Consider the following 138,735-nt stretch of genomic DNA (forward strand, 5'->3'; position numbering starts at 1 on the left):
TGGAATATAACATTTAGGCTTTATACAGTCTACTTAAAAAACATTTTAAGTGTGTAGAGGTTTTGTCCACGTATATTATCAGCGCACTACTTGGCAAGACTGGTACCTACTGTGGATAGACATGCCCTGGAAACAGAGTTACAGACGGTTGTGAGCTGCCATGCGGGTGGTGGGACTTGAACCCGGGTGCTCTCTGGAAGAGCAGCCAGGGCTCTTAACAGCTGAGCCATCTCTCCAGCCCTACATTATCTTCCTCAGGTTGTTCTATGTAGGGCTATTTAGACGGAGACTGCCTGACCTCCTGGGCCATGTTCAAGGTCTGGGATGTATATTTTGAGTATTTTACCAAGTGTTTCGGCCTCCCTCCGGCCTATGCAGAAGATAAGCTGTTCTAAATATGAGCCCATCCCCAGGCTCACGACTTTAGAAACGGCATATCACGGCCACTTACTTTTTCCAGACATAAAATAACCAACAGCTGTGATCCACTCTGTGCCTGTGCGGCGTCACCTGGGTGGAGGTCACAGGACAACACACAGGAGTCAGTTCCCACCTTCCACCACGTGGCTTCCAGGATCCACTCCGGTTCTGGCTGTCAGACTCAGCGGCAACTGCCTCAACCCTCCCCGATTAACCCTCCCCGAGCTGGGTCACCCCGGCACCACTAATGAGACAGTTGGCAGTGCAGTTTCACCGGAGCCAAAACTTCTCAGAAAAGAACACTTGTTTCAGCAGGGCGTTTATTCCCAGCACTCGGGAGGCAGAGGCAGGTGGATCTCTCTGAGTTCGAGGCCAGCCTGGTCTATAGAGGGAGTTTCAGGACAGCCTGGGCTGTTACACAGAGAAACTCTATCTCGAAAATCAAAAACAAAACAGAACAAAACAAAACAAAAAACCAAAAAAACCCTAGTCGGGCCAGGTTGGGGGCTCCTGCCTGTAATCCATCCTAGCACTCTGCAGGCTGAGGTAGAATGATCAAGTCCAGTCTTTGCTACAGAGTGAATCCCAGCCTCAGGAAAAGAAAAGAAAAGACAGCGAGACACACGTCGATGCAGAAAGGAAGGAGATGCCACAAGCGCCAGACTGAGGCTTTTCCTACAAAGACTCCTAAACCGTGTGCACTCTTTCCACACCCAGGGACTGTAAGAGTGCAAGCTTTAGAAAGAACCGGACAAAACCACTTTTCCTGACATCAGACCTTCTTAGCTTAGCGCTGATTTCTTAAAGAGTTTCCACTGACCTTAAAACACGGAGATCTAAGAAACTGATGTTTGCAGTTAGAGGGAAGAGAATCCCAGGGCTGCGCTCACGCGGCCACATCAGTAACCAAAACAAAGGGGAAATCCTGGTCCCCAACGCGGAGCCCAGGGACCGCCGCACCCCCACTCCCGCGCGTCACGTGATCGCCCTCCAGCCTCCCTCCGAGACAAAGCAGAGGGAGGAGACTCGGGAACAAAGAGCAAGGGCTGTCGAAACCAGACCTGGCCAGGAAGTTCCCCCCGACTGGGTTTCTGTCTCCGTGCTTTACCTTACCCGAAGGATATTAAAAATTAACCCGAGCTGTAAAAGGGTTGATGGGCCGATGCACCTGCCCATCGCAGCCTAACCTGGGCCCGCAGCAAGAGCCGCCTTTTGGGTGTCCGTCAATCCTTCGGGCTGTCGCCTCCCACCCCTGGAGAGATCTGGGCTAACTTCCTCTCTCTATTCAACCTTCGTCTCTTTGGAGAAAACTGTCCTCTGACAAATGGACGTCACCCGCGGAAACCTTGGAAAAGAGATTTGATGTTGTTTAGGAATAATGAGACCACTCTGGAAGACAGTTGAAAACTGGATAGAGAACCAGGGACCCCCCCCCCCCCAACAAACACACAAGAGAGACAGACAGTGAATGAATATTAATGAGCCAGGACCTGCGTTCATGCTGAGACCGGGTCCTCTAACTATTGCCTCTGACTTCACATCTGCAGACGATTTCCATTATCTAGAATATTTGTGACTGTCATGCCGCAGTCCCATACTTAGAAATAGATGCAGTTTATAAATGAAATCTGTTGAGCAGACTGTGAATTTAAATTTTTCACAAGAGGAATAAAAGCTCCTTTCTACGATTCAGTGTCGTGTTTAATCTGCCTCGTCGTTTTCTTTTTAGATTGATTATTGTTTATTTATGGGTATGGGTGTTTTGCTTCATGTGTGTATGTGAGCCACTTGCCTACCTGGTGCTGGTGGAAGTCAGGGGGGATGGGAGCCCCGGAACTGGAGTCAAGGATGGTTGGGAGTTACCACGGAGGTGCTGGGATCTGAACCGGGGTCCTCCACGAAAAAGTAGCTGCTGTTTTTAAAAATATTAGTGGCAGGGAGAGACAGAAGAGAGTAACCAGGCCTGGGGAAGCTGGGAGTGGGGGGCGGGGACAGAGACAGAGAGGGGGGGAGGGAAGGAGAGAGAGGAGTCTGTGTCCGGCTTTTTGTTTTTGTTTTTGTTGTTTTGTTTTGTTTTGGTTTTTTTTTTTTTGGTTTTTTTTTTTTTTTTTTTTTTTTTTGGTTTTTCGAGACAGGGTTTCTCTGTGTAGCTTTGTGCCTTCCCTGGATCCGGCTCTGTAGCCAAGGTTGACCTCGAACTCACAGAGATCCGCCTGCCTCTGCCGCCCGAGTGCTGGGATTAAAGGCATGCGCCACCAATGCCCTGCTGTGTGTGTCCGGCTTTTTAAAGATTCCTGTGCACATGCGCAAGTGGGCTTAGGGAGCCACGCTGCGCATGAGCTGATTGCGTGACCATAATGTGCCCGTTACATAATCACACAGCGCATAGATGACCTAAGACCCCTTGCTCAGCTACTGAACTGCGCATGTGCGGTCCTATGGCTGCCGTGGCAGAATCCTAACAGTAGCGAATGCTTTTGACAGCTGAGCCATCTCTGCAGAAGCTTTGTCTTCTGGTTTGCCGCTTTGCCTTCGGCTTGGCCTGCTTCAGCCGCTGTCCTCCGGATGCCAGAGACCCGGCTGGAAGTAGTGAAGCTCTTTCCCAACTCCCAGCGCCTCTAACACCCTCTCAACATAACACACACAAAGTGAGTGTTAAAAATGACCCACTAGAGGGGCTGCAGAGATAGCTCAGAGGTTAAGAGCACTGGCTACTCTTCTAGAGACCTGAGTTCCAATCCCAGCACCCACCGCCATCTATACATAGCTCCAGTTCCCAGGGATCCGAAGACTCCTGGCCTCTAGACACTGTGTGCAGGTGGTGCAGAGCTATATATGTAGACTCGAGCCAGGTGTGGTTGCTCAAGCATTTAGTCCCAGCACTTGGGAGGCAAAGGCAGGCGATCTCTGTGAGTTCGAGTCCAGCCTTGTCTAAAAATGAGTTCTAGGACAGTTTAGGACCACACAGTGAGACCTTGTCTCAAAAGAAAAAAAAAAAAAGACTCATTAGAGCTGGATGTGGTACATGCCTATAATCCCAGCACTTGGGATACTGAGGCAGAAAGATCACTTCAAGCTCAAGGCCATCTTGGGTTATAAAGTGAGTTCCAGGCCAGCCAGGACTATACAGAGACCCCCTGTCTTGCAAAAATAAACTAATAAACAAACAAAAATGGATTTATTTTATTAAGTGTGTGTGTGTGTGTGTGTGTGTGTGTGTGTGTGTGTGTGTGTGTGTTCCATGTTAGTTAAAGTCACCACATGGTGTTCGGAAGACACAAAGGAGGCAACAACCAGACTTTTGAATGCTCTGAAGGTAAGCTGTAGGCCCAAGGCCATGGCTACCCACGAGCATTCTTAGTGGGATGCTAGCCCACAGGCATGAGGCAACAGCAGGCCCCAGCTCATCTACCTCCTGATAGAATTCCTTAAGTTTCCAAGTCTGGGCCACTCACACGCTAACTGAAGGAGGTCAGCACCTTCTGCAAGGCATCCGTCGCATCAGGTTCCCAGGGAACCAGAGTCAGGCCCAGCCTTGAATCAGTCCTCATGACTTCCGGTATGTCCTCCCTTCCATCCAAGTCCGGCTGCCTTTCCTGGCTGCCAGCGTGATGACCTACAGTGACCAGGCTAAACAAAAGCAACACCTGTTGCTTTCCACGAGTTCCCCCAGTGTCGTGATTCTGCATAATCCCGACCACTAGTCGATCTCTGCTCACCATGGCCCCGCCTCTCCCATCCTGTCGCAATGTTTCGAGAGGCAGAAGCCAACAGCCGTGCGGACAGTGCATAGCTCCTCCCGTGGAAACCACAGCCATCTTCAGCTTAGCCACACCCCACCTGCTGGGACACGGGCCCTGCAACACCTCAGCTTCTCCCACCCAGAATCCTGTTCCTCATCTTTCCTTCCTCCCTAGACCACATCTGCCCTAGCCGCCTTCCATTTCTCCTTTCTACCTCATTTCACGAACTTCCTCAGGCTTCCTCTCTGGCTTACACCTGTGGAACGTTACCTTGCCCATTGGCTTCCCTGCAGGCGATCTCAGTACTGCAAAGAAAACTCACCCCAAACCCGAAAACAAAGCAAACTGACTGCAGGCCTCCTTGGTGTTGGTTAGCCTGGTTGAACAGGCTCACCGAAGGTCATTTAGTATCTAGAACAAAGGATCCACTGTGCCTTTGCTGTTTCCTGTGATTACAGCCCAGATACCAGGAGTTACATGTTAATTTGCAGGTTGTGATCCAATAGAAAAACCTTTTTTTTTTTTTAAGACAGCCTTCCTCTGTAGCTGAGCCTGGTCTAGAACTTACTAGATTGACCTAGGTAGCTTCCAACTCCCAATTCTACTTCAGCCCTCCTGAGGGACTGGCATGTGTGAGCCACTGTGCTCAGCAAGATACAAATAATTTCTATCTGGTGGAAATACAAGCTGTGTTTCTACGGTTCTATAAGACACTGGCCATTTGGGGATCCATTTATTTTTATTTTTTGGTTTTTCGAGACAAGGTTTCTCTGTGTAACAGCCTTGGCTATCCTAGAACTTGCTCTGTAGACCAGGTTGGCCTCGAACTCACAGAGATCAGCCTGCCTCTGCCTCCTGAGTGCTGGGATCAAAGGCGTGCGCTGCCACATCCAGCCAGTTTTGTATCTAACTTAAATTCATTCTGCCGTTCTAAATACCCAGTTTCCCAGTGTCTTAGAAGTAATTTTACCATCTACTGGTTCACTTGTTAATTGGAAAATTGGATAAAAAATGGGTTCTCAGCTACACAGAGAAACCAAAAAAAAAAAAAAAAAAAAAAAAGAGTTCTCAGCCTTTTGGCTAAGATCATGTGGACATACGCTCATTTCAAATTTGCATCGGAATTGCATTGAAGATTTCCTGAGAATTTGACTTTGACAGTATTTTCCCTCCATAGCCGTTTGGAATGTGAGCTCTGCCAACCACCCGCCCTGTTCGCTTCTAGTCACTTTGCCCAACCCCTGTGCCGTGGTTTTTCTGCATCATACCTAGCTAGGCCAAGTGTGGATGCGGTTTCTCTGCAGACTTCCTCTTCCTCCACCTTTACCTTCTCTTCCCAGACTCTTCCCTTCAGTCCACACCTCTGCTAAGATGTGGCCATCTGTTTGGGTGGGAGCTCCACCTCAGCCCCTGGCACCCTGGCATCCCTATACCCAAAAGGTCTGGAATGCTCTTGTGGAAGAGCCACCTCAACTCCCTTTCCCCATATCTTTGCCCAAACCGCGCCCACCCACTTCAAAGCCTGCTAAACATGGCTCCTCCCCCATAGCTGTATCCCAGAAAACAGACACGTGGTTTTCCAGTCTCTTGTCCTGTTTCCTCCCTCTCTGGGGGGCTGGAAAATCACCCAGGAACGCTTTACCCATTAAACCGGGGCTTTTTCTAATTCTGTCTGATTTGGTCTGATTTGGATTGCTGTGTTGGCAGAGAGGCTTTCAGAGTGAAAAAAAAAAAATATCACCATCCTTGAAGAAAAATCATACACCTGACCTGAGAACATCCATGTCCAGGGTCAGGTCCTGGGTTCCCACAGTCTTGAGCGCCAGCCTTTCTCCTCAATGAGGATGGGAAGAAGTACGACTTAGGTGAGAAATTAGGGAGACTGAGGAAAGGCGTCTGTTCTGCTTCTTGGTCACCTCTTCAGGCTAAGGTCATCTCACATTCTCTGTCATTGCTCACCAGATCTTCCTAGAACCCTGGAGTTCGGAACCAAAGTTTCTACCATGACATTATACTCGCCATCAGGGGAGGATCTCTGTGTGTGTGTTTCCTTGGAGGATTCCCTTTCATCCTGTGGTTCACTCATAGATCACACGTTTTCACTCATAGATCACACGTTTTCACTCATAGATCACACGTTTACGTGAACAGTTGGTCACTTCCCCTTTAAAAAAGGCTTCTGCTTGTTTAGTAAAACTGGCCTCGAACTCACAGACATCTGCTTCCCTCTGCCTCCCGAGTGCTGGGCTTAAAGGTGTGTGCCATATTTAACATTTTTTAATGTGTTAAATCACTCGTTTGAATGAATTAAACATGAGTCTTCCAGGTGACAAGCATTTTATCAATAAAGTGTTTCAAACATGACAGTGTCCCAAATGAAACTGAAATTATGACAAGCTTAAATAAATCAAGGCAAACGTTTTTTAAATGTTTTTGAAAATTATTTATTTTTATTTCATGTGCATTGGTGTTTTGCCTGCATGTATGTCTGTGAGAGGGTGTCTGATCTTGGAGTCACAGACAGTTGTGAGCTGTCATGTGGGTGCTGGAAATTGAACCCGGGTCCTCTGGGAGAGCAGACAAGTGCTCTTAACCACTGAGCCATCTCTCCAGCCTCCCTCCTTTTTTAAATTTTTAAAATTGCATTTATTTATTTATCTTGTGTGTGTGTGTGCACACCCATGTCACGGTGTGCAAGTGGAGGGTAGAGGACAACTGCTGAGAGTTGGATCTCTCCTCCTACCAAACAGGTTCTGGGTCTCTAGACTTGGCGGCCCATGCTTTTCCTGCTGAGCATCTCACTGGCCCGAGGCAAACAGTTCTGTGCCTTTCCGTACACTGGCTAGACACAGCAGGAAACAGGTAGTCTGGCCTTTTGATGTATACGATAGTTTGAGAACAGATTTCAAGATTTCTAGGAGAATACCAGACGGCGGTGGTGTACGCCTTTAATCCCAGCACTCGGGAGGCCGAGGCTGGCAGATCTCTGTGAGTTCGGGGCCAGCCTGGTCCACAAGCGAGTTCCAGGACAGCCAGAGCTATACAGAGAAACCTTGTCTTGAAAAACAAACAAACAAAGAGTTCTAGGAAAAAATGTTTTTTACATTTATGACTTTCGTTTTTTTTAAAGAAAAGAAATGGTTTCAGCTTTATTTGCTTTATTCTATATGTACGAGTGTTTTGTCTGTATGCATGTTTGTGCACCATGGGTATAACTGGTGCCTGAGGGGGTCCAAAGAGGGCGTCAGATGCCCTGGAAATGGAGTTAAGGCTGTCTGTGGGCCACCGTGTAGGTGCTGAGAATGGGACCGGGATCCTTGGTAAGAGCAGTCAGTACTCAAACGTGCTCAGCCACCTCCCCAGCCCCTAGGATCCATTTTCAGTGGACATAGATATATCACTTGCCAATTTTCTTTTTCTTTTCTTTTCTTTTTTTTTTCCCTTTTGGTTTTTCGAGACAGGGTTTCTCTGTGTAGTTTCGGTGCCTGCCCTGGAACTCAGTCTGTAGACCAGGCTGGCCTCGAACTCACAGAGATCCACCTGCCTCTGCCTCCCGAGTGCTGGGATTAAAGGAGTGTGCCACCACCGCCCGGCTCTCACTTGCCAATTTTCAATGCAGAGACTGAATGTTGGAAAGTCGGATCACTTTCATAGTTCCCGTCCTCCAGGGAAAGTCACCCTCACCTCACAGTCACACCTGCATCATTACCAGAGTGCCATGCATGAGCTGTGCATGTAGAACAGCCTCAGAGTGGCCTGCAGGTGAGTCTGGGGAGTGCTCTCTTGATCATGATTGACGCGAGAGGGTCCAGCACACTGTGGGTGGTACCACGCCTGGGCAGGTGGTCCTAAGAGGTATAAGAGAGGTAGCTGCCCACGAGCCTGAGGAGCAATCCTGTAAGCAGAGTTCCTCCATGGCTCCTGTCCCCAAGTCCCTGCCTTGGCTTCCCTGGGTGATGGACTCCCCAAGTTGCTTTTAGTAGTGGTGTTTATCACAGCAATAGAAAGCAACTAACATGGTGGTTAAAGGCCAAGCCTTACAGCCCGAGTGCCATCCCCAGAGCTCACATAGTAGAAGGTGAGAACCAACAACTTCAAGTTGTCCTCTGACCTCCGCACCGGAACCATGGCGCCCGGGCAAACACCAAATAAATAAATGTCTATTTTTTTTTTAAAGCAATGAACTTTTATTACTGAGGTATATTCATTCTCTTTGTTAGTGATTACAAGCTTGGGAATCCGCTCAAAAAAAATTTAAAAGACTATTATTAAATAGAGGACTGCATAATTAGAATTTTTTTGGAGTGTGTGTGTGTGTGTGTGTGTGTGTGTGTGTGTGTGTGTGGTCGGAGGACATCCGGTGGGAGCCGGTTCTGTCATTTCACCGTGTGGGTCCCAGGAGTCTAACTCAGGGTGACAGCCCTAACAATAAGCACCTTTGCCCTCTGAACCATCTCACCAGCCCCATAATTACGATTACTAGGCGAGGATATTTTGCTCACTTGTAGTAGCAGATACCATACAAATTATACACCGACACCGGCACCACCCCAATCGGCTTTCCTTAGTGTTGTGTATGTGATGTGGTCCGAGATAATTCCGCTTTGGCCAGTGTGGCCAGAGCGGCTGAAACCCTGGGTGTTGAGGATTAGGGTTTTCCTCCCAAGAGCGCTGGGAAGCCTCTGCTGTGGGAATGAGTCGTCACATGTCCCTCTGGTCACTGTGCCAAGAATGAGGTGGTAGGCGCATGGGCCGAGAGGAAGAGGCAGGTAGGACAGACCAGTGAGGTGCCCCAGATACCTGACCAAGTATGACTTCACCTCACACAGTTCCCTCCCCTTCCCTTGTGGTCACTCTCCACCTTCATGGTCTCGAGTCCCTGTTTCTGTCTCTACCTCAGCACTCCCATTTTAGTGTGTCATTATTCACCTTATTCATTGAACTGAACTAGCGAGAGCAGAGTGTGTGTGTAGGTTGTTTCGATTTTTTTTTGTTTGTTTGTTTCACTCTATTTGTGGAGTTTTTTTTTGAGGGGGGGCGCAGGATGCTCCTTTTAGATTTACTGATTTTTAAATTTTGTGTGCATGAGTGTTCTGCCTGTGTGTGTGTGTGTGTGTGTGTGTGTGTGTGCTAGTGTGCACTGCACACATGGCTGGTGCCTGCGGAGGCCAGCACAGGGCGTCAGAGCCTCTGAAACTGGAGTCACAGATGCTTGTCAGCCTCCGTGTGGTACCGGGAACCGAATCCAGGCCCCTTGCAGGAATAACGGAGAGCTCTTAATGGACAGGCCGTCTCTCCAGCTCCTGGTTTGGTGGTTGTTGTTGTTGTTGTTGTTGATACAAGGTCTCAAATGTTCATCCTACCCTCTAACTCACTATGTAAGTCATTGTCTTCTTGCCTCAGCCTCCTAAGAATTGGGATTTATTGGCATGTGCCACACCCCGGTAAAAAGTACTTCTCCCTCCTCCTCCTCTTCCCCTCCTCTCCCTCCTCCTCCCTCTCTTGCTCTTCTCCTTCTTTTTATTAACATTTCATTGTTTTTATTTATTTTATGGTGTGGGTATGTGTGTGTACATGTGGGTGTGTGTTTCTGTGTGTGTACACGCATGTGCCAAGGTGTGTGTCTGGAGCTGAGAGGACTGACTTTCGGAAGTCAAGTCTCTCCTCTCACCACGTTGGCTCTGGGTCATCAGGTCATCAGGCTTGGTGACGGGCGCCCATCTTTACCTGCTGACCTGTCCTCACAGCCCACTCATCAGTGTTCCTAAAATCCTTCTGTTTGGAAACTTCTCCTGAATTTTTCTTCTCCTGTTTCTTCACCCGACTCTCTTCAGATATTTTAGTTTTCTGTTTTGTTTTTGTTTTTTCTAGATGCTTTTATTTTTGTTGTTGTTTGTTTGTAGACAGGGTCTCATGTAGTCCAGGTTGGCTCTGAATTCACTACGTAGCAGGGATGGCCTGGAACTCCTGATCTTCTTGATTCCACCTCCTGAATGCTGAGGTTACAGGCTTGTGTCGCCATACCTCGGCTGCTTATTTGGGGGAGGGCTTTTCCCCCTACATTTATTTTGATTTCTGTGTATGAGTGTTTGTGTGAATGGATACCACCTGTGTGGGGGTACTCATGGGTCCCAGAAGAGGGGATCAAATCCCCTAGAGCTAGAGTTACAAGTGGTTGTAAACCACTCAAGTTGGGTCCTGGGAACTGAACCCGGCTCCTCCAGAAGAGCAGTGTGCACTCTTAACCTCCGGGCCATCTCTCCAGTCCCCTTTATTTGTGTTTTTATAAAGTGAGACCTCAACTTACATCCCGACTGGCCTGGAACTCACTCTATAGTCCAGGCTGACCTTGAACCTGTAATGATCCTCCTGACCCATCCTCCCCAGTGCTGAGAATAGAGGCACGAGCCACCTCACCTGGCTTTCTTTCTCAAAGGTCTTCAAGGCCTCAAGAACGATCTTCTGCCTTTCCTTCAAATTTGGGGGTTCCCAATAATTCTGTCTCAATTTTCTTTTCTTCTCTTTTTAGGTAATTAATTCACACACACTTGAAATGTCAGCCACAATCTTAATACTAATGACTGCCCTTCTGCTCTATCTAGCTATCTAGTTATATTTAAGTGTCTTCTTAAACTTCCTCCTTAGCTCCAGATGAAATTTCGTTAGTTGCTTTGTTTTTTTTTTTGTTGTTGTTTTGTTTCTTTGTTGTTTTTCCTAGTCAAGGTTTCTCTGTGTAGCCCAGGCTGTCCTGAAACTCACTTTGTAGACCAGGCTAGCCTCAAACTCACAGAGATCCTCCTGCTTCTGCTTCCCAAGTGCTGGGATTAAAGATGTGTGCCACCATGCCCGGCTCAGATGAAATGTCTTTAATTATGCTAGTGTCTGTACCTCTGTGTAGCTCAGGTGCCTCGGGCTCAGCTATGAATTCACCCTTCTCTCCAAATCTGCTGCCAGGCTCCTCCTCAGTCCTCATTCCCTGTCTCGGTGAATGAGACAATTTACGGTGTCACCAGATCTGGAAAGTGGGAGTCAGCCCAAATCTTTCTCCTCTAAGCTCCTACACTACGCCAGCCATATTCCCAAACACCTCTAGGGCCTGTTCTCTGTCTCCATGACCATCCCCTCACCATGTTTAGCTCAGGTCCAATGCTCTTTCTCCTTTCACATGGTTTCTGGGCCTCATCCTCTGCCCCTAAATCAGCCTTCCATACTAATGCCAAAGGAATTCCTCCACGCATCTGACCAACCACTCATCACTCCCCAGGTTAGTCACCAGTGAGATAACATCCAAACTCCTTATCATTTGCCCTTCACCACCAGCCATATCTCCCATCGGCCACACACTGTAATAATCCAGCCACATCCAACGGCGGCTGGCCTCCCAAACTTGTCATAGAGTTTTCCTACTGTTTGTTTTTGTTTTTGCTTTTTGGAGACAGAATATTGCTGTGTCGTAGAGAGTCTGCTTCCTAACTTGTGACCAGCACTGTGGCTGATCCTGTGAGTGATTGGGCCAAGCCTGCTGGTTCACACCCGTAATTAGCAGCGTGGAGGTGGAGGAAGGAGGCCAACCCGGGTTACCTAGCAAGACCTCGCTTAAAAAGCAAACAAACAGTAAACATAGAGGACTTGGTTAAGTGAAGAAGCTTAATCAAGGGGAGCACCTTTTGTGCCCGGCACAGTGGCACATTCCTTTAACCTCAGCACTTCCGAGACAGAGGCAGGAGGGTCTTCGTGAGTTCGAGGCCAGTCTCGTCTACATCGTGAGTTCCAGAACAGCCAGAGTTGTGTAGAGAGATCCTGTCTCAACATCCCTACATGGACCCACCCCCCAAAATGTGTTTTGTTTGTTTGAGACGGGGTCTTATTCTGGAACCCTCTATGTAACCGAAGTTGGCCTCAAATTTGAGACCATCCTCCTGCCTCAGCTTCCGGAGTTTTAGAAACTTACTACAAAGCAAAATTAACCTGTAAATAAAAAAGAAATGTAGAGCTGAAGTCTCAACTGACGCAAATTAATAAAATGTCACTAAGCAAAGACCAGAGCTTATCAACTAGATAAACTTTCCGATGGAAATTATGTTTATTTAATTGGCACACATAAAGAGTATACACACACATATCATATATGTTGTCTAACACTTTATTATATTTTATTTACTCAGTGTGTGTGTGAGTGAGCAAGTGACAGAGTGAGTCTGTGGTGGTCAGGGACAATTTGTAGGAATAGGTTCTTTCCTTGCACCACGAGGGCTAGGGATTTAACTCTGGTACCTCTGGTGTGGTGGCAGACGACTTTGCCAGCTGGGATACCTCACTGGCCCTCATGGGATATTTTGATACAGGTAAACACTGTATGATGTTTAAATCAGGGTAAACATATTCATCTCCTCAAATATTTTCATTTCTGTGTGGCAAAAAACAAACAACAACCACCACAAAAAACATTTAAAACCTTTTCTTCTAGGGGATGGAGAGATGGCTCAGTGGTTAAGAGCATCAGCTGCTCTTCCAGAGGACCCTGGTTTATTTCCCAACACGTACATGGCAGCTTATAACCTTCTGTAACTCCAGTTCCTAGGATCTGACACACTCACTCACCTGGCCTCTGTCAGCAGGCACACAAGAAGTGCACAGACAAAACACTACACCCATATGCATAAAAAAATAAAAGAAAATGAATCTTTTGTATCGCTTTTAAAATATATAGACTAAATCTACAAACCCAGCACTCCAGCGTTTAGGAAGGAAGTGGAAGCAGAAGGATCAGAAATTCAAGGTCAGCCCCAACTGCCTAGGAATTGTTCTTATTGAATATAGTTTTGCATTGTTAAAGTTAAAACTTTATTCTTATTTAGACAAAAAGGGGGAAATGTTGTGGCATATTTCTTTACACTGTGTGAAGATATGTCACTGTCGTTGGTTTGATTTAAAAAAAAAAAAAAGCTGAATGGTCAATAGCTAGGCAGGATTTCTGGGGCAGAGGGAACACTGGGAAGAAGAAGGCAGAGATGCTGGAAGACGCAGAGCAATCCGGATGGGCACTACAGAGATGAGGTAATAAAGCCACGAGGCAGAAAGAAAATTAAAAGAAATGGGTTACTTTAAATTGGTTAGAAACAATCCTAAGCTATCAGCTGAGCTTTCATGATTAACAATAAGTCTTTGTGTCTTTTTTTTTTTTTTTTTTTGTGAGCTGGTGATACAACGAAAAATCTGTCTACACTCCAGAGTTTCAGAGCTGGAGGTAGGAGGATCCAAAATTCAAGGTCAGCCCCAACTGCCTAGTAAGTTTAGGGCTAGCTTGAATAAAATAAGACCTTATCTTTAAAAGAAAAAAGGTGGGGTGGGGTTCTTGAGGGATGACTCGGTGGTTAAAAGACTTGTTCCTCTTGCAGAGGACATGGCAGCTTATAACCTTCTGGGCTCAGTTCCCAGCACCTGAATGGTGGATTACAACCATCTGTAACTCCAATCAGAGGGGATCCAACCTGCTTTGTGAAGTACAGACATTGCATGCCAGCAAAACACTTATGCACATAAAACAAAATAAATAAATGTAAAAATAGCACATAATCATTATTCATAATCAATCTATTATATAATAAAATACCACAACTTATTGTATAATAAAACACAACTTGGGTCATTTTATTTTAGCATTATTTTTTCGGCATGTAGGAATGAATCCTAAGGCCTTTTGCACACTAAGTAGGCACTCTACCACTGAACACTTTCCTCAATCCATTACATATTTATTTTACATTTATTTATTTGTGTGTGTGTGTGTGAGAGAGAGAGAGTTGTGTGTGAGTCATGAGCACACACATTCATATGTGAATACCCTCAGAAGCCAGAAAGGCTCTGGAGTTACAGGTGGTTGTGAGCCACCCAATTTGAGTGCTGGGGAACCAACTCTGTTCCTCTGTAAGAGCAATAAGCCCTCTTAACCTCTGAGTCACTTTTCCAGTCCTATTTTATATTATATTTGATTTACAGGCATCTCTTTTTTCTACCCAGTTAGTTACATCTGTATTACTTTTACATATAGAAAGCAGTCCACCACTCCTTTCCAGGATTGGAGAGCGACGGTCAGGTTTGGCAGGAGCTGGGCAGGTGCTCTACCACTGAACTACGTCCCGCCCTTGTCTAGTGTTTTTAAAGATGATTTTGTCATTTGAGGTGGAGTTAGTGATATCAGGACTTTAATGAGTTTTTCGAGTAACCCTGCTGTGTGTGGTGGTACATGCCTGTAATTCCAACATTTGGGAGGCTGAGGCGGGGATTGACAGTTTGAGACTCACCCAGACTACATAGTGAGACCATAGCGAAGCCAAAATCAGTAAAATAAAAATAACCCACTGGGGATGTATGTGGAGCTCAATGACAATGCTCACTTTAACATGTGTGAGGCCTGGGTTCCATCCCAGGCACCACAAAAAGAAAAAGAAATCAGTAAATATGTAGCCCATGTTTTCTAATATAATTGCATGAATTATCCATCTCTTTTCAGCAGTGTGAAGGTCCCTTATAAAGACAAACACCCAGGAACAAAGTCCCATTGGAATCAATCAGAAGTACCTAAGCTTATTTAATATAGAAACATTTTCAAAGTCTTGAGACATCCACATAGGGTGGACAAGAGTATTAACTTGGTCAATACACACACACACACACACACACACACACACACACACACACACACACACACACACCAGCTATGATTCCACAAATCACTGAAATGCTGCAGTCTTAGGCACAAATTACTACAAGTCGCTAAATAGATTTGAATAGAAAATTAGAACAGTACCAGTGGTGCTTAATTATTAGCCAAAGTGCTTTTCCAGCTGAAACATTTGCACATTGGCCCGTTGTGGACACTTTCGAATAATAATTATTCTCTTTGGTGCGCAGATGTGATCTGTAGCCAGCCTGAACTTTGGAGCTCTGAAGGAATTGTTATTAACTCTCTCTGAAAGCTGCCTCTGGGAATAAGTTTGTGGACGACACCAGCCCCAGACTCATGACGGGCTTGGTTACCATGGTGTCTTCTTTTTCTAAAAGAACTCCGAGTTGTGCCCTAGTATGATTGCCCATAATAAATAGCTCTTTCTGTTCTTTTTGACACAGTCTCATGGATCCCAGGCCGGCCGTCACCTCTTGCGTGCTGGGATTACAGGCAAGCACCACTGTGCACAGTTGGTAGACATTTTTGTTGTTGGTGTTAAAGCCCTGGTGAGGGAAGGAGGGAAGAGGGCTGCCTCGGTGGCTAAGGTACTTCCTGCCGTGTGTGTCTGATGGCCCCAGTTTGATCCTGGAACTCATGAGTAGAGGGACAGAACTGACTCCCACACGTTGTCCTCTGATGGTGCTGTGGCATGTGTGCATATGCGTGAGCTCACGCTCACATACACACAATAAAACGTGTGAACATTCGTAAATAATTAGAAAATCACAGGAAAAAAAAAAAGATAGAAAGATTGAGCTGAAGGAGGGATGTGGACCAGTGAAAGAGTGCCTGCCTAAAGCCCTGGGTTCAATACCCGGAACTTAGAAAAATAAAAACTAAGCAGAGAGGTACAACTCATTAGCATGCTTGTTGGGTCTTTGTTGCTGCAGGTTTGGTTTTGAGAGGGGATCTCACTATTTAGCCCTGACTGGCCTGGAAGTCACTATGCCCTAGACTTGGTTTTTAGTTTTCTGTTTGTTTTCATTTTAATTTTTTTTTTAACAATTTTCTATCAGTGAGTTTAGGTCAAGGATTGTGTCCAGGGAAAGAACTAGAGAGAGTTGAGCCCAACTTCGGGGATAATGATCCTAAAGGCTCTGAGTTCACATCCAGGATCTGTATCAGGTGACTCACGAGCACCTATAACCATCCAGCACTCTCCTCTGGTCTCCATGGGCACCGGTCCCTGCATGTACTCACCTGTCCTCACCTGTGAACACATACACATTAAAAACATTTTTTAATCTTAAAAAAAAAAAATCATGTGGGAATGGAGGCTGGGTGCAGGGGTGCTCACCTGTCGATCTTGCTACTTGGGAGCCTGAGGCAGGAGGATTGCTTGAGTCCAGGAGTTTGAAAGAAAGAAACTCAAGAAAGATAAATAAATAAATAAATAAATAAATAAATAAATAAATAAATAAATAAATAAATAAATAAATAAATAAATAAATACATAAATACATAAATACATAAATACATAAATACATAAATACATAAATACATAAATACATAAATAAATAAATAAATAAATAAAAGAATCATGTAGGGCCGGGCGGTGGTGGTGCACTCCTTTAATCCCAGCACTTGGGAGGCAGAGCCAGGCGGATCTCTGTGAGTTCGAGGCCAGCCTGGTCTCCAAAGCGAGTTCCAGGAAAGGCGCAAAGCTACGCAGAGAAACCCTGTCTCGAAAAACCAAAAAAAAAATCATGTAGGAACTGGTTGAAAAAGCATGTCCTTTGACACATGTAATGCCTCTGTCTGAATCCCGGGATCTACACATGAACACACCCATGCCTGTCTGTCACACGGTAAGGGCCTGGTGTTAACAATCCCAGAGTGTTTTTCTAAGAATTGCCTTCTGGGGTGATGAGAAGGCGGAAGTTAGCAGCCAACCAAAGGGAGTGGGTGGGTGACAGCCACCAGGCAGGATCCTCTGTCCTCCCACAACCCTGAGCAGGAAGCAGACAGGGAAGGTTCCTATGGTTACAAGGGCTATTCTGCTTTATGGCTTTCGTTCTGATGAGTGATTGTTTTTATAAGGTGTAGGCAAAGTACAGCTGTTTTATAGCCAGGCGGATAGAAAGACTGATACCAGTGGGGGGAAATAAAGGCTCTGGGTAAAGCTGAGCTGTGATCCCCACGCTCCTGTGGGGTTCAGCTGCAGAGTATGCGCTGAGGTGTATCAGACATACAGAAGTCTTTCCAACATTTGCCTGCTGAGACACAGGCTTCCAGGTTGGCAGCAGCGAGGCCACACGGACGGCTGCCTATAGGCATTGTAGTCCACAGACCTAGGACCAGGTCTTGTAGGCTCCGCGCACCAAATGAGACAGCTTTGTAACCAGTTTTCCCATGTCACTGGGGATGAATGATAAGTGCTCACAGTTGGAAGACTAAGTGAAATAGAGAAGGAGGTATGCTGTGAGAACACACCTAACATTCCTTCTCCCGATTGATAAATGCTCCTAACATTCCCTTCTCCCGATTGATAAATGCTCGGCTAAGGAAGATTTCTGACCATAAGGCCCTGAAAAATCCAGGAATTTTTGTTTTTCAAGACAGGGTTTCTCTGTGTAGCTTTGTGCCTTTCCTGGAACTCACTTTGGAGACCAGGCTGGCCTCGAACTCACAAGAGATCCTCCTGGCTCTGCCTCCCGAGTACTGGGATTAAAAGCGTGCGCCGCCGACTGACCGGAATTTTTTTTTTATCTTATTTATTTTTTATCTTATTTATTTAATTTTATCTTTAAGGTTTAGTGTGTGTGTGTGTGTGTGTGTGTGTGTGTGTGTGTGTGTGTACTCGAATGCAGGTGTCCATGGAAGCCAGAGGTATCAGATCTCCCTGGGACTGGGGTTACAGGCCATTGTGGGGTGCTTGACATGAGTGATGATCAGCATGGATGGTCAGCATGGTTAATAGGCCCTCAGCAAGAACAGTGCATGCTCTTAACTACTGAACCATCTCTCCAGCTCTGAGAGTCTTTTTTTCTTTTAATTAATTTTTAAGCATATCTATTTTACTTATTGGTGTGTGTGTGTTGCTGTACACTACTGTGTGTGTATATGGAGGTCAGAGGACAACCTGTGGGATTCAGTTCTCTCTTTCTACCAGGAGGGCCCCAGAAATTGACCTCATATCTCAAGCTTGGTGGCCGTTGCCTTTGCCTGCCGAGGCATGTCACTGCTCCCAAGGACACAAGAATCTGAGTAAATCTGTAATAAAGGCAAGGAGTATATCTCATTAAGAGTTATAATTATCTCGGGGCTGGAGAGATGGCTCAGCAGTGAAGAGCACTGGATTCCTTTCCAAAGAACCCAGGTTCAATTCCCAGTACTCATGTGATACCTACCCACCATCTGTAAGTCTAGTTCCAGGGGATCCAGTGTCCTCTTCTGTATGCACATGGTACACAAACTTACATATCCATAAAACACCCATGCCCGTACAATAAAAATAAATACATCTTAATAAAAGAAAAATGACAATGATCTAGAACTGGGTAGCAACCTGACTGATACCAATTCTGTTTTATACACTGAAGTTGCCAGTCTGGCCATTGAAGCAACAAATTCCTTGAGAAAATGTATGAAGACAAGAACACCATCTTGTTGAACCCCACAGAACTGTTTAATTGCTCATTAAAATGGAAGCATTTCAAATAGAGGTATAGACCTACAATCCCAGAACTCGGACAGCAAAGGTAGGAGGTATGAGATGGAGAGGCCAGTACTGCCAAGAAAAAAAACGGGAGGGTCAGAATATGGAGGTACATGCTTGTAATGCCAGAACCTGGGAGGGTCACTTCAAGGTTGAGGCCAGCCTGGCCTCTACAGCTGGTTCCTGGCCAGCCTGAACTACAGAGTGAGTCCCTCTCTGAAACCAACAAAGCAAAACAAGCCACCTCTTGAGATTCCCAGAAGTCCCTTCTTCTCACAAACACACCCCCACTCTTGATTTTCTTCTCCCTCCTCTGTCTCTAATTCCCTCTCTTCTCCCTTAGTCCTAAGGACTGCCCATCAGTGGTCCAGGATGGTATAGGCACACTCCCAGGAACATTGTCAAGCTACGCACGTTCTGAATCACTGATGTAGTGTTTTGTGTGTGATTCATCTGGACTATGACATATAACTCGGGCCTCCTGAGGAGCGCTGCAAACTCAGATTGTGATGTTTATTATTTTTTTTTAATTTATTTACTTTTATTTTATGTGCATGGGTATTTTGCCTGCATATATGTCTGTGCGAGGGTGTCAGATCTTGGAGTTACAGACAGTTGTGAGCTACCACATGGGTCTGGGAATTGAACCTGGGTCCTTAACTGTTAAGCCATCTCTCCAGCCCTGTGACGTTTAATCTTAACACACATCTTGATTTATAGGGACAGCTCAAGAGTTGGGGCATTTTATTCCAGAAAGGACAGTCATCTAGGCATGTGTTTTATTTTTCTTGTCTCTGTAACATGGCTTGCACACAGCCGATGCCTTAACTCCCGACCAGCTTTGTGAGAAACTGTAGAGTTGAAACTGTTTGCTGCTACCCGGCTACCAGGAGGGGCAACTTCCTTGTAGTGTCCTATAAACACACGGCAGCGATGTCCTGTCTGAAGAGTTCACGTTTCTTCAGGGTACACACTGTAAATGATCCTTCATAAAGACCCACCCTCTCGGATCCTGATAAGACAGAGGTGAAGGTCCAATTCTGTTTGCCACACTCTTATTTCCTTCTGTCTAAGTCAGAGCGGTCTCTGGAACCAACTGTGTATGCTTGGTGCCCGTGGAGGTCAGCGAAGGTGGTCAGATCTCCTAGAACCAGAATTATGCACGGTTGTGAACTACCGTGTGGGCCTAAGGAACTTGGGTCCTCTGGAAGAGAAAGTGCTCTTAACCATTTATCCAGCCTCGCCTCTCCCTGTTCTCCCCATTCTTTTTTTTTTTTTTTTTTTTTTTTTTTTAAAAACAGTCTCTTACTACGTAGCTCAGAGAGGCCTCAAACTCATAAACCTCCTGACTCAGCCTCATGCCAGGCTGACAGTGAATCCCTTTTTACAGTGTAGAAGAGTTAAATTATACACCAAGTGAATAATTCTTTGTTTTGTCATTTTGAAACAGGATCTTACCATGTAGCCCTGGCTGGCCCGACACTCACAGAGATCCACCTGCCTCTGCCTCCTAAAGTTCAGGGAGCCTTAAAGGCTTGCTTTGCCACATCCCGTTTGAATAAATCATTCCCTGTGCTTGTTTGTTTGAGACCGGCTGCCCTGGAACTCTGTGTAGACCAGGCTGACGTTGAGCTCACAGAGATCCTCTTGCCTCTGCCTTCCGAGGGCCGGGGTTAAAGGTGTGTGCCACTACGCCCAGCTCTAATAAACCATTCTTGATGATGGTGACATGACTCAATCATTCTAGTCCTCACTGAGCTGGGGCCGTCACCAGCTGCCTCCACAGTGCCATCTGCTCCCAGCTAGCACTTCCGCCTCTCCGTATATAGAAGTCACCACCCTGTACTCTGCAGCAGAGCACAGATTCCTGACCTTAGACCAACCCTTTAACATCCTCCCCCCACCCCCGTTCAAGCAGATTTCTCATCGCCCCTCACGCTAATCCCATGGTGCCATAGTCCCTCTTGCCCTAGCCACTCCCAGAAGGGTCTTCAGGTTATCCAGTACCAGCACTGCGTATTTAGTCTGGTTCTTCCTCTAAACCCATAGAAGTCCTTTCTGATCCCCTCCCAGACTCGCTCTGAGCCCTTGGCAACCCCAGACCTGTCACCGCCATACTAGCCTAACCCACTGAATGTCGCTTTCCTCTTCCTCCTCCTCTGTCTCCTCTTCCTTCTTTTTGAGATATGCTCTAGCCCACATAGCCCAAGCTGGCCTTGAACTCACAGTCCTCCAGCCTCAGCCTCCTAAATGTTGGGTTTATAGTTGTGTTACCACTCCCAGCTTCAGAAAAATGTCTGCTTGCTGGTCTCCAAATATGTCTTTACTTTTCCCATCAATTACCTGATTCCTCTGCAGCCCCCAGCCCCTGAGATCACTTTTCTTTCCTTCTGCTTCTCTTCTCAAAAGGACTCTCTGAGTAGGGCATGGGGAGGGGTGGTGGGAGGGGCGAGTAATGCCTGTGATCCTGCACTAGGAGGCAGAGACTGGAGGATGGCTTCAGACTCTATCTGGGGCCATAGTGAGTTCCGGGCCAGCCCAGGCTACAGAGTGAGACCTTGATTTAGTGAAACAAAAGAAATCAAAAAGTTCTGTTCCCATCTTTTAACCTCTTCTCAGAACTGTTCTTGACTCTCTTATCCTCACTTACAAACCCTGCCTACGCTCTAAAGCCCAACATTCCACCCCGATTTTTTAAAACCCTCCCTCGACCACCTTTTCCTATCTCTTCTGTCAGATTGATCCACTGACCTGGGTGATACCCCATTCAACTTGGACCCAAGGACAGGCCCCGTCACAGGCTGCACACAAGCATCTGTTGGAGTCACCCACACAAGGTAGGTGACAGATTTTCCTTGGAAGTAGGAACCCTGTACCTCAAGTGAACACTGACGCTGCCTGAACTGCTTACCTTCCCACTCTAAAATGAATACTGCAACACACACACACACACACACACAGTGCCTCCTACACTACAAATCATGGTGATAGTTTGTGTTTTAACAAGTAAAGCTCGCCTGGAGATCAGAGTGCAGAGCTAGCCAGTAGAGGCTGGCAGTGGTGGCACATGCCTTTAATTCCAGCACTTGGGAGGAGGAAACAGGAAGTGATATGGCTGGGCAGAGAGAGGAAGTGATAAGGTGGGGGTGGAGAAAGGAACTTCGCCCTTTCAGGCTGAGGATTTGGTAGAGGTAAGAAGTCTCTCTAGCGGCTGGCTCCTTTACTGATCTTCCAGCATTTACCCCGATATCTGGCTCTGGATTTTTATTGTTAAGACCAATTAGAATTCGTGCTCCAACAAAATCTTTTATTTATTTATTTATTTGGTTTTATTTATTTATTATTTATTTTGTTTTTTTGAGTCCAACAAAATCTTTAAGAAACAACAGCATATTATTTACTAGCCTAAAAAAAAAAATCTCTATCTGTGGGGACTGGTGAGATGGCTCAGTGATTAAGAGCACAGGCTGTTCTTGCAGAGAACTTAGGTTCGATTCCCACCAACTACATAATAGCTAATAACAATCAGGAACCCTAGCCCAGGGGAATCCAGTGCCTCTTCTGGCCTCCATGGGTCCTACACTCACACGGTACATTTACACACAGGCAGGCCAAACACTCATACACATAGAATAAAAATAAATATTAGAAAGAAAGATCTGCAGGGTATTTATAACACTGACGGTTTTAACATGCAATTCTTTGTGTGTGGCAGGGGTACATGTGTGTGGAGGTCGGAGAACAACCTTGGGTATCGTTTCTCTTCAGGCACTTAAGATTTTTGTCATTTTAATACCCTTAATTCCCTGGCTCATCCATTTATTTATTTATTTATTTATTTATTTATTTATTTATTTATTATGTTTGTTTCTTTGTTGTGAGACAGGGTGTCACTGGGTAGCCTAGGCTGGCCTCAAATTCACAGATTCTCCTGCCTCTACCTCACAAGTGTTGGAATTAAAGGAATGTGCCACCACATCAACTCACTTTTGTTTGGGTTTTTTTGGTTTTTCAAGACAGGGCTTCTTTGTGTAACAGTCCTGGCTGTCCTGGATCTCATTCTGTAGACCAGGCTGGCCTCGAATTCACAGAGATCCGCCTGCCTCTGCCTCCCGTGTACTGGGATTAAAGGCGTGTGCCACCACCGCCTTGCTTTTTTTTTTTTTTTTTTTTTTTAGTGAAAAAAAAAAACCCACAACCTGGGAGTCCCCACTTTATCCACGTGATCAAGGTTGTGTAATAATATCATACACCTGCTACAACCTGCTTATGTGGGCATTACACCTTTGTGGCACCCCCCACATACACACATACACACAACTCATTACATCAGTCCACTTGTGAGAAAACGTGAGACAGACCCCAGTCAAGGAATAGTGTGTCCAACACCTGACCAGCACTGTTCAAAAACATCAAGCTCAGGAAAGGACAGAAAAAAAGACTAAGAGTTGGACCCCCATGGGTTGGAGGAGACGGCAGTGATATAGTACCTAATAATATGGAGAGAGCTTGCCTACCATGTGCAAAGCTGTGGGTTCCCTCTCCAGCCACCGTGGACCATGATTCTAGTGCCAATGAGGAGGCTGAGGTAGGAAGACTGCCACGAGTTGACTCCCACTTGGTATACTGAGACCCCTCCTCAAAACAAACAGCTGGGCGGTGGTGGTGCACGCCTTTAATCCCGGCACTCGGGAGGCAGAGGCAGGCGGATCTCTGTGAGTTCGAGGTGAGCCTGGTCCACAAAGCGAGTTCCAGGACAGTCAGAGTTGTTACACAGAGAAACCTTGTCTTGAAAACCCAAACCAAGCAAACAAACACCCCTTGCCCCCAAAATTACCTACCGGTATGTTATGCCTGTGTCTCAACACTTGCCAGCCAGAGGCAAGAGATTCAAGAGTTCAAGGTTATCCTTGGCGACATGGTGAGTTTATGGCCAGTGTGTGCTACTTGAGACCTGTCTCAAAACACAAGCAACAACAGACAGTGCAATATGGGATTCTGGGATGGGGGAGATTGGGATCCGCTCCAAGTTCTTAGTCTCATTAGTCAAAGAATTTCAGAATGAATTCAATTAGAAGCTCAAGGACACCTTTATTAGAGTTTAAAAGAAAAACATGCCAGGGCAGGCAAGCTGTAAATCTCGGCAGCTTTCCCGAGGAGGAGGATGGAGGGGAGAAGTGGAAACCGCCATGGCCCCTTGAGAGTCAGGCCAGCAGAGGAGGCAGCTACCTGGCAGCAGACAGCCACAAGGTGGGGAGGGGGACTCCAGAGGAAAGACTAAGGAAACTCCACGTCTCACTAAAAAGCATACTCATGCTCTGGCCAGCCACAGAAAGAAAAGACAGGAGAAAAAGGAAAAAGTGCACCTTTATTCCCCCGGCAGAACCTCAGGACTGCTCAGCTAGGAAGGCCTGGACCAGAGAGGGAATTCTGGGAAGAAAGTGTCTCTCATTAAGGGGCTAATTTTCCCACCTCTCTGTCTAGCAATGCTCAAGGTGAACCCACCTTCCTAAAGGTGACCCCTTGGCCAGGTGATTGACCCAGCACAGCTGGAATGGGACGTCTCTACCCAGGCCACTGATTCTCTTGACTGGAAATTTTCCCTAAAAAGGCCTTTTTGCTACTTTAACATGGGAATAGGGGGAAAAATAGTTAAAAAAAAAAAAAAAAAAAAAAAAGGTTGGGGAATTCTAAATAAAATCTGTAATAATAATAAGTAATACTGCACCACTACTGACGTCTTAGTTTTGATAAAGCTCCATGGTTTTGTAAGATGTCAAAGACAGGGAAAACTCCGTGAACACAAAAGGAAACTTTCCAGTGTGTATCTGTATCGCTTCTGGTTACAGAAACAACTTCCCCTCCTCCTCATGCCCACACTATTTTCTCAGCTGTAAAATTCTGTAATATGAACGGAATCATGCAATGCCTTGTGGCACATGCCTGTGCCCAGTACCTGGGAGGAAGGAGGGGAGGGATACACAGTGAGTTTGAGTGTAGTCCCCGCTGCATAAGACACTTCCTTGGGGCTGGGGAGATGGCTCAGTGGTTAGGAGACCGGAAGACCCAGGTTCGGTTCCTGGCGCCTACATGGCAGTTTTCAACTGTCTGTAACACCAGTTCCAGAGGACCTGATGCTTTCTTTTGGCCTTTGTGGGAACTGCATACATGTGGTATACAGATATACATGCAGGCAAAACACCCATACAAATAAAATAAAAATAAATAAAATACTAAAAAAAAAAAATAGGGCACTGTCTCAACAAACAAATAAAACAACAATAAAAAAAACAAATAATTGTCCATTTAGTCCTTTCTCATTTGTCAGTGATAAAATGGAGGAATCAGCACATAACCCCTCAAGGGAGGTAGATGCCTCTGCTGCCATTTGCTTTTCATGACAGACTCCTCCTCTATGGTCTTTTTTTGAGACAGGGTCTCTCTATGTGGTCCAGGCTGTCCTGAAGCATATTAATATGTAGACCAGGCTAGCCTCAAGTTCAGAGACTCACCTGCCCCTGCCTCCTGGTTGCTGGGATTAAAAGCCTGTGCCGTCATGCCCAATTTTGTGTGTGTGTGTGTGTGTGTGTGTGTGTTTCCCCCTGAGCTGAGGACTGAACCCAGGGCCTTGTGCTTGCTAGGCAAGCGCTCTACCACTGAACTAAATCCCCAGCCCCTGTTTCGTGTTTTAGAGACAGGATCTCAGATAGCCCAGGCTGGACTCCAACAGCATAACTAGCTGAGGGTGACCTTGAACTTCTGATCCTTCCCCAATGCAGGGATTGTGGGCCTGTGCCACCGATGAAATGCTGGAGGCCAAACCCAGGGTTTCAAGCATGCTAGACAAACACATTTTTTTTTTTTTTTTTTGGTTTTTCGAGACAGGGTTTCTCTTGTGTAGCTTTGCGCCTTTCCTGGATCTCACTTGGTAGCCCAGGCTGGCCTCGAACTCACAGAGATCCGCCTGCCTCTGCCTCCCGAGTGCTGGGATTAAAGGCGTGCGCCACCACCGACCGGCTAGACAAACACATTTTTAAAGCCATCTACAACCCCAGAGAGCTGGAAGTGTGTGCAGTTTCTGAGCTGTGAGCTGACTGAGAGATTGAAGCAGGCAGGGAGTTAGAGGCTATTCTTGAAATGCTAGAAAGAATATTGCATCCAAAGTTCTATCCGTGCTCTCTGTAGAGATACCTAGTCTAACACTTTCTGTAAAAACTTCACCCTCCTCATTTTAGTGAGGAGTGCCCTGCCTGCCAAAGGGTTAACTAGTGGGGGTTGGCTCTCTCCTTCCACCCCGTGGGTCCCAGGGACTGAATTTAGGTCACCAGGTTCTCAGTGAGGATCTCTGACCGGCAGACATTTAGGGAAGGGGCCCACAAAAAGCGGATGAAGAGGGCAAACTTCCGGCTTCTTCCTCGCCTTCCCGACCTGAGACAAAAGCCTGGCAGCTAAAGGAGCCCGGGCCAGCTTTTCCTCCAGCCCGTAGGCCCCCCTGCGGGCGGACCGGTTTGACGAGTTCAAGACTGGATCTGAACAGTTTGCCACAAAGTTCTGAGCCTATCAGCCTCGCCGTCTTTGTTCAAACTGACCAACCCCAAATTAGGGCATGAGGACCTCCCCCAAAGACCCATAAAACCCAGCCCTGGAGGAGACCCAGGACTTTGGGCTCCTGATGTTTCCTCTCCCCTAAGAAAAGCCTTTTCCCACTCCTGGCTGATTCTGTCTGTTGTGTCTGAGATCTTCCCCTGCTGCTTCTGGTTTCACTTGAGATTTTTTTTTTTTCCCTGCCTTTTAAACCCTTGATTGGCAGAGAAAAATGAAGCCGATCAGACCCCAGGATGATAATAGCAGCAGGAGCCTTTATCCTCTGAGCATACTGCCAGCCCCTAAGGCATTCTCATACTGGAAGAGTTAGGTAAGAGTGCTCACAGGAGGCTAAGCGTGGTGTACACCTGTACTCCAGCACTTGGGAAGTAGATACAGGGAAAGCTGAAGGTTATCCTTGGCCACGTAGTAAGCTGCCGCGGGACTACATAAAAACCTGTCTCGAAAACAGCAGCCCTTACTCCTGGCAGAGGCCGGTGGATAGCTGGGAGTTTCAGGCCAGGCTAGCCTGATCTACACAGTGAGATAAAAGGCAGCCAGGGCCGGCTTCATAGAGACCCTATCTCAAAAAAGGAGGTGGGCGGGCCAAGATGACTCTATGGTTGAGAGAACTTGCAGCTCTTGCAGGGGACCTGGTTTGGTTCCCAGTACCCATATGGTGGTTCACAGCCATCTGTAACTCCGGTTCCAGAGGATCGCTAACACTTCCTTCTGACCTCCGTGGGCACCAGGCACACAGGTGATACACATACACGTCTACAGGAAAAACCCTCATACACACAAAATCAATAAATCTAAAAAACCACTCCCCCCCCCCACAAAACCACCCCCCCCCACACACAAATTTAGAAATGAAATTAGTATTTTGAGAGTAATTTTAGGACCACATTTGGGTATAGAACCTCACAAATATATTGGTGTTTTAAAACTATGTGTATGTTGGTATGTGTATTGGTTTGCCTGAATGTAACTGTCAGCACACAGTGCTAGCAGAGTTCAGAAAGGCAGCCGATACCCTGGAAAACGACACCCTGGAAATAGAGGTACAGGTGTTTGTGAACCATCATATAGACGCTGAGTAGCAAACTCAGGTCTTGTGCAAGATTCTAGGCATTCACTCTCCCAACTACATTTTAATAGTTAATAAAAACCACCAGGTCATTACAGTTATTTTAAGATGGTAGAAAGAGCATGCCTTGAATTCATTTCCAGCGAAATAAACTGTCCTTTGTTTCTAAGACGTTCCCTAAATTTTCGAAGAAATTGGATTTATCACTACTGTTCTTTAATGTACGACGAGGAGGCCATGACTCGGAAAGGCAAGGAGGGGGTATATGGCAGGGATTGAGGGAGGGGCGGGAAGGGGGAAATGACGTAATTCCTTAATAATCTCATGCCATAAAAAGTACTTAAAAATATATAATAATCAAAACTGAAGCACTTTAGTTTAAAAAACGTGTCGGGCTGGAGAGATGGCTCAGCGGTTAAGAGCACCTGTTGCTCTAACACTCACAGCCCTCCATAACTCCAGTTCCTGGGGATCCGAAGCCCTCTTCGGACTTCCGTGGGCACCAGGCACGCACATGGTGCACACACCAGCAAGCAAAACACTGAACATAGACCTTCAAAGAGCTTGAAAAAGTCCTGGAAAAGTCAAGTGGCAGGCGTAGCGCCAAGACAGTGTTTGTTATTAACTGTCTTTGTTTCGGGGGAGGCTCTGGGTTTGACTTGGTATCCCTCTCGGCGTTCACGTCCAGTCTCGTCATCCCGTCGGCAACATCCGGTCCTCCCTGGGTACCCCGCCTGACTCCAGTCCCCGCCTCGCGTCCCCCGCTGGAGCACCGGGGCGGCTCTCACCTGGAGAGGGAGGCGGGGAAGCGGGGCGGGCGCGTGGGGCGGGTGACTCACCGCGGGGCGGGGCCCCGGGGCTGCAAGTCCGCAGGTGGGTCCCCGCCTCGCCGCGCGCCCAGAGCGCTCCGTCCCTCGGCCGCTGCGCAGCACGTCTGTCCCCCGGAGCCGTCCCGCGCCGCAGCCCCGCGAGTCCCCGCCGCTCTGCGCGCAGCATGGCGCTCCCCCGGGCCCTCGCCTTCGGGCTCCTGCTCGCGGTGGTCGCGGCGACGCTGGCCGCGGCTCAGCAAGGTGAGGCGTGGACCTGGAGCGGAGGTGTGGGGTCGGGTCGGGTTGGTCCGGTGGTGGGACCCCGGGACCCGACGGCTCGGGTCGGACGTGCGCTCCGATCGGGCGGCGGTGGGGTGTACCTGGCCGTGTGTGTGTGGCCAGGGTGACGGAGCGGCCACCGCCCGGGGTCTAGAGGCTCCAACTTGGGGCTCCAGGTCCCAAAGCGCGGGCCTTTGTCGCTGCGACCCGCCAGTCCTCCCCCCGCCCCGTACCTGCCACGGTCCCCGGATGTGGGCCCCGGGAGGGGACGGGTAGCTCCCCAGAGGCCGCTATGCACCTGCGCGTCGGAGGCGGGCCTGCTGGGACTTACCTGCCGGCGGTGTTTTGCCTTTTCTAAGAATCGTGACTAATGCCATATTATTGTGGGGAGGACAGATACAAGGATAAACTGTCAGGACCTTTTAAAAACACAATCCCGTAATCTTTCCATTCTTAAGACTTCCCTAGTTAAAAATTGTGGTTTCGTAAAACAAGTAGATTTATATCGTGATCCAACATTCATAAAGGAAGTTTTCCACTTCCTTTTAGGCTTGTGGGCGTGTGTGTGTGTGTGCGTGTGTGTGTGTGTGTGTGTGTGTGTGTGTGTGTGTGTGTGTGTGTGTGTGTGGTGTGCGTTTGCATTAAGTCAACTTGTGGGAGTCAGTTTTTCCACCACGTCGGTCCGGGGGCTCGAACTCAGGTGGTCAGGGACCCTTATCTCCTGAGTCACGGCGCTGCTCTCCTTTTCTCTCGTTAGACTTTGGGAACTGTACTTAGCCGGTGACGGAACCGTCTGTAGAGAGCAGGACATGGAGTTTGACCCTAGGTGTTCTTACTGGAGAGTTTGCTGTGACTTTTGATTTATTTCTAGAATCGTGTCTGGAGGTGGAGACAACTGAACAAAGCCCTCTGGAAGGAATTTGTTTCTCCCTCACTTTTTAAGTTAAACATAGCTTAGTTTTTGTTTTCTGGGAAGGATTTCATTCTCTACTGGCAGAGGTTGGCCAATATTCACTGGTGACGCTTTAAGTAATGCAGTTTAATCAATTTGTACTTTTCTAACTTCAACCTGGGGCTAAATTGTAGATTGAGGGCTGGGATGTAGCGTGCCTGGCAAACCCTGGGCTTTGATTCCCTAACACCCCATAAGCCAGGTGTGTACCCGGAACCCCCAGCGCTGGGGAAGGAGAAGCTTGGCAGTTCAAGGTCATCTTCAGCCTGGTGTGTCGCTGGGGTCCAGCCTGGGCTACCAGACCCCGTTTAATGAAGAAAAGATTGAACAGATACCTCTGGGGCCCCCAAGGCAGGCATTCCTTAAGAAAACTGGGTGCGGGAGGGATAAGGCGGGAGGGACCGTAGATCTCAGAATTGGAATTGTTGACCTGTTGGGGAAAGATAAAGGAACTAGCAGACCAGGGTGTGGGAGGAGGAAAGGAGGAAGACACTGGAGAGTGAGCCTCAGTCGGAAGCAAGCCCAGCACTTGGCAAGCTGAGGCTGGAGGGCGGTGGTGAGCCAGGGCTGTAGAACTAGGCTCTTCCAGAAAGGGGCGGGGGCGGGGTGCCGAGAAGGAAGGGAAAAGATTTATTTTAAATGACAGGGACATTAAAATGTCTCAGTGTGTCACGTTACTCCTGAATTAAATTCCCAGACCCCACAGGTAGAAAGGGAGATTCCCCAAGTCTAATGATCCGCATTTGATCCCCGGGACTCATGTAATGGAAAGGGAGAAAGAACTCTAAGTTTATCTTCTGACCTCTGTGCACATACCACAGGGATCCCCTGCGCCCAGGAAGTTGATAAATATAATACATTTAAAAAGAAAGAGAACCTCAGGTTTGACACCAACTCGGGCTATCTCAACACCAATGAAATACAGGCCCAGGGTGTAGCTCACTGGGAGGGGCCCAGGCAGCTAGAGTGGGGCCCCAGGCTGTATCCTCAGCACCGCCCTAAGTATCCTTCCCTTAGGGCCCCTCCCAGTCTGGGGAGTTCTTAGTCACATTTCCTTAATAAATCTTTTTGGTTTTTCGAGACAGGGTTACTCTGTGTAACAGGCCGGGCTATCCTGGATCTCGCTCTGTAGACCAGGCTGGCCTCGAACTCATAGAGATTCACCTGCCCCTGCCTCTTGAGTGCTGGGATTAAAGGCGTGCGCCACCATCGCCGCCGCCACCACCACCACCACCACCGGCTCCTTAATAAATCTTAATTCACGGCCGGGCGGTGGTGGCGCACGCCTTTAATTCCAGCACTCGGGAGGCAGAGCCAGGCGGATCTCTGTGAGTTCGAGGCCAGCCTGGTCTACAGAGTAAGTTCCAGGAAAGGCGCAAAGCTACACAGAGAAACCCTGTCTCGAAAAACCAAAAAAAAAAAAAAAAGCTGAAAAATCTTAATTCACTCTGCTCTCCCCAAAATAAGCAATACAGAAAAGTGGAGGTGGGAACAAGCAGGTTAGACACTCTAATGGCACAAACTGATGAATGAGACACTCAAGCACTTATATTACAGCTGAAAAGAATTTGGGGCTACATGTTTCTTCTTTTTTTTTAAAGTTTATCTTTTCCATTTATTTATTTATTTTGGATTTTTATTTTATTTTATTTTTGAGGCAGGGCCTCCCTACACAGTCCTGGCTGTCCTGAAACTCACTGTGTTGACAGGTCTGGCTTTGAACTCACAGAGATCCACCTGCCTCTGCCTCCAGAGTGCTGGGATTAAAAGAACGAACCACCATCAAAATTATTAATTTGGGTGTGTGTGTGTGTCACATTTGTGTGACAAGGCACATGTGTGGAGGTCAGAGGACAGTTTGACAGTTCTCTTGGCCATGTGGGTCTAGAGGTGTGATTTTGGTCATCAGGCCTGGTGGCAGGCCCCTTTAACAGCTGAACCATCTCATCTCACCAGTCCCAGGTCCACCTCTTCCTCTTCCTCCCCTTGTTCTTTTGTTTGTTTTGAGACAGGGTCTCTGTGTAGCTCTGGCCATCCTGCAACTCACTCTGTAGACCAGGTTGGCTTCGAACTCAGAAACCAACCTGTCTCTGCCTCCTGAGTGCTGGGACTAACAGTGTGTGCCGCCACCACCTGGCCCAGGACCGTTTCCTAAAGGCATGATTGACTGAAGGAGTTGACAGTTGTAGCTACGTTTTAAACTGAATTTTTACAATTTTCTAGGCTGTGTCTGTGAAAGCTACAAGCTGGCAACGAGCTGTTTTTTGAATGAAAAAGGTGAATGCCAGTGTACGTCCTATGGTTCACCGAATACTGTCGTGTGCTCCAAACGTGAGTAAAAGATCCTAATTGCCTGGACGTTTGATCTTGATAATACTTTTTAAATGAAGCACCTTGAGTTGAAATTTATTGGCTCTAGTCCCACTGTGTTATTTTGTGGAAATTACCTGACTCGAGGTTCTTATCTCCAGCAAGTAATTTGAGTGTGGGAAAAGTGGAAGGGAGCGTGAAATAATCTTTGGCCTGGGACTCTGACGTTAAATTAAAAAATTTTTCCGCGGTGCACGTGAAAACGGTAGTTATTTTTTTCAGTTTGATGTCACATTTTCTTTTCAGTGGCATCCAAATGTCTGGTGATGAAGGCGGAGATGTCTCACAGTAAGTCTGGGAGGAGGCAGAAACCTGATGGCGCCATCCAGGACAATGATGGGCTATACGATCCTGAGTGCGACGAGCAAGGGCTCTTTAAAGCCAAGCAGTGCAACGGAACCGCCACGTGCTGGTGCGTGAACAGCGCGGGCGTGCGAAGAACCGACAAGGATACAGAAATAACCTGCTCCGAGCGAGTGAGGACCTAGTGAGTGTTTTTTCTCGTCACCATTTTCCCGCCCTTCACATTTGTTTAGTTAAATGTAGCTTTGGCTATGGACTAAGACTTCGTGGTTTGGAATTCAAAAGCTAGGAAGAGCTGGGCACGGTAATGCACACCCTGGAGCCCCGCGCTCTGGAGGATGAGGAGTTCAGGGCTAGCCTTGTCTCCATGGTGAGTTTGAGGCTATTCTGGGCTGCTTGAGAAACCCCTCTCAAAACAAAGCCGGAGAGAGGGAAAGGGAACGGAGTGATAAGTAATCCTGTCCCATCCCTCAAAACTGGTGGCACCAGTTTTTTGAGTTGAGTTTTATGGGCCCTAATCCAATTGTGTCAGTTTTATTGGCTCTAGTCCAACTGTGTTATTTTTTGTGGAAATTATCTGACTCCTGAAGCTTATCTGTGGCAAATAATTAAGTGTGAGAAAATGGAAGGAAGCATGAAATAATCTTTGGCCTGACTGTGACTTTAGTTTTCCCTTATGCACGTGGAACGGTAGTTGTTTCTCGGCTTGACGTTACGTTTCCGGAACTGGCTTGTGAAGTCCCGGTGTAGACAGACAGGTGGCTCTTGGGTTTTACAGGAACATGGTATACCGCCACCATTTCCCTTAACCTCTGGCCTGCAGTTTGAAGTTGGATTCATGTTAAGTGACTATGAATGACTTAAAATGTATTTGCTCATTTAGTGCGTCTTAAAAATGAGCTATTTCGGCTGGAGACTTAAGGGGTAGAAAAGCTGGGGGTCCACCCTAGCATGGTGGAGGGGTTAGGAGACAGGTTCCTGAAAACAAACAGACGCACTCAAGCTTTGCTTCAGCAGAGAAGACTAGCGGAAGGCACAAGAAACTGGAAAGGAGTCAGCCCAAGGCCTGTGCTTCGTTTCCTCCGGCTTCCGGAGCCGCCTTGTGGACAATTGTTTCTCTTTGTCTGTCTGTCTCTCTGTCTGTCTCTCTCTCCCTCCTTCTCTCTCTCTCCCTCAAACTCTCTCGCCCTCCCTCTCTCTGCCACACCCCTCCCCTTCTCTTTCTGACATGGTTTCATGTTGGAATCTTGCCTTGTCTCAAATCTGGGTCATCTCCTGCCTCTGCCTCCACAGTTTGACAGTGCAGATCTGCACCCCGGGCCCGACCTCCACAGTTCACAGTCTGCACCCCGGGCCCGACCTCCACAGTTCACAGTCTGCACCCCGGGCCCGACCTCCACAGTTCACAGTCTGCACCCCCGGGCCCGTCCATTTTGTCTTTTCTCTAGAACAGGGCTCAGCATGGCCGATCAGCCTTGACTTGAACGGCCTAGTGTGTTGTAATGGTCAGCAGCAGGCTAATGTTAGAAAGGGTGGTGCCTTCTCTGTAAAGGATATGTGAAGCCTGTTTACCACAACACTTTACCTATTCTGTTAGCTCTAGTTCTGTTTCGGAATTTTGAATACTTGCCTCTTTGGAAAACAGCATAAAAGACTGAGTTATACACGGTACCATCTTGTCTTACAGCTGGATCGCCATCCAACTGAAACACAAAGAAAGAGAAAGCCCCTACAACCTTCAGAGTTTGAGGACGTAAGTAATTACATACATACTCGTGTACTTACGCACCTTGATGTGCACAATCACATACTATTGTGTTTATGCACCTTGATGGTAATTACATCTATACTGGTGTTATTATGTACCTTGACAGGAAAACTACAGAAGTTATCTTGTGTCCTTTCTCAGTACTCATAGCGGGAAATCATGATGTCCTTTGTCCCTTTACAAGCCAGGTCTGCCAGGTTTCTCCATTGTCAAGTTGCCATTTTCCCCTTTGGAATTTGTGAATGATCTGTTGGCAGATTCGTGGGTACTGTGTACACTTGTTCAGCTTCTCATCAAACTGACACTGGACAGCTCTAGGATCAAATGACTGACCCTGGCTTAAACCACTTACTGCTATGATAGTTACAAAATAACATTCAAATTATACAGCCTAGCCGCTGATGCATACCTTTAACCCCAGAGGCAGAGACAATCAGGTCTTTGAGTTTGAAGCCAGCCTGGCATATATAGCAAGTTCCAGGCCAGCCAGAGATACATAGTGAGACCCTCTCTTAAAAAAATAAATAATAGCTGGGCGGCAGTGGCTCACGCCTTTAATCCCAGCATTCGGGAGCCAGAGCCAGGTGGTTCTCTGTGAGTTCGAGGCCAGCCTGATCTACAGAGCAAGATCCAGGACAGGCACCAAAAACTACATGGAGAAACCCTGTTTCAAAAGAAAAAAAAATTAATAGTAATAATAATAACAGTCCTTGAGCTATCTGCCTAAAAAGTAGAGATTCTATTATTGTGTGTTACAATTTTTTTTTCTAAACAATACTTTTAAATTATTTGCAGTGCACTTCAGGACACATTCACATCTCGATACAAACTGAATCCAGCATTTATCAAAAATGTTCTGGTAAGTTGTTTGTTTGGGTTTGTTTTTTGGTAAATGAGCTAGCCTTAGCAGCAAGTTGATAGGGTAGTATGGTTCATAAATGACAGCCAGTGACTCCCCTGTCCCTCACACAGGGTTTCTCTGTGTATCCCTGGCTGTCCTGGAACTCACTCTGTAGACGAGGCTGGCCTTGAACTCCGAGATCTGCCTGCCTCTTCTGGGATCAAAGGTGTGAGCCACCACTGCCTGAAACAGCCAGTGCTTTTTAATGGTAGCCAAATGAATTTTAGTAACAGTTTAAATCCTGGGCACCTAATATGGAATCCAAGTTGTTTTCTTCCATAGACTTTGAAAGCCTCAATTGCCCTTGAGGACCTGTACTATCTCTGAAGAGGCCTGAATCGTGCTGCCCGCCCTTCTTACCCTAGAGGGCCTGGCCTCTCTGTGATCATCTTCAGCACATACTGCCCTAGGCTATCTTTACTCAGTGTCTTCCTTTCCTTTCCTGTTACTGTGACACATTGCCCTGAGGAGAGCGAGTTAGGGGAGAAAGGGCTTATTTATTTCACTTTTAGGTCTATTTTGTGTGTATGAATGAATGTTTTGCCTGCACGTGTGTACGTGTACCATGTGCGCCATGGGTTTGCCTGGTCCCCAGGAGTTTAAAAAAGGGCATTGGAACCCCCGGAGGTGGTTTTACGGATGGTTAGTAGCTAGGAATTGAACCGCTGTCCTCTGCAAGGGCAACACGTGCTATTAACTGCTGGGCCGTGTCTTCAGTCCCCAGAGGGTTGGTTTTAGCTCACAGATTAGAGTCTGTCACTGTGGGGAAGTCACAGTGGCAGGAACTTACGCAGCTAGCCCCATCCTCATCAAGAGCAGAGAGAATGAATGCATGCACGCCGTGGCCAGCTCTCTCTCTCTCTCTCTCTTTTCGTTCAGTCCAGGTGCCAGCCTGTGACATGGTGCAGCCCACAATCTGTGGGTCTTACCACCTCAGTTAACATAAGAAAGATAATAAAGACCAGCCTGTAGATCAACCCAATCTAGACTGTCCCTCATTAAGACTCTTTTCTCTGGGGGCTGGAGAGATGGCTCAGAGGTTAAGCGCACTGACTGCTCTTCCAGAGGTCCTGAGTTCAATTCCCAGCAACCACATGGTGGCTCACAACCATCTGTAATGAGATCTGGTGCCCTCTTCTGGTGTGCAGGGACACATGCAGACAGAACACTATACATAATAAATAAATAAATCTTTAAAAAAAAAAAAAAGACTCTCTTCTCAGGTGACTAGATGGTTTGTTTTGGTTGACACCGACAGCTAACCACCTTACCCAGCTAACCATCCTACCCAGGTAGCCCTTGCTCTTTAAAAAAAATTGTTTGTATTGCTATTTTATTCTCTTAGATAGATTGGAAGACCTCTTAAAGATTTTTTTCCAATTGCTAGTGGTAAATTTAATTATTCATTAATGGAAAGAGCTCCTGGTGGATGTAGATTATGGAAGATCAAATTCTAAACATTCTGACGACTGTTGAACAAAGTTTGCATATATTTTAATTATATTAATTTGTATTTTTCACCCCCCACCCAGTATGAACACAATATTATCACTATTGATCTGATGCAAAACTCTTCTCAAAAAACTCAAGATGATGTGGACATAGCTGATGTGGCTTACTATTTTGAAAAAGATGTAAGTATAAACCATAAGTTTTTTTAAAGCTTACTATTTTGTTGTTTGTTTGCTTGTTCGTTTTGAGATAGGATCTCTATATAGCCCTGGCTGTCCTGGAACTCAAGATATGTGTAGACTAGGCTCTCCTTGTAGTCACAGAGATCTGCTGGCCTCTGCCTTCCAGAGCTGGGGTTAAAGACATATGCCACCATGTTCTTTTTGAGACAGGCTCTCACACAGTCGAGGCCTCAAGCTCTCTGTGTAGCAGACCTTGGACTCCTGATCCTTCTGCTTCCGTCTCCCAAGTACTGAGCTCTAGTAAGAAAAACAGAGAAGTAGCCTTTCAGGAAAGGAGGTGATGTGAAATTACCCTTCCGCAGATGGGCTTTACAAGGAGAGGGGGCCATGCAAGCATGGGGCTGTGGTTGGACTGTGAGGTAGGAGAGCATTATGAGGGATGGTGCATCATTCTGGAAGCCATGGGGTGGGAGAACATTATATATAGACTTTGTAAAACATTAGGTGTCAAGTAGGGCTGGAGAGACAGCTTAGCAGTTAAGAGCATGCACTGTTCTTCCAAAGGACCTGCATTTGATCCCCAGGGAGCACATCAGGCAGCTCTCAACTGAAAGGAAGTGAAGAATAATAAAAAAATAAATCCAAAGCAAAGAAAACGTAAAATAAAAGAATAGAGATATCTACCCTGGCTGGCATGGCATGAGCAGACCAACTCAAGAGCCAGAGAGCCAGAAAGAACCCTTAGATAACTTTCCTGGGGACTGGGGAGCCTGACCAGAGCTCCAAGCCAGTTTGGGAGTGTGTCCAGACATCAGAGTTGTTTTATTAGGAGCAGCAGATCTGAGCAGAGAAGCACAGTTTCTGTTGGCAGGGGATACAGGTGGCCGAAAATCCATGCCTGGTATCTTAGGGGGAGGAGGGGCAGCTAGGGGTCTGTGATGTAATAGTCCCAAGTGCTGCATTACAAGTGTGTGACACTGACTAGTCTCCGTCATGCTGGGGACTGAACCCTGGACCTACACATGCTAGGTAAGCATTCTGCCAACCTCTCGCCCCTCTGACTCTTCTGTTTTAATCTTTGCTGTGTTAGGGACTGAACCCAGTATGTACCCAGGTAGGCTGGGAAAACTGCCTATACTAAGCTATGTCCACCTAGCTTTCTCTTAGAATTCTTATTTTCTCTTTGGTTAGTTACTACATTGGTGTATATATAGTCTCCACCTATTATTCCAATAATTTCTATGACGAGGAGTCAGTCTCCATGTGACTAATTTTTCAAATTCTGTGTCTGTGTGTATCTACGTACACATTGTACACACTGGTGCAAGGGCCTTTGGAGACCGGAGGCCAGTTGGACCCCAGAGACCTGGATTACAGTTGCTTGTGAGCCGCCTGCTGTGGGCGCTGGAGCTGAACTCAGGTCCTCTTAAATGCTCTTCATCGCTGAGATGTCAAGTCCGTCTCCATTTTTAAAACGTTTAGGTAAAGGCCAGAGGTAATAGTGCATGCTATATCCTGGTACCTGTCGTCCTAGCTCTCTGGAGACTGAGGCAGGAGGACTGAGTTCAAGGCCAATTTTTTAATAAGCATATGGTTTTGTTTTTGTTTTTGTTTTTTTGGTGTTTCGAGACAGGGTTTCTCTGTGTAGTTTTGGTGCCTGTCCTGGATCTCGCTTTGGAGACCAGGCTGGCCTCGAACTCACAGAGATCCTCCTGGCTCTGCCTCCCAGGTGCTGGGGTCAAAGGCGTGCGCCACCGCCGCCCTGCTGTTTTTTCTCATTCTTTCTTTTTTTGACAGAATTGTACAGTAGCCCAGGTTGACCTAGAAGTCATGGTAGAGGGTAGGCCTCCTGCTTCAGCCTAGGCCCTAGGGTTACAGATGGAAGATGCAGTACCTGGCTAAACTTGTGTTTCTTACAGCGAGACATTTTCCTCTGAGATTTACTTTAGAATACTCTGGGTGTGGGAGACGAAGGGATAGAAGAAAGAGCGATGAGACTAAACTGTCCGTGTGTTGATTGATATTTGCTAATCTGGAGGGGAGGAACATGGCTTCCTTACTGCTCCTGTGTATGGCATTTTCCTGTAATAAATAGTGTTGTAACGTTTCACTGGATCAGATTGTTAACTGTAAGGACTCTTGGCAGGTTTTCCCTCTGGCATGTAATTGCTATGTAATTATTGGTGCCCATGGCTGATTCGTTGTTTCTCTCCATCGCAGGTGAAAGGGGAATCCTTGTTCCATTCTTCGAAAATGGACCTGATGGTAAATGGAGAACAGCTGGAGCTGGAGCCTGGGCAGACCATCGTTTACTATGTTGATGAAAAACCACCTGAGTTCTCCATGCAGGGTCTCACGGCCGGCATCATTGCCGTCATTGTGGTGGTGGCACTGGCAATCATCGCAGGGGTAGTGGTGCTGGTGAGTACAGAGTGAGCTGGGGCTCACGGGAGGAAGTCTTCTTAAAGGGGATTGCTGAGGATCATAGCCATGGTGGAGGTGTGGAGGGGTGGGGGTCGGGGGAGAGGCGCACATCTTCAATCCCGGCACTCAGGAGGCAGAGGCAGGTGGATCTCTGCATTTGAGCCAACCTGGTCTACAGAGGGAGTTCCAGGGCTACACAGAGAAACGTTTGTTTCAAAAAAAGTCACAAGAGGGCTGGAGAGATGGCTCAGAGGTTAAGAGCACTGACTGCTCTTCCAGAGGTCCTGAGTTCAATTCCCAGCAACCACATGGTGGCTCACAACCATCTGTAATGAAATCTGGCGCCCTCTTCTGTATACATAATAAATAAATCAATCTTAAAAAAAAAAAAAAAAAAAAGAAAAAAAAAAAAAAAAAAAAGTCACAAGAAACAAACACAAGAACTATCTATGTTTAAAAATGTTAGTGAAGGTTCCTTTTTACAAAATAGTCACTTTCTAAAGTCAGAAAGGATTACTCACAAGAAAGACGCTTGCAGCGAACACCTCTCCGCCTGGCCCCACAGCCTTCCAGCAGCAGCTGGCCTAGAGCTCTCTGTAAGGAACTCAGTGCTCCTGCCGGAACACAGTAGAATAGAGAACTCCCAAAACGTTTCCTGAGCTGGGCAACACAGCCCTTGTATTTGTCTGTGGTGGCGCTGGAGGGCTGAGCTCGGGCTGCAGCCTTCCAGGTTATCACTACACCACGGAGCTACGCCTGCCTGGCCCCAAACAACACAAAGCTAAGTGAGCAAGAAAAGAATCAAAAGCAGTACACGTAGCAGAGATTCTAAATAAATAGCAACTTTGCACTGGGTACGAAGGCACATACCCATGATCCCAGCATTGGGAGGCGAAGGCTGGGGTACTAGGGATCTAAAGAAGTGAGCTTTTTCCCAGGGCCTTAAGTAAGGGTGCTTGGCTTCAGGTGGTCTCATCAGTGTATCAGAATTCATAAATCGATTACAGTGGGGTGTGATGACATAGTTGTGTATTCCAAGCCCTTGAGAAGCTGAGGCAGGAGGATCAAGACTTTAAGGCTAGGGCCTGGAAAGATGGTTCAGTCGTTAAGAGCACTTGTTGCTCTTGGAGACGACCTGGATTTGGTTCCCAGAACCCACATGAGAGTTCGCAACCATCTGTAATTCAATTCCAATTGTCTGATCTACAATCACAAGGCAGAGAGAGAGAAAGAGAGAGAGATATGACATGGGCTTCTGAACTGTCAAAGCCCAGCGACACACCTCCTTCAAGTCCACACTCCTAATCCTTCCTAACCAGACAGTTCCACCAACTTTGAACTAAGCATTATTTTCTTATATGTATGTGTGTGTGGTATGCCTGAGTTATGTGTTCACATGTGGGGATACATGTGTGTACAAGTGCTCGTATGCGGAGCATATGGAGGCCCAAGGTCAATGCTGCGGCTTTCTACTTTACTCCTTAAGGCATGCTCTGTCAATCAAACCCAGAGTAGGCTGATATGGCGAGGCCGGCCAGCCAGCTTGTGCTCAGCCTGGGGATCTCATCTCTGCCTTCGAAGGCCAGAACTTCAGGGCTCTTTCCACCCCCACCCAGGATTTTTGGGGGGTCTGGGGATCCGAACTCCAGGCCTGTGGCCTGTGCTGGGATTACTGTAGCTGCTGAGCCGTCTCTGCAGCACCAGTTTTTACTGTGTGTGTGTGTGTGTGTGTGTGTGTGTGTGTGTGTGTGTGTGTGTTTGTGTGGGGGCGGGGTGGGATGGGGTGTTTGTGGTGTGTGCCTGTGTGTGAAAGGGTTTGTGGGTACACTGCCCCTCAGTATCCTCATGCATGGAGGTCAGGGGTCAACACTGGGAGTCTTCCTCCATATTTTCCCAATTTTTTATTTTATTATTTTTATTTATTTATTTAGGTTTGTTGAGACAGGTCTCACTACACAGCCTTGGCTATCCTGGGACTCACTATGTAGACCAGGCTGGCCTTGAACCATCTTTTAATTTTTGAGATAAGGTTTCTCTCTGAACTTGGAGCTCAGCGTTTCAGTCCCTATTTCCCAGCACTAGGCTTTGCAGGCACACGCAGCCACACCTGGCTTCTTTACAGAGGTCCTGGGGACAGAACTCAGGTCCTCCTGCTCGCTTAAGAAGTACATCACTCACTGAGCCGTCTCCAGCCCCTTGTGTTGGTTGCTTTGTTTGTTTGTTTGTTTGTTTCTCCAGACAGGAGTCTACCCAGGCTGGGATAGAATTCCGGGGTTCCACTGATCATCCCATTCCGCTGGGACTCTAAGAGTGTGCCTCTATGTCCAACTAACATTAAACGTTTTAACATTTTGGGTTGGGCTTAGTGGCTCCCACCTGTAGTTCTCATTCTCAAGGGGCTGAGGCAGGGGGATTGAGAGTGAGGTTGGCTTAGGTATTTACCAAAAAAAAAAAAAAAAAATCACATTTTCATGGCAAAGATATTGCAAAGAATAGAAATGGCCGGGTGTGATGGCGCACACCTTTGAACCCAGCACTCTGGAGGCAGAGGCAGGTGGATCTCTGAGTTCCAGGACATCCTGGTCTACAGAGTGAGATCCAGGACAGCTGGGACTACACAAGAAACCCTGTCTGGGGAAAAAACAAAAAACAACAACAACAAAAACAGAAATAAGTTGGGGAAATGTATATGATGCATAAAATAAAATGGATATTATGCATGACATGTAAAGAATTCTTACAAGTTGATGAGGGATCCTACAAAAAGGATCGGCAGCAGAGGATGCCGTGGGCAGAGCACTGTGCTCAGGCCTGGGCACAGTTTAATCCTGATCTCACGAGGTGGCAAATGAGAACTGATACCCGAGAGTTGTTCGCCCGCCTCTCTCACACACAAAATAGAAATGAATGCCACAGAGCTAGACAGGGTGGCATGTACCCGTAATTCCAGCAAGGTGGCTGAGGCAGGAGGATTGTGAGGTCAAGGTTCAAGGCTAGCCTAAGCTACATAGCAGGGCCTTGTCTCCCTTTAATTAAAGATTAGTGGGGTTGGGGATTTAGCTCAGTGGTAGAGCACTTGCCTAGCAAGCACAAGGCCCTGGGTTCGATCCTCAGCTCCAAAAAAAAGACTAGTAATAAGTAGGGATCGGTGGTTTATAGAGGAGGAACTTCATTTGGCAAGTAAACACCCAGAACAGACAGAAATCTAATTGTCACAGAAACCAAAGTAGAAAAAATTTTTTAAATTTATTTATTTTTTATTTTATGTGTACTGGTATTTTGTCTGTGTGTATGTCTGTGTGAGGGTCCCCTGGAACTGGAGTTACAGTTGTGAGCTGCCATATGGTTGCTGGAATTGAACCTGGGTCCTTTGGAAGAGCAGTCAGTGCTCTTAATCGCTAAGCCATGTCTCGCTAAGCCCCGAGATATTTTTAGTAAAGAAGCTTCACTGACGGTGGTAGCACACGCTTTCAATCCCAGCGCTCCAGGAGACAGATCAGAGTTCAAGGCCAGCCTGCTGGTCTCCATAGTGAATTCCAGGCCAGCCAGGAGAGATCCTGTTTCAGGAGAACCAACCAACCAATCAAAGACCAAGAAACACATTAAGGGTTATGTATTGATGTTATCTGAATAATCTAGGAGGCCACCTCAGCGTTCATTATCTGGATGGAGAATGGATGGGTAAACGCATATATGGGGTGGGGCATTTTATCTGCTTTCAGTTAGAAGCCTTTGCTCCAGAAGGGTACTTACGGTATTGATATAGTTGTTCAAAGAATTGGTACTGTATGACCAGTTTTTAGGACCCCCAAATTTGTATACGCATGCTTACATACGTTTAAAGCACATATGTTCATTTTGTTTGAGTAGTATTTTCTAAAACAGTGACCATTTTTCTTCCAGGTTATTTCTACAAGGAAGAAATCAACAAAATATGAGAAGGCAGAGGTAAGTGGATAATGGGCTATGCTGATGTCTTACTCCCAGTAATCACTGCCCTTTCCTAGATACTGACAAGAAGACATTTTCACTGACATCCTTCATGCTGTCTTAGGGACAGTCTTGGGATGAGAACTTACCTAATTTTGAGTTCCATGACAGGCCACTTCATACTGCTTTCTGCTTCCTAGACGAGTGCTATACAAACCTGTTGCTTTAGTTTCAGCGCATTTGGAGTCTTGTGGAGGCACATTCCAGTGGAGCAGTGTTGGAGAAACTCAGTATGACTGCTGTTTTCCTATGTCTCTACCAGTTTATAAGAATCACAGAGGCACTGGGCAGTGGTGGCACACGCCTTTAATCCCAGCACTTGGGAGGCAGAGGCAGGCAGATCTCTTGTGAGTTCGAGGCCAGCCTGGTCTACAGAGTGAGTTCCAGGACAACTACACACACAGAAATGAGAATCTCTGTCTCAAAAAACCTAAAAAAGAAGAAAAATCAGTTAAGATGAACTTAAGTTGACCTGGTAAATCTATTAGATGCTAACTAGTCACAGACGATGGTGTGGAAATGGGTAATTTTGAATTTGTCCTTGAACTCCGAGGATAATGTGTGTGTGTGCATGCACACACCAATTCTGGTACGTCTCTTGATTTGTAGTCATGTATGTATCACTTCCTAAGAAAACAACAAAGAAAAGAGAGAGGTGGGTGGGCCATGCTGTTTCATACTTGTAATCTCAGTACTTGAGCTAGGAGTGTTCCCTGTGAGTTCAAGCCCAGCAGGAGTATCCTTGTGAGTTTGGGTCAGGCAGGACTAGAGGGAGACCCTGCCTCCAAACAACAGCAGCAAAGAGTGTTGGTGCCCCGCTCTTGTATTTCCAGCACCTGGTAGATAGTGGTAGGAGGTCAAAACCATGGGGGGAGAACCAGGCCAGGCTGCATGAGACTCTGTCTCAAAATAACAAATAAAAGACAGAATTAATAATCTGACAGAACCAGAAAGTTCTGAAGTGTCTCCAAGTGCCATAGCTTGATCTCGTTCATCTGGCTCAGTCAGCACAGGACTGACCCTGAATTGAAATGTAATACTCGGGCAGAACAGCAGTGTGTTAGAAGAACTGTAAGATTTGAGTTTGACCACTTAATCAGCTAGTCAAGTGCCAGGACTTCTGTACATCTCCATGCTTCTTTATCTGCAAAATGGAAAGTGCAAACCTGTCCCTAAGGATTTGACCGAGCACTCTGTCACGTGCTGGCCCTGTGCTTATCTCTTGTGAGATGTTTACCAATGGTGGTGGTCTACTTCATTGTCTCGGTCAGCCTGGAACTAAGGCTTTTCGTCTGGGAGGCCACTTAATTCTGTACTTCAGTTTCTTTGCTTGTAAAATAAAAGACTGCGTCAGGTGTGGTGGCTAACACTTGAAATCCCAGCATTCAGGAGGCTGAGGCAGGTGGATCACCTTGAGTTGAAGGCCAGTCTGATCTATATATATTGAGTTCCAGGTCAGCCAGGGCTACCTAGTGAGTCCTTGTCTTAAAACTTAAAGATATGTGGTAGTGTCCCACCCCTTTAATCCCAGCACTGGGAAGGCAGAGGCAGGCGGATCTCTGTGAGTTCAAGGGCAGCCTGGTCAACAGAGCAAATTCCAGGACGGCCAGGTATAGGTCTATGCAGGGAAACTCTGTTTGGGGGGGGGGGACAACAAACAAACAAAAAAACCTTTACTGGGGCTGGGGAGATAGCTCAGAGGTCAAGAGCACTGACTGATCTTCCAGAGGTCCTGAGTTCAATCCCCAGCAACCACATGGTGGCTCACAACCATCTGTAATGAGATCTGGTGCCCTCTTCTGGCCTGCAGTCATACATGCTGTATACATAATAAATAAATAAATCTTTAAAAAAAAAAAAAAAAAAAAAAAGCCGGGCGGTGGTGGCGCACACCTTTAATTCCAGCACTCGGGAGGCAGAGCCAGGCAGATCTCTGTAAGTTCGTTCGAGGCCAGCCTGGTCTACAAAGTGAGTTCCAGGAAAGGCGCAAAGCTACACAGAGAAACCCTGTCTCGGGGAAAAAAAAAACAAAAAAACAAAAACAAAACAAAAAACCCTTTTCTGAATGAACAAAGAATTGAAAGTTACTTACATTTTCTTGCATGCTCCTTTTCATTGCAGATAAAGGAGATGGGTGAGATACATAGAGAACTCAATGCCTAACTGCTCTGCTTTGAGAATGGAACCACCAAAGGGGAATTGGCGAAAGACCTCAGATGGCAAAAGTATAAACATGGGACAAGACCTCTAAAGGATTTCTGTTTTGTTAGTTATCATCACATATTTGTAATAATGAAATTTGTACTTATAAATACAAGCAGCTTGTCATTGGCATTACCAATCTTAAAATTAGACAAATGTCTTATGTGCAGGTGTGGTGTGGAACTCAGAACTTAGCCTGCATAGTTAAAATAATTTATGCTTAGTATTGAAGAGTGTGCGTCACAAACATTCCTCAGTAGAATGCGATGACTAGTCTCATTTTCTGATTAAAGCTGAGTTTCTATGTGCCTGAGTCTTGTACATAATAAACTTTTTTTAATGAAATAAAACATTTTTTAAACCGAGTTTTCCAAGTTTGTTTGAATCAAATTTCCTAGCATATGCATATGTGAGATAATAAATTTTTAAATGATCGGGTACTGCAAAGTGGCACAAACCTGTAATTCTTGCTCTTGGGGGGTAGGTGCTGTGGGGTCCGAGGACACACTGAAGGAAGACCCCGGACTCAAATAGTATGCAGGAGCAAAGAGCGTTTATCAGACGACCTTGAGATGAGCGTGCAGGCTCTTTTTAAGCACAGCTAAGGTGAGTTTCCGGGTCATACATAACTGGTTAAGCAGGCAGCAGTTACACTAGTCTACTGTTAACTGGCCGAGGTTTAGTCCTATCATTTCTGGACACATCTGCACAAGCTTGGCCGTGACTCGGAAGGGACTGCTGGGTTTGTCCTTGAGATGCCGTGACGCTGACTTAGACCCTCTCTGTTTGTTCTCCCTCGACCCTGAATGTGAGGGACTTGGAGATAAATGGCCCTTTGTTGGGAGAGACACCTGTTTGTCCTTCTCAGAGAGCTGGAACCTAAATTCAGTTGTCAAAGTGGAGAGTTTAACCCCTTCAATTCCAGAGGATTAGGGTTTGATGGGTATCCTCTGCTACATATCCACTTAAGGACTTACTGCCCTTGGCTATCTGAGACCCTATCTGAACGAAATAAAAATCAAAACATAAAAAACTCTGTTGTGGCTCATGCCTATAATCTCAACACTTAGGAGACTATAAGGCATGATTGTTGTTTTGAGGCCAGCCCAGGCTATGTAGACAGAGTTTGCAGCTACACGGTGAGACCCTGACCATCAATAACATTCTGAGAGCTGAGGGGGGGTTGGTAGGGGGAGGGTTCAGTGGTGGTACATGCATGTGAGAGGCCCTGGGTTCAATTTGCACTACTAGGAAGCATGCTACAGTTTTATCACAAGCTAGGGCTTTTCCTGACTCCTTACACATACAGGACGTGAGACCACCCATCATGTAGGTCTTCACTCAAGACTACCTTAATATGCATGTGTGCACACAGCAAGTGGGCTGGCTGCAGCAGTCCTGCCACCATGATGGACTCGAGCCGAAGGGGGCCTTCCCCTCTATAAGTCGCTCTTGTCGGGTATTTTTTGCTGTAGCAATGAGAAAAGTGACTAAAACTTGTGTTTTTTCAATGTTTTGGAGAAAACAAAATCATAATAATGCTACTTAGCACGTGAAAATGATGTGAAATATAAGCAAAGCCTTTTGGGACACAACTACGATGGTGCAGCTGACTCCGCCACAGTCCTGGGGAGAAAGCTGTTCACAGAAAGTGTCTCACTTTGAATACCTCAGGCGTTCTTCAGACAGGGTCCCACTTTGATCCCAGCTATGGGAAGCAGAGACACATGGGTCTCTGAGAGCTTGAGGCCAGCCTGGTCTACATACTGAGTTCCAGGCCAGTCAGCGAGAGAGCTACCTTACTCCATAGACCCTTTCTAAAAAATAAATAATAATGCTGTGGGATGGTCTTTCTGTACACTGTGAATATGTGTTGCTCTCATTGGTTGGTAAATAAAGCTGTTTGGCCAGGATAAGGTTAGGCGGTACATTCAAACTGAAGACAGAGATGAAGGAGGGCGACGTTGAGAGACTAGGCAGCCAGCTGCCCAAGAACAAGATGCCATTTGGCAATAAATAGATGATTAGAAACGGGTTAATTTAAATGTAAGAGTTAGCTAGTAATAAGCCTGAGCCATTGGCCAAACAAACATACTTTTTTTGTTTGTTTTGTTTTTCTTTTAATTTATTAACTTTATTTTATGTGCATTGGTATAACAGTGTCAGATCTCCAGGAACTGGAGTTTCAGACAGTTGTGAGCTGTCATGTGGTGCTGGGAATTGAACCCAGGTCCTTTGGAAGAGCAGTCAGTGCTCTTAACCACTGAGCCATCTCTCCAGCCCCTTTGTTTGGTTTTTCGAGACAGGGTTTCTCTGTGTAGCTTTGCGCCTTTCCTGGAACTCCCTCTGTAGTCCAGGCTGGCCTCGAACTCACAGAGATCTGCCTGGCTCTGCCTCCCGAGGGCTGGGATTACAGGTGTGCGCCACCACTGACCGGCCAAACATACTTAATATAAGCCTTAGCATGATTATTTGGAAGCAGCTGTGGAACGGGGCGGGACAGAGAAGCTCCGGTTACAAAATAATAAATGGCATTCTATGAAATTGCACCAGCAGGTGTGTTGAGGGCCCTTGGAGAAGCTGCTGGCTGTGAGTGCCACACATGCTGCAGGAGCGGGATGATGACGCGGCCGCTGGCCTCCATCAGCACTAAGGGAATAACCCTTTTCCCTTGCTGGGGCTCTCTAGTGCCCTCTGCTGACACAGCTTCGTGTTTACTTGCACAAACCTGGCCAAAAGGGCGCATTCAGAACTGGTATGTTATTTAACCCACTGCTTTCTATTCTGAAGCTACTGCTAAGGTCAGCGTGCCCCATGCATGGCCAGTACATCCTCTCCAAGGCCTACTTTGGGGACATTTGTCCCATAGCCTACCCAGTATGTTGTCTATACATTATCTTCGGTGGCTCCTGGTGATTTTCTGCTCTTACCAATTCTGAAATATTAACGTTTCCAGGATTTGTCTCTCCTGCTGGGGGATTCTGTCCATCTTCTTGCCTCGGTCACCTGTCATCTAAGGCTAGGTAGAGGAAAACGATCTGCATTTCTCACCTTTATCCTGACTTCCAAGCTGCTTCACACAGCTAGCCTTCAGCTAGCTACCTTCCTCTTTTCACTTCTGGGACTGGACTCAGGCCTTGTGTGTGTGAGTCAGGTGTGCTACCACTGAGCGATCTCCCTGGCCTGTTTCCTCTCAACCATTTCATGGAAAGCTGGGCTTGGTGGCACAGGCCGGTAGCATTTAGGACAGAGAACCAAGATGGTCCCTGGGAAGTTACAGCCCCTTGGGTTTTCATTGTGAACTCCAGGGCTACCTAGTGAGACCTCCCCTCAAAAACAAAACACTAACACAGAACAAAAACAAGGACCTGTTGATTGTGTCACCAAGAAGCCAGTCCCCAATTCTCTATAATCTACATTTTTTTTTCAGTCACTAGATGTCATTCTTCATGAGAAATACGTGTCCCTCAGTCTGTCTTCAGTGATCCCTTTGCAACCAAAACATTATCTTCCCTCCTGTCCCATGTCAACACTGTGTGAAAAGAGGTGGTGTTCAATTTCGAGAAAAATCTCTGGAAAATACATGAATATTCTTTCCCTTCATTAGCCTATCCTTTGTCCCTAATTTTCTACCCCATATTTTTCCTTACTTTTTAGGAAAAGTCTCCCTGTGTAGCCCCCTCGTATGGCCTTGAACTTGCAACAATGCACCTGTCTTTGCATCCAGAGCAATAGGATCTCAGGTGTGCACCATGTGCTCTTGGTTGGTTTGATTTTTTTTTTCCGGAAACAGGGTCTCATAACATAGCCCAGACTGTCCTCAAACTAACACCCCTGCCTTGGCCTCCTGAGGGCCGCACGCTCAGCTTTCTCTTACCCTGTGTCTGTGACCTTCCAGCCCCCAGTGGCTTGAGAGCTTTCTCCTGCTCCGTTTTTGTTTCGTTTGTTTTGAGAGAAGGTCTCTTGGAGCCCAGGCTGCAAATTCGATACACAGCTGAGGCTGGCCTCGAACTCCTGTTCCATCTGCTCCCACCTCCTCTCACAAGCGCTGGGATTATTTCCAGTTGACCACCTGCCTTGGTGTGAATAACAAAGAGTAAATAAGGGTAGATTATTCTTTTTGTTTGTTTTTTCAACACAGGGTTTCTTTGTGTAGCCCTGATTGTCCTGGAACTCACTGTAGACCAGGCTGGCCTCGGAGATCCCCCTGCCTCTGCCTCCTGAGTGCTGCCATCAAAAGTGTGCGCCACTATGCCAGGCTAAGGACTAGACTATTCTTGCCCAGGAATAAAAGTCTCCTTCACTGCCCAACTTCACGGGGGAAAAAGAACCCAGGCTGGAATTTGAAACTGGTAACGACTTACGTAGGAGTTTATCAGCCACTAATATATGCATATTATTGGCAAAAAAAAAATACATTAAACAGCCTCTCAGGGCGGACACATGCCTGTAATCCCGACACTCCAGAAAGGAGGCAAGAGGGCAGGGATTCAAGGTTAGCCTTGTCTATATGTGGAGTCTGAGGCTAGCCTGGGCTGCTGTCGTTTAAGACTGGACACTGTTGCTGTTTTTTTGACTTTTATTTTATGTGCTCTGGTGTTTTGTTTGCGGTTGTTTGTTGCGCTCTCTGTGTGAGGGTGGCGGATCTTGCAGTGACAGACAGTTGTGAGCTGCATGTGGGTGCTGGGATTTGAACCTGGGTCCTCTGGAATTGCAGTAGTGCCCTTAACCACTGAGCCATTTCTCCAACCCCATGGCCGTGTTCGTTGACAGGCAGCTCATGTTCTTCACTTTGTATCCATTAACATCTGTCAGAAATGGTAATGAAAAGTCCCCAAACAGTAATCCTTTTATTTTATTTTATAATACCATTCAGTTCTACATATCAGCCACGGGTTCCCCTGTTCTCCCCCCTCCCACCCCCTCCCCTTACCCCCAACCCACCCCCCATTCCCACCTCCTCCAGGGCAAAGCCTCCCCTAAGTGTTGGTTTTAATGCCACAGCAGCGCTCTGTGTTATTCATTAAGCAGTGTTGTTACCATGCGAGAAAAGCCGTGAGGCACGACAAAACCCACTATCAGAGTTTATTAGGAGAAGAAGGGGGTAGGAGAGGGTGTGATCAGGCCTGTGGAAGACATGTGCAGAGGCAGGGGGTGGGGGAGAGTATGTGATCTGCTTCTTATGGATTCCCCTGCACATGCGCATGTGAGCTTACTGAGCTGCACCAAGCACTCACGTAGATTGCATGAACACACAGTGCATGGATTACGTAGGACGACATAAGGCCCCTCACTTGGCTACTGAACTGCGCATGTGCGGTCATGTAGCTGGGAATTGCAACACTAAGGTCTGGGGGCCTGTTACAGACCCACAAACAGAGAGAGAACCAACTCCCACAAGGCATCCTTAGGCTTCCACACGCCATGCTATGGCACTCATGTCCTTAAGGATATGAGCACGCATACATACATAACACAAGGTAGGTAAATAAATTATGAATTTAATTAAAAACAACCTCATGGAACCGGTATCATGTTGGAACATGGTATTTGGAATAAACTGAATTCCTGGGCCATGGCCACCATATTTGGTACCAAAATAAACTGGCTCTTAGTCTATTGACTTAAACCTGTGTCCTAGTAATCTTCTCTGGTGGATACTCCCCAACAGGTCTAGGGATGGAAGTCGGGTCGTCAGGCTTGGTGCTAGTGCCTTTACCCGGAGCCGTCTCAATGGCCCTCGGGAAATTTTATAGTAACAGAACAAAGAGAGTTAAACATTGTAAGGGGAAGTTTCTGTCCCACCAGTAGCTACCAGATACCCAGCCTCCGCTCCCCAAATTACCACACAGAGGTTTATATTAATTTTAAACGTTCAGCCGGTAGTTCAGGCTTATTACTGACTAGTTCTTACACTTAAATTAGCCCGTAATTCTTATCTATGTTTAGCCACATGTCTTGGTACTTTTTCTCAGTATGGCATTCTCATCTTGCCTCCTCTGCATCTGCCTGGAGACCCTCTGACTCTGCCCTTTGTCTTCCCAGAGTTCTCAGTTTGGTCGACCCACCTACACGTTCTGCCTAGCTACTGGCCAACCAGCATTTTATTAAACCAATTCAAGTGACAAATCTTTACAGTGTACAGCAAAAAAAAAAAAAAATCAAGGCATTTTCCCAATGTACTGATTAAACACCAGGTAGGCAAGTTACAGCGAAGGGGTGCGGTGGGCTGGGGCTCTTAGAGACCTTAGATCTTTTTATTTATTTATTTTTTAAAGATTTATTTATTTTTGGGGGCTGGAGAGGTGGCTCAGAGGTTAAGAGCACTGGCTGCTCTTCCAGAGAGGTCCTGAGTTCAATTCCCAGCAACCACATGGTGGCTCACAGCCATCTGTAATGAGATCTGGTGCCCTCTTCTGGCCTGTAGACAGACATGCAGACAGAACACTGCATACATAATAAATAAATAAATCTTAAAAAAAGAAAAAAAAAGATTTATTTTTTATGTATATGAGTGCTTTAGCTGCATGCCAGAAGAGGGCATCAGATCCCAGTATAGATCGCTGTGAGCCACACCATGTGGCTGGAGGGAAGTGAACTGAGGACCTATGGAAGAGCAGCTGTGGCGCACGCCTTTAATCTCAGCACTTGGGAGGAAGAGGCAGGAGGATCTCTGTGAGTTCGAGGCCAGCCTGGGCTACAGAGCGAGTTCCAGAAGAGGAACCAAAGCTACACAGAGAAACCCTGTCCCAAAAACCAAACAAACAAAAGTTGTTAAAAAAAATTACTGTGTGTGTGAAAAATTATTGTCAGTGTGAATGCAGGTGTCTGAAGCTCCCCCCTACCCCCACCCTGCCAGGTCATGGTGAACTCCGTGGGTGCTGGGGAATGAACTCAGGTAGGCAGCTGTAAAAACACCATGCATGAGGTTAAGAAGCTGCTGAGCCATCTCTCCAGTCCCCAAAGTGTCTTTTTTGTTTGTTTTTTTTTCAAGTCAGGGTTTCCCTGGGTAACCCTGGCTGTCCTGGAACTCTCTCTGTATACCAGGCTGGCCTCGAACTCACAGAGATCCGCCTGCCGCTGACTGCCTAGTGCTGGGATTAAGGGCGTGCGCTCCCTCACCTGGCTTCCAGTGTGTCTTTTGAATAAATCAGCCAACGGATGGATGAAATGAGAAACTGGGATCGTGGGAGGCCGTGGGGAGTAACCCTGAAATCTTAAGGTAGGCTGTTTACTTGTAAAGGAAGAGCACGGTGAGTGTCTGCCACATGGCTAAGACCGGGTTGAGGATAAAGAATAGCTGGTCTTGGTTTACAAGTTGTTTGGGTTTCACTCCCGCGTTTCCGGTCACTCGATGACCCCGCCTACCCGAGTCACCCATCTACCTGGGAACCATGCGAGCATTGCGGCGGACCTGCGAGCATTGCTGCGGCTTGCAGGTCCGCCAGCCCCCAGCCTAGCGAGCATGCGCAGTAGTTAGAGTCCCGGAGAAGGCGGGAAGCCGGGGGCCCCGTCCGCTTGTGATTGGTTACCGCGGTAGACTCCCGCCCCCCGGCCGCAGCGCTGCGCGCTGATTGGGCGACGGCGCGGGGGCCGGCCGCGGCCTAGCGGCGAGGGGAGGGGTGGCGGGAATCGACCCGGCGGGCGCGGGGTCGCGCTGTGTCTTCGGGGGGTTTTGGTGCGGAGCGGTTCGGAAATGGCGGTGCAGCCGAAGGAGACGCTGCAGCTGGAGGGCCCGGCCGAGGCGGGCTTCGTGCGCTTCTTTGAGGGCATGCCGGAGAAGCCGAGCACCACGGTGCGCCTCTTCGACCGCGGCGACTTCTACACGGCGCACGGCGAGGACGCGCTGCTGGCGGCCCGCGAGGTGTTCAAGACCCAGGGCGTGATCAAGTACATGGGGCCGGCAGGTGAGGCAGGGCAGCCCGCGGCGGCGGCGGCGGCGGCGGTACCGGCTCCGGGCGGGAGCGCGCCGGGCCGCTTTGCAAGCCCCGAGGCCCCCGGCCGGAGACCTGCGCGCATCCCGCCCCCGGCGGTGCGGCGGCGCCGCCGCTCCCCAGCGCTCGGGAGGTGGCTCCGGGTGCCACTCGTTTCGGGTATTCCCACCCATCACCCCAGAGCGGGGTGGGCTTGGCTAGGCCCGGAAGAGCTCCTGATAACACACCGCCTGGCCCCGGCTGGCCTCGAACTCCCGACCCTCCTCCTGTTGCAGTCTCCAGAGTTGATAGGGTTGAAGTCGCGCGCCTCCCTGCTGAGCTCCAGATCTCTGCAGTCTGCAGTGTCGGAGGGAGGAGAGGCGGGCGCCTTGGGAGACTCCTTTACGTTACCCTCATTTTGCCCACATAGCAGTATTATTATTATTATTATTGTTATTATTATTGTTATTATTATTTACGGTCCCGCTTGAGACCCTGCGATGGAGCATTGTTGAACGGTAGCATGGCTCAGTGGTCAGGACCAGGGGCTTGTCTTGGAGCTGAACTGCCCAGATTTCAGTTGCACACACACACACCCACCCCCAACATGCGCACACCATTTGCTGTGTGCGGTTGGGCTAGTTGGAAAGCTGTGCTCAGAACTCATTGTTTTCTGCCACCTAGCATCATCTGCCCCTAAAAGAATGCAGACCTCACTCGTAGCCTAGGTAGATAATCTAGTCCCCCCCCTCCATTGCCTTTTCTTTCAATTATAATGAAAGAGCATTCTAGGACACTTTGGAGTTGTGAGTTCTAATTCTTTTGTTTGTTTATTTGTTTGTTTTTTGTTTTTTCGAGACAGGGTTTCTCTGTGTAGCTTTGCGCCTTTCCTGGAACTCACTCTGTAGACCAGACTGGCCTCGAACTCACAGAGATCCGCCTGCCTCTGCCTCCCGAGTGCTGGGATTAAAGGCGTGTGCCACCACCGCCCGGCTCGAGTTCTAATTCTTAGGCTGTCCATGCAAACGATGTTGGAGACCAAAGATAGCCTTATTCTTCTGCTTCTACCTGGCCAGTGAGGGGTGTGTAGTATGTGTTTTTTGTTAGACAGCTACTCCTTATCTTGAGGAGTCAGACAGACAGACAGCCAGTGAGGGGTGTGTAGTATGTGTTTTTTGTTAGACAGCTACTCCTTATCTTGAGGAGTCAGACAGACAGACAGACAGACACACACACACACACACACACACACACACACGGAATTCTGTGTCCATTATTGCTCATTTCCTCCCACAGTCTTCCTGGCCCTTAACACTAGTTTATTTTCTTTCTCATATCCTGGGATGTAAAATGGAAATTAAGTCACATTTTCTCTTTGTTTCCAGGCTTATCTGTGTTATCAGTATTTCATTCCTTTTCATAAATAATTGTATGCATTTCCCACATTTTATTTAGCTTTTTTTGGTTGTTGTTGTTGTTGTTTTTTGAGACAGGGTTTCTCTGTGTAGTTTTGGTGCCTGTCCTGGAACTCACTCTGTAGACCAGGCTAGCCTCGAACTCACAGAGATCTTCCTTCCTCTGCCTCCCGAGTGCTGGGATTAAAAGCGTGCACCACCGTTTCTTTTCTGTCCACACTACCTGGCACAATTGAATGCAAGCGGCAATTCCAAATTATTCTCAAGAGAATCTTGGATGAATTTGAGTCTGTTCCTTCTGGGCAGAACATGAGTAGTTATCAATTCTGATCATTTGTTTCATGGCAATTCTGATCATTTGTTTCATGGCAGAAAGATCCATCCTTTTCCCTATAGGGTTTGGCTCCTCGGGAACATGGAGTATGCACAGACAGGCCCTTCAGATGCTTGTCAACAGGTGTGCATTGCCGGTCAGTGTGTCACACATGCTCCACCTTCTAGAGAAGTGACATCTTCAGTGGACAGCCTGATAACTTTTTTTTTGAGATATGAGCACTGTAACCTAGCACAGGATGGCCTCTGACTTCAAACCTGCTGCCTTAGCCTCCCTGCCTGGGAAGTCTGTCCCTCTGTGATGCTAGGATTAGAAGAGGAGAATCACCCCATTTACCCCTTCACTCCCATTCATTAGAAATCACACCTCACAATGAGTTCCTGTTAGTGAAAAGACCAAGAAACATTTCTCTGGCTTCTAGCTAGTGACAGGGAAATACCAATTGCTATGCACAGTAGTTAGGCAAAAAAACCCCAGAAGCCAGGTTGATCTGTGAGATCAAGGCCAGCCTGGTCTACATAGAGAGTTCTAGAACATCTAGGGCTACATAAGGAAACCCCCGTCTCAAAAAACAAACAACAAAAACACTAACTACAAAAAAGAACAGGGCTTGTATGTCTGAGAGGGCTTCGTGAAGTGATGAGCCCAACCAAACCGTTCTGCCACATTGGAGTAGCTCTCAATGTCCGTCCCAGGATTAAACCAGACCGTTTGTGTCCTCTCCTGCAATGTGTTTGCCGGTTAGACCTAGTATTTTCTTTTCTTTTAAAGATTTATTTATTTATTATGTATATATTATTATATAGTGTTCTGCCTGCATGTGTCCCTGCAGGCCAGAAGAGGGCGCCAGATCTCATTACAGATTAGAGGCATATTCCACACCCAGCTCTCTGAGAACTCTGTGTAGGAAAATAGATTACTCATCACCAAAAGAGGGGGGTAGCCTGGCAGTTTATTAAAATCACACGTGATAAAATTGGGTTTTAGAACTTTACCGTGTTTAAGAGTTTGATAAGGTTTATCACACTCAACACAGTGGGAGCCTGAAGCATTTCCAGGGCTCTTCATGAAGCATCTCGATGCTGAAGCGACTGTAAATCACTACACCTATCTACCAGCACATGGAAGCCAGTGATGGACTGTTGGAACCGACTTCATGGGTGTCAAACTTAGTGATCCGGAATGGTGTGTCTGCTGTGGGATTCTATCACGGGGGAACACAAAGCTCTGTATTGCTGGTCAGTGCAGACCGGAACTGCACCTGTGACTGGACACTTCTGTGGGGCAGTGCTAGACGGGAGGCCTTGCTCCGCTTGTGTGAACTCTTGAATCCTGGGTGGTTCTCTGACTAGGTCACGACTAGGCTTTGTTTTGTGTTGTGTCTCCGAGAAGCTAACCCAGGAGTCACAGGTGCTGGACAATGCTCTAACGATGAGCCACTGACCCCAGCCTTAATCAATTTCAGGGTTTTTTTTTTTTTGTGGGGGGGGTTAACTATTTATTTATTTATTCATTCATGCATTTATTATACAGTGTATTTATTATGTATACAATCTGCATGCATGCCTGCACACCAGAAGAGGGCTCCAGATCTCATTACAGATGGTTGTGAGCCACCATGTGGTTGCTGGGAATTGAACTCAGGACCTCTGGAAGAGCAGCCAGTGCTCTTAACCTCTGAGCCATCTCTCCAGTCCTCCTAGCAATTTCATTTTAAAGAGCTCCAAAGTCCTTCATAAATTTCTTTATTTTTAATCATCTCTTTATTTTTTGTGCTGTGTGTATGGGCATATAAAGTGTAATAGGTGTGCAGAAAATGGTTTTTTCTTGCTCCACGAGGGTACCAGGGATTGACAGATCACCTTAGTGGCAAGTGTCTTCAGTTACCGAATTATCCTGATTGTCCCATGTTCTTTTTTTTGATTTTTCGAGACAGGATTTCTCTGTGTAGCTTTGAGCCTTTCCCGGAACTCACTCTGTAGACCAGGCTGGCTTCGAACTCACAGAGATCGGCCTGCCTCTGCCTCCCGAGTGCTGGGATTAAAGGCGTGCGCCACCCCCACCCCCCCTTCCCGTGTTCATTTGTTTTGAGACAGTGTCTTGCTCTTGGGCCAGGCTGCCCTCCTGATCTGAAGTGATCCCCCTGCCTCAGACTTCCAAGTAACGACCTGTAGCTGTGCTCCATTGCCCCAGCTTGTAGTGGTTGTTCATTTACAGGTTTCTTCTGGAGGCTTGAACATTGGTTACCTCGAGTCCTCGTCTTTAACATTCAATTCCGTTTATTTGTTGTTGATTTTAGGGGCCAAGACACTGCAGAGTGTTGTACTTAGTAAAATGAATTTTGAGTCCTTTGTGAAAGACCTGCTTCTGGTTCGTCAGTACAGAGTTGAAGTTTATAAGAACAAAGCTGGGAGTAAGGCCACCAAGGAGAACGACTGGTACTTGGCATTTAAGGTAATTACTTTACTTTATTTGTTTTAGAAAGTAAAAAAAAAAAAATCCGGTGCATGTTTCACGATATGAACTAGGTTGTGATAGCAAAATGCTTTGGAAAAAGTTTGATACAGTGGGTTTTCTGGTGTTTTCCAGACAAGTTTCTCTGTGTAACAGCCCTGGCTGTCCTGGAACTCTCTTTGTAGCCCAGGCTGGCCTCAAACTCACAGAGATCTGCCTGCCTCTGCCTCCCGAGTGCTGGGATCACAGGCGGGTGTCACCAAGCCCGGCTTAGTGTTGGTTTTTAAAAGTTACAGTTTAATCACAGTTTAGAAGTTCAGCAGTTCTTATAAAATGTTTCTGAACACTGAGCCTTGTCTCTCACTGTTCCTAAAATAAAACCTGTGGATGATAAGCTGAACATAAATATTATTAAACAAGGGGTTAGTTTCACTCTTTTTTTAATTAAAAAATCATTTCTTTATGTTAGGCCTGTCTATCTGAAATTATTATTTTTTTTAATGTTTGGTCGGTCTGCCTGTCTGTCTGTCTGTCAGGGCACCACTTTCGTGCCTGTTGTCAGAGGAGGCCAGAAGAGGGTGTTGGGTCCCTGGGACTGGAGTTACAATTGTGAGCAGTCTGCTCTAAACAGCCAGCGGTCTTAAGCTCTGAGACATCTTTCCACCCTCTAGTTTTTTTTTTTTTTTTTCCTTGGGAGACAAGGTCTCACTATGTAGCCCAGGCTGGCCATGTGCCTAACCAAGCCTCCTGAGTTCAGGGATTAAAGGACCCCTCTTATGTTTTATTTTATTAGAAACAAGCTCAATGGGCTGGAGAGATGGCTCAGAGGTTAAGGCACTGACTGCTCTTCCAGAGGACCTGAGTTCAATTCCCAGCAACCACATGGTGGCTCACAACCATCTGTAGTGAGATCTGGAGCCCTCTTCTAGCCTGCAGGCAGAATACTGTATATGTAATAAGTCTTTTTTTTTTTTTTTTTTTTTTTTTTTTTTTTAAAGCAGCTCAGTTTATCGGCAAACTTCTGGTCATATTGCCTCAGTTTCTTCTTTGCTGACATGATTATGAGGATGCTCTGCCTTTCCCGGCTTTGATTTTACTATTTCTGAAGGATGTCAAGCAAGGTTTTTGTTGTTGTTGTTTTAAGATTTATTTATTTATTATGTATACAGTGTTTTGCCTGCCCGCCAGAAGAGGGCTCCAGGTCAAATTATAGACGGTTGTGAGCTGCCATGTGGGTGCTAGGAATTGAACTCAGGACCTCTGGAAGAGCAGCCAGTGCTCTTAACCTCTGAGCCATCTCTCCAGCCTCTAGTTTTTATTGTTCCTAGTATCTCTTTTATAACTACTACATTTATGTCTTTGTATGTACATTTCTCACTGAAGGTGTAGAATCACTAGATGTTCTTTTTGTGTTTTTTTTTTTTTTTTTTTGAGGTATCATCTTTCCCTAGCCCAGGCTGGCCTTGAATTGAACTCTGTCATCCTGGTGCCTCAGTCCCATGTGCTGGGCTGGGTGGTTTGAAAATCACTTTTGGCAGAATGATTTTTAGATGTCCTAAGTGTTACACAGGCACCTGGAGCCAGGCATGGTGACTCAGTGTGTCTAAGGTAGGATGGTGTCATTATTCTCAGGCCAGGCCAAGCTTCAAGAGAAGCCTGTTGGGATAGAAAATGGTAACTGCAGCCGGGCGGTGGTGGCGCACACCTTTAATCCCAGCACTCGGGAGGCAGAGGCAGGCGGATCTCTGTGAGTTGGAGGCCAGCCTGGTCTACAGACCGAGATCCAGAACAGCCAGGGCTGTTTGTTACACAGAGAAACTCTGCCTTGAAAAACCACACACGTTTTGTAAGAAAACGTAAAATTCATCAAGTTTAAATAATTTATTCACTAGCAAAAATTTTAAATATGTTCAAAACTTCTTAAAAATTGCCTTTACTTTTGCTTAGGCTTCTCCTGGCAATCTTTCTCAGTTTGAAGACATTCTGTTTGGTAACAATGACATGTCAGCGTCTGTTGGCGTCGTGGGTATTAAAATGTCCATGGTCGATGGCCAAAGACAGGTTGGAGTTGGGTATGTTGATTCCATCCAGAGGAAACTGGGACTGTGCGAGTTTCCTGATAACGATCAGTTCTCCAACCTTGAGGCTCTTCTGATTCAGATTGGACCAAAGGAATGTGTTTTACCAGGAGGAGAGACTTCCGGTGACATGGGGAAACTGAGGCAGGTAAGGGAATCCAGTCTAGTAAAATCCTTAATACCCCTTTCCTCATATTTCCTGAACCTGGGACCTCTAGAATGCTAGGCAAGTGCTCTGCCATTAAGCTGTGATACCAGCTGATGATGCCTGATTTGTGGGAGAAGAAATAATTTAAATTCCAATTACAATAATGTTTTATTTTGAGGACCATCTTGATATTTAACTTTGAAAGAAACTTGGAATCCTTAATGTCATCAGGACAATGTTTGTATAAGACTTGCTCTGCCTTAGATCTTTTCCTCTTTTTTTCTGTCTTCATTAAAACAACAATTGCTGTAGTAAATATTACTGTACTTAGCATGATTTATCAAATAAATAGCATATAGTTATTTAGGATATATTTATTTTGCATATTTTTTGGGATCTTGGCCAGGAACATGCTAAGCAGGTACTTACTGTAGCACTGAGCTGTATCATTTCGGACCTAGAATTTAATTTAATTTTTTAAAAACATTTATTATGTGTACAGTGTTCTGCAGGCCAGAAGAGGGCACCAGATCTGTGAGCCACCATGTGGTTGCTGGAATTGAACTCGGGACCTCTGGAAGAGTACCCTGTAGCTAGAGTTTTCCTGCCTTGCCCACAGTCAGGACAAATCTTTGTCACCCCCCAGTCCCACAGCCGCTCAGACCCAACCAAGTAAACACAGAGACTTATTTTGCTTACAAACTGTATGGCCGTGGCAGGCTTCTTGCTAACTGTTCTTATAGCTTAAATTAATCCATTTCCATAAATCTATACCTTGCCACGTGGCTCGTGGCTTACCGGTGTCTTCACATGCTGCTGGTCATGGCGGCGGCTGCAGTGTCTCTCTCTGCCTCAGCCTTCCGCTTCCCAGAATTCTCCTCTCTCCTTGTCCCACCTACTTCCTGCCCCAGTGTTCTTAACCTCTGAGCCATCTCTCCAGCCCCAGTTTTTTTAAGTTTTTTTGAGTCAGTCTTACTTGACAGCCCAGGTGAGCCTAGAACTCAGTCATCCTGCCTCAGCATCCTGGGTTCTGGGATTACAGGTGAAGGCCACCACCTGTGGCTTCTGATTTTTATTATTTAACCTTTATCAAAGTTTTGTTTGTGTCATTTGTGTGTGTGTGTGTGTGTAGTTTATTCCTATTTTAGATTTGCGTAGGATAGTGTCTCATGTAGCCAAACCTGGCCTTGAACTTCAAAAAAAAAATTGATTTTTTGTTTGTTTGTTTTGTTTTTTTGAGACAGGGTGTCTTAGGGTTTCTATTGCTTCTGTTCCATTGTTTCTATTGACCAGACCATGACCATAGCAACTCTTACAAAGGAAAACATTTAATTGGGGCTGGCTTGCAGTTCAGAAGTTTAGACCATTATTGCTATGGCGGCACACGGGCAGCCATGGTGCTGGAGAGGTGGCTAAGGGTTCTACTTCCAGATCCTCAGGCAGCAGGAAGAGAGAGACACTGGGCCTGGCTTGAGCGTTTGAAACCCCAAAGCCCACCCCCAGCGACACACTTCTTCCAGCAAGGCCACACCTACTCCAAGAAGGCTGCACCTAATAGTGTGACTCCCTGGTGACAGAGCATTCAAACACGTGAATCTTAGTCTTATTCAAACCATCATACAGGGTCTATTGTAATTCTGGCTATCCTGAAGCATACTATGTAGACCAGGCTGGGCTCGAACTCACAGAGATCTACCTTCTTCTGCCTCCCAAGTGCTGGTATTAAAGCTGTGCACCACCACTGTCCAGCTAAAAATTTTGAATGTTTTGCCTGCATGTGTGTATGTGCAGCACATGAATGCCTGGTGCCCATGGAAGTTAGAAGAAGGCATCGAGTCTCTTGGAACTAGAATTACAGGTGGTTTTGAACCACCATGTGGGTGCTGGAAATCAAACCTTGGTCTCCTGGGAGAGCACCCAGTACTCTTAACCACTGAGCCATCTCCCCAACCCTGGTAGGTACTTTTTTTTTTCTTTTCCCCCCCCAGACAGGGTTTCTCTGTGTAGCTTTGCGCCTTTCCTGGAGCTCACTTGGTAGCCCAGGCTGGCCTCGAACTCACAGAGATCCGCCTGCCTCTGCCTCTCGAGTGCTGGGATTAAAGGCGTGCGCCACCACCGCCCGGCGGTAGGTACTTTTTTAAAGGGATGTTCTATATACTAATTGTATAGTCCAGCCTGGCCTGCCTCCTGAGGGCTGCAGGTGTGTACTACCATGCCCACCTGATTACCCCTCCCCTCCCAGCGCAATACTGGGCATTGGTAACGTTTCCAGCATGCCAGGCAAAGTTCTCTATACTGAGCTTATCCCCAGCATCTCTCTCTCAGAAAGGGTCTCACTCTGTTATTCAGGCTGGCGCCCAGAGCTTGCTACTCAGTCATCTCAGCCTCTTCACTGCTAGGATTAAAGGTGTGCATCACCACACCAAGTAAGCACCTGTTTTTGAAAGTTTATTTTCTCATAACTTGAAAGTTGAATTAATAGTTCATAGTTTTTTGTTCCTTTGTTGTTGTTGTTTTTAATGAATGAGTGGGTCTTCCTATGTAGCTCTGGCTAGCCTGGAACACCCTCTGAAGACCAGGTTAGGCATCTACCTCTGCCTCAGAGTTCATAGATTTAAAAGATGTTCCTAGGGACGTGTACAGTGACGTCATCTAATCTGTTCTAACTTTCTGTTTGCTAGTGTTAGGATTTCCCTTTTCTCATTGGTTTCTTTGTACTGATTTGAAATGTTTCCTGTAAACAGGTTGTTCAGAGAGGAGGGGTTCTGATCACAGAAAGAAAGAGAGCCGACTTTTCCACTAAAGACATTTGTCAGGATCTCAACCGGTTATTAAAAGGCAAGAAAGGAGAGCAGACCAATAGTGCTGTCTTACCAGAGATGGAGAATCAGGTATGTGGGTTACAAGTGTGAGTGCATTCATAAATCAGGACAGTGACATTTTAAAAGGCTAATTTAGTCACTTTCAAAAATTGCCTTCATTTATTATGTGTGTGAGCACATGTGTTGTTTTTAACAAAATCTCAAATCGGTGGATTTTACCAATAAAGACTCGGGAGCCAGATGCTGGGGTCAAAGCCGGCTAGCTCAGGCAGAGAACGCACCCGCTGACCTTCCTCTCTAGCTGACATCCCAGAAGCCCCTGCTTTCTCCTATGCCGTCTCAACAGGAGTCCCCTGACCCCCTACTCTCTGTGCTTTTGGTTTTTCCCTAATAGTCCTGTGTTCGCTTCCTGTCACCTGGTTACTGCTCCCATCTTGACCTGTGGTTGACTTGATTCAATCCCATTTACAGTAGTCAAGGTGTGTGCGAGGGCTGAGCCACACCACACTAGATACGGTTTTTCCGGTCAGTAACGCAATTTCAGGCTTCACAGTGTGATCATATGTCCTGCAACACACATGCTCATGTGCATTCATGTGCACACACAACAGCATGCAGCTGGCAGTCAGGGAACAGCCTTGAGGAGTCAGTGTTCTCCTGTCATGAATCCTGGGGATCAAACTCAGCTTGTCAGGCGTGGCCGCAGGTTCTTTACTGCAAGCCGTCTTGTTGGCCCACACTTCTGTCACACCTACCTTGAATCCAAACTACATTAGCGATACTGTTTATTCCATGTGCAATAAACTTTGTGGAAAAACTCAAGAAAATGACTAGAGAAATTGAAACATAACCTTAAAGTATTATATTTAAAGATTTATTTTTTAATTTTTGTCTCTCTGTGTGTAGGGGTATTATGCTGCCCTTGGAGGTTAGAGACGTGGGCTTCCCCTAGAGCTGAAGGATATAAACCACCTTATGTAGGTGCTGGGAACTGAACTTGGGTCCTCTGGAAGAGCAGGACAGGCTCTTAACTGCTGAGCCATCTCTCCAGCCCCTCTTTTCTTTCTTTCTAATTTAGTTAAAGACGTGGTGGCACATACCTTTAGTGCCAGCACTTGGGAGGCAGAGGCACGTGGATCTCTGAGTTAGAGGCTAGCCTGGGCTACAGAGTGAGTTCCAGGACAGCCAGGGCCGTTACACAGGAAATCCTGTCTTGAAAAACCAAAACAAAAAAAAAAACAAAAAAAAAAAAAAAAGGAAAAGAAAAGAAAAAAGAAACCAGTGTGGCCAGGAGATGGAGGCAGTCTGAAATATATATTAAGTTGGAGGCCATCCATGGCTATATGAAATTGTTTCAAAAAACCAACAAGGATGAGTAAAAATCCCAGGAGTTAGAAAACGATCTTCCTTACTAAAAATGTAAAGAAGCTTGTAGAGATTTAGAGTTTTCTGTTTTTGTTTGTTTGTTTTTTAAAGACAAGGTCTTACTATATAACCCTGCCTGGCCAGGAACACACTATATAGACCAGCCTGGCCTTGAACACACAGAATGTCTCCCTGTCTCATAACCAAAACAAAGAATGTTGATGTGTGCCTTCTGGTGACATAAGGGGAGATTCTTTGGACAGCTTTCTATGTTAATTAGTTTGACGTAGGCAATTAGATTATTATTATCATATAGGAAAAACAGGTGTATTAAAATGAACCAGTGTTATGTTTGAGAGGGTTTCATACAGGCCGGGCTTGAACTGGTCATATGGACAAGGTTGATTTTGAACTTAGATCTTGCCTTCATAGCCTGAGTCCTGGGTTTGTAGGTAGGGGCCACTGTGTCTGGCTTGCTGGGTATATTTTATATATTACTATTTTGTGTTGGTGATTGCTTGACTTGAGTGTGGAGGTCGGAAGACAACTTTGCTCCAGTTCCACAGATTAACTCAGTTCATCAGCCTTGGGCTGCAGGTGGGAACACTGACCCAATAAGACGTCTCACTGGCTCTCAAGTATATTTTAAATCAGTATTTGTCATTATTGCATGTTTGAACTTCTTACTGTTTTAATTTTTTATTGTATATTAGTAACGTAGAATATAAAAAAATTTGTTTAGTTTTTTTATTATTTTATATAATTAAAAGGTCCATATGATAATAAAAAAATGTTTTTGTTTTTGTTTTTGTTTTTAAATAAATGAGCAAAATAACAAAGAGCAGTATTTTAGCAGGTGTAAAAATGCAGCCTGGTGGTGGTGGTGGTGGTGGTGGTGGTGGTGGTGCTGGTGGTGCTGCTGCTGCTGCTGCTGCTGCTGCTGCTGCTGCTGCTGCTGCTGCTGCAGCTGCTGCAGCTGCTGCACACCTTTAGGCCCAGTGCTCAGGAGGTGTAGGTGGGCTGATCTCCTGAGTTGCAGGCTAGCCTGGTACAGATTGAGTCCCAGGACAGCCAAGACTACACAGAGAAACCCTGTCTTGGGAAAAGAAAAAAGTTGTAAAAAGGCAACATTAACAAGACTGAATACTTGGCCTGTATTTCTTACAGATCAGAAATTGGGGCTTTAATTATATAGAGATGAATCAAATTTTGTAACCTAAAATATTTACTTATTAAAACTATACTAATACTTCAGTAAACTATGCAAAGAATCCACACATGTTTGTTTATAGAATTGCATGCCAGTCAGTCCAGCTCCTCTGGAGGGAGTTCCCGGCATGACCTCATTCATCTGTGAGGACAGGGAGCAGTCCTTGTTTAGACACACACCGTCATCTTGTCCAGCACGAGCCGCTCTTCACTTGCTGATGTTTTTCTTCTGCGCATGTGCACGTCTAGTTGTGTGCATCTTAGACCGTACAGTTCCCTTCCTCATCCACCAGCCGTTGGAGCTGGGCTGGGGCTGTGAAGATGGCCTCTGTGGAGGGGTAACTGGTAACCCTCTTCCATCATACCTGGAATCAGATGAGCTTCCATAGGCTCTTCTTCTTTTCACATCTTGCTGGAGCAGAATTTTGAAAAGAAAAGCAACTATGAATTCTGCTATTCCCCAGAAGAAAATCTGTTATAAGACTGTCTCTGTGGGGACTGATTCCAGCTGTCCTAACACTTGTCCATTGGCGATGTAAACCATCTCCCCTCGGGTCCCCAGTCTAAGCGACTGGGTGTCTACCTTTCTGAGACAGGGAATCCCTGTGTATCCTTGCCTGGCCTGGAACTCCAAATGTAGTCCAGGAGGACTTACAGTCCCCTGCCTTTGCCTCTCAGGTGCTGGGAATAAAGGCTGTACGGCCGTACCTGGTGGGTTTCATATATATATATATATATATATATATATATATATATATATATATATATATAAATTCCTGCGTGTGAGCGTGCATGCCGAGTCATTAGGATGCCCCAGCGTATATGTGGTGCTCAGAGGACAGTCGGGAATTCATTCTGCTCTGGGTTCTAGGGCTTGAACTCAGACTGTGAGACTTGGGGAGCAGGTGATTCTACCCACTGAGCTGTCTGACCAGCGTGGGAGACAACCTTTCACTTTGTATTCTAGATTTGCCCCTCATTTGCTATGTATTCCAGGCTGGCCTCGAACTCTGGCTTCTCCTGTCTTGGTCTTCAAGTACTAGAATCCAGGCATAAGCCTCCACGCCCAGCTCGTCTTATTTTACCTTCCTCGTGCATTTCTAGTCTCTAGTCTGGGTGATGGAAGGATCTTGTGTTTTGAATGTATTTCTAGGTTGCAGTTTCATCATTATCCGCAGTCATCAAGTTTTTAGAGCTCCTGTCCGATGACTCCAATTTTGGACAGTTTGAACTGACGACTTTTGACTTCAGCCAGTACATGAAACTGGACATGGCAGCAGTCAGAGCCCTCAACCTTTTCCAGGTAAGAAAGACAACAAGGGTCAGAACCAACTGAATAGCCAGGCGGGGGTGGCACACACCGTTAATCCCGGCCTGGTCTACAGAGTGAGTTCCAGGACAACCAGGGTACACAGAGAAACCCTGTCTTGGGGGGGGACGGGGACGGAGGAACCGAATAATTAAAAAAAAAAGTCCTCCCCCCCCAAAAAAAAAACTTTCCTTTCACAAATAATGATCTATTTAAGGAATTTGTATTTTGTATCATTATTGTAGTTAGACTAGATCAGTAGTTTTTAATTGTTGTATTTGATTTCTAATCTCAAACAGCATATATATTTATACTTGTCCTAGTCTTTTGGGTAAATTTGTGTTACAGCAGTGCTTTAAAGTTCTATTTTGAATTTGTTTGAAAACTCCAGTAATTATGAAGCAGTTTAGCTGAGGGCAAACTGCATATTTAAATGTAGATTAACAGGTTTTACCTTAGAGAAATTTTTGTGGGCAGTTCGTAGTGTATATTTGGAGAATAGTATTCACTATTGTTCCCCCAATTCTATTTCATGGCATAATAAAGGCTTTGCTGATGAACGTTTTTATTCTGTTGTTTGTGTACTAGGGTTCTGTTGAAGACACCACTGGGTCCCAGTCTCTGGCTGCATTACTGAACAAGTGCAAAACTGCTCAAGGACAAAGATTGGTCAACCAGTGGATCAAGCAGCCTCTCATGGACAAGAACAGAATAGAAGAGAGGTACGGCATTCAGTGTGTGCTCTCCCTGCCTTTCAGCAGTCTGCTGTTAACCCTGCGTGGTAACGCCGCTTACTCTGTTAACCCTTCCTGGTAACGCCGCTTACTCGGTCGGATAGCCAGTTCACACTCATTTTTCTTTTCATTTTGTTCTGTTTGGGGTCCTGGGCTGACCTTGAACTCAACATTTAGTTGAGGGTGAATTTTAACCTTTAGAAACATTTTATTATGTGTATGGTGTGTATGTGTGTGTGGGGGGGCTTATAGGTGTGGAACACAAATCTGTAGGATCCTTCCACCTTCATGTAGATTCCCAGGGTCAAACTCCAGATAGTCGGGTTCTCAGCGAGGGCCTTCGCCCACTGAGCCGTCTCTCTGGCCTGACTCTGAACTTGTGATCCTCCTCCTCCTGCCTCATCTCCCAGGCCCTGGCATGTGTGAGGGCCACCCTCGGTTTGTCTTGTGCTGGAGGTTGAAGCAGTACTGGAAACTCCTCCCAGGCTGTTGTGCTGAGCTCTGCCCCTAGCCCAGCTAACTTCTCTTGGTGTTATAAAAGTTCTTTTTATTTATTATCTGTGGGGGAGCGCAAGGGAGGGCGGAGGACAGCCCTCCGGGGTTGGCTTTGTTGCCTCCTTTACACCTGTGCCTTGAGGAAGGAGAGGGACAGCACTCGAGGTTCCAAGATTTTAATAATTCACCACGTAAGCGGGTCGCCTATAGGAGCGGGGCTGCAGGACGAGGACTCGCAGAAATCACACACATTTGTTGCTAGGCTACGGTTAAAATTTCACCAGTCAGAAGTTAGAGATTAGGGACTTCCCTTGTGTTTCCTGTCATTGTCAGCGACATGCAGTGCAGGCCTTTCAGTGCGTCCAGTCAGGTCCGTGGGTTCCTTCTGGGGTTAGGATCAGCCATGATGTTCCTAAAGAACTGAAGATGTGTAACGACTCTTTCTATGGTTTAGGGAGGAGATCGATCAGCCTTTGGAAAGTTCTCAGCCCCCCTAGGGCTTGGGAACCTGAACTGTATTTCACCCTGCAGGTAGAATGGAGTCTGAAGTCAAAATGGCAGTACTCAGGCCAAGGTGCTTTTGCCTGCTCCCTTCTTTCTGAGAATTGAATTCAGGTCCTTTTTTTCTTGGTAAGCCTTCTTATTGGCCACAACAACTTTTCTTTAAAAGATCAGACTTGCTGCATTTAGATTTATCTATTTTATGTGTATGATGTTGTGCCTGTGTGTATATGTCTGTGTACACATGTGTGCCTGGTGCCCATGGAGGTCAGAGGAGGGCATCAGATCCTCTGGGACTGGAGTTACAGATGGCTGTGAGCTGCCGTGAGGGTGCTGGGACTCAAACCTGGGTTTTCTTCTAGAGCAGCCAAGTGATTTTAACTGAAGATCCGACTCCCTATCCTTTACTGGTTTTAAAGAAATGACAGAATACTGTTGATTTTTGAGGCAGAGTCTCATTATGTAGGCCTGGCTGGACTAGAATTTGATATGTAGACCAGGCTGGTCTTGAACACCTTAGAGGTCTTCCTGCCTCTGCCTACAAAGAGCTTGCATCAAAGAAAGGCATGCGCCATCACAACCAACCTTATTTCATTTCTTTTTTGCCCCACCCCCCACCCCCTTTGGCTTTTTGAGACAGGGTTTCTCTGTACCCCCTGGCTGTCGTGGAACTCACTATATAGACCAGGCTGGTCTCAAACTCACGGAGATCTTTCTGCCTCTGCCTGAGTGTTGGGATTAAATGTGTGTGTCACCACTGCCTGGCGATGGCTCTACTTGTTTTTTTTTCTTGTTTTTCGAAACAGGGTTTCTCTGTGTAGCTTTGTGCCTTTCCTGGAACTCGCTTTGGAGACTAGGCTGGCCTCGAACTCACAGAGATCCGCCTGGCTCTGCCTCCTAAGTGCTGGGATTAAAGGCGTGTACCACCACCGCCCGGATGGCTCTACTTCTTAATAAGCTTGTTGGCATAAGCTATCAGCTTCTGCAAGACCTCCTGGTCCCAACCTCCCTATCTTTCTTATTTCCTCATCCCTGATCTTCCTTCACAGGACCCTGTCACTGAAGAATGATCCAGGTCATAACTGAGGGTATGTGCGTGCATCATGTATGTGCAGGAGCTTGAGGATATCAGAACAGGGTGTTGGATCCCCTGAAACACGTTATAAGTAGTTATGAGCTGCTCCGTGGTACTGGGGATCAAAACTGCGTTCTCTGGAAGAGCAGCCAGTACTCTGGACCATCCTGTCTGTCACTTCTCCAGACTCCAAGAATGCTGCTGGTTTTGAAAACCAGATGTTGGGCTGGTGAAAGGCTCCTTGCTTCAATATCTTGGACTATGGGGGTCCAGCCTCTTGATAGTCCCCTTCTAGGGTCTGGGAAGAATCTACAACCATCTGATAATTAGTTTTTTTTTGTTGTTGTTGTTTTCTGAGACAGGGTTTCTCTGTGTAGCTTTGCGCCTTTCCTGGAACTCACTTGGTAGCCCAGGCTGGCCTCGAACTCACAGAGATCTGCCTGGCTTTGCCTCCCGAGTGCTGGGATTAAAGGCATGCACCACCACCGCCTGGCTTAATTTTTGATGAAAAGAAATGAATCTATGTACAGGAAACTCCTTAGTCCATTCTTCATTATTTGGTGTGAGTTCTCTCTCTACACAGCTTCTATTCTGTTCGAATGCCTAGCTCCTTTCTTGCCTGATTTCTCTCTATATTTATCTGCTGCTGCCCTGTAAGTTCTATCTTAATTCTCTTGCCTTAATTCTGCCTCATCTAGGTCCTTCTCATCTTATTCTTACCCAGCTAGTACTTCCCCATCTGACTCTTCCTCATCTTCCATCTCATCTACACGTACTCTCTTGTCAAAATCCTCCTTATTCCTCCCCGTTCTCCTCTGTCTCTGTTCCCAAGTCTCTCCGAGTCCAGTTATAAACCCAAACAGTAGCAGTCCCCTGGTCGAGCAAGGTCATCAGGCTTGAATTCTTTTTTTTTTTTTTTTTTTTTAACTGAGAAAAGAGTGGTTTATTTAGTTCTATAAATAACACGGAGTTAACATATAGTGTGAGATGGGGGGTTTCTTTTTGTCTGTAGTCTAGGTTAGCCTGAAACCCAGTATGTAATTCTGCTGGCTTCCCACTTCTTCAGCCTCCAGTGTGTTGGGAATACAGTGGGAGTGAGCCACAGTGTGTCAGTATAGGTTCTTATGTGACGTACGTAGAGTCAGCTCTGCCAGAACTAAAGGAATCATTCTTCCCTCAATTAGTTTATGTCACTTGTTACATTTTTTGTTTCTTCCCTTAGTATCTTTGCTTTGATCCCCCATTTCTAATTTTTTTGTGCGTGCGTGCGTGCGTTGTGTAGATCAGAGGACAATTTGCAAGAGTCACTTCTCTCTTTTTACCACGTAGGTCCCAGGGGTTGAACTCAGGTCATCGTACTGAGCAGCAGGTGCCCCTACCTGAGCCATCCTGCTGATCCTATTTTGCTGTTCTGAAATTTAAAAGACATAATAGCTTTATATGGAAAATTATTTTTGTTAAGAAAAGCTGTGACTGCACTTTTTCATCTTTGGCTACTCTTTTTTTTTTATGTTTTTTTGAGACAGGGTTTCAATGTTTCAAGTGCTGGGATTAAAGGTATGTGCCACCACCCAGCATCTTTGGCTATTCTTTTTTTTTTTAATGCCCAATGCCGTTTATTGAAGGAGGGAGGAGGTCTTGAATACAGGTTTACAGCACAATGGGAGAACCCTGGAGGGCAGAAGTTCCCTACAGATGTTTTATAATCTTGCATCTAAGCTGTTAACGCCCATTATTTAGGATACACAAACAAGGAACTTCCCTTAAGCATTCAGGAGGGGGGAACCCAGGAGGGAATTAGCATAGGGAGGATATCAAGGTCAAGGTCAGCAAGCAAGGCAACAGTTATCCAAAACGGGGGCCAGGGCCCTACAGGCCCCCCTTTTACTAGAAAATGAGCTTCTGACTTAGGTTGCCTGGGACGTCAGCAGGTCACCTTACCCGTCATGGAGACATCTTTGGCTATTCTTAAACATTCATTTTTATTATCTGTGGATTAAAAGTAATGTGGGTTGCAGTTGATTGTTCTTTATTTTATATCTAGAATCCACTTATGAGTGAGTACATACCATGACTGTCTTTCTGGGTTTGGGTTACCTCATTCAGGATGATATTTTCTTGTTCCATCCATTTGCCTGCAAATTTCATGATGCCATTGTTTTTCTCTGCCGAGGGGTACTCCATTGTGTATATGTACCACATTTTCTTAATCCATTCTTCAGTTGATGGGCATCTAGGTTGTTTCCAGGTTCTGGCTATTACGAATAGTGCTGCTATGAACATAGCTGAGCATGTGTCCCTGTGGTATGATTGAGCATTCCTTGGGTATATGCCCAAGAGTGGGATGGCTGGGTCTTGAGGTAGATCGATTCCCACAGGCTTGAATTCTTGTGTGGTCATAAAGGCAGGAAAGAGTTTCCTCAGGCTGTGATTGTCAGGCTTCCAGGGTCAAATGGAGGGGTGATAAGAATCACACAGAGGGGCAGTAATTGTTCATTATCATTTGCAGCCCAAAAGGGAAGTGACTAATGAATTAAACTAAAGGCTAAATTTGGGTAATATCTAAGAAGAGGGATCTTATGTGCTCAATCAATAGTTTTAAACGTGATTGGTAGAAAATGTTAGGTAGAAAATGTTAAGAATCTATAAGTTGCTAGGTCACTGGTAGAAAATAAAAGTGCTGTCTTTTTTCCTGTGGCTCCTATCTGTCCAAGCTATCTGCAGTTTTTCTGCAGGGTCGGTGAAAGTGCTCAGTTGCTAGGCAACCTGTGTACGGCTAGATGCCTCTGGTGATAGTTAAAGGGAGATCTGGAACTAGAGGAAAGATTTGGGAAAGGAGGAAGTTAAGCTTAATTGGCACATCGGCCAGGTCTTCTCAAACAGGTAGCCTGGATGGCTAAGTCTGTTCTTAGAGAATACAGAGGTATCTCTGATAAGGTACTCTCCTCCATCTGGGGATGGACCTGGCCGGATGCTGCCAATGATGATAATTACAGGGAGGCTTGAACTGGGGTTCTGGCTGAGCATAGCTGTCAGCACAGAAAGTTATCTAAATATTCCTAGAAGTGGTTAGGTAAGGAGTTAGAGGTCTATAAAGTTAGTAAGGCTGTAAGAAAGGAGGATCCGAGCTAAATTGTGTAAAGATATTACTGAACATCCACCTGACCTAGGCGGTGTCTCCTTGTGGAATTTGTCTTAAATCAGGAGACTTGCATGTGGACTGTTATTACTGCTAGTCCTTTAAAGTGACCAAGGGAGATAACTGATTCCAGAGAAAGCCTTTCCTGAGGCAGTTCTCCAAATACCTGGAATGTGTATGTCCAGAGAGTGATCAGTCCACACTGTTAGCCCTTCTTAGGGAAAAGTCAATTGGGAAAACTATGAAGGCACACATGATTTTCATAACAGAAGACAGCTGATATATAACAAGCCAAGTAACACCAAAAGCTCCTTGGAATTTGGCTTCCTCTGGAAGAATTCCCTGATTCCTTCAGGCAGTGACTTTGCCATAACCAGCTGAGTTCTTTTTTTTTTTTTTTTTTTTTTCCAATAATTGAGTAAAACTGAAATTTATTATATGCCATAGTCGTCCTAGGGACCTCCATGCTATATATATAGCCTCTATGGTTCTATGGGTTGTGGTCTGATTGTTCTTTATTTTATATCTAGAATCCACCTATGAGTGAGTACATACCATAACTGTCTTTCTGGGTTTGGGTTACCTCACTCAGGATGATTTTTTCTAGTTCCATCCATTTGCCTGCAAATTTCATGCTTTCATTGTTTTTCTCTGCTGAGTAGTACTCCATTGTGTATATGTACCACATTTTTTTCATCCATTCTTCCGTTGATGGGCATCTAGGTTGTTTCCAGGTTCTGGCTATTACAAATAGTGCTGCTATGAACATAGCTGAGCATGTATCTTTATGGTATGAATCAGCATTCCTTGGGTATATGCCCAAGAGTGGGATGGCTGGGTCTTGAGGTAGTTCGATTCCTAATTTTCTGAGAAACCGCCGTACTGATTTCCACAGTGGTTGTACAAGTTTACATTCCCACCAACAGTGGAGGAGTGTTCCCTTTGCTCCACATCCTCTCCAACATTGGTTGTCATTGGTGTTTTTGATCGTAGCCATTCTAACAGGTGTAAGGTGGTATCTCAGAGTCGTTTTGATTTGCATTTCTCTGATGATTAAGGATGTTGAGCATTTCTTTAAATGTCTTTCAGCCATTTGTAGTTCTTGTTTTGTGAATTCTCTGTTTAGCTCTTTAGCCCATTTTTAATTGGACTGTTCAGTACTTTGATGTCTAATTTCTTGAGTTCTTTATATATTGTGGAGATCAATCCTCTGTCAGATGTGGGGTTGGTGAAGATCTTTTCCCATTCTGTTGGCTGTCTTTTTGTCTTATTGACTGTGTCTTTTGCCCTGCAAAAGCTTCTCAGTTTCGAGAGGTCCCATTTATTAATTGTTGTGCTCAGGGTCTGTGCTGTTGGTGTTTTATTTAGGAAATGGTCTCCGGTGCCAATGCGTTCAAGAGTGCTTCCTATTTTCTTTTCTATTAAGTTTAGTGTAACTGGATTTATGTTTAGGTCTTTGATCCACTTGGACTTGAGTTTTGTGCATGGTGACAGATATGGATCTATTTGTAATCTTTTACATATTGACATCCAGTTATGCCAGCACCATTTGTTGAAGATACTTTCTTTTTTCCATTGTATAGTTTTGGCTCCTTTGTCAAAAACCAGGTGTTCATATGTGCATGGATTAATGTCAGGGTCTTCAATTCGATTCCATTGGTCCATATGTCGATTTTTATACCAGTACCAAGCTGTTTTTATTACTATAGCTCTATAGTAGAGTTTGAGGTCAGGGATGGTGATGCCTGCAAGGGTTGCTTTATCGTATAGGATTCTTTTAGCTATCCTGGGTCTTTTGTTTTTCCATACCAGCTGAGTTCTTATGCCACACTCCAAGGTGGTTGCTTCCAAGCCTGGTGACCTGGTTCATCTGAGGGACCCACACGGTAGAGGGGGAACTGACTCTTCAACTCTGCCTCTGGCCTCTGTGTGTGCTGTACATGTATGTATGAGCACATGTACACACAGATGAACGTAATAATTTAAAAAAATAACAGGTATTTTATGATTAATTTCCAGAGACTCCTGTTGGAATTTTAGGGATTAAGTGACCCTAAAAATTTATCACGTATTCCAGTTAAATTGTGACTTATTTAATACAATACTATCTAATTTTGTGCAGCTGAGAAATTGAATTTAATATGACTGATAGGTATACTCTGTTAATGCCAGTAGTAGCTTTGATATATCTAAAATTGTGGTTTTTAAAGTGGCATTGTCAAGGAAACAGAAGGCTTTCTCTTTTTTTAACGATATCTGTTATCTAGAAATGTAAACTGACACTGTAATTACTTCTGAAGTGGTTTACTGAGTAGGCTTGTGAAACTAGCAATTCATTAGGCTTTTCAGGGTATCTGGGCCAGACTGAAGGAGCATGCGGATTGCTGTGTGCTAGTGTATTGGTTTTTGCTTTAAGGCATCGTGTTGCAGCCTAGGCTGGCCACAAACTCACTTTGTTAGGAAGGGATAGCCTTAACTCCTTCCTGACCCTGCCTCACCTCCCAGGGGTGACATTGTGAGGTAGCTTACAGTGCCCCACCCCCAGGGGGGTTTCTCTGTGTATAGCAGGCTGGCTTTGAACTCACAGAGATCTGCCTCTGCCTTCCCCATGCTGGGATTAAAGACCTATACCACCACCACCCTGGCTTGCTTCTTCATTTTTTTTAAAAATTGTATTTAAATGTTTTTTTATTCATTTTACATGCCAACCACTGAGCCCCTCTCATCCCTGCTCCCGCTCCCCCCCAATCCTTTCATCTTTATTTTTTAAAGTTACTTCTTTTTTCCAGCTAACCTCAGTGCAACCCATATGTGGTGTACTTCCAAGACTAAAGGGATTGAGGCAGCTACGATAGTCATTTAAAGTTTCTTTTTACCCAACCCTGTATTGGAAAAATGTGTGTGTGTGTCTGTCTGTCTGTCTGTCTGTGTGTGTGTCTGTGTGTGTCTGTGTCTGTGTGTGTCTGTGTGTGTCTGTGTGTGTCTGTGTGTGTGTGTGTGTGTGTGTGTGTGTGTCTGTCTGTCACACTCTCAGAAGTCAGAGGACAACTTGGGGGCATCAGTTCCCCTACCATGTGGATCCTCTGGGGATTGAACTCAGGAACTCAAAGCAAGCTTGGTGGCAAGTGTCTACCCATTGAGCCATCTCATCATTTACTCTATTTTTTTGTTTATTTTTGTTTATTTATTTATTTTTTTCAGATTAGATTTAGTGGAAGCTTTTGTAGAAGATTCAGAACTGAGGCAGACTTTACAGGAGGATTTGCTTCGTCGCTTTCCAGATCTTAACCGACTTGCCAAGAAGTTTCAGAGACAAGCCGCGAACTTACAGGACTGTTACCGGCTGTATCAGGGTGTGAACCAGCTCCCCAGCGTCATACAGGCTCTGAAGAAATACCAAGGTGATGGCAGCCTGGCTTTCCTTCACTCTGGCTTTTTTACCTTTCCTTCAGCCCTGTTTATCTTCACTCACATGCTGGGCAAATGTGCTGTTTCTATGGGAGGGCAGGTCTAGTACTTCTCATGATAGGTTTCTGATGGTTTGTTCTGAGCAGTACTTAATGGCAGAAGCCAGAAGGCTTGAGGTAACTTGGAATGTTCGCTGCTTAGCATTGTATGTGTGTATGTTTGCAATACTTGTGGTTAGAAGCATGGCTTTTACTCCTTAGAAATGAATGTTCACCAAGGTTGGTGGTTCAGTCCTATATCCCAGCTACTAGGCGGTTTACGCATGAGAATAAATAGCAAATACAAGGCCTACCTAGGTTACAGAGTAAGTTCAAAATCAGCCTGGGCATCTTAGTGGGATTCCCTGCAGCTAATTAAATAAATAAATAGTCCAAGCACTCAGGAAGAAGAAGCAGGCAGATCTCTATAAGTTTGAGACAAGCTTGGTCTACATAGCCAGCTCAGGCCAGTCAGGGCTCTGCAGTGAGACCCTGCTCATAAAAACCAACCACCTAAATAAACAAAAAGAAGCAAGCCAGGCATGGTGGTACAAGCCTTTAGAGCCAGCACTGACGGGTAGAGGCAGGTGAATCTCTTGAGTTTGAAGCCAGCCTGGGCTAACTACATAAGAAGACCCTGTGTCCAAGAAAAGGAAGTAAAAAATAGCTTCGGATATAGTTCAGTGGTCAAGCACTTGCCTAGTACACACAATTTCTAGTACTTTGATAAGAGTATCTAGTACCTAGATAAAGAGCAGTGTTAGTGTTCCTGACTTTATTATTTATTAATGGGTTAGTCATTCAGAGTAGCGGGCAGTTCAACAGTTTCATTGCTGAAGACTCATAGGACAGTATGTACAGTTGTAGTTGGTTACAAGGGCCTTTCCCTTGTAGTCCTGCAGGATTATTGAAATGTCATGATGTGCACCGTGGTCTTTGGAGCCCCAGAACACAAGGTGGAGTCCTACAGGGACTTTGAAATGTTTTCTGGGCACAGGATTGGTAGAGTGCTTACCTAGCTTGCACAAAACCTTGGGTTCAGTCCTCAGCAGTGCAGAAAGATGGGGGTGAACGCACCCTCCCAGAAGTAAGCCTCAAATTTCAGCACTCAGGAGGTAGATGCAGGAAGACCAGAAGTTCAAGGTCATCTTCAGCTACTGAGTTTGAGCTAGCCTGGGCTAGAGTTCTTGTCTCAAAACCAAACCAAACAAGCACTTGTTTGCTGTCAGGGAGCATTTTCCTGTTTGATAACTAGCTTCTACTGCAGAACTCTGAGGAGAACTTCCTGCCGCGGTGTGCGAGTCAGTCCAGCCGTCCCAGTACACACTGAGAAGCGCAGCAGCGACTCAGAGTAGCCTGCCGCTGTGTACGCTTCTGTCTGTGTGTGTGTTGTGGTTATGCCTTAACCAGCAGTCACCACTCCGAGTAGCCTACCGCTGTGTACGCTTCTGTGTGTGTGTGTGTGTGTGTGTGTGTGTGTTGTGGTTTGCCTTAACCAGCAGTCATCACCACACACGAACCCTAACAAAAGAACGGCAAACTGGCTCAGCCAGAGACCTCCTGTATTCCCAGTTCCTCCTGATGCTAGGTGGGAGGACTAACTTGGGGTTGAGACCTGTGGTTGGATGTTTTTGCTCTTTTGGGGGGACCACCACTCAGCTCCCAATAAATCACACAGAGGCTTATTTTGGCTCGTTGCTAGCCAGCTTTACTTACCTTACCACGTCTAGCTTTTGCCTCTGGGCTTTTATCTTTTCTTATTTTTGTGTATCTTACTCTTACTCCGTGGCTTGCTGTGTAGCTGGGTGGCTGGTCCCTGATGGCCTCCTCTCCTTATTCTCTAGTTCCTTCTTTTCTTTCCCAGATTTCTCCTTCTATTTATCCTCTCTGCCTGCCAGCCCTGCCTATCCTTTCTCCTGCCTTGCTATTGGCTGTTCAGTTCTTTATTAGACCATCAGGTGTTTAGGCAGGCACAGTAACACAGCTTCACAGAGTTAAACAAATGCAGCATAAACAAAAGTAACACACTTTAAAGTAATATTCCCCAACAGAGACCAAGGCTGGCCATTCAGCAAAATCCTATCTCAATAGCAAGCCAACAGGCTGGCTTAAGGCTTGGTAGAATTACCTCCTAGTGCATATCCCATGACAGGACAGAGGGTCTTGGTACTCTCACAGTGGGGGTCAAAGTGCAGTTCCTAGCTAGGTGTGGTGGCGTAAGCTCGTTAGCCAGTCCCTGCGAAGTAGAAGCAGGAAGACCAGGCATTTTGTGTGGTCCTGGACTCGAGCAAGGGAAGGTATTGCATACTTTGGGGTTCTCCTTGCTGGACCCTGGAGTAGGCACAGACCACACCCAAATACAAAGAGATCCTTTATTAAGCAAGGCAAAAAGAGACAAGGTGACTGAATCTGAATCTGGCAAATAGCTTTGCAAGAGTTAATTTTAAGAGGGGGAAAGTCGGGGGTGGGGAGATGTCTGTTAGAATGATCTGAGATGGGTTGGTAAGTTCTGATGGGGTATTTTAATTAGGGTAGCCAAAGGGGGATTTTTGATTGGTGGACCTGGATGTTTTGCTAGTTAGACCTTAGTGATCTGCCTTAGGAATTAATCAGGCATAAGAAAGTGGCCAAATAAGGGGATAGACCTTGGTGACTAGCTTTCGGAATGTAATCTAAGGCTTTAGCAAGAGGAGGGGGAGGGGGAAGACCTGTTTGCCACTCCGGGACCTGCTAGATCCCTTCAGTGAGTTTAAGGTCAGCGTAGACCAGACCACACAACACCCTGTCTCAGAAAACAAAAGTTTCTAACATAAACCAAGTCCATCTGGTTGATTGATAGAATATTAGTGAGTAAAGTCAACTGGCTTGACAAATGTGTATAATGTGCATTGTGTGGTTCATGGACGGAAACGCAGTGTATGCACCTACCTGTGCGTCCATGTACATACGTTTCTCCTCTTTGTGCCTCCTTTTCCCCATTGTATAAATGAGTAGCATTTGCTTTTCGTTGCTGTGTTGTTAATCATTTTGTCTAGTCTGTGTCCCTTTTTGGTGCCAGTCTGTGTCTTCCTCTTTGTTTTTCTGAAAGCCTGTGCTTCCTCTCGTCCTCTGTCCTCTGTTCACCCATCGGCTCCCGTCCTTGGTCACAGGACCAAGCTGACACCTGCTAAGTTAGCTGTCGGCTGCTCAGTCCAGCAAATGGGTGCAGCCTGCGCTGGTAGACTATGCTGAGCTCTTGTTCTGTTGTGTTCTTGACGTCCTTGTTCACAGTTCCAAAACAGACTCACTTGTAAAAAAATAAAATAAAGCAAGTATAATGCTTTTTAGAGCAAACTCATGACTTAAAAAGGTAGATTAGCATATATTATTTCTAGAAATTACATTCGACTTGTTGTCTTGTGATTTTTTTTGGTTTTGATTAATTCGAGGCTTATTGTTCAGAAAAAACACTGAAAGTGAGGTATATTCGCAGACAGCAGGGGGCAGCAACTGTATGGAAAGCGAATTTGCAGTTAATTCTGTAAGCAGTGATTCTTGCTGGTTTATTTGGAGGCTCTAACAGGGTAATGCTGCTTCTCAGCATGCTTGACAAAAGAGCATCTCTCCTGGGGAAGGTGACTGCATAGTCTCAGTTGGGATCCCATTGGGTTGACTCCCACTCGGTTGGGAGTGGTAGGGAAGGGAGACAGGGTTTCTCTGTGTACTTTTGGAGCCTGTCCTGGATCTTGCTCTGCAGACCAGGCTGGCTCGAACTCACAGAGATCCGCCTGCCTCTGCCTCTGCCTCCTGAGTGCTGGGGTTAAAGGCATGCACCACCACTGCCTGACTGGAAGGGATGATACCTGTCTTAGTCAGGTTTCTATTGTTCTGAAGAGACACTGTGACCACAGCAACTCTTTTTTTATTTTATTTTATTTTATTTTATTTTACAATACCATTCAGTTCTACATATCAGCCACGGGTTCCCCTATTCTCCCCCCTCCCACCCCCTCCCCTACCCCCAGCCCACCCCCCATTCCCACCTCCTCCAGGGCAAATCCTCCCCCAAGGACTGCGATCAACCTGGTAGACTCAGTCCAGGCAGGTCCAGTCCCTTCCTCCCAGACTGAGCCAAGTGTCCCTGCATAAGCTCCAGGTTTCAAACGGCCAACTCATGCAACGAGCCCAGGACCTGGTCCCACTGCCTAGATGCCTCCCAAACAGATCAAGCCAATCAACTGTCTCACCTATTCAGAGGGCCTGATCCAGCTGGGGGCCCCTCAGCCTTTGGTTCATTGTTCCTGTGTTTCCATTCATTTGGCTATTTTTTTTTTCAATAATTGAGTAAAACTGAAATTTATTATATGCCACAGTCGTCCTAGGGACCTCCATACTATATATATAGCCTCTATGGTTCTATGGGTTATGGTATGATTGTTCTTTATTTTATATCTAGAATCCACCTATGAGTGAGTACATACCATAACCGTCTTTCTGGGTTTGGGTTACCTCATTCAGGATGATTTTTTCTAGTCCCATCCATTTGCCTGCAAATTTCATGCTTTCATTATTTTTCTCTGCTGAGTAGTACTCCATTGTATATATGTACCACATTTTTTTCATCCATTCTTCCGTTGATGGGCATCTAGGTTGTTTCCAGGTTCTGGCTATTACAAATAGTCACAGCAACTCGTATAAAGGAAAACATTTGATTGGGGTGCCTACCTTATAGTTCAGAGGATTAGCCCATTATCATCATGGTAGGGAGCATGGTGGCATGCAAGGCAGACATGGTGCTGGCTACATCTTGATCAGAAGGCAACAGGAAGTCAGCTGACTCAGTGGGCAGTATCTTGAGCATAAGAAACCTCAAAGCCCGCCCCCACTCTTCCTCCAACAAGGCCACACCTCTTAGTAGTGCCACTCCCTATGAGCTTATTGGGGCCAATTCCATTCAAACTATCACAGTACCTGTCCAACCAGACCAACCCTGGCTGTTAGCAAGGTGATACGCTGAAGCTAGATCACCCTCACATCCAGATGTGGGGTTTTGAAAAGATAAAATTGGCCTTTATTTCTATCTCAGAAATACTGGGGTACAATCTAAAATAACAATATTCTGCATTTGGACGAATTTCCAACAGACTAAAACAACTCATCAGGTATACAGATTATTTCGTGCCCTATTTATCCTCTATTTTTTTGTTTTAGATATTACTACAATTACTTTTTAAAAAGGCATTATTTGTGTGTGTTTTACTTGCTTCTCTGTCTGTATATGTACTGTGTTCGTGACTGCTGCCCTCTGAGGTCAGATCCCCTGGAACTGGAGTCACAGACAGTTGTCACACTCCATGTGGGTGCTGGGCATTGGACCCTGGCCCTCTGGAAGAGCATCCAGCGCTCTGAACGTGGACCCATCATCCCTCCAGCCCCTGCCGTTGGAATTTGATGGGGAGTGAATTGAATTGTTAGGTTGTTTAACGTAGCCATTTTGACAGTAGTCCGCTGGTCTGTGAGCACTGGCGTCTCCAGGTTCTCTCTCCAGCCCTGACACTTCACACTGTAATCTCACAATAGTTCACTGGTCTGTGAGCACTGGGGTCTCCAGGTTCTCTCTCCAGCGCTGACACTTCACACTATAATCTCCCAGTAGTCCGCAGGTCTGTGACACTTCACACTGTAATTCATTTAAGAAGCTTACACTTCCCAGCGTGATCTTTGAAACCCAAAATCCTGATTTGGTAAATGGGAGTGTTGAAGTTAATGACCAGTGATTGCTTCATGTTTCCTTTGCTCTTTTTCAAGACGGTCCTCTTCACAGATGTCTGTCAACTGTCTGCTCTGTCACTGTCTGCACTGTTCCACAAGACTGAGTGACAGCGACAGCTGCCTCCTTTCTTTTGTGGAGAGTCCCTGAGAATGCAAGGGTAGAAGCGATAATAAGGACATAGATAAGCAAGAATTTCAAAGACATAGTAAACTGCAGCCTAGGGAAATGCTGCTAGATGCAGTCAAAGAAGGCCTCTTTACGAAATTGCTAATCAGGGCTGGAGAGACAGCTCATCACTTAGAGCACTGGCTGCTCTTCCAGAGTACCCAGGTTTGATTCCCAGCTCCTACATGGTGGTTCATAGCCATCTGTAAATCCAGGTCCAGGGGCTTTGATGCCCCTTTATGACCTCCCTGGGTACCAAGCATGTAAGTGGTGCACAGACATCCATGCAGGTAGAACATCCGTACACTTAAAGTTTTAAAATTTGAAGAAAGAAATTGTTATTGTTGAATATAGTGATTGGCTGACAGCTGTAATCCCAAACCTTGATAAGCTGAGGCAGGAGGAAGGGGTGCCGTAAATTCAGAGAAGTCTGGGCTACAGAGTGAGACCCCATCTCAAAAACCCAAACAATCGAGGAGAAAGGAAAATAGAAGAGATTACTCTCCAGCATCGGACTTGAATGATGAAACAGCCAGATCCTAGGTGTGAGGGGCTGGGGACCCACCGCACCACCAGTGAAGCATTTCAGGCCAGCAGGGGTTAGATGTGCTTATGGGCAGCTAAGCAAAGAGATTAGTATAGCACTGGAAAATAACCCGAGATGGTGTAAGGCTGGAGTTGAGGCCTGTTGTTTGTTTGTTTATTTACTTATTTATTTATTTATTTATTGGTTTTTTTTTTTTTGAGACAGGGTTTCTCTGTGTAGCTTTGCACCTTTCCTGGAACTCTGTAGACCAGGCTGGCCTTGAACTCAACAGAGATCCTCCTGCTTCTGCCTCCTGAGTGCTAGAATTAAAGGCCTGCACCACCACCGCCCGGCGTTTGTTTGTTTTTGAGACAGGGTTTCTCTGTGTAACAGCCTTGGCTGTCCTGGAACTCACTCTGTAGACCAGAGATCCTCCTGCCTCTGCCTCCCGAATGCTGGGATTACAGGCCACCATACCCAGTGGCGGGGGATTTGCTTTTAACAGAGTCTAGTTTCGACAAATTATAAATCTGCACTGAGGGTCAGCATTGGGGGTTTTTATAAAACATTGCTGATGGTTTGTCCCCTCAGCTGCATGTCCTAACATGGAAAGCAGAGGGACATTGGACTAACGCCTCTGGGCTCGTCATTGCTAAGGTCATTCTTGGTGGCAGTGGGTTTAGTTTTTTTTGAGACAGGCTCTCATTGTATCGTCTAGGCTGTCCTCAAAACTTGTCATTCTCCTGCCTCAGTCTCCAAAGTGCTGGGATTACAGGGTCACACTGCCGTATCCCATTGAAAACATTAATGAAGACGGGGAAAGATCATTCTGTAACTCAGCATCACTGTTTTGACTGGCTGCCATTCATCCTTTTACCAGCAGTTTCTAAGCCAAGTGGAGATAAAGAGCCAGGCATTGTAACACCACAGACATTATGTAGGCAAAGTGTTGTTTACAGTCTGTCTAAATGTTTCACACATACGTACTGTTTCCTCAGTGTGTTAGAGGCTGTGTGATTAATAATGAAACATGACTCCATGATAGCTTTTCATCATTCTCATTCAGGAGCTATTGAAATTGGAATAAAGTTCGGTGTGCCAGGGATCACTTGCAGAATTCCTATTAAGAATTTATTGGTGATGAGGAGAGAACAAAATCCTTGTGTCCCAAGTAGCAGTTAGTGGTAACGTCTAGTAGTGGTCGGGTGCGGAGCACAGCCTAGGTGCTGGGTCTCCTCCCGCCCCGGTTCTGGCTGGGCGGCGTCGTTCTGACAAGGAAAGGGGCTGCGGACAGATGTTACAGAGGAGAAAGCCCGAGAGCAGAAAGGTTGGGGGCTGGCGTCCAGCTCTAACTCTGCGTTCTTCGAAGTTTACTGTTGGTCCTGTTCCCTTCCTCACATAATTTCCCGGCGTGACTCTTGAGTAGTCAAGTTCAGTTTAAATACTTGACATAATACAGCCTCTCTTGATTGGAACACTGCTGTTAATGGAAATCAGAAATGGAAATTAGAGGTCTATTTTAATAGCTTTGACTCTGTCTTATTAGATCTGCGAGAAACAATGTTCATTTAGTCATAATGAATGTTTCTGCGTCGCTTATGAAAGATGGCAGCCACGCGGGGGAGGCATCGTATTAGTAGGAGCATTGGGTGCTACCACAGTATTTCCTGTCTATGGAATAAATTGTGTTAATTTTGCGTTAAAACATAAAAGTAGAATTAAGTTTGGAGACCTGCACAGTCTGCATTGTGGTCAAACGATGGTCATTATTTTAATTTGGTTATGAGCTGTTGTCTTTATTTTGTTTTTGCTCTGTTTTAGGAAGACACCAGGCATTGTTGACGGCCGTTTTTGTGACTCCTCTTATTGATCTTCGTTCTGATTTTTCAAAATTTCAAGAAATGATAGAAACAACTTTGGATATGGATCAGGTATGCAGTTTACATTAATCCCCACAGCAAAATAGTTTTGGAAAGAATAACCAGAAACAAAACTAAAAAAAGCATGAGTTTGGTGTTTATGTGTGGCAACTTTGTAGCTAGTCGCTGTAAATTTAAGTGACAGACAAGGAAGAAATGGATTTGATAGGCGGTTCTGGGGATCAAACCTAGGGGGCCTTAAAGTGGGGGGCGAGTGCGGCATCCCAGCCCAGCCCTTTTAAAACAGTAATCATTTGAGTGAGGTAAAGTCGGCAGCAGCCGTGATTGTTGAGTGTGAGTGGACTGTGTACATCCTGTGCACACTTGGTATCCACCTGCCTCAGTTCAGAGGGTCAGGAGTGCCAGGGTTACAAGAGTGAGCCACTGTCCCAACTTGAAAGAGAACAGTGTCGTAAATGATTCTGAAGGTTCAATATTTTCATCCCAAGCGGAAGGAATTTTAGTTACTGGAAAAGTTGGTCATGGTGGCTCATGTAAGCGCAGCTCTCAGGAGACCGTCGAAAGGGTTGTGTGAGTTCAGGCTCAGAATGGCCTATAATGTAAGACTGTCTCAAAAAGTGGAAGGGGTAAGGGTAAATGAAAACGGTTCTCTTTTTCCTGTAGAGAAGTTGTTTTAGGGGGTGAGGTTAATTTGTCCATAAAATAAGCATAAGTGCTTTTTTTTAAATAGATGTATTTATTTTTATTTTATGTGTGTGTGTTTGCCGGCATGTATGTGTACACTGTGCGTGTGTCTGGTACCCATAGAAACCAGAAGAGTTCATCGGATTGTCTGGAACTAGATAGAGTTAGGATCTTACTATGTCCCTTTTACTAAGGCTGGCCTCCCAACTCAAGTCCTACCATTTTAAGTGCTAGGATTACAGGAATATCTAGCTTGAAAATTTTCTAAACTTAAAAATAAAAACCTAAGCTAAATTTCTGATTAAATGACTGTGGGAGCCCACAGAGGTTTCTAGTGAGATCTGAGCTTGCTTTACACAGTAGGGCTGTATTAGGGGATGGCTGGACCACGTGCATGGTCACCAGGTGTCTGCACTTGGCTGTGCTGGGGGAGGTCTTTTGCTCCACCCCTTGGCGTTCCTTTAAAAGTCCTTTAGTAGAGACAGAAGGGGCTGGTGGGTTTTGAGCCAGGCCCTCCCAAGGCTCCCTGTGTTTCTGTCTGTCTTCTCTATATTTCTGTCTAAATCTCTTATCCCTCGCTCTTCAAGAGTCCATGGGGTAAATAAATGTGGGAGCTGGTCTTCCATGAATGACCATGCAGGAAATCTGTACTCAAATTAGTGGTATCAAGGTAACGATTTGGTTGGCTAAATTGTTAGTCTTTGGCTCTTAGTACCTGTAGATTTATTTGAGTTGATAATTTGCTCTATGTGATCTTGATTGATTTGATTGTATTAGATTATGTATATATTTGTGTTTGTGTGTGTGTGTATGCAGGTGTGACAGCATATTCTAGAAAGAATAAAATAGAAATTATAGTATGAAAAGGCTAAGATAGGATAGTTTTTAATTAGAATTGCTAAAACCAGTGAGACCCTCTGGAAGACCTAGTTTCTTGAACTCTGTGATTTTAATTTAATCAAATTAGTTTCATTTTTGGCCTTAAAATGGTTACCAGTAGCAGTTGAGCCAACATCCTGAGCCCTGCCATTTGCCACGATGAGACCATTTGAAGCAGTGAGTGTAGTGTGAGGAGTAGACAAGGTGATTGATTGGCCTGAGCTAGGGGTGGAGGTGGGGGTGGGGTGGGGGGGTTGATGGAGGAATAGACCGGGTGATTGGCCTGAGCTGAGCGGGGTTATAGGGTCAGCCTCCTCCATGAGGAGGAGGGACACTTACGCATGAGCACCGCAGGGCGGGGAAGGACTGCCATGTCCGGTAGCAGGTCCTCCCCGTCACTGTAACTGCGGGCTCTCAGGTCTGTAGTGGGATACTGTCTTAAACAGTCACACTCCTCATTTAAACCTGTACTTCCTCGGGAGCTTACCTAGTGTCCACTTTCTTCCTTTCAAGCGACACGACTCTAACCTTCTCCCAGGTTACAAGGCAGATCGATCCAAGCTTTCACCGGCATCACAGATATTTGTAATGAATTTAGGCATTTAAATTACGTTTTTAGAGCCACTCTGAGAAGTTCTCCGGGGACTCTTCAGTTGTTCGTTTCTAATCTTTGAAAGCCTCTCGGCTTTCCAGCTGTGCTCTTAGGAGTTCATGTGATGAAGGATCCATCATTTACACAATGTACCGTGCCGCCACCCCCAAGCTTTCTAAGTGTTTCTGTGGCTGCTTTCCATAAATCTTTTTTTTTCTCTACCTTTGAAGTAAATGTAGATCAAAATTATCCTAAGCCAAGATTCCAAAAAGCATTGATTTTCACAAAACTAGACACTTTTCCTTTATTGGTGTTTCAGTGAATTGTATTAATTTTTAAAGATTTTTTTTGACAGTTTCATCCACGTATACAATTTATCTTGAACATAATCCAACCCAAATCTTTCCACTTCCCCTGGGTCTCCTGTCACGTCTTCTTCCTTTTTTTTCAATAATGCACTGTCTAGTTATTCCTGCTTGCATGCTCCTGAGTGGGCACCATCCCCTGGAGCGTCACCAGCAACCTACCAGTGGCCTCAGGAGAAGACAAATGCCTGCCTGCCTTCCTTCCCTAGTAGCTGTGACTGTCAGGAGTGCCTCATCTGTCGGGAGCTCCCTGTGCCCCTGGCATCCTGCTCCAATGTTACCGGCTTGACCTTATTTAGCTAACCAGACCTGCCTGCTGTGAGCTCACAGAACAATGGCTGTGTTGGGTCCAGAAAGCATTTGTAGCAATCCTCCATCTTCTGGCTCTTACATTCTCTCCAGCCATTCTCCCATAATGTTGCCCGAGTTACCCCCGACTCTGGATGTGAGTGAGTGAGTGAGTGAGTGTATGTGTGTGTGTGTGTGTGTGTGTGTAGTGGAGACTGGAGGACAGTTGGAGGGAGTCAGTGTTCATGTGTGTCCTGCAGCTCGGACTCGGGGGGTCAGGCTGACAACAAGCACTTCCACTTGCTGAGCTAGCTGCCTTCCTGCCCCCAGTGGTTACCTTTAAAGGTGCTGCTTTACTTGTTGAAGATATGTTCACTAATTAAATGTTCGTGCTTCCCCCAGCGTGGAGGCCCACAAAGGTTTCCTAGTGAGGCCTGAGCTTGCTTTACCCAGCAGAGCTGCATTAGAGGATTGCTTGACCATGTGTGTGGTTACCAGGTGATCGGAAGGGTCTGCACTTGGAGGTGCGGTGTGCTTTGATCTAGCAAGGGGAGGTCTTTTGCCTTGGCCCTTGGCAGTCCTTTAAAAAGCCCTTCTGAAGAGCCAGAGGGGCTGGGGGATAAGGATCCAGGCCCTCCCGAGGCTGTCCTGTGTTTCTCTATCCTTCTATCTAAATCACTCCTCAAGAGTACCGTGAGGAAAAAGGTGGGGGCTGGTCCCCCACAACCCAGCATTTCCCTCTCCCTGTAGTTCCTCTGTTTGGAGAGCTTAAGATGTTTAAAAAATCTTTTTGGGTTGTGTTTCTCTCATTAATTTCAAACATTACCATTTTTATACCCTGTTATATATAATTATTATTGTTTTTATATATATGCATGTGTGCATTTGTATGTGAGTGCAGATATCCATGGAAGCCAGAGGACAACATCAGATCCCTTGGAGCTAGAGTTACAGGTCATTGTGAGCCTCTTGCTGTGGTTACTGGGAACTCTGGAAGAGCAGCAAGCACTCTTTTTTTTTCCCTTTAAAATTTATTTATTTTTGCTGTTTCAAAAAGCTTTATTTTTACTTGGTCTAAGATTTGGGAGGCTCCAGGGCAGTTACAAAGCTGCCTAGTTGGCCGAGAGGTTCAGGTGAAGGTCCTGAGGCTGGCTGGTGCAGGGCAGAGGAGGGGGTCCCTTGCAATTCGCCTCCTGGTCATGCTTGAGAGTGAGCCACTCAAAGAAGTACTCAGAGATGGCGGCGGCCCAGCCCCCCTTTGGAGGATGGTCAGGTGGTTGCCCATCTTCTTGATGAGCTTCACCTCCTCATCCAGGAAGTGGTTTTCCTGGTAGTCAGAGATGAGGATCTGTGTGAGCAGAAACCAAGGAATGAAGACCCAAGAGGGCCTGGTTCAGGTTCTTCTCCAGGGCCAAGGCAGCTTCCATGGCCTCCTGGGTTCTACCCCACTCATCTTGAGATGGCTTCTGCACATCCTGGAAGAGCGTGACCCTGCAATCGTTCTGCATCTTGAGCAGTTCGGTACCCTACCCTCATCCTTCTCCTTGGCCAGTTCACGGAAGTGGCCTACACCCTCCAGAGCCACGTCATTCCAGTCAGAATAGTAGCCCAGAGAGAGGTAGGTGAGGGAGGCCTGCAGCTGCAAGTTGACCAGGAGGTCACTGCAGCCTCCACTCAGGTGGAATAATTCTGATGAACCTGGGAGCTCATGGCTGATACGCAGTGTGGAGCTAACTGTGAGGAGACGGTACTGGCTGGTCCTGGGAGCCAGGTGGCGAGGAGATGGTCCCAGAGGCTGCAACTGGAAAGACTGAAAGGCAGCTGGAAGCTAACAAAGGGAGCCCGCGGGTCTGCTCCGTCCAAACACAGTTGAAGCAAGACACAGCGCAGCAAGCAGTCTTAACCACTGAGCCATTTCCCCAGTCCCTTTTCTTTTCTTTTCTTTTTTTTTTTTTTTTTTTTTTTTGGTTTTTCGAGACAGGGTTTCTCTGTGTAGCTTTGTGCCTTTCCTGGAGCTCACTTGGTAGCCCAGGCTGGCCTCGAACTCACAGAGATCCGCCTGCCTCTGCCTCCCGAGTGCTGGGATTAAAGGCGTGTGCCACCACCGCCCGGCACCCCCGGTCCCTTTTCTTGTCTGATGTTTACTTGTGTGCGGTGGGGTAGGGGGCTGGCGTGGCTGGAGGTTATTATGTGTCTGGCATTTTGCTTCCCTCCTCTAAACCTGCACCCCACAGGTTCAGAAAGGAATAATGTACTCAGTTATGCTTTATTTTCAACATCACTTATTTAGAAGAAAGTTGCTAAGCTTGGTCTGTGTCCGCTTTCAGAAGTTCTTCACACACTTGAGGACCCTGCATGTTTCCTGACTTCGGTTTTCCACTGTGCAGTGGTAACTCTGGAGTTTTGGCGGTGCTGGGTGTTGCATCCAAGGGTCGTGTGTAAACACACACGAGGCAAGCTCTGTGCCACTGAGCTGTGACTGTAGCTGACACCGCCCCCCATCCCGTCAGTAGCAGTTTTAGCCTGTTACATATGTCTCAGGTGTTTGAACTTCCACCAGATCCTTTCGTGGGTCTTCCTTGCCCATTGTCTCCGTGAAACAGTCCCACGAGGTAACTTAGGCTGACTTCAGACTCCTGCTGTGGTCCACCATGTGGGTCACAGGTGTGCCCTCAGCCTCTGTGGTGCTCACTTTCCCACAGTGTGGTCACAGGTGTGCCCTCGGCCTCTGTGGTGCTCACTTTCCCACAGTGTGGTCACAGGTGTGCCCTCGGCCTCTGTGGTGCTCACTTTTGCACTGATTGGGATCTATCTCTAAGTTTGGGTTTGGGAACTGGTGTATAGAGCCATTGGTTGGTTTCTTAGCACTGAGAAGTCACTAGACCCTTAAGACACCTGATATCAAATTACATGTCTTCATTACTGGCTAGTGCTTTTAGCTCTGTGCCTTTATTTCCATTCCACACAGTACTTGTTGAGTTTAGACTTGAAGTTCATTGATTAGAGTCTGCTAGTCAGGCTGTTTTATTTGCTTGGAGACGTCTGCTTTTCACTCCTGTTACTGAGGAGACTTAGGTGCAGGGCCTGTGTTCTCCCTTAACTGCCGTAAGATGATGTGTAAGATGATGCTCTGCTGTGCTTTCTTCCCGATACTAGGGGTTTTCCAGGTGTTACTTCTGAATACCCAAAGTTTGTTTCTTTCATTCTCTTTCTTTGTATTACATTTATTGGGGGGGGGGGGGGAGAAAGCGCATGCCACATTGTGGATGTGGAAATCAGAGGACAGTTTGTACAAATCTTGTTTTGAAATTGATTTATTTATTTAATTTAGATGTGTATGTGTGTCCGTGAATTTTCTATGTGCCATGTGTGTGCACGTACCTGAGGAGGCCAGAAGAGGGCTTTACACGCCTAGACCTGGAGTTAGAGGTGACTGAGTTACCTGATGTGGGTGCTCCAGACTGACCCAGGGTCCTCTGCAGGAGTCGACAGCCATCCTCCCCGCTGAGCCCTCTCTTCAGTCACCTGTACTGACCGAGCTAGCCTGCCAGCCCGGGGCTTCCTCCTCTTTACAGCCAGTTCATGATTCTCATCAACTCTGGAGAATTAGCAGCTGTCTTCCTTTGCTTTCTGCTGCTGTGGTCAAGACCATGACCAGAGGTTTATGTCACCTCAGCGATCACAGCAAGCTGTGGAGGAAGGCTGCTTACTGGCTCTCTCCCTCTGGATTGCTCAGTTGACTTTCTTACAGGCCCCAGGGCCCCTGTCCAGACAGCACCACGCGCAGTGGCCGGGTCCTTCCACACCCATCATCAGCCCAGAACATGTCCCGTAGGCTCACCTGAGGGCCATCCCGAGGAGGGCATTTCTCGTCCAGGTTCCCTCAGGTGACAGACCAAGCCGCACGCCCGTCATGATGTGTTGAGCACTGTTCTTCCTTTCTCGTTTCTCGACTGCAGTTGGACACTTGAGAAGGAAGTTTTTCCTTCCAGTGCTTGTGTTTTTATTTATAAAAGTGTTTCAGTTCAGTTTTAGCTTCCTACATCGTAAGTAGTAGCTGTTTTTTTACCATTTGCCTAAATATCTTAAATATTTAATTTTCCATATCTAAAGTTAATTAAAGCTTGTGTTGGGTGCTGGGGAATGACCCTTAGTGGTGCCTATAGCCTTCTCTTGGGTCTTGGGTCTTAGGATGTACAATGTTTCCTGTTGAATTTTTTGTGAGTGTGCGTGTATATGTGTGCACATGTGTGTCCTGTTGGCTTTTTTCCTCATTCATTTTACAAGTGTGAAGGAGTTAAACTCTCCACTTTGACAACTGAATTTAGGTTCCAGCTCTCCGAGAAGGACAAACAGGTGTCTCTCCCAACAAAGGGCCATTTATCTCCAAGTCCTCACATTCAGGGTCTCGGGAGAACAAACAGAGAGGGTCTAAGTCAGCGTCACGGCATCTCAAGGACAAACCCAGCAGTCCCTTTCCGAGTCACGGCCAAGCTTGTGCAGATGTGTCCAGAAATGATAGGACCAAACCTCGGCCAGTTAACAGTATACTAGTGTAACTGCTGCCTGCTTAACCAGTTATGTATGAGATGACCTAACTGCCCCTAAAACTCTGCTTAGCTGTGCTTAAACATCCTCCTTGGTGTCATTGCCATTTGGTACAGGCAAACAACCCCACATGCATGCTGGTATAATAAATGCTCACTGTTCTTACATACTATTTGAGTCTGGGGTCTTCCTTTAGCGGTTCCCCGGACCCTCCATGTTCTGGTACATTTGTATTTAGCTGGATTTTGTGTAAATTGTATAGATCTTCCCGACTGTCCGTCCTTGAAGTCACTTCCAGCTCCCAGAATTGCCTACCTGCGCCTCCTGACCGTTGATTAAAGGCGTGCATCACCATGCCCTGCCTCAGTGGAGCTTTCAAGGTTTCTTCTCAGTCTGGGGCTTTCCAGATTTATTCAGGTGAAGATGTAGCTGTGAATGAAAATGAAAACAAAATGCAGCAGTGAATACTGGTGGTGTGAACCAGAATGGCAGCGTCTGGTCCTGTTACTGAGATTAGGCCTTTAGCTTTATCCTGACAGAAGTCTAGGTATGTCGGCCCCTGGCCAGTGGGGCGGGCAAGCACTCCTGTCCTGGTTCTCCACCGCTGTGGTGCCTGTCTCCATCTTCAGAGTGCAAGGTGACTCACCTTCTCTCCAGCCAGTGGAAATGTGTCGTTTATTTTGGAAATGGTACACATGACTTTTGCTCACATTCCCTTGGCCTGGATTGATTCAGAACCCCACATCTGGTTCTGAGGGAAGCTAGGAAAGATTATCTTTGATCTCGGTTATATGCTTTACTAAAAAAGACCGTTTTGATCACAGTAGAAGCAGAGGCAATAAAAAAGCCAGCAGCTAACATCGATTTGTCTGCCAGCATAAATAGTAGACGGTTGTTATCCAAACCCCATTATTGGTCCAGGGAGAGTCTGCCTTCACTCTCCCTTCTCAGGGCTGTGGATGCAAGGTTGTTGAGTCTTAGTCAGGGCTACTATTATTGTGATGTGCAGCTGGGGAGGTTCATCCTCAAAGGAAGTCAGGACAGGAACTCAAACAGGGCAGGATCCTGGAGGCAGGCGCTGATGCAGAGACCATGGAGGGGTGCTGCTTACTGGTTTACTCATCATGGCTTGCTCAGCCTGCTTTCTTATAGACCCCAGGACCACCTGCCCACCACAGTGGGCTCCCCCCCCCCATCTATCACTAATTAAGAAAATGCCTCAGATGCACAGAGATCTACCTGCCTTTGCCTCCAGAGTGCTGGGGTTAAAGGTTCGTGCTCCGGGCCCGGCATGAAGTAGATTTGAAACAACCTCCCTGGCTGTGTATTGGAGAGTCTTCCCTTGGCAGCCCTTAGACTGGAAGCTCACCAGCTTCTCACCTGTTTGGAAAAGAATGCTTGTAACGTTTTATCTAGTACTCCTGGGGTAGTGGAGCCTTTAAAGTTATTTAAAATACCCTGGCTGGAGAGCTGGCTCAGCAGTTAAGGGTACATGTTGTTTCTGCAGAGGACCCGTGTTTGACTTCAGCACCCACGAGACATGGCAGCTCACAACTCTAACTCCAGTCCCAGGGGATCCCATGTCCTCTGCTGGCCTCCAAGGTCACCAGACATACAAGCAGGCAAATCACTCAGATACATAAAACCTAAAAATATTAAGATGCTTAATATCTTACCTTTATTTGCTTTGTAATTCCTTTATCTTTTGATATGCATCCTCTATAAACTTTCTATGCTCTTTTGAAATTGGTAATTCCATTTCAGCAAAATTTCTGCTGTGTTGTATTGATGCACTCTAATGATAGATAAAGGCCTAACTTTCCTTTTTCTTCTCTCTCTCTCTCTCTCTCTCTCTCTCTCTCTCTCTCTCTCTCTCTCTCTGTTTTTCAAGACAGAGTTTCTCCATGTAACCCTGGCTGTCCTGGATCTCACTCTGTAGCTCAGAGATCTACCTGCCTCTGCCTCTCGAGTGCTGGGATTAAAGGTGCACCACCACCACCGCCGCCACCGCTGCCGCCGGCTTCTTTCTCATTCTTTCATCTTGATTCTTGGTCTCATCCCACTTATGAGCTCCCTGCCTGTCTGTTTGTCACCTTTGCTGACCTGGTGGCTTGTTTCAGTGGCCAGGTAGGTGATAGTGCATTGATGTTGTTTATGCTCTTTTGGGGGGCCACCACCCAGCTCCCCAATAAATACACAGGCGGAGGCTTATTCTTAATTATCAATGCCCTGCCATAGTTTGGCTTGTTTCTAGTCAGCTTTTCTTAACTGTAAATTATCCTGTCTACCTTTTGCCTCTGGGCTTTTTCCTTTTCTTACTTCTGTAATCTTACTTTCACTCTTACTCTGCGGCTGGGTAGCTGGCCCCTGGAATCCTCCTCCTTCTCTGGCTCCTTCAATCTTTTCTCCCTCTATATATCCTCCTTGCCTACCAACCCCACCTGTCCTTTCTCCTGCCTCGCTATTGGCCGTTTAGCTCTTTATCAGACCATCAGGTGTTTTAGACAGACACAGTAACACAGCTTCACAGAGCTAAACAAATGCAACATAAACAAAAGTAACACACCTTAAAATAATACTCTACAACACTAGTGTTTGAAAGACTGTACCGTAAAGCAAGTGACAGACTGCTGGAGGATGACCGTTTGATGTGCTCCCTTTAGCTGCGTTTATTGAAGTTAAAACCTACTTGTTCAGTTCCCCCTTGCTTTGCTTAGGTCTTCCCAACAGCTCGCTCTTTCTCCGTTTTTGTGTTAAACATTTACTTGTTACATATTTATTTTATTTTATGTGTGTATGCAGGAGCCAGAAATCGTCAGAAGAGGATATTGCGTCCCTAGAACTGTAATTATAGGTAATTGAGAGCCTCCATGTGGGTGCTGGTAATGGGAACCGAACTTGGGTCCTCTTTAGGAGCAGTTGGCTACCCAGCCACCTCTCCAGCTTCCCAGCAGCTCTCAGAACTGTATTTTTTTTTATTTCAGGAAGGAGATAAGGATTCCCTCTCCAGACTTGGAATTAGTGAGAATTCTCAGGGTTCTGCTTAAGCGTTAGGTTTCTGGGGGGTGGGGTTGAGAATAGGAACTTCTCTGGAAGAAGCAAGTTATGTAGCACACTTCAGTCCACCGGACAGCCTTGTAGCTTTTTCCTCTGTAGTTGTCTCAAGTGTTGGTCCTTATTTCTAGAAAATCTTCATTATATGTTTAAATGACTATTGATACTCTGTTCTGTTGATAAATTCTTATGCACATATTTTATCTTCGAGTATTGCAGTGTCAGAGAGTAACACATATCCTTATTGCATTTTCCCTTCCCCCCACTTTTTTGGGAAAGATTTATTTATTTATGTATACAGTGTTCTGCCTGCATGTGTGCCTTCACACTAGATCTCAGTACAGATGGTTGTGAGCCACCATGCGGGTGCCGAGAATTGAACTCAGGACCTCTGGAAGAGTAGCCACTGCTCTTAACCTCTGAGCCATCTGTTGTTTTCTTTTTCAAGAAAGAAAATTCTTGTAGTCCTGGCTGTCCTGGAACTTGTTTCGTATATGGACCAGGCTGGCCTCAAACTCCGAGATCTGCCTGCTTCTGTCTCTTGAGTGCTGGGATTAAAATTAAATGCATGTACCAGCATGCCCAGCCCCTGCTCCTCTTCATTTTTAAACAGTCTCCCAACTTCCACTCTCAGCAGATGTGAAAGAGAGAAGGGGTGTGTGGTTTCTGCGAAGCCTCACTGGTGTCGGCTGCGGTTTCTTTTTCTTAGGGTTGGGGGCAGAAGGTAGGAAAGACGCTATGGTGGACTGTGCCTGCATCAGGAAGGCTGGAGAACAGCTCAGGGCTGTTTAAATAGTCCTATCCTTTATTACAGTGTTCTCCTCCCCCTTTACAGCTCATTTCAGGTGTTTATGCCTGTCCATTCAATGACCCTAATGCTTAACATATAGAGAAGTACCTTGATAAAAAGAAAAACTACCCTTTATGTTTTTATATTTTTGGTAAAACTGATAATATATCTTTCATCTTTAAAAAAATCTATTCAGCCAGGCGGTGGTGGTGGCTCACACTTTTAATCCCAGCACTCAGGAGGCAGAGGCAGGCAGATCTCCAGGTTCGAGGCCAGCCTGGTCTATACAGAGAACCTTGTCTTGAAAAACCAAAAAATAAAATAAAAGAAAAGAAAAGAAAAAGAAAAAGAAAGAGAGAGAGAAAAAAAACTATTCAAAATTATAGCTTTTAATATTTTATATAGTTGAAACATGTTTTATTTTTAATACTCATTTTCTGCTAGCTTTCTGTAATTTGATTTTTATTTCTTAGGTAGTTCACTTTAGGAGTGTGAAGATGTGCTCTGATTAAGTGGATAATAATTAGGAGCAATTTGTTTCAGCCTTATTTAGGGAATGTTTTTGTCGTCTTGTTTGAGAAAATTGACTCACTCTCATATTAAGCTTTTATGTATAATTGTGTATTTAATAATTTTAATGCCTGGTACAGATAGACTTCTTTTTAAAATGTTCCTTTGTAATTTTATTTGTTTAACTTTTAGTCATTTGTTTTAAAAAAAGAACAATCACTAGGCATGAACAGCTATTAACATCTAAGTGCCTGTTTCCATGGTTTGCCCCATCACTTGAAACCAATTCTATTTAATCTTCAAATAAATTGTCTTTGTAAAGGTCTCTACATAATAAAGACTTGAACATTTCGTGTATGTCTTTCCTCTCATAAATGAGATCCATTTTTCATTACAGTTTCTTGTTACTTAATAATAGGTACAAAAGCCAGGCGTGGCGGTGGACACCTTTAATCCCAGTACTCGGGAGCAGAGGACCACAGATCCCCAAGTTCTGGGTTCAGGCCAGCCAGGGCTGCACAGGGAGACCCTGTCTCCAGAAAAGGAACATAGGAGCAGTTTACAGAAGCAGGGTAGTTAAGAGTGCCGTGACTGGGTCTGACCCAGCAGTCACCCCACACACCCAAATGTGTTTTCAAATCATGAAATTTTGATGAACATGTAACTGTAACAGTTCTTTACCCGCTGAGGTCTAGCCAGCACTAACTAGATACAGCGTTCTTAGAGTGGGGTCCTGTGCTGGGTTAGGACTGTTACTTGATGTTCTTCAGACAGCTCTTTGCTTTGGGAAAAGCTATAATTTGGTGATGGTTCCAAACACTGAACGTTCCTCAGCAGTAAGGCTAGCATTGGAGACGCTGTTTCCAGTGGGTAATTCCTGTGCATCTAGACGTCATGAGCTCCTGTTAAAGTCTGTTAATAAGTAGAGGTTCTCAGTGTTGTCTGAGTGACTCAGGGACGGTCAGTCCTGCCAACATCAGCCACATTTCCATAGGTAAATTCTGTCTTCACCCATTTGTTTGCATAGTTTAGTGACTCCTTGTTCTGTTTACAGGTGGAAAACCATGAGTTCCTTGTAAAACCTTCATTTGATCCTAACCTGAGTGAACTAAGAGAAGTAATGGATAGCCTGGAAAAGAAGATGCAGGCTACATTAATAAGTGCTGCCCGGGGTCTTGGTAAGAATGAGTTATGGAGGGCTGAATCATTTGTACAGTGATCACATTGGTACCCAATCTTGGTTTCTGCCCTCTAGAGGGCATTTGCTTCAGTTTGAGACTAATTGTTGCTGATGGCAGATGGTCACTGTGGGATTCCCATTTTGAGATTCTGTTATTAAAACCTTGTTGTTTTTTTTTACACACGGCTCTCTGCTGTCTTTTCTCCGCAGATGAGGGCTGTCTGTAGTTGTTGCTATTAATTTCAGTTACTGTTCTTCAGCTAACAAATTGCTGTATAGTATTTTGTTTTTTAGTGTGGTCTAATAATCATTTTGAGTAAAATTACGAGCAGAGGGCAGGATAGAAAATTTCACAAATCTTAGATACCTAAAGTTGATCTGGTAAATCGTTGTATGCTCTGAAATTTCCTGCACTGAACAAGAATAAAGCCTAGTTGTTCTAGAAATTGCATTTGGCAGGGTTGGAAAGATGGTGCAGTGGTTAAGAACACTGGCTGCTCTTCCAGAGGACCTGGGTTCAATTCTCACCACCCACATGGCAGCTCACAACTATCTGTGACTCCAGATCCAGAGGATCCAACACCTTCACACTAATGCACATAAAACAAATTTAAATAAATCATTTAAAAAAAAAAGAAATTGCATTTGGCCACTTTCAGTTCTACCCTAATTTTCAACCATTCTTTGGTTAAATAGAGAAGCCTGGCCTTTTTGATGGAGGTTTAGTGAGTCAAGACACTTCACCACCTCATGGCCAGCCTTTGACCCACGTGGTGCAGAGAGGAAACTAACTCGCATGGTTTGTCCTCTGACCTCAACGCATGAACCATGGCACACAGTTACACACACGAGAATAAATAAATATTAAAAAATAAAATAAAAGCAGCCCTATGCATGCAAAACTGCTTAAGCGTGGGCCATACCATACCCATTCTCATAGGCGTCCAACATCTAAATCGGTGTGTGCTGTTCACAGCTGGTGCTTGGCCACCTTGGGTGGGTTTACCTGTACAAAGAGCAGCTTCTTCCATGTTAGTGGCCAGCCTTTATAGGAGAAGTTAAGGACTCCATAGGTGTATTTTACATAGTTCGCCAATGAAGTGGGCTTTGAATCTTCTCCAGTGAGATATAGTAGTTTCCAGTGTGTTGCCTTGTCCCAAGTGTTGCACTATTCAGATGTAATGATTTTGACCTTTTACACTGAAAAGTGTATGTGTTTATGACCTAATTTTTTTCTGATCATGAAGGATTGGATGCCGGCAAACAGATTAAATTGGATTCCAGCGCACAGTTTGGATATTATTTTCGTGTGACCTGCAAGGAAGAAAGAGTCCTTCGAAACAATAAGAACTTCAGCACAGTGGACATTCAGAAGAACGGAGTTAAGTTTACCAACAGGTGGGCGAGCATGCTGCTCCGATGTCTTTGACAGAGAGCTTTTACTTTAGCGTTCACTGTTTAAAAAGCATCAACTAAGAGTCAGGCTTTCTCTCTCCCAAGAAGCTCGTCGTATATTCAGCTGTTAGCCAGGAGGCTTGCTCGTGCCTGGAGTCCCAGCTCCACGGAGGCTGGAGGATTGCCATGAGTTCAAGGGCAGCCCCAGCATCCGAGTGAGATCCTACCCCAAGCAACAGAAACAGCCTCTAAAAACCCGAGTAGATTGAATTAATAATTGATGTTTCTGTGTCCATTGGAGCTGGTTCCCCTGTGCTCTGCTTCATATTTGTCTGTTTAGTTTTCTTAAAAAAGGTTTATTTTGGTTTTTAAAATTATATTTAGGTGAGTGTGTCTGCAAATGGGTTTGTACTTAAGAGGCCAGAGGCCTTGGATCCTCTGGAGCTGGAATTACAGGTGGCTGTGAGCTGCCCGACCTAGGTGCTAGGATTTGAACTCTGGTCCTGGAAGAGCAGCAAGCGATCTTAAATGCTGACCATCTCTCCAGCCCCTCATCTATTTCTTTAGGAAAGTTTTGGTGTCATTTATCAAGTAGAAAGAAAAACATCTGCTGTTTCAGTTGAATGTATAAATTAGTTAAGGTAGATACTTACGGCCTTACTGGGCTGTTCACTATATTACAGCTATTTTATGTTTGCTACTGAAAAAACTTAACTTTTTTCTTCTTTTTCTTTTAAAACTGATCTCAGGAAGTTTTGGATAGAATTATTCATAGATAGAAGAGTTTTTTTTTTCTTTTTCTTTTCTTTTTTTAATTCTTTCTGGTTTTCTAGTACAGGGTTTCTCTGTGTAGCCTTGGCTGTCCTGGAACTTGCTCTGTAGACCAGGCTGGACTGGACCTTACAGATCCGCCTACCTCTGTCTCCCAAGTGCTGTGATTAAAAGCATATTGTTTTCTAATACATTGTATCACTCCTGTTTCAATAAAATACATTTTAAGTTACATAAACAAGGAACCTATGGGTTATTCAGATATAAAAGAGTGGACTGAACGGCCACACGGTACTAAAAGTTGTGAAAAAATCCATTTGCTCTTCAAGTTGTGGAACAGGTGGAATGCTTGCTCTGTGGTTTTCTTCTTAAAAGGCTCCCTGAGTGTCACTCAGAGTCTTAGACTTGTGGCCTCTGTGATCTGGAGCAGGCGCCTCTTGTGCAGTCGGACTTCGGTCTCACTTGATGCCGCCTTCTCGTCCTGTCTTTAACCCCCATTTGCATCCCCCATGGCGACCTTCCTTGTGCTGCTCTTAGGCCCTTGGCCCGCCAGTTCCCTTCCACTTCGCTGTGTCTCTTCTTTTTTTCCTCTTAATTCCCTGTCTTCTTTTTAAGACACTTACTGCTTTTTATTTGTTTGGGGGGGGGGGTGCATGCCACACTGCACACGTGGAGGGCGGAGGGTGACTTGTTTCTCCCGTCAGATTGTGGTGGGCACCTCTGCCTGCTGAGCCGCCTCACCAGCCAGCTTCCATTCCTTTTCTTTGAGGCTAGCATTTTCCCTAGGTTTATCTTCAATTTTCTTCAGTAGTTTGTATTTTAACCTATACTTTTGGTGTTCTGTGCTGTCCATTTTCCTTCATTTAGTTATTTGTTGTTTTTCTGTTTGGTTGGTTTGGCTTTTTTTTTTTTTTTTTTTTTTTTTTTTCTTCCCCTGAGACAGGGTTTCTCTGTGTAGCTTTGCGCCTTTCCTGGAACTCACTCTGTAGCCCAAGCTGGCCTTGAACTCACAGAGATCCGCCTGCCTCTGCCTCCCAAGTACTGGGGTTAAAGGCGTGCGCCGCCGCCACCCAGCTTGTTGTTTGTTTTTTATTTATTTTTGGAGACGTAGTCTCTTACAAAGCCCTGGCTGTTCAGGAAGGAGCTCACTGTGTAGACCAGGCTGGCCTTGACTCGTAGAAAACTGCCTGCCTCTGCATTCTGTGTGCTGGGATCAAAGGCATGCACCACAACACCCAGCTTGGTTGCTCATTTTTCTACTTGTATTTCAATTTTTAATTTTCATTGTTCAGATACTTCATATGACAAATATGAATGTATTTTGTGTAATTAACCTTATTTCTGGCAAACATTTTGATATTTTTAATAATGCCATGTTTTGATTTGCAGTGAACTGTCTTCTTTAAATGAAGAATATACTAAGAATAAAGGCGAGTATGAGGAGGCCCAGGATGCCATTGTTAAAGAAATTGTCAATATTTCTTCAGGTAAATGGAATGTTTTGAATATGGCCTGTTTGTTTAATAGAAAAGCATCAGGCTGTTTGAAGATAGTTTTGCTTCTGTTTTAATTTTTTATTATTACATTTATTTATCTGTATGTGTGCATGCATGCCTGTGCTTGTAGAGGCCAGAGGACAGCTTGCAAGAATCGGTTCTCTTTTCTACTTTGTGGGTCCTAGGATTGGACTCCAGTAATCAGTAGTCAGGCTTGGTGGCAGGCATTGATCCGCTCAGCCCTCTCACTGGCTCTTATTGTTTGAAGGCAGGATCACTTGTCCTGGTCGTCTCTGAACTCCTTAGCTGAAGTGTGCTCTTGTCGTACCTCTCACGGGCTGAGATTGAAGGTGTGAACCACTGTACATTGTTCCTTTAAGTCATTATCTTGTTCCTTTTAAGTGATATTTACTTAATTATAAAGCCAAGTACAGATTATACATGGTGGTCAGTTCGGTATGCTGTTACATGGATTTTCTGTCTAGTCTTGATGCATCACTGGAGGTGGTCTTTTTTTCTTTGAAGGGGCAATGTGAATCGCGGTATGTTACCTGCCTATAGAATGGCGAGAGTGTATGTTTAGTGCAGGGTAGGTAGTGATGTGTGTTAGTCTGAAGGGTTTAGACATAAACTTTACAGATAAACACCCAGGAGGTGAGCGCTGACAGGAGCAGCCGTGGGATGACGGCACGAGCTGAGCTGATTCAGACCCACAGCAGCACTGTGCTGTAGTCTTGCCCCACACATTAGCCTGCTGTAGAAACAGGAAAACATTGGGTGGATCTGGATCGTGGGACATTCATTCTTTTTCATGCGTGGACTCTTTACAAATGGTCCTTTCAAGAATCATAAGAGGGACACGCTCTGTTCAAGATTAAGAGAGACTTAAAGGAACATACCAACCAAGTCAAAGGCCCAGAGCTGCAGTTGAGAATAGAGCTGGGGAAAATGGGAACACTAACTACTGTACGGTCCTGTGACCCCCACCACCATGGTCTAGAGCACACTTACTCCAGCATAGCGGACAGCTGGGGGAAATACCGTCATCGTGGTCTAGAACACACGACAGCGTGAAGAAACGGAGATGTTTTTTTCTGAGGGCTGTGTGCTGATTTCTTAGGAGTGATGAATCTGAAAAAGCTATGTGCATGTTTAATTCTGTAAACTGTTTCACTGTTATGAGCGTTCATAATAAAGCAGAAGAAAGGCAGAACTTGAGGTTTTATTTTAACATGCTGTATGTATTGGTGCAGAAATGAATGGGATGGTTTATTAAGATTATATTTTTGCTTGATGATATCAGGTAACTGAAGCACCGTAATTTAGTTGATTTGTGTTCTTGAATCTAATTTATATTTTAAAGAACCTATAAATACTGTTTATTTCAACTGTGAGTCTTCCTCAAAACCAACAAAACAAAACAGAAACTGTTCATCGCCTGCTAGTAAAGGTCTGGGTTGTAACCTCTGAACCTGGAGCTTCGTATTTGGAGTCAGCCTGAATTCATGCTAACTTTTAAAATGTAGGGAAACAGTTTAGATTTCCTTTTTCTCCTTCTTGTCTTTCTCCATTGGGTTCAGCTTTTGGCCCAGGCCAGCCTCAAAGTTGAGACAAGATGCTTATACAGATCTTACAGAGCCTGTGAAATGGCTTGGTGGATAAAGGTGCCTGCCTTAGGCTGTGTGACCTGGATTTGGTCCCTAGGCCCCACAGGTAGAAGGGAAGACCTGACTGCCCCCAAAAGTTGTGCTTTGATGTCCATATGTGTGCAGTGGATTACGTGTGTACAGTCATGCACACACAATAAATAAATGCCTAATTTTTTTTTAATTATAAAAAAGTTTACTTGTGCCGGGCGGTGGTGGCGCACGCCTTTAATCCCAGCACTTGGGAGGCAGAGGCAGGCGGATCTCTGTGAGTTCGAGGCCAGCCTGGGCTACCAAGTGAGCTCCAGGAAAGGCGCAAAGCTACACAGAGAAACCCTGTCTCGAAAAACCAAAAAAAAAAAAAAAAAAAAAAAAAAAGTTTACTTGTTTTAATTTTGTTTGAGATAGTTCATACTTTGTAGGCTAGTCTTGTTCATCACCCTCTTGCCTCCCAAGTGTTGAGATTACAGTCATATTCAACACATGCATTCAGGTGTCTGTGGAGGCCAGAAGAGGGCATTGGAATCCCTGGAACTGGAGTTAAGTTGTGAGCTACCCAGTGTGAGTGCTGGGAACTGAACTCAGGTCCTCTGCAGGAGCAGCTGGTGTTCTTAACCACTGAGTCGTCTCCCAGCCCCAGTGTGGCTGGAATCTTACCAGGTTTAGAGGTAATAACAAGTGGTTGTATACTCAGCTGTGAAGAGCTTGTCTGACATACACAAAGCCCTGGCTTTGAGTCCTGTCATTTCGAAGTCAGTATATTTTAGTAAGTACTGCGTTAGTGGTCAGTTAATTCCTAGGCCTTCACTTTCTTGCTTTTCCTTTCAAACAACAACAAGAACATAATTTTATGATAGGATGAGATGATTATTTTATTTGGCCATTTTTAAGTTAATTATCAAAGCATTACTTTTATGTAGAACAAGAGAATGAAAAATGAAACGTTTGGGCATGGTGGCACACACTCTTAATCTTATCACTCCGGAGGCAGAGGCCAGCAGACCTCCTAGTTCAAGGCCAGACTGGTCTACATAGTGAGACCCTGTCTAAAAAAATAAATAAATAAAAAAGAAGCACATTTCCAGGCATTTGAACAGAAAATCTTACATATTCTTGAAGTTAAGCTGTGTTCTGGACTCTGCTGACATTGACACCCGTGTGGTAGGTTAGGAGACACGTGGTGGCTTTGTCCTCACCCCATTAGCATTCAGAGTCAGCCCTGAATTCTGACATTGCCGTCTTCACGTCTCTAGTCTAGCCTGTGCTAGCGAGTTTGTGTGATCACTTGGTTCTAGCGCTGCGGCCGCAGTGTGGCATCCTGAATGTGTGTCAAGTGGCCGTCAGGACCCACGACACTGAAGTGCTCTGCGTGCACCAGATGCACAAACTGAGGCTCAGCTAATATCCTGCAGGAGGGGGAAGTGCCTTTTTGTGCTAGTTAGTTGGGATTTTATAAGGAAAGCATTGAGGATATTTAAAAATTTAACACTGCATTGAGTTTCAGCCTTTTTTTTTAAAAGATTTATTTATTTCATGTGCATTGGTGATTTGCCTGCATGTATGCCTGTGTGAGGGTGTCAGATCCCCTGAACTGGAGTTAGACAGTTGTGAGCTGCTATATGGGTCTGGGAATTGAACCTGGGTCCTCTTGAAGAACAGCCAGTGCGCTTAACCGCTGAACCAATTCTCCAGTCCGTAGTTTCAGGCTTCTTTTTGAATTTCATCATAGCAGACTTGTTGAGTTTTTGAATGGTCTTCATTATAAGGTGTGTGTTTATTATTTGATAATCCCATGTGCATGACCTGATTCATGTTTTTGCAGGCTATGTGGAGCCAATGCAGACGCTCAATGATGTGTTAGCTCAGTTAGATGCCGTGGTCAGCTTTGCTCACGTCTCAAATGCCGCACCGGTTCCTTACGTACGGCCAGTCATCTTGGAGAAAGGAACAGGAAGAATTATATTGAAAGCCTCCAGGCACGCTTGTGTTGAAGTTCAAGATGAAGTTGCCTTTATTCCGAATGATGTGCATTTTGAAAAGGATAAACAGATGTTTCACATCATTACTGGTAAATTTTTGTTGTTGTTGTTTTCTTGTTTTTCAAGACAGGGTTACTTTGTGTAGTCCTGGCTGTCCTGGAACTTGCTCTGTAGACCAGGCTGGCCTCGAACTCACAGAGATCCACCTGCCTTCCCCCCCACCCCCCCACCCCCCGTGCTGGGATTAAAGGCCTGCGCCACCACTACCCAGCTGCTCAACTTTGTTTAAGGAGGGGAAAGGCACAAACCAAAAACCTACTTTCTGGGCCTTTTGTGAAGGGTTACCCCCCCCCCCCCTTTTTTTTTTTAAATGCTGGAATAGAAATAATGTGTTTTAAATTGATGAAGAAAGTCTCTGTTTCTGACATTAGGAAAAAAAAATGTATTACTCAGGTTGGTAATGCTTTCAGATCTTGATTAGAAGGAAGTCTTTTGGGGTGGCTAAACTTTAGGAGATAATATTATATCAATAAAAAATTCTGTTGCAGGCATTCAGAGCATTTAAAACAAACATTGTTTCACCCACAAAGCTCACCAGAGTTGGTCTTTAGAAGAGTGGATAGGAATTGTCTCCTGGAAAAACTTAGCTTAGGCTCTCAATCCTTTTGAGATGTAGCACTGTGTTCATATTCATTTAAAAGTAGCTGAGCTGTTCTGAGAGATAGTAAGCAGATCCAGAGTCTAGAAAACAATAAGGAAGAGTTATGCAGATAAACTTGGGGAAGTTATGACGTCATTCTATCATTTCCCTAAGTGGCTATTTAAATTGTTTATTTAACCTGACCCAAACAAGGAAATTGTACATTTGCCAAAAGAAGGATCATGTAGCATGGAGTTTAAGTGATAATGAGGAGTTTGCCCAGACTGATTATTCATTACTAGCCCATTTATTAATGAATAATCTGTTGACTAATCAGTTGGGTCTACTCTTGACATCATTAAATTAGCCTGTAGGTAACTTAGCCAGGGTAATATATGTAGATTTATACATCAGAGTCAAGCTCCAGGTTAGCCGTGTGTTTTATGTATGACCTGTCTCCTGTAAAAGGGCTCAGTGCAGGTTTGTCTGAAGAAACGGCGGGAACATTGCGTTTGGATGCAGTGTGGACGGTGACTTGGTGCATGTTTTTCCGATGGCTTGTGTGTCTGATTTGCATACCATTGTGACTTAAGTAATCTTCAGTTGCAGTTTTGAACGACTAGTATCTCAACTGCTAGTGAAAGAAATCAATGTCTTGCTTTTTGATGTAATTTGTTTAATAGGTCCCAATATGGGAGGTAAATCAACATACATCCGTCAAACTGGGGTGATTGTGCTCATGGCCCAGATCGGGTGTTTTGTGCCCTGTGAGTCAGCAGAGGTGTCCATTTTGGATTGCATCTTGGCTCGAGTTGGGGCTGGTGACAGTCAGCTGAAAGGTGTCTCCACGTTCATGGCTGAAATGCTGGAGACTGCGTCTATCCTCAGGTATGTGTGTGTCTCCGTCCCCTGAAAATGGAGACCTGTGGCCCCACTTTGTGTGAAATATATTTGTGGATTCATTCTTGGTTTAGTGATTGTTTGCCTGTGAGCTGTATGCACTTATGTTATCTTAAAAGGGTGACTGGAGCGGGGACACCTGTTGGCCTGGGCTGCTCTGTGGACAGGGAGGAACTCAGTCCTAGTTGTTTGAGACTGGCCTGGGCAACATAGCAAGTGTCTGAACACAGAGGGGAAGCGGCTTGTAATCTTGTAAAATACAGTTCTTGGACCAGAGAGGGCTCAGCAGTTCCGAGTACTTCTGCTCTTGCAGAGGACCTGGTTTCCAGCACCCACCCACATGGCGGCTCACAACTCTCTGTAACTCTAGGTGCAGAGGTGCAGCTGTAGTATATCTGATGCCTCCAACTCGTGTTCCTCTATGTTCCTCTATGCCCGTGGAGCACACACAGATACACCACATAAAATACATAGTAACGTTCTCAATGGTTCGGGTCATTGCTTCCACTGTTCAGGACACCTGGAACAGTCCTCCTTGTCCTTTACCCATACCCTCCTCTATCTTTTAAGTTCCTTAAGTTTTATGTGCTGATGTTTTGCCGTGGGTGTCAGATCCCCTGGAACTGGAGTTACCGACAGTTGTGAGCTGCCATGTAGGTGCTGGGAATTGAACCTGGGTCCTCTGGAAGAGCAGCCAGTGCTCTTAAGCACCGAGCCACCTCTCCAGTCCAGTCTTACAGTTCTAATGGTGAAAATACTTCCTCCCCGATGGTTGTTATGTCTTGTGCTCATTTGTTCTTTTACCTGCTGCTGTTGTAGAGAGTGCTGAAATCCTCTGTGGTGTTGCAGTTTAACACCAACGATTGATCAATAAATCTATAACTTTACCTTTAAAGAAATGAAGTGGCAATTGACAGGAAAAGAAGCACGTGGAGAGCGGTGGCGCACTCCTTTAATCCCGGCACTGGGGAGGCAGCTGGGTATCTGTGAGTTTGAGGCCAGCCTCGTCTGTATAATGAACTCTAGGAGAGCCAGGACTACAAAGACACACCCTGTCTCAAAAAGTCAAAAAAGAGAGAGAGAGAGATAACACTCGCTAATGTGGACTCATGTGTGCCATGCCTGTGTTCAACAAAGAATATTATGCTGCAGACATCCACTACCTCTGGCTCTTTCCCCTCTTCTGTCCTGATCTCTGAACTACAGTGGGTGTGGATGTGGGTGGTGGTTTTTCGAGACAGGGTTTCTCTGTGTAGCCCTGGCTATCTTGAAAATCTGTAGCCCAGGTTGGCCTTGAACTCACAGATCCACCAGCCTCTGCCTCCTGAGTGCTGGAATTAAAGATGAGCGCCACCATACCAGACTCCAAACTACATTCTATATCGTGTAATTATGCATTTCAGGTCAGCAACCAAAGATTCCTTAATAATCATTGATGAACTGGGAAGAGGAACATCTACTTATGATGGATTTGGGTTAGCCTGGGCTATCTCGGAGTACATTGCAACGAAGATTGGTGCCTTTTGCATGTTTGCAACCCATTTCCATGAACTCACGGCTTTGGCCAGCCAGATACCAACTGTCAACAATCTGCATGTCACAGCGCTAACTAGTGAAGAAACCTTAACTATGCTTTACCAAGTGAAAAAAGGTGGGCATGCACAGCTTGACGGGGACTCAGTGTCGGAAGTAGTAACCATCACGTTATTTATTCTCGATTGTTGTTAATTGTTTTTAAGGAGCTCTTTACTGCTGGCTTTCTAGTCTAGACAAGAGCAGTTTCCATTATCTGCATTACTGCATCAAAATAATAAAGGGGAAGAGGGATTGAGTTATTACAGTTACAGATGTAGGTTGTTTTGGTTGCTGGTTTCTTTTGCGGGGGGATAGGGGTGGGGGGGGTTTGAGAGAGGGTTTCTCCATGTACTTTTGGTGCCTGTCCTGGATCTCGCTCTGTAGACCAGGCTGGCCTGGAACTCACAGAGTGCTGGGACTAAAGGCGTGGCCATCACAGTCTGGCTTGTTGCTGTTTTTTGAAGTATGTGTGTGGAGGAGAGAAAGTACCTTGACGTAACTATTTTTTGTAGAATTTTTTTTATTTTATTTTGAACTGTGTATTTATGTCTTGTCTGTGTGTGGCTTAGTGCATGTGAGTACTCTACGGAGACAGGAAAAGGTTGGATCTCCTCCAGCTCGACTTGTAGGGAGTTGTAAGCCACCTCACTTGAGTGCCAAGAACTGAACTGTGTCCTCTGGAAAGGCAGTCCATGCTTTTAACCATTGAGCCATATGTGGCTCTTCATGTTTTTAGGATTGTGTTCTAGAAACATGGTCATTTAAAGCTGGTGAGTCCAGATGCTCTGGCGCTGTTAGAAGTGGCTCTGGAATGTTCATCTGCTAATGCTGTGGCCTCCTCCTAGAAAATCTGGTGGTTGTGGTCTGGCTCTCACTCACATTACAGTATCAATGGTACTAACCTTCTGAAAGGTTTCTTGACCATGTTGGATGATTATTTCACCAGTCATCAGAATAAGTTTTTTTTTAATTAAAAGATGTATTTATTTATTATGCATACAGTGTTCTGCCTACATGTATGCACTCCAGAAGAGGGCACCAGACCTCATTATGGGTGGTTATGAGCCACCATGTGGTTGCTGGGAACTGAACTCATGACCTGGAAGAACAGCTGGTGCTCTTAACCTCGGAGCCATCTCTCCAACTCCCAGAATAAGGTTTTTCATGTGTCTGTCTTGATTTCCCACGAACATGTTTTTGTTCTTATTACTGTTCTCATGGTCTTGATGTTTCCTCTTTGTTTTGCTGCAGTGGGAATTATTTTGAGCTACTGTGTTCACATTATTGATATTTGTTAGAGAAAACGGTATTTTGGGTAGATCTGGCATTCAGCATGAAACTCTGGTTCTGTTTTTAAGTTGCTGCTATTTGTGTGCTGTATACTACAGAAGTGGCCTCAGAATTCTCAGGGCTTAGACAAGTGTGGCACAGAGAAATCAAGCAATTTCACCCCTCACAGGTGTGCTAGCCGATACTTGCCCATGGTCGACTTTTGTTTGTGTCCAGTTGAGCAGTCTGCCTCTAGACAGAGTGCAGGAATAAATAAGTACACCTAGTTGTAGTCGGTAGCTCTTCCAGCTTTGACCTTGAGACACTGCCCCAGTATGGCAGCAGGTAACTGCCACCCCTGCCTATGACCTGCCCCTGGGGTGTGGCAAGAGGAGACCCCTTATGACCCGAGATGCGTAGCTCCTCGTGGTCCTGGTGGCTGGGTTTGCAGACCAAGTCAGAGTTCCCCAGAGAACTACACTGGACTGCACCTCATCTCTCCCCGGTCCTGTAATCCACCCCCTATTGGTTGTAAGTTACCCCGGAAAGAAACCTCTTTTAATTACCAGATGAGGTGGAATGGCCTCGTTGATTATAGCAGTATCTAGTCTTTTTTAATCAGTTGGTGCTGATTGAGTCGAGCAGCTTTATAGGTGCATCACCATACGTAAGCGCGGCCACAGTCTCTGGGTTCACTTGTTCTTGAGGCGGTAAGGCACAGTGGGGGTGAGGATGTGAGTCACGTCCTTGAGTTTTGTCTGAGGTGCTCTGAACCGCTTGGCTAGTGTGTTTGAAATGATCTAAAATCACGTGTTCTGACGAGACAATAAAAGGGACACCCCATTAACGTAGCCGCTGGTTCTTTCCACCCCTGTCTCCTGTAGGTGTGTGTGATCAGAGTTTTGGGATTCACGTGGCTGAGCTTGCTAATTTCCCTCGGCATGTGATTGAGTGCGCCAGACAGAAAGCTCTGGAACTTGAGGAGTTTCAGAACATTGGAACCTTCCAGGGACGGGATGAAATGGAACCACCTGCCAAGAAGTGCTACCTGGAAAGAGAGGTCGGTCATCTTGGCTTTAGTTACTGGTCCTCTGTTGTGCGTATCGGGAACCATGATGAGTCTGGCTTCCGCTACAGGGTTCCAGTACTTGATTATTGGTCATTCTTACTGGTTCATATTTCTTAGCATAACCAAAAAATATCCCTGGGTTGGTTGTTGGTGGTGGTTGGGTTGTTTTGTTTCATTTTTGACATAGGGTCTCACCGTATAGCTCTGGCTGGAATTTACCATGTAGACTGCGTTGACCCCGAACTCACGGAGATCCACCTGCCTCTTCCTCCAGAGTGCTGGGATTTAAACATGTGGACCACCATTCCTGGCTCCCAGCTTCTCTCTCTCTTGAATTTCTATCCCATATTCCTTTGTATGATGGAAGGATATGGGCCAGATGTAGTCCTGTGAGAGCACATGCTTAGCACGCAGGAACCTCTGGATTTAGCTCCTGTCGTCCACGCTGCCCCCCATCTCCTGCCACACCCACACTGCCCCCCATCTCCTGTCACCCACACTGCCCCCCAGTATCATCTAAAGTACTAGATTTGGTAGTAGGAGTAAGGAATATAAAGAATTAATTAAATACATGTTAATCTAGATTTCATCTTTAAAGCTATAGATGTCCAGCTAAATTGACTAAGTAAAACAACAACAAAAACCCTTTCTGCCCTCGTTTTGTTGAGAATATAAGCAAGTAAGAGAAATGGGTGTGTCGGAGACTCCTTCCGGAGCACTGTTTGTGGGCAGGCTGTCTGTTCCCAGGGTGGATCCTGCGTTGAGCCCTCCGAGTTAGTGGGTCAGATCGGATGCTCACAATGGTGCTGCAGCTGCAGTGTGTGTCTGTCGAGCTCATCTCTTCCTCACAGCGCAGGCTTGCTCAGTCGTAGACGACTCCGGCTGCTGCCCGCTCCTGGCAGCGCTACAGTGCGGTACATTGGGGCAGACTTGGACTTGGCACAGCTTTAGTTTTTACCCAGTGTTTTTTTTTTTTCTTTTTTTAAAAGATAGATAGTTGCTGTACAAAGAGGAAAAATATAACTTGCTCATAATTTTAGACGTGGAAAGCTGCCATCCTGAGCCCAGAACGGTTTTGTATCCACCCTTCCCTTAATACATCAAACTCACAGATCCTGAAGATTGGAATTAGGCAGGCTGTTTTATGTAATTCCTAGTTTCCAAGAAAACTGAAATCATGTACTTTTGATATAAGAAGACATGTTTTGAGAGCCGGGCGGTGGTGGCGCACGTCTTTAGTCCCAGCACTCGGGAGGCAGAGCCAGGTGGATCTCTGTGAGTTCGAGGCCAGCCTGGTCTCCAAAGCGAGTTCCAGGAAAGGCGCAAAGCTACACAGAGAAACCCTGTCTCGAAAAACCAAAAAAAAAAAAAAGAAGACATGTTTTGAAAAGTTTTAAAGCTAAAGAAGACAACATTCTTTTTTTTTTTCTTTTTTTTTTTTTGGTTTTTCGAGAGAAGACAACATTCTTAACTGCTGTTAGTTTAGGCTTTTGTTTTTGTTTTTTAGAAAGTACATTTTGTCTTGGCAATGCTGGAGTTGATATTTTCCAGAGAGCGAGAGCGAGAGTGAGAGAGCCCTGGTGCACTTGTGGAGGTCAGGGACAGCTTACAGGCATTCATTCTCAGCTTCCACCATGTAGGTCTACGAGATCAAATTCAGATGGCCAGGCTTGCCTTTCCTGCCGAGTCATCTCGCCAGCTCCTTATGTGATTTTTAATGGAGAAGTGCTTCTCTTTTACTAGTTAGATATCTGCTTTTTAGCTCCTGGATACTTGCTGGTTGCCTGTTCGCTTCTTTTGTGTGAAAATAGGCTATTGAGTTCTGCTTCACCAGCTGTAATAAATTACATAGTACTCATCATTGCTTCGGACCTGCTGTAAATTCTTCAAATCAAGAGAAATGTGTGATGTTGATAATATCCCCATTTTGTAGATGAAGAATGAGTTCAGGAATTTGCCCTAAAAGTAATAACCATGTCATTTTTTACAACACTGAGCAGTAAGTAGAAGTGGAAACATCCTATGTGCACACGTGTATGCATATGTGTGTGTGTATGTGTGTGTGTGTGTGTGTGTGTGTGTTCAGTGTTTATGCCCAAAGTATACCTTATAAACCTTAAGTTCTTTTCCCCTGAGATTCAATTCCATGTCAGTTAAAGCAGAGGGCTCGAAGAACTACTAAATCTCAATTCCTTATCATCTGAGAATAAAATATAAATGTGGGCAGGTGGTGGCACACGCCTTTAATCCCAACATTTAATCCCACAGAGGCTGGTGGATCTCTCTGAGTTTGAGAGCAGCCTGGGCTACAGAGCGAGTTCTAGGACAGCTAGGGCTACACAAAGAATTCTGTCTTGAAAAACAAAACAAAAATATAACAGTCTTATTAATGACTTGCTCTGGGAAATTCTTAGCAGCCAAGGGCTTTGCGATTCTAAGAATTGCTTGCCTGCTTCAATAAAAATGTTTGCTGAACATGGAGTAGCACATTGAGATCAGAGTTAAGGAGTTCATTGCTCCGGCTGGCTTGAGGAAGAGTGTTTGCTGCTTCCCAGAGGCCCTGGTTCGGTTCCCAGCACCCACATCTGGTGGGTCATGACCTCCTATAAATCTAGCTCCATGGGATCCAGCACCATCCTCTGGCCTCTAAGGGCACCATGGACATATGTCATACAGACACATGAATAAAAATAAATCTTTTTTTTTTCCTTCCATTTTTCGAGACAGGGTTTCTCTGTGTAGTTTTGGTGCCTGTCCTGGAACTTGCTCTGTAGCCCAGGCTGGCCTCAAACTCAACAGAGATCCACCTGGTTCTGCCTCCTGAGTGCTGAGATTAAAGGTCTGCACCACCACTACCCTGCATATAAAAATAAATCTTTAAAAGAAAAGAAGTTCATTACTGCCTAAAGGACTTTAAAGAGACATTTTAATGATGTTGGGGCATGGGTGTTTTTCAGCAAGGTGAGAAAATTATTATGGAGTTCCTGTCCAAGGTGAAGCAGGTCCCCTTTGCCGACATGTCGGAGGAGAACATCACAGTGAGGCTAAAACAACTGAAGGCCGAGGTGGTCGCCAAGAATAATGGTTTTGTGAATGAAATTATCTCACGAATAAAGGTGACATGAGAACGCCAGTGGGTGAAGATGATGAGGGTAAGCTCTCCGGGTGTCCTCCTCAGTGCTCACCGGCAGGACCTGGGATAGCAGTGCACAGAAGTATGAATGATACTTTACCCGAAAACATTTTCAGAAGTATTCTGAAGTGGGGATCTGTAACTGGGTACTGTTGAAATGGCAACTTTAAGCGATATGGTGAATTTTATAAATAAAATCATGTAGTTTGTAGAATTTGAGGTGCTGTGTATTTCTTTGAAATATTCTCTTTGTATACATTTACTCTACTAATAACACGTATAAACCTCATACAAATAAACTCGCCGGGCGTTGGTGGCGCACGCCTTTAATCCCAGCACTCGGGAGGCAGAGCCAGGCGGATCTCTGTGAGTTCGAGGCCAGCCTGGGCTACCAAGTGAGCTCCAGGAAAGGCGCAAAGCTACACAGAGAAACCCTGTCTCGAAAAACCAAAAAAAAAAAAAAAAAAAATAAAGAAACTCAAAACAGGCCAAAAATATCTGCACATATACATAATACATAATTAATATCTTAGGCCTAGTAAACGCACACCTTTAATTCCAGTACATGGGAGGCAGAGGCAGAAGCCTCTCCTCAGCCAGAGACTAGCCTGGTCTATATAACGAGACCCGCCTCAAAAAAGTTCCCATATAGCTGATTAACAGCAAAATAGGCAAGAGACCTGAATAAAGGCCTTTTCCAGGAAAGTAAGTAATGGACGGTAAGCCAGTGAGAAGGGACAGATCTGAGAAGTGAATAACAGCCTTGACTGTGAGTGAGGTTAGAGTCAGGGAGGTAGAGATGGAACTCTTGTACACTGGTGGGGATGTAGAATTTCAGCCCCTTTGGAAAAACAGTCTGGTAGGTCCTCAAGCAGTAAAAAGCAGTGGTTCCTGTCCTGGGTGTGTGTGGGGCGTTTACCCACCAACCCCACAGCTCCCCAGAGTTTTCTTGAGTGCAAGCAGCAGGAAATATTAGATAGAAGGATTTATTGCGGAGAATCTTGCGGAGATAAACAGATAGAAAATAAAGGATAGCCTCGAGAGGGCCTGGAACCTATTCCAATGGCCCCCGACTGTCTCTGGCCCAGGGTTTTTATAGAGACGCCAAGGGGTGGAGCAAAAGACCTCCTCCCCCAGCACAGCCAAGTGCAGACCATCTCAGACACCTGCACTCAGGCCCGTGGTCCTGATCATCCTCTATTCGGACCTGCTGGGTAAAGCCACGAGGAACCCGAGAACGGGCTCCCACAGGTGTATATCTAAGAGAAAGAAAAACATCACATCATAAATTGGCACACAAACACCAAGATTGTCATTTCTCATTGTAGCCAAAAGGTGGAAACAGTCCCAATGTCCCCAGTGGGTGAGTGTATCAATGAAATGTGTTCTGGCTATATGATGTTCATCTGTGTTAAGAGAAACAAAGTAATACATAGAGAAAATTGGACAGAGTCCTGAAAATGTGCTGAGTGAAAGAAGCCAGTTAGATAGAGGTCCACACATGACAGTCTGTGCATTGAGTCACCTGCCAGAGAGAAGTTGATAAGCAATGGTTTGGGGTTGAGGTTTGGGTTCAGTGTTTGTGAGATGCAAGTGTAATCCTGGGTGGACACACTCGTGAACACACCAAAACCATTGAGTTGTGGACCTGAAATGGATAATCATGGTATCTGAGCAATATTAGTAAAGGTCACTATCCAAGAGAAAAGATAAGTAGACAGCTATAAACATGAAAGGGTTTTCAGGCTGGGTATGGTGGCACACACCTTTATCTTATCACTTGGGGGACAGAGGCAGGTGGCTCTCTGAGTTCACAGCCTGTGGTCTACATGGTGAGGCCAGGGCGGTGAGCGCTACAATGTCAAACTCTCCTTGGTTTTTTAATTACAAAAAGCCATGCCAGGTTACCTCATCCTCCTCCAGACCTGACTAGCTTCAAGTGGCAGTGCCCACTGTTGGTCAGGATATGAGGGGGCACTGTTGGTGGGGATAAACTGTAAAATTGAAACCGTGGCTTCAGCTTTCTATCTCGAACATTCTCTCCTGGGGGCCACATTAAAAGGTTCATGACAGCTGAAAGATGAAGATGAGCTACAGCTTCGCTGAGTAACATCCACGGACCTGAATCAGGAAGCAAAAGAAACAGTACTTTTTGGCACACCCTTTTAATCCCAGTACTCCAGAGGCAGAGGCAGGCAGATCTCTGTGAGTTCAAGGCCAGCCTGGGCTACAGAGTGAGTTCCAGGACAGCTAGGGCTACACAGAGAAACAACTGTCTTCGAGAAAACAAACTACTTTCCCTTACTTAGGAAATTTATTAATTATTGGTTATGTGTGGTGATTCACCTGCATGTAGGTCTGCATCACATCATGCCTGGTGCCCATGGAGTCCAAACAATGGCATTCGATCCTCTGAGTTGGGTTGCAGACGGGAACCACTATGTGGGTGGGTGCTGGGGATTGAACCCTGGGCCTCTGGAAGAGCAGCAAATGCTTTTATCCATGGAACCACCCATCATCTCTCCAGACCAGTGTAGAATTTAAGTAAGTGAAGTACAAAAATGTCTTCCCTGCAAGGACCACTAAAAGAAACAACTAAGCCCCAGGAGTCATCCTGGCAGGGTGGACCTTTCCCCAGAGCCTCCAGAGAGCTAGTGTTCTTCATACGTGGCTTTGCAGGTTTTTTTAAACCATTACTGTTAAGTCATGCAGTTTTGTTTCATACATGTAAATTTCCAGTGAAGATAAATTGAAAATAAAGCCTAATCTTTAAAATAGCTTACTGTGCTCTTTTTCATCATAGACGGATGCTGATTTTTCTTTTTTGAATACCAAAAACTCAGGAAGAAGGCCAACTTGAACAAAATATGTATGTGGTTTGTATTTTGAAATGGGAACTTTATGTGACAGGCCAGGCTGGCCTGGAACTCTAGATTTTCCTTCCTCAACCTCTCAACCAGCTTCAGGGGTTTGTTTTTAAGACGATCTTGCTAGGTAACCCTGGCTGGCCTTGAACTCATAGAGATCCATCTGCCTCTTGAATGCTGGGATTAAAGGCGTGCGCCACCACGCCTGGCTGAGCCAGAAATTTTTTATATAATTCAAAAAGCAATTTTTAAAGTGAGCTGAAATATTTTCATCCTTTGGATGGCTGTGAAAGGGTGTTTTTAGATCGCTGTACGGAAGCATGTTGAAAATGGAAATCAGCTATGACGGTTCTAGTTGTTAGGACTACAAGAGACGAGGGAGTCAGTACTGAGTCCAAGAAAACATTTAGTCTGTCGAGCTCTACCAGCCAGGCTCCTTCCATTTATCTAAAAGAAGCTTGGCGTTTAGTTTGAAGACGTTTTGAAAATTATTAGGATGCCAGGGACTGGGGTTGAACTCCTACACATGCTAACCAAACAACCAGGCCTTTGGCTAGAGTGCCCTTCCTTCTGGAACCTAGAGCAACCTAATTTCTGGCCTGTCAAAGCGTATTTGGGCTGGAGAGATGGCTCAGTGGTTAAGAGCACTGGCTGCTCCTCCAAAGGTCCTGAGTTCAATTCCCAGCACCCACAACAGAGTCTCAACCCTGTCTAATTCTAGTTCCAGGAGTTCCTAGGCTTCTGGCTCCCTAGGGTACTTCGCTCATGTATGAGTGTACTCCCACATACGTACATGCTCATGTATGCATACTCCCACATAGATAACATACACAAATTAAAAAATAATAAAAGTAAATCTTTATTTTAAGAAGGCAGTTCATATAAATATTTAGCTGTAATTTAGTGGATTTTTTTTTACACAATTGAAATATTAACCAGTAATTCCAGAATAGAGCAAATATAGTGTCTAAGATTACAAACCCAACCGGGCAGCGGTGGCACACGCCTTTAATCCCAGCACTCAAGAGGCAGGCGGATCTCTGTGAGTTCGAGGCCAGCCTTGTCTACAAAGCAAGTTCCAGGACAGCTAGGGCTACACAGAGACACCCTGTCTTGGAAAAACAAAAACAAAACAAAACAAAAAGCGATAACAAACCCAAGCCTGGTTAGTAAGAAGTCTGTTAGCCATATAACCATGCTTCAGAGAAAATAACACAACCAAAAACAATCCATCTAAGAGCCGGGGCGGTGGTGGCACACACCTATAATCCCAGCACTGGGGAAGCAAACGCAGGTGGATCTCCGAGTTCGAGATCAGTCTGAGCTACAGATCAAGTTCCAGAACTATACAGACAAACCCTGTCCTGAACAACCCTCCCCCCAAAAAATCCATCTAAGATGCAATTTTGTAATTGATTATATTTTCCCTCATTGGGGGAGGGTGGGGAGGGTTAAACATTGTAATGAAATAGGTAGTGGGAAAAGTGCGTGTGTGTGTGTGTGTGTGTGTGTGTGTGTGTGTGTGTGTGTGTGTGTGTATTTAGATATATTAAGTTGCCAGCTGTACCGACGTAGCTGGCCGGGTGACTGGGGTAGGTATATTTAAAGAATAACTTGTTCCCCTCAAAGTCTCAATGTTCCACATACCAAGCGCATCCTGTGAGACTTCTTGAGTATTAAATACATCTTCTATCCTTGGTCTTTCTGCATTTAGCTTTTTTGGGGAAGTGTGTTTTTACCCTCAGCATATGGTAGGAGCTGCTGATTCAGTATTGAATGACTCTTTAAGCTTGTTAGTTACATTCTGTTGATTAAAATGGTGTGCAGAATAGTCAGGAAAAGCCTGTCCCCGGTCTGAAATAAACACTGTTAATTAGCTTGGGGAGAACAAATGAGGAGAGCGACTTTTCACACAGATTCTGTGTGTTTGGGTTAAGGAGGGAGGAGGGTGTGGTCAAGCAAGAGAATGCCCAGGATGACGTGACGTTAGCGTGAAGCCGGAGGGGCAGCCCGACGTGAAGGAATAGCTTCTGCAGATGGCCCTTCTCCGTGCCCGCCCCCACCCCGCTTTTGACAGAGTTCTTATTGCTCCGCTTCAGAGCTTACACTTGCGCTGCCCCACACCTGTAATCCCAGCACCGAGGAGGATCCTGAGTTTGGGACCAGCCTGGGCTTATCTAGGAAGTTTGAGGCCAGCCAGAGCTACACTGTGAGACTGTCTCAAAAGACTAAAAAACAAACGGAACCCCCCCGGAAGCCTCTCAGCTTGTGCGCAGCCTGGCACAGTGCGGAGGGTGGGAGCCCCCTCTACCCAGCATGCCGCTGTACTGATGTGATCTTTTCGTTGGCTCGCGGAGGGAAGTCGCCTTGCCTTGCACTGGCCACAGTGTTTTCCTCCAGCCCCACAGTTTCAGACAGTGTTTAGAACAGGATCCAGTCAGCACAGTTCTACTTCACGGTGTGGTTTGACCCGTCTGAAGTGCCCCCCTGCACGTCAACAGCCATATGGGAAAGTGCAAGAGCCATAGGACGGCGCTGGGATGGCCTTGGCTAGCTTGGGACTGTCCTGACTTATTTTCTTGAGCCCAGGCTGGCCTGAGTTGAGACCCTCCTGCTTCAGTTCCCCTAGTTCTGGGATTATAGGTGTGACCCACCGTGCCCTCCCCTCCCCAGCCTCACTCATCATCATCTAGACCTGGTGACCAGGAGACTATGTTGTAGCCTTTGATTCATCTCAATGAGGGAAAAAAAAAAATTAGAAATTCCCTTAAACGGTTAAATTAAAAAAAAATCTATTTGTAAATAGTTCTGATTCTAAAAAGGACCACAGCAACAGATTTGCTTGTTCAGAATCTTCCAGTAAATGCAACCCTAATAAAATTTATAAAGTATCTTGGATGGCAATAGCTATAGCCAAAATGAGAATAATAATTAAATTTAAGACAATGTAACTTTTCAGTTCAGTCACTGACCTTCAGGTTTAAAATGCCACCCATCAGGACACTTTTATTTTTATTTTATTTTCTTTTATTTTTTGGTTTTTCGAGACAGGGTTTCTCTGTGTAGCTTTGGAGCCTTTCCTGGAACTCACTCTTTAGCCTAGGCTGGCCTCGAACTCACAGAGATCTGCCTGCCCCTGCCTCCTGAGTGCTGGGATTAAAGGCATGAGTCACCACCGCCCGGCTATTCACTTATTTTTTGACCTAGTGCTTCATGTAGCCCAGGTTAGCCTCAGCTGTGCGCACTGGGGTGACAGGGTCAGACCACCATGCCTGGTTTGTGTGCTGCTGCGGATTGTGCTCTTTGTGTGTGCTGGGCAAGACCTCTTCAATTGAGCAGCAGGCCCAGATCCTCCGTTTTTTCACATAATGATTAGGTGTAGGTTTTAATGTTTACTATCAAGCATATAGTGATGTTTTATTGTAGAAGATTGTCCAGTTCAGTCATATTAATGAAGAAAATGACTCTCCATGCTGAGTCCTTAATGTCACAATATGGATTCACAAGTTGTAGAAATTGGTCACAGTAAATAGTTCCTCAGGGTCTGAGGAGCGCTCTAGCTGTTTAGGGGGCTCTTCCAAAGACTCCTTAAGCAATAGTCTTAGTTACTATTTTCATGAAAAAACACCATGACCAAGGCAACTTATAAAATAAAATGTTTAATTTGGGGACCCACAGTTCCAGAGGGTTAGAGTCCATGACTATCATGATGGGGAGCATGGCAGCGGGTAGGTAGCCATGGTGCTGGAGCAGTAGCTGAGACCCTTTTTTTTTTTGGACAGGGTCTTAGTATGTAGTTCTGGGACTCACTATGTAGACTAGTCTGGCCTCAAACTCACAGAGATCCACCTGCCTCTGCCTCTCAAGTGCTAGGATTAAAGGTGTACACCACTATGCCCAGCTGAGAGCTCATGTCTTGATCCACATGCATGAGGCAGAAAGAGCTAGCTGGGAATAATGTGGGCTTTTGAAACCTCCAAGCCTGCCCTCAGTGACACACCCCCTCCAACAGGGCCACACCTCCTAATCCTTCCCAAACAGTTCTACCAATTGAGGACCAAGTATTTAAATATATAAGCCTATGGGGGCCATTCTCATTCAAACTGCCACATTCAATTCCCTGGTCCCCACAGGTCTGTGGCTCTATCACAATACAAAATGCATCTAGTCCAACTTCAGAAGTCCCCAGTCGGGCTGGAGAGATGGCTCAGAGGTTAAGAGCACTGACTGTTCTTCCAGAGGTCCTGAGTTCAATTCCCAGCAACCACATGGTGGCTCACAGCCATCTGTAATGAGATCTGGTGCCCTCATCTGGCCTGTAGTCATACATGCTGTATACAAAATAAATCTTTAAAAAAAAAAAAAAAAAGAAGTCCCCAGTCTTTCAGTCTTACCATAGTTTAAGAAGTCCAAAGCCTCTTCTGAGACCCAAGGCAATCTCCTAAGTATAACCTTTTGTCAAATCCAAAAAGCAAATCACATACTTCTAGCATACAATGGCACAGAATATACATCACCATCCCCCAAGAGAGAAATGAGGACATGGTGAAGAAATACTGGACGGAAGCAAGATCAAAACTCTCAACAGGGCAAACTCCAAATCCTATAGCTCTGCCTTTCCGTCTCTGCTGACCGCAACACAGTTCTCTCTGGTGGTCTGATTCTACTCCCTACATGCAGCTCTCCCTGGTAGACATCTCAGGGCTCTGGTACCTCCAACATCCTGGGGTGTCCAACACAATCCAGGCTTCACTTTCACAGATTCATGAAATGGCCTCTCAGAGTCTCCCTGTAGGGGGTCGCTTGCCACATGGCTGGCCTCGGTGACTCCCCTTCATCACAGAGAAAGATTCCACAGCCCCCTTTGCTTGCGCATCCTCTATGACTCTAAAGCCGGAGTCACGTGGCCAGTGTTGCCAAGTGTGGCTGCCTGTTTGGGATGGAGCCCGGCCCCCTTCTTGAGTCCCATTTGCATAAGTTTTCCTTTGTTGCATAGGCTTCCAGTTACTTCCTTAGGCATTTTCTTTTTGAGTTGGACATGTAGCTGGGTGGGGTCTTGCCCTGAGGGCACCCCTCTCTATTCTATTCCACGTCAGGCCTCTCCTTGTCTCCTTCAGCACAAGCCTTGGCTACAGCATTACATTTCCTGGTGTTCTTTTCCCCCTTGTACTGTACATTTTTGTATTAATTTTTTTAACAATTTATTTTTATTTTATGCTCATTGGTATTTCACCTGCATGTATGTCTGTGTGAGGGTTTCAGAAGGCCTGGAACTGGAGTTATGGACAGTTGTGAGCTGCCATGTTGAGTGCTGGGAATTGAACCCGGGTCCTCTGGAAGAGCAGTCAGTGCTCTCAACCACTGAGCCATCTTTCCAGCCCCCTGTGCTGTGGATGATTGTTTGATAAATAAAACATTGACTGGCCAATAGCCAGGCAGGAAGTATAAGCGGGACTAGCAGAGAGGAGAAAGGAAAGGACAGGAAGGCAGAGAGGAGAGACACCAGCTGCCATCCAGGGAGCATCATGTACAGGCAACAGGTAAAGCCACGGAACACGTGGTGACATACAGATTAACAGAAATGGGCTTAGTATAAGAGTAAGAGCTAGACAATGGTAGGCCTGAGCTAATGGCCGAGCAGTTTAAAGAATATAAGAGTCCGTGTGTTTATTTTATAAGTGGGCTCCGGGACTGGCGGGGCTTCGTGGGAGCTGGGGAGAAACTCTCCAGCTACACCCCTGTATTTTTTTTATTTTTATTTTTTGTCCCACTTGCTCATTTTTATTGTAGACCTGCATAAGAGTGATCACGAATAACAAGTGAGAGAGTCAATATTAGTCTGTCTTGAAATCTCCTCGGCTAACGAAGTTAGTTCAAAGCTTTTCAGTTTAGCTTCAGGCAGATTCACGAGGGCAAAAAGCAGCCAACTCTTTGCCACAATACCACATGAATGGTCTCTAGGTAGGCCAGACATTGTTTCCCTCTGACACCTCTTGAGCCAGGCCTCCATAGTCCAGACTTCTCCACACTACTGTCTCCCAAGCTCCTAAGAGGATGGCCTGTTAAGTTTTATTTATAGTCTCCAATTGCTTCCCTAGCTCAAAGTCCCAAAGTCATCCACATCCCTCCAAAAAAAGCATCTACATCAGGTCTATCACAGGACTAGCCCACTCCCTGGTACCAACTCCAATCTTAGTTATACGTCCATGGCTGTGACAAAACATCATGACCAAGGCAACCTACAAATGGAAATATTTAATTTGGGGGTCTCGGTCCCAGAGGGTTTGATTTGGTGACCATCATGGTGGGGAGCAAGGCAGCAGGCAGGTGTGGCACTAGAGCTGTGAGAACTCACGTCTCAGTCCAACCCGCAGGAGGTAGAAAGAGCTGACTGGGAATTGGCAGGGGCTTTCGAAACCTCAAAGCTGGAAGTGTGGACAACGATAGCGAGAATACAATGTCAACAGTATTTGAGCAAGACACAGAGGAGCATGTCTTCAAATCTTGGGAAGCCATGTGTGATCTCCCACAAGCTAAGAATGCTTCAGCCAGCCCAGCGGGACTTGCCCAGGTGTTGCTTCTCCTGATTAGTCGGCTTTGAATATGTGCGGCTGATGACTGAGCCACATGGGCGAGGATATGGTAGAACTAAAGAGAGCCATCATGTAGCCTATTCTAAGTTCAGTGAGTGCTTATCTGTGTGACTTTAAAGTGCTCCCCACCCTCCTTGGTTTTCCTCCCTCTTCTGTAACCTAAGACTGGATGATTAGAGCTCTCCAGTGCCATCCCTTCAGGGCTGAGTGACTAAGGAGTACAGAAAGTACCCAAACCTAACAGCGTTCAAAAAAGTAAAAACACCACTAGACGTGACGACTGTTCTTGGTCGTCAGCTTGACTGTATCTGGAATGAACTTCAATCTAGAAATGGAGGGCACACCTGTGAGAGATATTCTGCCTGGTTTGAAGTGGGCGAATCCATTTCTAGTCTGGACCTTTGAGGTAGGAAGACACACCTGGACCACACCTTCTGCTGGCAGCCTACATAAGGACATGGAAGAAGGAAGCTTTGTGCTCTTCGCCTGCTTGCCCTGGCCTTGCTAGGGCCTCCATCCTTCACTGGCACTGGAGCCTGCTCCTCCAGAATTCCAGCATGTGCAGAAGACCAGCTGATACAGCCAGCCTCATGGGACTGAGCAACTACTAGATTTTCAGACTTTCCATTCACAGATAGCTATTGTTGAATTAGCTGGATGCAGCCTGTAAGTCATTCCAATAAATTCCATATTAAATTCCATATATATATGCCTGGCTATGTATATGGAGAGAAAGAGAGAGAGAGAGAGAGAGAGAGAGAGAGAGAGAGAGAGAGAGAGAGAGAGAGATTCATTCCACAAGTTCAGTGATTCTAGAGAATCCTGACTAGTACACTGGGGTTAAGGGGATAGGTTCAGGAATATAGATTTGCATGACATTTTCAGTTCATTCTCTAGCTCCACAAAGCAGAACAAAATAAAAGCCCACTAGTCAAGAAAATGCATTTTCTGTCCTTAGTTTGATACCTAGGAACCACATGGTGGAAGAGAACAGACTCCAGCAAGTATGCGCGCGTCGCACGCGCACACACACACACACACACACACACACACACACACATACATAACTAAAAAGAAACCCGAACCCTGAACCCTGGCTGGGCGGCGGTAATCCAAGCACTCGGGAGGCAGAGCCAGGCGGATCTCTGTGAGTTCGAGGCCAGCCTGGTCTACAGAGTGAGATCCAGGAAAGGCGCAAAGCTACACAGAGAAACCCTGTCTCGGGGAAAAAAAAGAAACCGGAACCTTAAATAACAATAAAATGTAAAAAGGATATGTTAATGCAAGTGATCTTTCCATCTATGTATATGTTGTTTATATTTAAGTGATATTAAAACATAAATGCCCATAAACATTTTTCCAGATATCAGACCCAGGAAAGCATTCCACTGTGGAACTACATCCTAAGTCCTTATCATTTCTCTGTGGCAAAACTACTCAAAAGCATTTCTTCCAGCTTTTTGAGGTACCATTACTTCTGAGATACACAGTCTGTAATTGCTCCATTTCGTCATGGTGCTGTTCACCCCCACAGTGTGCTCCCGCCTAACGATCCTCCAAGCCTCGGGTCACCACATCCACCTCCACGAGCCAACCCTATTGCTGGCCTGTGAGGGAAGCCTCCTGGGGCTGTCTCTGTCTGTGTCCACACTGTCTCGTTTAAAACAAGGACCTCTGTTTCTGGGGCGAGTCCGTGCCGAAGTAGCGTACTGCACACGTCTGCTGTGACTTCTATTCATGTGCCCACAAAATTGTAAATGCCAGCGAGTGTTAGGATAACAACTACACTGGACCGGAGGAAGGGTGTGAGCAGGAAAATCTGCTACTCTTTGTAAGATAATATCTAAAATTGGAAAACAGCCACATAAGCATGCTACGGAAGACTAGAGATGGAAAGCTGGAGAGCTGTGCGGAGAGGGTTGGAGGTGGCTCCCTCCGGGACAGAGAAGAAGGCAGCCTTGGGAAGGGGCTATGCCTTCCATTGTGTGATTCCCAGCATACTACTTGTGTGTGTGCCCGCGTGTGCCCGTGTGCATGCATGCGTTTGAGCGTGCATGTGTGATATTTGAGTGTGTGTCTGTGTGTGTGCACATGTAGACAGTCATACAATGCAGGCTAAGGATCAAAGGAAGGACCTTACACATGTTAAATATGTGCTCGTTCACTGTCTTCAAGCTCAGTCACAACAGCGATTAAAGAGAATTAATGGCTCAGTGGGTACAGGCGATTGTTGTCAAGCCGGACAACCGGAATTCTATTCCGACACCCACGTGGTAGACAGAGAAGTCAGACTTGCAGAGGTTGTCCGTTGACCTCCACACATCCCCCACTCCTGCTAAGGCTCAGGGAACACTGTGGAAGAGGTGGGCAGAAAGAACGTTAAGAACCAGAGGATGGGCAGGAGCGCTGTGAAATACTGGTTCCGGGATGCGACGCGGCCATCGCAGTCATGAACTCACAGTTATGGTGACCTGCCCGAGATCAAGCGGGCAAGTCAGGCAGCATTCCAACGGGCAGCACCAGTCGGCTCGGTGGGTTACAAACAATCAAAAAGAAAAGGCGTGAAGTGGGGAGGGCACACGTTGGAAGCGCCCGCAGGGGTGGGGGTGGGGGTGGGGGGTTGTGGGGGTGGATACGATCACGATGCATTGTTCACATGTGTGGAAGTCACCTCATGGACAAGACAACTTTGGGAGCTCCAGCCAATGCACCCACATGTTAGACCTCTTTTGTTTTAGGCTAGGGACTCATTATATAACCCTGTTGTCCTGGAACTCACTCTGTAGATAGACCAGCAGGACCTGGAAACCACAGAGATCTGACTGCCTCTGCCTTCAGCTGCTGGCTTTTATGGCAGGTACCACCGCTTCCGGCCCCGCCCACATTTTAGGAGACAGGAGACAGGAGACAGGACAGCACAAAGATGCTCTTTCTCCTGTCATAGGACACCAATGCCGTCACTTGCATCTTCATTGCTTGGAAATATGGACGCATACCTCTGCCCTGGTGGAGTGTTGCCAGACAGAATGCTGGGCCGGGGGATGTGCCCTAGGCTGGCTAGCAGCTAAGCTCCCGGCGCCTGGAAATCTGGCTCCAACCCCAATTTCAGGAAGAGCCTCATCGAACAGGGCCATGAAGTAAAATGGAAACGGATAATAAATCTTCATGTGTTTGGAAACTGTTTCCTCCTCTTCTCCTGGGGTTGATTAACTTAGCTGAAAGTAATGAATCTGAACTGCCTTTTTGAGCACCGGGTCCAAGTGGTAATTATTGAGTGCACGCCCTATTTATAGGTTAACAGGAAAGACCACAAGCCTATTAACAGGGTCCTTCCTCCCACTTGCCCAGTTTTCCCCTTGTATGAGAACTGACAAGCTGGAAGATAGATGAGCTGGGAGGAAACCAGCTTCTCTTTTCTGCGAGCTGCGCCATGCTTCTAAAGGGCAGTGCTAGGAGCTGGAAAAACTGTCCTCAGCGTTTGGGAGGAGGAGGCAGAAGGAGCTCTGTGCACTCTGGCCATCCCGCTCTATAGTGAGTTCCAGGGTAGCCAGGGATGCATAGTGAGCCCTTGTCTCTAAAACAAAACAAAACCAAAACCAAAACCAAAACCTACAAAACTAAAAACCAAAACCAACCCTCCCCTAACCCCAAACAGAAAATAAAACAGTAGCCTTTATATACACCAACAACCCACTCACAGAGAAAGAAATCAGGACTAATATCCCGTTCAAAATGGTTCCCCCACCCCAAATTAAGTATTTAGAAATACACTTCACTAATGAAGAGAAAGCCTCTACAGTGTAAATTTCAAGACATTGAAAAAGAAAATCGAAGGAGATACCAGACGATGGAAAGATCTTCCATGATCCTGGGTTAACAGAATTGATACCATGAAAATGTTTATACTTCTAAAATGAATCTACAGATTTAATACAATATGTATCAAAATTCCAAAGTCATTTTTTCACACATCTAGAAAAAATCCAAGAATTCATATGGAACCACAAAAGATCTCAAATACCCAAAGCAACAATATGAAGTAAGAACGTTGTAGCTGGAGGGATCTCCATACCAGACTTCAAATTACACTATAAAACCATAGTGATAGAGTTAGCTTGGTACTGACATAAAAACAAACAGGTGGACCCATGGAACAGAATAGAAGACCATGTATAAACCAAGAAAGCTGTGACCACTTAATTCTTGACAAATGAGGCAAAAAACAAACAAACAAACCAACACCCACACTGGAAAACCCACACTGGAAAAAGTCCGCTCTACAAATGATGCTGGCAAAACTGAATATCCACCTGCAGAGAACGAAATTAGATTTGTATCTTTCACCTGGTACAAAAAAATCAATTCTCAATGGACCAAAGACTCTAATTAAAATCCTGAAACAGTAAAAATAAATAAATCTTAAAAGCAGGGGGGCAGGCGGGCGGGCGGGCCCGCGGTCCATAGCCAAGGCAGGTGATTTCCCCAGGGACAGCTAAGTGCAAAGAGCTGGTGGGCGCTCAGGGCCTCCGCCGGATTCCCACGGCTGCACAGCCGCATGGCTGATCCTCTCCCTCTCAGCCCTTCACGTTTCACTCAGCCAGCTAGGGCAGCATGTTGACGGGCCCTGGTTCTCACTGTGGCACCAAATGTGACGTTTTTCTCCTGCATCAGCTGCAAACTAGCTAGTAATATTTTCCTCTTCCTTCCTCTCAGGGTTGACTGAGGAGACAGGGAGGGTAGCACAGACCCTTCCTGGCTTCTTGCCTCCGCCCCGCTGTGTGCAGGGAACACAGGACCATGAAGACCATCTCTAACGTATCCATCGTCTCCTCAGTTAGATCGTTTTGTTAGTTTCCAGATCCCTCGTGACAGGTCCAGCTATCATCTTGGAAGAAATCTGGCTCTGTGCATTGTCCTCGGAGGAGTGAGTGAGCATGGGCTGGAGAAATATGAGAGTGAAGGGAAAGCCATCGCTCAGGTTATGAGAGTTACCAGGTGAGGCATCTTCTTGTATAAGAGGGAAAAAAATGTCCTTAAGTTTTCATTAGGAAAAGAGAAATTTGTATCGGATAAGATGAAACCCCAGCACAGGACACGAGAAGAGGCCTGGGAGCGTTTAGTCACCCAGCGCAGCCTCTGGAGCTCTCTTAAGACACTTTCACTTCCGCCAAGTTGTTTATTTCCAGGTTGGACGGTTAGTTGTTGGCTCTGGGTTGCACTGTCCTATCTACTTTGATGGACAATGTGCAGTGGTGTGTCTAATAGATTCTCAGCAAAGATGTGTTAGAGGTGATCATCACATGATCGCTCAGTGAGTAAAAACACTTGCCGTGCAAGTGCGAGAATCTGAGTTCCAGTGCCCAGGACCCATGTAAGAGCCAGAAGCATAGCATGAGTAGCTGTAATCCCAGAGCTCCCGTAGGGAGAGGAGAGACGGAGGCAGGAGGATTCCTATGAACGTGTGTGGCATATGAAGTGGAAAGCAACAAAGAGATTCTGTCTCAAAAAAGGTGGAAAGCAGAGATTGGCATCTAAGGTTATCCTCTGACCTCTCACACATGTACCACATACACACACACACACACACACACACACACACACACCACATCACACACACGGCGGGGGCATTGATATATAATGCACACATTGGTGGGTGGTTGGAGAAATGGATGGGTAGATGAGTGAATGGATGGTTCAATGAATGGATCAGTGAATAGAAGGGTCAGTGGATGGATAAATGATGGATGGATGGACGGATGGATGGATGGATAGATGGATGATGGATGGATTATTAAATGGATGGATGGGTGGGTGGATGGATGGATGGAAGGATGGATGGATCACTGGATAGATAGATTGGTGGATGGGTGACTAGTTCTGGCTAATCAGGTCTGGCATAGGAAAAAGTTGTGGATCTAGAGGGAAGGAAAGAAAGGAACTGGTACTTGTTGGACCCCAAAGGTTAGGGTCTCGAGTGGGCGCCCCAAGAACTCAGACTCCAGCCCAGTTGATGCAACAGCACGAGGTTTATTGAAGCGACTGTACAGAAGGACAAACTCTGCTCCTAAGAGCAAGAGCCGCATCTTACTGCAGCCCCATGGGGGCTTTTAAAGGAAAACCCCACAAAATCCATAAGATTACAATTCCCATACAATTTCGTTTCACAAGATCATGGTCTGATCACAGAGTGGGTACAGTCACGTCCGCATGTACATTCTTCCTGAAACCTCAAGGCGGGTATCAGGGTGGGAGTGGAGTTTACACAAAGGTCACAGTGGTCCTTCCTGGAACACCTGCAACTATCCCAGTCACAGTTGAGCACATCTCTTAACAGAAATCTTTTTACATTGTTACATTGTAACAGGGGAAGTTGAATAATGGCTGAGTCAGGTTGCCCTTGGAACTAGTTTTCTTTTTAGTTCCTCATTTCCTGGGGCTTGGGGGTGTAAGCCTGAAGGGTTAGGGTCTTCCAGTACTCATTGAGTGTCTATGCTGGACACTGTTTAACACTGTATAAAGTTCCCTGCAGGCAACCCACACACAAAAACAGTTGGATAGGTTTGTGTTCTCATCTCAAGATATTAAAACTGATTGCCAGGAAGTGGTGGTGCATCCCTTTAATCTCAGCACTGGGAAGGCAGAGGCAGTTCTAGGCCAGCCGAGTTCCAGGACAGCCAGGGCTACGTAGAGAAACCCTGATTTTAGAAAGTGTAAGGGATTTGCTAGTGGGACTCTCATTTGGGTCAATGTGAATGAAAACACCCACTAAACTGTAACTTAAACCCGTGCTATCTCCTCCCTCCCCAAACATTTAAAGCATATTGTGGAGGAAATTGGTTTCTGTTATCAAAACAAAGGCAGACTCAGAATCTTCCTCATTTTTCTATTCCATGACTTCCAATAGTTGACATTACATTTTTGCACATGCCTTCTTTGGGAGGTGGCTTAGCATGACCCCGTTCTCTTGCCCTCCATAGGGAGGCTCATTTATTTCTGTGACAGGCCCAGGTAGAACAGGAGGTGTGAGGTACATTTGTGGAAGGACCTTGGCCTATGGAATGGATGCTTGAATCACAGAGCACATCCTCAAAATGGAGGACCAAGGTTGGCTCTTCCCATCCCAGGGAGTTGGCAAGGCAAGGACCTATGAGGTCCCAGACTCACAATGCTTCCATCGGATCTTGGAATTCATAGAGGAGAGGCGTTCCTTGAACAGGCTGGAGAATGGTGGGATGACCTGATCCCTGCCGGTCCTCGTTTACCTCCATCTACAGGTGTGCAAACGCCTCTTTGTGGACTCCCCTCGGCCACTGCGTACACAGTGAGTGACTGAATCGAGAGGGCAGGTCCCATGAAGTTCGGCTGTATGTCTCCATACACACCTCTTCACAGGTGACCTAAGTTCCTGGTGGGGCAGGTCCCCACAGCCCAGGACCCCAGTCCATGGGATGGTGCCAGGCACATTTTTGCATTTTCTTCTACAGATGTGCCCAGAGGGCATGTCTCCTGGGAGATTCCAGATCTCAAGTGGACAATGAAGATTAGCCATCACGTGGTGGTGGTGGTTAGTGACGTGTAGCTATTGACCACGTGTGTCTAGAGCAACTGAAGATTGGGCGTTTTGTAAAAGTTTATTACATTTATTGTGTGGGGGTGGGGTGGGAGAATGTGTGCCACAGTGAGCATGTGGAGGGCAGAGGACAACTTGCAGGTGTCCATTCTCTCCAGGAATCAAACTCAAGCCATCAGGCTTGGTGACAAGTCCCCTTACCTGCTGAACATCTTGCCAGCCCAAGACTGGAAATTCAATTTTAATTTAAATCCATGTAAACATAAATATCTGTGTGTAGCTAACGGGGCCTTAGAGGACAGCATGTGTCTAGACAACAAGGCTTTATGTGGCCCCCAGGTGACAGAAACTGGAGACACCAAGAGCCAGGAGCTTACGTTACTCTCTGGACAGTCAGACGCTGAAGCTGCATCCTCAGCAGAGATGTTTCCTCCCATCCTGAACCCAGGTGCCTGGTCCTGCTCTACCCAGCCACTGGAGACAGAGCTGGGATAAATTGTTCAAGCTAGACAGACACTTGGTAGATGCTCGCCACATATGGTTCTTGATGGGAACCCCTGGGGCCCCTTTCTTTCCTCCCTTCTTCCCTTGGCCATCAGAGCTGCAGGGAGACCAAAGGCCAGCCTCTCATTTTGCTGACCTGAGAAAAGAACTCTTACCCGGGTGATAAGAGGGATCAGGTTGCCATCATGCAGAGGCAGAACCAAGGCCAGAAGTTCTGACGGTCCGTTGCCACCCGGGTAAGAGTTTTCTAGTGATTTCTATCAATAGCCGTCTGTGTACATGCCCCTCAAAATGAAGTAGTATTCTCTCAAGAGTATACTGGAGTGGGACATGAGGGGAATGATGATCCTGTATTCCTGTGGAGGCTGAGGTGCCTTGAGTCTAAGCGCTTCCATCAGCCTGTGTAACATAGTGAGACCTTGTCTCCATAACCAACTGCTAACCAAATAAAGGATTAGAATGTAACTGTCTTGCTTCACAGTGGCTAAGGTGTCCTAGTGGAGTGGTATACCATTTATCTTATTTGTAAGGATTTGTTTTATTTTTGTTTATGTGCATGTGTGTGTCATTCTGTGTGTATGTGTGTACATGTGTGCAGGCACCCACAGTGGTCTTTCTGAGGGTGTTGGATCCCATGGGTTCAGAGTTACAGGAATTTGTGAACTACCCAACATGGAGCTTGATGTACCATTTTATACTTATGGCCTGTGGTGGTTTGAATAGGAATGGCCCCCATAAATTCATGTGTTTGAATGCGTGGTCCATAGGGAGTGGCACTATTAGAAGGTGTGGCCTTGTTGGAGTTAATGTGCCACTGTGGGGTGGGCTTTGAGGTCTCCTATGTTCAAGCTACACCCAGCACTCAGTCTCCTTCTGCTGCCTGAAGATCAAGATGTAGAACCCTCAATTTCCTTCTCCTGCACCATGTCTGCCTGCACACCGCCATGTCCCACCATGATGATAATGGACTAAACCTCGGAAACTGTAAGCCAGCCCCAATTAAATGTTTTCCTTTATAAGAGTTGCCGTGGTCACGACATCTCTTCACAGCAATAGAAACCCTAACTAACTCACTGCCTTTACACTGTTTTTGCTTTGCTGAGGCTGGAAGTCTAAAAACTACATTTCCCAGAATCCCTTGGCAGTTTCCTTCCAGACAGGCAGGCAGTTGCTGGGGGGGGATGAGGTTGCGACAGGATAGACCCTGAATCTAAATCACACTAGCAATAAGGAAGGGATACAAGCCCGGCCTTACCATGAGCTCTTTGAGATGCCCCTGTGGCTGCAGAATGTCCCCTCAGGAGCCTGAACAGGACCCAATCTCACCAAGCCCATGGCTCACTTGAGGAAAAATAGTTTTCAGATCCGCGTGCAGCCATGTTAGGTCGTATGCCGCAGTTTGGGTTGAGAGAGAATGAAAGTGATGTGTGTTGTCTTGGGGCCATGCCATTGACGAAAGGCATCTGTCTAGACCTTTCCCTTGCCTGGAATGGAAGTGAATCATCTTGGACCACAGAGCCTTGGACCATTCCGCATGGATGGTGCGAAAATAGGTAGACATGGCAGGGGCGTGGATGCTGAGGAGCTCCATTCTGGGACCTCTTCCTAGGAGAAAAATAACCTCTTACCTGTTGAGTTAGCTAGTATTATCTTGAACTTCTGTTAGCATAGTCCAATTTTCTCTCTAACTAACATTTATAAGATGTGACCTGTGAAGATTAGACATGACGGCCCATTCCCAGGGACTCATAGGAACCACTCACAAGCTGAGGCCCTTGCCACCAAACCCGATGCCTCTGCCCCCCCCAGCCCCCCAACCCTGGGTGTTGGGATTCGACCCTCTGCTTTGCTCTTTCCACATGTTTGGGCCATCATCAATTCTCAACCTGTGGGTCGCAGCCCCTTTGGGGTTGGACGACCCTTTCACAGGGGTCACCTTAGACCACTGGAAAACACAGATATTGACATTACAGTTCACAACAGCAGCAAGATTACATTTAAGAAGTAGCAGTGAAGATGACTCTATGATTGGGGGGTCACCGCAACGTGAGGAACTGTATTAAAGGGTCTCAGCATTAGGGAGGTTGGGGACCCCTGGGCTAGATGACTCCATTAGTCATCCTGAGGCTGTGGACCTCCGGATTACTTGTCTCATTTAGATTACAAAGTTAGTTTTTGCTGAGTGGAAACGTCTTCCCGGGACACTCCCAGGCTCCTTTAAACCCAGCTTCTTGCTAGGCATGCTGGCACACGCCTTACTGGTGGTGCTTGGGGCCAGAGGCAGGCAGATCTCTGTGCTTTGGGGCCAGCCTGCTTTACATAGTGAGTTCCAGGACAGTTAGGGCTTCAAACACAGACCTTATCTCAAACAAACAAAACAAAGAGAGAAAACAAACAAAAAACCAGTTTCTCCCCATTTGAGCTCATCATCTTTCCTGTCTGAGCATATTCCCTCTCCAGGGTCACCGGTTTCAGTGTGGTCCACTTTCAGACCCAAACCTGGGGCCTTTTGTTCTTAAATATTTTTAAGATTGTGTTTATTTGTTGTGTGTGTATATGTGCACATTCCTGCACGTGTGCTTGTATGTGAGCACATGTGTGCCATGGCACATGTCGGGAGGTCAGAGGGCACCTTGCAGGACCAGATTCTCTCTGTCTACCACGTGGGATTGAATTTAGGTCTCAGGCTTGTCACACATCTACCTCCTGAGATAGCTCCCTGGCTTTTCTCTCAGACTTTTGCCCACAGGCAGGCACAGGCATTGCTTCTGTTGGCCTAGCTTTTCAGACATCTCCATTTTCACTCTCACAGACTTTTCTCCCCTAGTCATTCTGCAGTCCAAGCTTCCTTAGGATCCCTCTGCTAGCTTCCCAGTGTCCTCAGGACGAGGCCAACCTGCTTTGGTTTAGGAGACCCTTCATGATCTGATACGTCTCTGGTCTGTCCCTCCAGACCTCAGGAACTGCACACAGCTTTCTGAAGGAGCTCGGCTCTGGTCTCCCATGCTGCCAGCTCTGCCTGTTCCCTCTTCCTGTGAGTCACCGGCAGGCTCCCTGCAGCCCCCTCCCCCGTGGGCTCAGTGGGAAAGCTTTCTCTGCAGCATCAGAGTGACCGCATCTCTCCAGCAGCCCCAGGATCCCAGAGTGCCTGTGGCTGCAGACCTTCCCAAATTGTGCTCAAGTGCTGTTACTGGTCATCGTGAGCCTGGAGTCCAGGGTCTGCAGCGATCATGTTTTCTCACCCCTTTTCTCCAGTCTCTGCTGCAAGAGTCCCAAACTAGAGAAGTTCCTTAGCCTCTCTGGCTGGAGGGAAACCATCAGTGTTTGCTTGCTTTTGGTTTTGTTTTTTGGTAGTTGTGATAAATATACAAACCTCTTGTCCAACAGCCTGACTTGACACATGGCTAAGTTCCCTTTTCGTGTGTACTTATTAAGAACACAAGTATCTTCACAGAAAGGTAACTGACCATGGAGGAGGCAGGATTGGCCATCCACCCAGGTGTTGTCTGTCAGGCTCCTAAAATGTCATAGGAACCACAGGCCTTAGGACCTGAAAAGCCGTCAAGGGTCACCAGGATTTTTCAGTGAAGATAGAGCACTCTCTGGAATGTGCCACCCAGCTGAGCCACAGCTGGAGACCCCAGTCAAAGGCAGAGCGCCTGGCAGTGGCTGAAGCCGGGTGTGCCCAGCATTTTAGCCGCTGATGGTCTCAATTGGAAGTGGGACGGTTGGAAGCCCTCCCTCCAGAAAAGCTATGGGCCTGAGGGGTTTAAATGGCAGGGTGACCCCACGGGAGGATCATGAAACCATTTCGCAACTTAGTCCAGCATTAAAACAAAAGGCAAAAACTGACAGAGAGTCAGTGGTTTGTTGAAACTTTTATTTATTTATTGGGTTGTGTGTGTGTGTGTGTGTGTGTTCCTTATCCTAATCCCCCTCAAAAAACACCACTCTCTTGGAAATGCTAATGAAGAAGTAACAGAAACTGGAAACTTCTAAACACTTGCAGGGAGAACTGGCCTGACCCAGCTTGCCTCCACCTCTCTCTTTCTCCATCAATAACATCTCTGCCTTATTAACTCCAAGGCAGTGAGGCTCAGTGGTACCCTACTTCCTGGGACCCCTCCTGCTATGGGGGGGGGGTTTCTTCTTTCTTTCTCCCCCCCTTAAGTGCCTATCTATTTTTTTTCTTTTTCTTTTTTCTTTTTTTGGTTTTTCGAGACAGAGTTTCTCTGTGTAGCTTTGCGCCTTTCCTGGAACTCTCTTTTTTGGAGACCAGGCTGGCCTCGAATTTACAGAGATCTGCCTGCCTCTGCCTCCTGAGTGCTGGGATTAAAGGCGTGCACCACCACCACCCGCCTTAAGTGCCTATCTATTAGTCTATAATAAAATTCTCTCTAACACCCTCTATGGCCCACAAATTCCACTCTTCAAAATTTCCAGACAAGGACCTGAAACTTGGTGGCTGTTGAGTTTCTGGGACCCTAGTTCCTCAAGAAAGGCTCAGTTGTCATCAAAGACTCCCCGATAGTCCTTTATCACTAGGAGGGCATGTGGAGGAGGAAGTCTCAGCGGACTCTGTGACGCTAGCAAGAGCTGAGGGCTACTGTAAAGGAGAGGTCTGCCAAAGCAAGGACTAGGAGGAGCAAGAGGGGCCCGCTGAACCGCGTCCTCGTGAATGCTTCTCAGGGAGGGGACCCCTTGCATCTCTGGAGCACTTTGTACTTTCAAGGCTTCCCAGCCTCTGCTTACTCCTAATATTTCGGGGAAGTGGCATGTGGGGTCATGATCCCATTGGAGAGATGAGGAAAGCCAGGCGCTGAGCCAGTTCTGTGCGGTGCGAGAATCACCTGCACTACTGAAAAAAATAATAATCCTAGTGCCTGCCCTGCGTCCCTCCTGGGAAGGGCCTGGTCTCAGCATTTTCTTCAAGCTCACTTTGGAGGGTCAAGTGTGCAACCAGAATTGAGAGCATGGTCACGGTTCACTGAATGCCCCGACTCTGCCATCCTCAGCCCAGGCAGGCCCAGGGGTACCTCTGCTAATCTGCACAGTAACCCCTATGGCATTCCCAGGTCTGGAGGGGCCTGGGAGGCAGTGTGAACAGGAAGTGAGGGGGAGGGGCCTGGAGAGGCAGTGTGAGCAGGAAGTGAGGGGGAGGGGCCTGGAGAGGAAGTGTGAGCAGGCAGTGAGGGGGAGGGGCCTGGAGAGGCAGTGTGAGCAGGAAGTCAGGGGGAGGGGCCTGGGGAGGCAGTGTGGGCAGGAAGTGAGGGGGAGGGGCCTGGAGAGGCAGTGTGAGCAGGAAGTCAGGGGGAGGGGCCTGGGGAGGCAGTGTGGGCAGGAAGTCAGGGGGAGGGGCCTGGGGAGGCAGTGTGAACAGGAAGTGAGGGGGAGGGGCCTGGAGAGGCAGTGTGACCAGGAAGTCAGGGGGAGGGATCTGGGGAGGCAGTGTGAACAGGAAGTCAGGGGGAGGGGCCTGGGGAGGCAGTGTGAACAGGAAGTCAGGGGGAGGGGCCTGGGGAGGCAGTGTGAGCAGGAAGTCAGGGGGAGGGACCTGGAGAGGCAGTGTGACCAGGAAGTCAGGGGGAGGGACCTGGGGAGGCAGTGTGAACAGGAAGTGAGGGGGAAGGGCATGGGGAGGCAGTGTGGGCAGGAAGAGGAGCTCAGAGCAGACAGAAAGCAAACAGCTCAAAGGGTGGCAGGCTGCTTTTTATTCATCGTTAATTTAAATACCCTTTAGTCTTCTCTCAGAGCAAAGTGCTGCTCAGAAGGAGAAATGTGTTGTTTCCAAGCGCCGTAGGCTTGCTTGCCTGCATGCTGGAACCCCTCCCCAGAGAACGCAGCATGAAAAATGAGTTGTCAAGCCAGGGCCAGCTTCCTTGGGAGGAGGGACAGGATCTCCAGTCAGGTTGGTGCCGAAAGGCCATGGCTTCTCCTCAGTGCACAGCGAGGCTGGCTTTGCGCTGCATTCAGTGATGTCACACGCCAGGATGCCTTCTGGTGCCAAAGCTTTTCCAGGGTCACGAGAGTCCAGGCCACGTGTCTGTGCTACCGAGCCCACGGCTTCAGCAGGTTCTTCCCCCTTCCCACTCTGTGGGAGGCGCCTTCAGGGCCACCCAACAACCTTAGCGACAGACAGTCAAGCCCAGCACCTCTTCTGGATGCTGAAGTGCCCCGAGCTGCTGGCTAGACACTGAGATTTGTGCTTTTTTTTTTTTTTCCCTAAGAGTGTAAAAGGTTACATTAAGATAGACCCGGGTGGCCCCCAGGCTCTATGGTAGCTGACTAGATGGGGTGCTGTTGGCCTCAGGCCCTCAGAAGCACCCCCTCTGTTAATAAGGGCTCAGGTACCCCTCACTCTAGAACCTGTAGGGAGAGGAGCCTGCTGGGGGTCTTGGTGACCAGCTCTCTGTAGGGGTAGACTTGGGGCTGGATGCTGGCTTCTGTGTGACACATAAACACATGCACACTGCACATAAAACTCCTGACACCGAGAGGAACAAAGCCTGAGGAGATCTCTAGAGAACTAAACAGGAAAAATCGTTCTTCTTCAAGTGGGCCCCCCTCCCGGGAGGGTCCCTTGAGGAAAGGGCTAGTAGCTGTGTGTAAGGCTGCTGTGTGTGGGAACACCCGTGCGTGACATGCAAAGGCCGGGACTCCAAGGCTTGAAGGCCTGAGACTGCCCAGCCCGTAGACCATCCCACCAGGACCCTGGGCTTCATTTGGAAGACACAGGGGCTGACTATGTGACTCTAGTGGGCAATGACACCCACGGCGGCTTCTTTGTCTACCTGCACAACTCTAAGAAAGCCAGAGACTCGGCCCCTGGCTTCTGCGTTCTGTGTGGCCGCAACCAGAAGACAAAGGATTATGGGAATCACACTGTGTTGTTATAGGAGCCCATACACAGCTCAGTAGGACACTGTGAGTGTGAGCCTGAGGTTAGGCGGGCGGGCGAGCTGCAGCCCACAGGAGTTGAGAACACTGGGGAGCTGCCAGCCGCGGGTTAGACTAGAGATACCTGTGACCGTGGGAGAGGTATTGCCATCTAAGGACACAGAGCCCTTCTTAGGAAAGGGGTCCTGAGCAGCGTCATTCTTTCCAAAACGATAGGACAGCCTGTTTTTGCTTCTCTGTGTTGCCTTAAACAAGCAGTCACACCACATCGCTCTATTGCTCCATCAAGTCCCCTGACCTGAGGAGCCCCAGCTGCACCCCCAGGCATCTGGGGCACCGAATCCTTAGTCTGGGCAGGGGAGAGAAGGATGGTCTGTCGTACCACATGGTGGTGGGACTGAGACTGGGTGTTGTGTGATGGGGACCAGAGGGACAGGGGCGACAGTGTACATGTGCCACCGGATCCTGAGATACTTGGAGGACAGACGTTTCTCTGGGAAGTCATGGGAGGGAAGGAAAAGAGGGGCTCCCCTGCCCTGCCCCCTCAAACCGTGCGTGTGCTTCCCTTTAGAGGCTTTGCTCTAACTGCAGCCAATTGCCTCCTTCCAAAGCCAACGCACAGGAAAGGAACTGAAAACATCTAAGGCTGTGTGTGCAGCAGAAGCAACTTAGGGAGCCTAAGAAGCCTGGTGATAGAGGAGGCTGCCAAGGAGGGCTTGGCATTTCTCTTCCCTGGAGGAGGATCCTGGTGGTTACTCCCCTGCTCCCAAGGAGAAGGGACTCCATGCAGCGTTAGGCATTCGTCAGTATGGTGGCTTGGATGGCTTATTATGTGGCGACTTGGTGGCTGAGCCTTAGCCCCACTGTTCTGTCCTCAGGGCTCCCCCCACCCCCCCACCCCCCGCCACGGGCAAACTGCTATTTTGCCTGGTCCAGATGCCTCTGCCACGGGAATCTCTATTTCCCCGCTCTGGATGGCTCAGCTCCCCAAGTTATTTCCCGTTGCCTAGGTGACATCTCTAACTGGATGCTTTTTAATCTGTTCTTCTTTTAAAGGGATAAGCCTGGTGCTTTATTTCCAGGTCCTGTCAGAAGCCCTGTACTGGAGACTCACATCTCTTAAGACTGTGTAGTCCCTTCCTGGGACCAAAGCCATTGTTCAGATGACAGCTCATGGGCTGGCCCTGATGTGCAGTCACAGCATGGCTTCTGGAGGGTTCTACCCCTTGAGGATTTAGTAAGCCGGTCTCTCTCCTGTCAGCCCTACCTCATTGGTTTTATACCAGACTAGAGCCTGTGTTTAAAGACCTGGTATAAAGACCAACCCCAATAACAGACTGGAAATTACCCAAACTAACCAAGTCCCTGTGCCCTGGGTTATTTTTTTCCTTCCTATCTGAAACTGGAAGGGAGAATCAGAATTTGACATTCAAATATGGTTTTTAATGTTCTCTGTGTGTGAGTGAACATGTGTGCATATGTGCACACACACTCCAGGCACATTTGCCAGGGAGAGGGATAGTGTACTGAGGTGATAAAGTTTGTAAAAATTCCTACCAGAGGTGTGTAATTGGGTCACACCGTGAACGGACACTTTCCTTAAACATTGGCATTTCTTCAGATGAGACAGAGGGCAGAGGTGTGCTCCTTCACAGCTTCAAACTCTGCCAGTTCCATGAAGCCTTGAGGATCTGGACTGCCCTCTGCAGAGGGCGAGTCTGGGAGATTCTGTCCCTCAGCCTGAGGACCATCATTCAGAACATCACTTTTATCCCGTGGGTTCTGGCATCTCCCTCCCTCCTTCCTAGCTCCTCCACCTCCAGTGTAGGGTACGCAGAGAGAACACAGACCTACCTGGTTATTTGGAGACCACACAGGATTCAGAGTGTGGTCTCATTGCGCCAGCCCCTAAACACTATGTGGTA

General features: G+C 46.2%; 2 protein-coding genes and 1 non-coding gene across 3 annotated transcripts; all 3 read left to right on the forward strand.

Moving 5' to 3' along the window:
* The first annotated feature begins 28,076 nt into the window (after window positions 1-28,076).
* On the forward strand, window positions 28,077-45,221 carry Epcam (epithelial cell adhesion molecule). The gene is made up of 9 exons (XM_076559218.1): window positions 28,077-28,294; window positions 31,488-31,595; window positions 31,881-32,121; window positions 33,625-33,690; window positions 34,501-34,564; window positions 36,139-36,240; window positions 38,461-38,661; window positions 42,568-42,612; window positions 44,776-45,221. Exons 1-9 carry the CDS (start codon window positions 28,219-28,221, stop codon window positions 44,815-44,817), a joined length of 945 nt encoding a protein of 314 aa, XP_076415333.1. The 5' UTR covers window positions 28,077-28,218; the 3' UTR covers window positions 44,818-45,221.
* Window positions 41,713-41,785, forward strand: Trnaa-agc (transfer RNA alanine (anticodon AGC)). The gene has a single exon. It is a non-coding gene; the product is annotated as a tRNA-Ala (tRNA).
* A 7,229-nt stretch (window positions 45,222-52,450) lies between the features above and the next one.
* Msh2 (mutS homolog 2) lies at window positions 52,451-112,593 on the forward strand. The gene is made up of 16 exons (XM_006986485.4): window positions 52,451-52,763; window positions 56,818-56,972; window positions 58,920-59,198; window positions 61,943-62,089; window positions 65,748-65,897; window positions 66,492-66,625; window positions 75,049-75,248; window positions 83,558-83,667; window positions 96,381-96,504; window positions 97,754-97,904; window positions 100,062-100,159; window positions 103,637-103,882; window positions 105,117-105,321; window positions 106,737-106,984; window positions 109,062-109,237; window positions 112,204-112,593. Exons 1-16 carry the CDS (start codon window positions 52,553-52,555, stop codon window positions 112,369-112,371), a joined length of 2,802 nt encoding a protein of 933 aa, XP_006986547.2. The 5' UTR covers window positions 52,451-52,552; the 3' UTR covers window positions 112,372-112,593.
* Window positions 112,594-138,735: the final 26,142 nt, after the last annotated feature.

This window comes from Peromyscus maniculatus, chromosome 22 (genome assembly GCF_049852395.1).
Source record: "Peromyscus maniculatus bairdii isolate BWxNUB_F1_BW_parent chromosome 22, HU_Pman_BW_mat_3.1, whole genome shotgun sequence".
NCBI lineage: Eukaryota > Metazoa > Chordata > Mammalia > Rodentia > Cricetidae > Peromyscus > Peromyscus maniculatus.

Excerpts from the sequence above, each read along its gene's own strand:
- Epcam (XM_076559218.1), top strand. The coding sequence starts at position 28,219 with ATGGCGCTCCCCCGGGCCCTCGCCTTCGGGCTCCTGCTCGCGGTGGTC. Across the intron at positions 28,295-31,487 it reads GCTGGCCGCGGCTCAGCAAG|GCTGTGTCTGTGAAAGCTAC; the intron begins GTGAGGCGTGGA and ends ACAATTTTCTAG. Across the intron at positions 38,662-42,567 it reads TCGCAGGGGTAGTGGTGCTG|GTTATTTCTACAAGGAAGAA; the intron begins GTGAGTACAGAG and ends TTTTTCTTCCAG.
- Msh2 (XM_006986485.4), top strand. The coding sequence starts at position 52,553 with ATGGCGGTGCAGCCGAAGGAGACGCTGCAGCTGGAGGGCCCGGCCGAG. Across the intron at positions 59,199-61,942 it reads ACATGGGGAAACTGAGGCAG|GTTGTTCAGAGAGGAGGGGT; the intron begins GTAAGGGAATCC and ends TCCTGTAAACAG. Across the intron at positions 66,626-75,048 it reads AAGAACAGAATAGAAGAGAG|ATTAGATTTAGTGGAAGCTT; the intron begins GTACGGCATTCA and ends TATTTTTTTCAG.